The sequence below is a fragment of the Canis lupus genome, chromosome 35 (assembly GCF_011100685.1).
Source record: "Canis lupus familiaris isolate Mischka breed German Shepherd chromosome 35, alternate assembly UU_Cfam_GSD_1.0, whole genome shotgun sequence".
Lineage (NCBI taxonomy): Eukaryota > Metazoa > Chordata > Mammalia > Carnivora > Canidae > Canis > Canis lupus.
The window spans coordinates 12,730,494-12,852,389 of NC_049256.1; the positions used below are offsets into that span (position 1 = coordinate 12,730,494).

The 121,896-nt window shown below is 37.6% G+C and overlaps 1 long non-coding RNA gene across 2 annotated transcripts; it reads right to left on the bottom strand.

Moving 5' to 3' along the window:
* Window positions 1-42,372: 42,372 nt before the first annotated feature.
* Window positions 42,373-121,694, bottom strand: LOC111094013. Of its 2 annotated transcripts, XR_005384333.1 has the most exons (9): window positions 121,600-121,694; window positions 118,943-119,040; window positions 110,020-110,181; window positions 95,995-96,047; window positions 92,688-92,818; window positions 72,623-72,737; window positions 66,521-66,654; window positions 50,757-50,839; window positions 42,373-42,525 (listed from the first exon to the last, which is right to left on the bottom strand). It is a non-coding gene; the product is annotated as an uncharacterized LOC111094013 (long non-coding RNA). The 2 variants fall into 2 exon arrangements; XR_005384334.1 differs by lacking the exon at window positions 50,757-50,839.
* Window positions 121,695-121,896: the final 202 nt, after the last annotated feature.

Sequence of the window (121,896 nt, forward strand, 5' to 3'; positions counted from 1 at the left end):
AGGGAGTGCCAACTAGAGCATCCTGCTGACTGAATCATCTTTACAAATAGTTGTTCTATTTCCAAAGTAAGAATATATTTTTTCAATCATGCTCAGACATTATGTAGCATGAAGGCATGCGCAGAGAGATAAGTTGCTGTGTTTGTGCCATTGGTAACTCGAGGCTGAGATTAATAATCTGCTCAGAAAACTATTTCTCGTGCCCACACAGAATTTTATTTTGTATATTTCAGTATTGCTATCTGATGATCCCAAGGGTTCACTCTATTTATATAAAGATTCTTTGCCTTTTTTCCAGAGCCTGAAATGTTTATGTTTTAACACATAATGTTCAAAAACTCCAGTGTGAAAAGCAGAATGTATTTCAGAAAACCTGTTATGTATTTTCTAGGGTTATTTACTAAAAAAAAATTTCTATCGGATCAGTGTAGGTCAGTGGTATTCAATGGGGGTAGGGGGGAGGTGATTTCCCACCCACCCACCAGAGGGCTTTTGGAAATGCCTGAAACACATTTGTGGTTCTCACAACTGGCTCCTAGTATGTAAAAGCAAGGGTTGTTGCAAAGCATCCTACAATGTCCAGGACAACCTCTTACAGCAAAAAATTATCTGGCCCCAAATGTCAGCAGGTGCCAAGGCTGAGAGACTCTGGTATAGAGTAGCTTGGTTGGGTATCACAACACTGTATTTTATTCCATCCAATAGAGATGTGCCCAAGATATACCAGGACAGCTGCAAGTGGCCTTTGGAATTATGATTCTTTTGTCCTGAGTACAGTGGCCCCCCATATCCACAGTTTCCTATGGTTTCAGTTACCCACCATCAACTAGGATCCAGGAGCTGATGATCATTCTGAGCACTGGCAGAAAGTCATTAGTAGCCGAGGGCTACATCTCAAGGCCCATGTCATTTCCCCCTACTTCATCTCACCAGGGAAGGCCTTTATCCTCTCATATCATCACAAGAAGAAGGGTGAGTATAGTACAATAAGATATTTTGTGAGCAACACAGAGACCACATTCACATGACTTTTATTATGGTATATTGTTATAATTGTTCTATTTTATATTAGTTATTGTTGCTCATCACTTACTGTGCCTAATTTATAAGTTAAACTTCATCCTAGTTTATTTTTATTTTTTTAAAGATTTTATTTATTCATGAGAGAGAGAGAGAGAGAGAGAGGCAGAGACACAGGCAGAGGGTGAAGCAGGCTCCATGCAGGGAGCCTGACGTGGGACTTGATCCCAGGTCTCCAGGATCACACCCTGGGCTGAAGACGGTGCTGAACCACTGAGCCACCAGGGCTGCCCTTCATTCTAGTTTAATTGATAAACTAAACTTCATATGTACACGAAAAAGCATAGCACACATAGGGTTCAGTACTACCTGCGGTTTCAGGCACTCCATAGATAAGGGGGAGTCCACTGCACCCAACCACCCTTCTTTATGTGTCTAAACAATAAAGTGGTCTCATCAAGACCACTTACCACCAGTTGGAGTGGGAGATTAGTTTATATTACTTATGGCTTAAGAAGTTCAGTATTTAAGGGAATTTGGTGCTTTCCTTGTTAGTCATGGCAACTTTCCTGATTGCCTATTAAGAACAGAGGCAAGAAAATATGTCTTAATATGATAGAATGGGAAAAAAACTTATCTTTTTTAAAAAAAATAATACTTATTATTTATTCCAACACTGATTTGCAACATGACCTTAGGGAACTCCCTGGCTTTAAAACATTGTGACTCATAAATTCTTGAAGATCTGTCACATGTAGAGAGCACATGCTCTTGCCTCTATCAGTTTATTATTCTTATTCAGTTTATTATTCTATGATTTCTTGTTATATATAACATAGATTTTAGCCTACCTTTTCTCTCCACCAAGACAGTTTTGATTAGAGAATGAACCCCAAATCCTACTATTGCTTCCTCCAGCAAATCTTATTTCCACTACTTGTACTTTCTTCTCACCTTTAGGGTACCATGAAAGAAGTCATTTGTTTGAGGTATAGTCTGGGGGGAGGGGAGCCGTCCATAGTGATGTAACTATTCTAGTATTTTTCTTTCTTTTTTTTTTTTTTTACAGTATACAGAACTTGCAAATATGAACTTATCAGTTTTTTTTTAATTACCAGTGTCATAACATCAAAATTTCAAGGTAGCAATGATTCAACTTTCTAAATCTAAAATCAAAGTACTTTATACTTTGTAACATGAATAATCTTAATTAAGATTGTCAGATGTATTTCAAGTCACTATAAGTGTAAGAAAGTGGAGAAACCAGGCGATGCATGAGGCAGATTATCTTTCTCTCTCTAAACTTTATTTGTAAACTGGAAACAATAATCATACTTTACAGAGTTGTTGCAAGTTAAAAAGAAGTTAGAAGTCTTCATATTGAAAATAACTGCTGAGGGTTAACATAGACAGATGGTAGGGAAAAAAACACAAGAAAAGAACCACCACTCCTGGACCCAAATTAATGAAATGCTAAAATTCCAAAGAAATTCTAAAAACTTCCCAAGAGAGGAGGAAAACTGACCATATGCCAAGAGATTAAAAGCAAATTGGTTTCAGACTTTACATTAGCAACAGTAGACTCTACTGAGTTAAGCCTTCATTCTGATGGAAATTGACTTTCATTCTTGAATTTTATACCCAGCCAAATAATTGGTAAAGCACAGGGTAAAATAAAAGCATTTCCTGATTTTCAATGATGCAAAAAGTACACTACTCAACAATCTATATGAAAATACTATCTGAGGGTTGCTCCAGAAATAAAGGGATTTTCAAAATATAGTAACAAAATGCATCAGAAAGAATAAGAATGAAGTTTGACTTAGAAGAGATGAAAAAGACTGCAAACAAATTTAAAAGAATCAAATAGATGTCAGTTGGACATTCTCTTTGGAGCACCAAAGATTAGTGGCACAAGATCATGTTACTTTTTCATGGATCCCTTTATGAATAACATTTACATAATCAAAATAATTAGATACTCTTTTAGAATAAGCATCTAGGAGCAAGGCATATAAGCCTTAATTAAAGATTACTGTTTGAATTTAAATGTTATAAACTTCAAAAATAAAAGATTACATGCTTAATCAAAAGACAGGTGAGCAATCAATAGTGCAGGTGAGCAAGATAGTGTATTTCAGCAAAAGTCTTAAATTTTTTGTAATAGGAATCATTAGATACTATCTAAAATAGATAATTTAAGAAGTACAGAACTACAGAACTTGATACAGATTCCCATTATCACTATTGCTGTTAATAGTTGGAGGCATTAAGCAATGCAATTTAATAAAATAAACTAGAGGTAAGAATTGGAAAGGAGGTAGAAAAACTGTCACAATTTGTAGATGTCATGTTTATGTAATTATAAAACACCAGAGAGCCTTCTGAAAAACTATTGCAAACAATAAATTGGCTCAATAATTAGTAGAACATATCAGAAACCAATAGTCACAATAAAATGTAAAAATGCAATATATATAAAAATTGCAGAAGATAAATTACCAAGAAGAAACTTAATGAGAAATATGTATAACCTTTATGAGAAAAATTCCAAATTATTCCTCATGGGTGCAAAAGTGAAAAACAAGTAAATGGGAAGACTTAATGACTTACCAAGACTCAATATCATGAAGATGTCGATTCCACCAAACTTAATTTATAAATGTAACATGATCCAAATAAAAATACCAGCTATCCAGGAAAATTCTGATAAAGAGCAGTTATTCATGCAAAATATTGAATTACACTATAAAACTTTAATAATTAAAATAGCATGGGAGTGTGGCATGAATACAAACAGATGAAATAGATAGAACAAATACTTATACATAGTCCAAAATATATCATAAAATTAGTACATAGGAAAGATGGTATCTCAAAAGAATGGAGTAAGAGAAGACTTTCTCTTTTTTGTTTTATTTTTGTTTTTGTTTTGAGTAGGCTCTACCCTCAACACGGGGCTTGAACTTGACTCTGAGATCAGGAGGTGTATGCTCTACTGACTGAGCCAGCCAGGCCCACCCTGGGATAGAAGAAGACTTTTTTATTTTTTTAAGATTTTATTTATTTATTTATGAGAGACCCAGAGAGAGGCAGAGACACAGGCAGAGAGGGAAGCAGGCTCCTTGCAGGGACCCCGATGTGGAATTTGATCCTGGGACTCCACGACCCCAACCAGAGGCAGATGCTCAACCCCTGAATCATCTAGGGGTCCTGAGGAAGACTTTGTAATGGATGTTTTAGGGACAACTGCGTAGCCATCTGGAATGACATAAAAGAGGATCCATACTTCTCGCTGCCTTACAGATAACTCCAAAAAGACTTGAGTAAATGGTTCTTAAAAAATCAAAAGTAGGGATCCCTGGGTGGCGCAGCGGTTTGGCGCCTGCCTTTGGCCCAGGGCGCGATCCTGGAGACCCGGGATCGAATCCCACATCGGGCTCCCGGTGCATGGAGCCTGCTTCTCCCTCTGCCTGTGTCTCTGCCTCTCTCTCTCTCTCTGTGACTATCATGAATAAATAAATAAAATCTTTAAAAAAAAAAAAAAAAAAAAAAAAAAAAAAAAAAAAATCAAAAGTAGCAGTTAAAGTACTAAAAGACAACACAGACAATACCTTTTATAACCTTGGAACTCAGAAGCCCTTTCCAAGGATGACTCAAAAACCAGGCACAAATGCACACACACACAAGAAACAATTTTAACTATATAAAAATCAGTATTTTCTCAGGGCAAAACTTCATAAGCAAAGTCACAAGACAAATTACAAAGTAGGACAAATATTTCTGACTCATTTCACGAGGAACAGCTAATCTACTCCTAAGTAGATGGTAGTAAGAAAGCAGATGGTAAAAAGTAGAAAACTGGGCAGAGGATATTAACAGGAAGTTCACAGAAAAACAAAAACAGGTAGCCTTTAATCATGAACGGCTGCTTAGCCTCACTACAAATAAGAGAAATGAAATTTAAAACGATGTGTTACCAGGTTTCATCTAGCAAATTAGCAAAAATCCAAAATCTGTGGTGAATATCTGAAATGGCAGAAATGTGTTCTTGCCAGTGAGGAGTGGAAATGTGCACATCCCCTAGGGGAGTGATTTGTCAATATCTTCCAAAATTAAAAATATACATAGTCTTTGATCCAGTAATAAAATTCTAGGACTCTACCCTACACATACACCTCATATTTAAATGTATGTTTACAAGGTATTTTAAAAAGATTTTATTTATTTATTTATTTATTTGAGCAAGTGGGGTGAGAAGTGGAGGGAGAAGCAGGCTCACCTGCTAAGCAGGGAGCCCCACATGGGGCTTGATCCCAGGCCTCCAGGATCATGATCTGAGCAAAAGGCAGACACTTAACCAACTCAGCCACCCAGGCATCCCTACAAGTTGTTTTTTTTTGTTTAATTCTGATATTTTTTTCTATAGCAAAAGAGTAAAACAATATCATTTAGTGAAACACTGGTTAAATAAACTATATCACAGCCATTAGATGGACTGTTATGCAGCTAACAAAAGAGAAATATGGAAAAAAAAAAGAAAAAAGATGTTCTCTTGATATGGAAATATCTTTAGAAAATATTAGTAGTATATCAACCCAATATTCTGTCTTTTGTATAAGAAAAGGAGAAATGTGTACACATTTTGGGTTTTGCTCTATCTGCATAAGGAATGGCTAAAAGCATAAAGAAAACAATAAAAGTGGCTGTGTACATTCCTCAAACATTTAAACATGAAATTACCATATGATTTAGCAATTCCACTTCTGGGTATATATCTAAAAAGGATTAAAAACAAGGGCACTTGGGTGGCTGAGTTAGTTAAGCACTTGTCTTCAGCTCAGGTCATGATCCCAGGGTCCTGGGATCAAACCCTGGCTCGGGCTCCCTGCTCAGTGGGGAGCCTGCTTCTCCCTTTCCTTCTGCCCCTCCCCCTGCTTATGCTCTATAAAATAAATAAAATTGGGGATCCCTGGGTGGCTCAGCAGTTTAGCACCTGCCTTCAGCCTAGGGCATGACTTGGGATCGAGACCCAAGTCAGGCTCCCTGCATGGAGCTGCTTCTCCCTCTGCCTGTGTCTCTGCCTCTCACTCTCTCTGTGTCTCTCATGCATAAATAAATAAAATATTTTCTTAAAAAAATAAATAAATAAACATTTTTAAAGTTTTTTAAAAAAAGAATTAAAAGCAAGAACTTGAACAGATATTTGATTTTTTAAAATTTATTTTTTAAGTAATCTCTGTATCGACATGGCGTTCAAACTCATGACCCCAAGATCAAGAGTTGCATTGTCTACTGACTGAGCCAGCCGGGTTCTGCATGAACAGGTATTTGTGCACAAAGGTTAATACCAGCATCATTCATAATAGCCAAAAGGTGGAAATAATCCAAATGTCCATTGATGGATATGGATAAACAAAATGTGAAGATATACATATCATGGAACATTACTCAGTCTTAAAAATAGATGAAATTCTGACACATACATGCTACAACATGGGTAAATGAAAACACTATGCTAAGTGAAATAAGCTAGACACAAAGGGACAAGTATGGTGTGATTCCACTTATACGAGATTCCTAGGGTAGTCAAATTCATAGAGGGAGAAAGTAGAATGGAGGTTGCTAGAGCTGGGGAGAGGGGCACAGGGGAAGTTATTATTTAATGGATACAGACTTTCAGTTGGGGATGATGAAAAAAGTCCTAGAGATGGATGGTGGTGATGGTTCTACAAAAACCTGAATGCACTTAATATCATTGAGCTGTATGCTTATAATGGTTAAAATGGTAAATTTTATGTTCTGAATATTGACCACAACAGAGAGATATATCCCCCTGTAGAGTCAGGCGGTAGGCTAGGAGAGACACTACATAAAGTATACCTTTTGAACTACATATTCCCTAATGACCTAATAAGATCAATAAACACATTCTATGAAAATTCTTTTTCAGAAACACATTCTATGAAAAGCCTAAAGTTTCCTCTTGGATCACTTCCGTAATTTGATTTTTTTTCTATATGCAAATATTACTTCATTTTGTTTCAATATTTTCAGAACATTTTGATCAATAGTGGATTGATTAAACATCCACACACCAGAATACTAAATAGTGATATTTCCCTCACTTTGATTTATAGATTTGCAGGTTCTGGCCTCCAGAGAAGTGCTTTCAACTCTGATCCTCATGGAGCTGGTTAATGAAATGCCCTGTGCTTGCCCTGCTGTTTCAACCACGTGTCTGGGGGGAAGGTGAGGAGGGGGACAGCTGATACTTCATGTATGCTTCATGCTCCAAGATTACTTGTCAGAGCAAATCCCACCTTGGATATGATGGGGTCCTTGCTTGACCATTAACAGATAGATCCCTCATTTTATCTTGCTGTCTTCCCTTGTGCAGGTACCTCCCATGGCAGGGAAGCTGAAAGGCAGAGTAAAGTTCCAAATTTTACCTATATGCATCCTTATCCAGAGCTACCCTGAACAATTCCCTTGTAGTGGGATACCCTACTATTGTGGTACCCATTCCACTGGTCAACATCTCCATTGGCCAGAAAGTACTTCCTTATTATTGAGCAGAAATTTGTCTCAATTATATCCACCCATTTGTCCTGTTTTTATTTTCAGGATCCAGAAAACATAAATATAATCCCTCTTCTGTATGATATCACTTTTGATATTTAAAAACCATGGAATCAGACAGTATTTGTCTTTCTGTTACTGGATTATTTCACTTAGCATAATGTTCTCAAGGTTCATCCATTTTGTAGAAGGATTTCCTTCTTTCTTAAGGCTGAATAGTATTCCATTGTGTGTATATATCACATTTTGTTTATCCATTTAGGCATCAATGGACATTCAAGTCATTTCCACCTCTTGGTTATTATAAATACTGCTGCAAGGAAAATGGGTATGTAAATTTCTCTTCAAGGTCCTACTTTCAATTCTTTTAGGCATATACCCAGAAGTGAGATTGCTGGGTTATATGGTAATTCTGTGTTTCATTTTGTTGAACAACTTCCATGCTGTTTTCCACAATGGCTGCACCATTTTGCATTCCCACCAACAGAACACAAGGATTCCAATGTTTCCATATCCTCTCCCACATTTGTCATTTTCCGTGTTTTTTTTTTTTTAAAGTCTTCCTCATGGGTGTGGGGTGATATATCATTGTGGTTTTGATTTGCACCTCTCTAATGATTAGTGATGCAAAACATCTTTCTATATGCTTGTTGATCATTTGACTATCTGGAGAAATGTCTATTCAAGTTCTTTATCCAATTTTTAATTAAGGTATTTTGTTGATGTTGTAGAGTTGTAGAGTTCTTTACATGTTCTGAATGTTAACTCTCAGATGTTTCAAAATTTGCAAATATTTTCTCCTACTTTGTAGGTTGTCTTTCAAATCTTTTGACTGTTTCCTTTTCTTGGATATGACACTGAAAGCACAGCAACAAGTCATAAATAGACAAATTGGACTACACATGACTTTTTTTTAAAAAAACATCACATCTGTCCAGTCATCAACCTGTGTCGACCCTCCTCTATCAGTCTCTCATTTACTCTCTCTCCACCTCTCTCTCATGCACACATACACACGCACGCTCATTCATAGTTAGCATGGTTATGATACTCTCTAGCCTCTAAACATCCAGTTGATTTATAATTCCCTTTCTTCACTGCTATCATCTGAGAAATTGGGGCTCTCTGGGGTCACCTTTGGAAACCATTCCTGAAGAGTTGCCTGGTTCTTGTTATCTTTGCCTAAGCTCTTATGTCCATTTCATGTATCCAGAATTATTTCATCTCATCCAGTGCCACAAAACTGTTCACAGTTGTCTGAAATGCAGCAACTAATATATATTACTCTGCTTTGAGTACAAAACACTTTTTTTTTAATTTTACGGGTGCCAAGAGACACATTCATTTAATATTGAAATTTATGATGGAGTCCAGAAAAACAGCAAAGTGAATTTTTAGTTCTTTTTGAACTTCTTCTATTAGAGCATTGGTTGCAGCAGGTTTTCATTAGCATTTAAATTAATGTCTTTTTAAAAGTTCTATTCCAAAATGAATGATCTCTTTTATGATGTTTATCTAAATTTATCAAATATACCAAAATATGCAACTTCAGAAATGAATTTTGTGTTCCAGTTGCTGAATCTTGATATTTAGCCATTTGTTATTATGTAGTAGCAACATGTAAAAGGTCTTACCAGGATCATCACAGGAGGTACCTTCCCTACACACTGAGCACTTTCACCCCGCCTTTTTCTGTAGCTCCCTACCTAGAAAGTTTCTGTGAATTCAGTCCCATTCCTTACATCAATGGTGCTAAAGACGGAAGCACATGGTAGCAATGGTGCTACAAACAGAAGTTTATATACAGTATGACTAAATATTTAAAGTTATATATCAAGCTATAAAATGTGTCCATCCAATCATCTTTATTTCCATATTATGTATTTGCTAATTTGCCTACCATCTAAAATTTATTTGTAACCCCAAATCAATGCTTTCAGTGCTTTCATGTCATTTGTGGACATGAATAGAGAGGCAAGAAATTTGAGTTGCCTGACATGCATATTTCTAGCTGAGACTGAACAAGGTGATTCTCTGCCATCTTGTTTCAGCTCTCAAAGGACAAGTGTCCTTTTCTCAGTCTTCTTAGAGCCATGTTTTTCACATTTTTGTGCTTTTTGTTGGCAATTTCATTGTTTAACATGGCTTCCAGGCATCATGCTGAGGTGCTGTCTAGTGCTCCTAAGTACAAGAGAGCTATGATGTGTCTTAAAAAAACATATTTTGAAGAGCTTCTTTCAGGCATGAGTCTTAGTGCTGTTGGCCATAGTTCAATGTTAATGAATCAACAACATACATTAAATAAGGTGTTCTTCAACAGAAACACATGTAAAACAAGATTATATGTTGTTTGGTTGACAGAAGTGTTGTGACCAGAGGATCGCAGGAACCTACCCATCTATTTCCCCAAGAACAAGATTCAGTATTTGCTGATTCAGTGATCTAGTGGACTTTATAAAACTATCACAAATAGTAAGAACCAATAATACTAGCATCATACCTTAACAAATATATATGCAAATGACAAAGCAAAAGAAGATATGCAAAACTATGGTTTTTATTTTTATTTTTATTTTTTTAAACTATGGTTTTTAGATGACTAAAATTTTTACCTAAAATATCAAAAGAAATATCAAAGAAAGTGAAATTCAGATTTTTATGAATGTGTTGGTATCCTGTAGATAGGTTGGTAAATGCTTGGAAGAGCACTAAAGACATATGTATTTCATGCATTATTATATATATATATATGTTCTATATATTTTCTTTTTCTTGCCTTCATTTCAGCAGACACTAATAAAATTTTATATAATTTGATTTATGCCCAAGACTAAGCCAAAGGATTAAAAATGTAATTGCAGGCAATTATATGCAAACTATGAATATATTTTTATCTAAAAGCAAATAGAAATAAATGTTTCAATTAAAATTATTTTAAAAAATTATTTTCATACATTTTAAAGTTATTTTTTTCTAAATTATTTTCGATTAACTATTCAAATTAAAAGAAAAATAGAGGGATGCCTGGGTGGCTTAGTGGTTGAGCATCTGCCTTTGGCTCAAGGCATGATCCTGGAGTCCTGGGATGGAGCTCCACATCGGGCTCCCTGCATGGAGCCTGCTTCTCCCTCTTCCTATGTCTCTGCTTCTGTCTGTCTCTCATGCATAAATAAATGAAATCTTAAAAAAAGAAAAAAGAAAAGGAAAATAGAAGCTATGATTTATGAAAACAACATGTATGATAAAATTAAATAGAAATGATTATCAACAACTAATTATTAAATAAAAAATTTTTTTAATTGAGTTTTAAAATTTATTAAACGTTTTTCTAAAAACTATTCATAATTGTGTCTTTCAATATCCATCTAATTGCCAGCATAAATAAAGTACCCAGGCTCCTCTACAACTAAAATAAATTTAAAATAATATGAATTGTTTAGCATAACAAAATGTCTCTCAGCCACCATATGCAACTGGTCTGAATTAAATCTTTTCTCCTGGTCCTGGTCTTCTTTAGTACAGCAGGAGACCCTTACTGTCTTGAGTACAGAATTAGGTAATATCGTGACATGTTTGACACTGCCCATACGACTCTCCGAGGCCATCTAACTGAATCGATTCCTGCTCCACTGACTGACCAAGATCTCTTGCCTCCTCCCACCTTCTCCTGACTCGAAGCAACACCTTTCTTTTTGTAACTGATTTTCTTGCTCCTTCCACCTTGGACAACCAATTCAAATTTTCTAAATCAAGTTTCTAAATTTAACAGCATGTCCTCTGTCCTAGGGCCAATCACATTAATGACAACAATATGAGTTTGCATTTATCAAGTGCTTGCTAAGACCCGGGCATGGTTCCAAGCATGGAATGTATGAACTTTAGACATATGAACTAATTCGTCCTCACAGTGAGCCCATTCTGTGGGTACAGCTTTACCAGAGAGGAAACTGAGGCACAGGGAAGTTAAGTAAATTGCCAAAGTAAGGGTATGCAGGGAATCTGACTGCAGTCCAAATTCTTCCTCAATCCACTACATGATACTAGGAGATGGAGAAATGGTACTTCTTATGTGCTACCAGTAGGTTTGTTTGGCTTATTTTACAGGAAAAATAGATTTTCTTGCAAATTGGTTGAAAGTGATATTTACAAGAAAAAGCATTGTATATGTTCATTCACTGTTTTTCCTTCTCAGAGGTGGCTATCACTGATGCCATTAACACTAGAACTGCCTAATATCTGGCACTCCTTGTTAACACTTTTCCCAGAGGGCCTCATATGCTCATATAGACTAGTGGACAGAAAAGTCCAAAAGATGGAGAAGAATTCATGCAATCATGTGTCAAAAATCTGCAAAGAACTTATCAACATCAGGGATATGTTTGCAATGCCCCCCAGTGTCACAGCCACCAGCTAGGAAACAGTTAATTCACCACCCCCTCCAAGGTCACCTTGAATGTCAATGGAAGTGCTGGGCATAGAGCCCAGGCCTCTGGCTCCTCTCTCTGGGTTTCAGAAAGCAAACTACTTTCTGACATTTAATCGGTGAGACATTTTGTTTGTGTTAAAGCATTCCCTTGCAATATTTGCAACCCAAACACTATAGCATGGAGCCAGTGCCTGAGAAACTGGGAAGAAAATCCGACCCAAAGCCAAAGTGCCAGTCCCAGATGCAGGAAGTATAAAGCTAAATCTAGCCAGGTTCAATAAATGATGGCATAAAAAAATCATCTTTAAGGTTTTCTCCGCCTAATCACCACCACTAATACAGGTCAAATAACATTACAATAGATATCATCATCATAATAAGATTCTTGATCTTCTGTTGATGGCACTCTTATTCCAAGCAATATTCAATGCAACCAAACTCTAGGACGTTCTCTGAGAATTTGCTGTAATGGAGTTTGGCCTGTACTCTAATGGGGTACCATCATACATCTTAAAGAGTTGAGGACTGTACAACAGAAAGAGGACCTTCTGTTAATAGGAGGGAGAACTGCATGGTCCATTTCCCAGAAGCCAGCTAGCTGGGCCAAGTACAAAGCAAGAGAACTATCAAGAAGAATTGATATTTTAAGCCAGGGGCATCTGGTTTAGCTTCTCTACTACTATAGAAGGGTCTGCATCCTACTCATCCTGTGTGGAAAAACAAACCGAACAAATTGACGAGCCTTAAAAGGCAGAGTAATGTCCCCTTATCTCTACAGCTCCCCCATCTTCACTTTGTAAACTGACCTTGACAATCCAATTTTCAAAAGAAGCTTCTTCCCAGTACTCCCACTCCTCAACACTGGCCAAGTGCTCAGTCCTCTTGGCCATCACAGAAAGGGTCCTTCTGGTATAACATCCAGACCATGGGAAGATACATGGAAATACCTGGGGCTTCGATTGCTTACATGGAAATCACTGTTGCTTTCCTCTGCTCTCACATGGACGCTCTGCCAAGTTCCTGACTTTTGTATGCAAGGGACTCGGCTGGGTCCTCATCACTGCCAAACTGGCCTTTGAGCCCCAAGATATGCGACCTTTGGTCTGTGAAAATGGCCATCATCTCCTCAATTCCTGAAAGACTTTGGAGGACTTTCTCACTCATCCAATTTGGAGTAAAAGTAACTTGTATGTGTGACATCCCAGACTGGGTCACTCCTGGCTTTTCCTGTCTATCATCTAACTCAGTAATGTTAAGTAGGAACACTCACACAAGCACATACCTAAAAAGTGGGCAGTGCGCTCAGCAATCCCTTTTCAATGAGCCATGCTCATTCTACACCAGATTTGTCTGCCTGATGCCCCAGTGGGCATCAATTTGTGCCCCATTAAATTGAAGTCAGACTTCAGGATGTCCATCTAGGACTTTTCATTAGTCCTCTTAGAGGTTGTTTCAGTGGCCATCCTTGGATCATTCTAATTTGATTCGCTGTGCACTTTCTGTTTGAGGCAAAGGTCAGTTTGTAAGTCTCCAGAAGAACAAAATGTGTTTCTCACATGGGATAAACTAACAACACAGCCTGGACAATCTTCTACTCAAAAGTAGCAGAATTTTGTAATAGCTTTCTGTTTCAGGTTAGCCATGGGACTATCATCTCATATTTAATAAGATACCCAAACTGTCCATTCTGAAAATCTTTCCTGGTTTCTTTCTTCTTCCATCTTTCTTTCTTTCTTTTTTTCTTTCTTTCTTTTTTTCTTTCTTTCTTTCTTTCTTTCTTCTTTTTTCTTTCTTCTTCTTTCTTTCTTTTGTTCTTTTCCTTCCTTCCTTCCTTCCTTCCTTCCTTCCTTCCTTCCATCCTTCCTTCCTTCTTCCTCTCCCCCTCACCCCCTTCCTTTCTTCCTTTTTTCCTTCTTTTTCCCAAATTGGATGACCACTATGAGTTGAGCACTGAGAAAGCAGTCAATTACAATACCAGGCAGTGACTGCTATCCTAGGAATAAGCACACAGCTATGTTAGAAAGACCTCATCATACCTTTTAAGATAAAAAAAATAAAATTTTTACATGTAATGTAAATGTAAATGTAATGTAAATGTTATTTTATAACAAAGTGCAACTATCTATTGAAATCATCATAAATAATTTATTCTCTTAAATAATTTATATTCCCTGCTATGTACCTCTATGAATTATGTTCACAGGCTGATTGAATTAAAAGCTGTCATATCTCATGCCAATCTATTACTTAGGTAATAACTAAAAGGAATATACTTAGGTACTCTATACATGTGTGTGTATCCTAATATCTTTATCATCACATCCACATATCTATACCTATGTATCTATATATGCACACATGTATGTGTGTTTACCCTAATATTTAGAAAGAAATCAAACTATCTTAACATACACATATTGGGATAATTATAAATAGGTAAATATATAATATTTCTTTGAAGGGCACTATCATGGCCTCAGAAATCATATAAATGATTCCGTTGATAGAATATGCTATTTGTTAGATGGCTCATCATTCTGAGAGCACTTCCAAAGTGCACTTGCAGGTAATCAGACATTGTGGATGACTCTCTCAAGGTCTTCTCATGGTGCATGAGGACATCTTTTGAATGAGGGAATCTGAGCCTTAGTCATCTATGCTTGAGATTAATAGTTTAGGTTGGAACATTGATTCTAGATTAGAATATTGATTCTAAGAATGTATAGAACTAGAAAAAGAATTTATATACATATATAATTTATAATTTATTTATATTTATGTTTATACATATATTTGTGAGTATTTAGTGACTTTCATTATTGCTATTGCTCATTTTGTTTTAAATAAAGTTCACCCAGGAGGTATGCAAGTATATCTAATATGAGTAACTGACTGGCCTAAATGACATTGTAAATTTCAGCCAAAAGGCAATCCTTACATTTTCCAAACTCATATATTTGATTTTCCTCAACATATTTTTCCTTTCCTTAGATGTCAACCTGCACCTCTGCTAATAATAGCAAATTGAAACTTTTCTCCATAAATGCATTATTTTAAAAATCTAAACATCCAGCCCACTTTGAGAATATTTAACCAGTCTCTCTGAAATGTACTTAAAATAATTCAATAAGTTTTACAAATCTCGTTATTTTGATACTTCATGATATCTAATTTTATATTTCATAAAATAAATAAGATCATCCAAAAGTATTCTTCAAGGAGAAAAGCTTAAAAGGATTTGGGGAGAAATATAGTACTTTCTGTAAAAGGTGCTTACAGAAAATATTTCTTTTTTATGACATTTTATGTTTATCAAGGCAACATAAACACACTCAGATAGTAATATGTTTATAATGAACATCACTCTTCCCCAAACCCCAACAACACTTTCAACTTTTTCATTGCATCTCTGGTATTTACATTCATATTGCTAAATAACATACTTTCTTTGAGATTTCTCCATTTACCAATTTTAGAATTATTTATTAACTTTCTATTATAGTAGCTCAGGATTAGCTCTCTTATGTCAACATCACCTCTTCCTCCTGTCTCATTCCCAATAAAGATAAAATGTTTATCTAATCAATGCTCAACACTTACATTGTTTTGACTATACAAATATGGTTAATTTCTGAGCCGAGATTATGTTTCCTTTTTCAGGCAATGATAGTGATAAACTCACTTTTTTATTGCTTAGTTTTCTATATACCAAATTCCTCTCCAGTGCTCCAGCAGATTGAACCATTGGCTTAATCATTCATTCGATGAATATTTACTGAGCAATGGCTCTGTGTAGGGCACCATTCTACTTCCTGCAGACTCAGCAGTGGACAAAACGAACAACCATCTCTGCTTTTCTGATAGCTTCAAATTCTAGTGGGGAAAAGGTAAGCAATTTAAAGTAGACATAGTGATTAAGTTTTATATTGTTTTAGAATATGGAATATGCTCTGGAGAAAAATTAGAGCACATTGTAGAGATGAGTGCAATCCCATTTTCAGTAGGAATGGGGGAAGTGGAATTGCTGGAGGAGGTTCTGTGATTTGAAATTGGTGGGCAGAGAAGTCCTCACTGAGGTTACATTTGAGCAAAGAATTAAAGGAAGTGAAAAAAATGAGCCAGATAAGTACGGGGGTTGTGAGGGATATTCCATGTAGAGGCAGCAACAGGGGCAACTAGAACCCATGGGAAGGGACGTACCTGGAGTATTTAAGGACCCATAAGGGCGCTATGATTGCCAGGACAAGGAAGAATGTGAGGGGAGATCACTGGGGTCAGATTATACTCTATTTACAGGTCTTTATAAAGGCTTTTTTTTATGTTGAGGTGACCTAAAGGTTTTGTTTTAGCTCCAAACAAAAGTTATTTCATCTGAAGGCAGTATTAATTTATTTTTTTATCTAACTGAGTACAGCTACTTCAGATAGGTCCACATAGTCAATGGATCCAATAAATGGATAATAACTAGTCTATATTACAAGTGCCAAAGACCCAAAAGTTCTATTTATGGCCACAGAGGAGGCAGTGAGCTCAGTAGACAGGAATGCTGATTCACTCAGCCACATGGGTCTTTGGGTGGTGTAGGTAGGGAGTGTCAGTTATTATATTCCTTGGGCCTTCAGTCACAACATCATATATGTCATTTCTCTCGTCTTTCTAAGCAAGGCCATCCTGCTAGATACACAGTTATTTTCTCCTCAGCACAGACCTTGAACTTTACCCTTCCTAATGGAAGCTCTATTCGTACCGTCAAACTCAAATTATACCCCTTAAAGTGCAAAGCGGATGAAATCTATTTCAGACTGTCTTCTAGAGCAAAACAAAAGCTATCTCTCTTGGTGAGAGAAACATTTCTCCATCTCCTCTGCTTTAATTGGTGCTGCTAAATACATTAAAAGTTATTGTTCTGGACGTAGGGTCAGTATCACATAAAGAAAGTAGTCCTAAGAGGCCAGCATGAAGGCATAACAGCAGAAAATTAGCCTCCTAGCTTCTCAATGTTTCTGTTGATCCAATAAGGAATCTTTGCAGAACAGCGTCAGAAAAATGCCAAGACAGTGCAATGCTACCTTCATACGTGTCACTGGAGTTAACCTCTGATGCTGTGATGGCGCAGGATCTGTCAATCATTTACCCCAGCTTCCAGAAGATCAATGGGAGTTGGTTTTGCAACAGTAAGTATGCAGCAAGGTGGGGTCTGAAGTTGGTGTCAGAATAGAACTCAGCAAACCGGTGCCCCAATCCTTGCTCTGCTATTAGATAGAATGCATCTTTCCCCCCAGAAAAGACAGAATGGCTGACCATTCTCCCTCCAAGCCCACAAAAAATATGACCCAATGATTTTGTCCTGGATGCTCCAAACTTCTACCCATACATTTTTCGGGTAAGCTTCCGACTTTACGATATCAAAACAGTTAGCTCTTCAATAATCCTGAGAGAGGGGTTATTTGTAAGGCAATTCTCAGAAAGGACATATTTGGAAATAGAACAGAATGGCGATTAATATCCAAGAGTCTGCTTCCAATCCTACTCTGGGCAGCATAGATGTTAGTTTAAGGCAGGCTCGTCTTGGCCTCTGTCCAAGGAGTTCATTCCTGTGAATCCTGGGAAAGACCTTGTTATAACAAAGCTCTTGTATAGCAGAGACCCTACTAGGAAGGGTGACCTCAAGGCTTCTTTTATAGAAAAAGGGGTTTAGAGCAATTTGCAAATCCTAAAATGTCTCAAAAAGGAGTGCACCCAGCAAAATATTTTTGCAGTCCTTTCATTTTGAGAATAATGTGGTTCTCAAAGACAACCCATAAGAGAAGCCACTGAACAAGAGTTGCCTGGGTCCCCAGGGCTTAGCCCGATTGGGCAGAACAATATAACTCAGGGCTCCTACTTTGCAATTCAGCAGAAAAATACAGACATGTGTCCAAAGAAATAAAGGAAGGACGTGAGGAAATGCTCCAGTTCTCTTTTGTCTATTCTAAATGGTCTAGAAATCTGGACATTTTTAGCACAGCCTAACCCATTTAGTACAGCCTAGAAGGGCTTACCCAACCACTCAAGAAGACGAATTACACACCATGTTTCTCTCCAGTCATAGTGAGGTTCACACCAAACGCTTGATGGGATTACTCATTTTAAAACTCACCACTTCAGAATCACCCAAAGCTTTCATTTCCCATCTAAGAGGCCTGAACAACGTCATGATTACCTCTGAACTGAGGGGGCAGGCTGTGTCAGAGTTTGGAGGATGTTTTTTGTTGTTTTTTTTTTTTTCTTCTCGGAACACAGGCAGCTCAGAAAGCAGAGCACCTGCAAATAGGTTAATGAGCCTCAGAATTGCTGGAGTCGTCAAGACCAACTGTTGAGAATTCCCGTGGAGTTAAGTAGGATGTGAATCCGGCTCTGAGTAAATATCATTACCCATGCTTTGTGACTTCCTGCTCGTGGGTTTTTCCCCTTCAGCTCGACTGTTTGACAGCAGTTGGGTTGGGGGTGGCTGGAAGCACTCTTTAAAACAGTTCTCTTGGTAGGCGGAGGCCCTTATGTATTCCTGGAGCTATCTAAGCTAGAGAGTACTTTTTAGAGAATTCATTGCAGTTTTTATTCATGCTCGTGTGCCAGGAAAACAAGCTATCAGCTCACGTTCTCAGAAAAAGTACTGTGATGGGTCACTGAGAGTGTCGCATTTTGGCGTTTAGTAGTCATGAGACATGGAAGTAAAACAGCAATAGAATCCTGTGCTCTGAACCTAGGCCCTCTTCGATGCAAACCCTCAAATGCTATTCTGATGACCTGTATGGTGAACCTCTGCAGCCTAATTTTAGTGTAAATGTGAAGCTCTGGTTAAAGTATGTCATCAAAACAGAGAGTGTACATATGGTAAGTGTATACAGCTCCATACACTTGTCACAAAGTCACCACACCCCCAGGACTATAATTCAGATCCAGAAACAGGACACTCAGCACCCAGCAGCCCTTCTCATGCCCTCTCCCAGCCCAGCCCCTCAGGAGGAACCACTAATCCGACTTCCAACACCGCCTGGAGTTCTTTCTCCTTGTTTTGAACTCTGTACTAATGGAATCAGACAGTATGACTCTTGTATCTGGCTTTTTTCAAGGATGCAGAGATTTTATGCATCCGCCCTTTATTACAAACTTTCTACATCACTGTCCCATTGACAAGGAAATCATTAATCTGCCTTATGCAACAGTTTGCTCTCCTCAAAATGTGCTAAGTAAAGACATTTGCATCGGAAATAAATGTATACATGGCTGTATTACATGCTTCAGCCTGCCAATAAGCACATCCGGTTTATAACAGAGGAGGAAGGGAACTTCCGTTAGGCTTTATTTAAAGGAGGCAGAGGACAGGAGCTTTGCTGTGCAGCCTCAACCTGAAATTAAAGGAGGGTAGGAGACCCAAGTGGGGAAATTCTGTGCTTTGAACTGGAGCATAAAGCTAGTGACACGCACATGTTGATGTACCAGAATGGAAGGTGAAGGCCTGCTGTATAATTATAGATGGTGGTGTTTCTAGCCACTTTGTGTGGGGTGTCCCCTGTACACAGGCCACCTCAGGGGGGAATCTGACTCCCTGCAATTTATAGTCAGTGTTATTAGACAAGTGACATCTTTAGCCTCTAGGCAAGAAGGGGTCAAGCATCATCATCATCATCATGTCATCTCTCAGGCCTGAGCTGAATTAAAACAGTACAACTTTGTCACTAATGATAAAGCAAGGCAAAGGATTTAGAGTAGTCAGAGTCATAACTTCAAGTTGCAAAATAATTAAATGTTATGGCTGTGTGCAAAAATATTTAGGAGCCAACCTTACAGCAAGTAAGTTACGGGATTATCTTATCACATGCACGGGAACCACATATGCCATTGCAGATTTATTTGACCATGCAACAAGCCTAACAACTGGATTCCAAGGGAATCAAGCACTTGTTTGGGGGGGAAAAAAGTAATCAAATACGGATTATTTCCATAATAGCCAGAGTTTCTTCCTGAGTTTTCTGCCAGCAAAAGGCAGAGGATTTATGCCACTTATTTTGAACAAACCACATTTCTCTAATATGGCTGATCCCTCCCAGTCTAAACATTTTCTTTGAAAATGTGAAACCCTGCAATTAAATCTTTCTCCCTGAAACAGGGAGAGTTCACTGAGCTGAGAAACCAAGTGCATCTCCCATAGAGAAGACTGTGATCAGAGGGAGGGAGTGTTGTCTGGTGTAAAGATCCACTGATGGCATGAAGACGGGAGGCTGCTGGAGGGGAGGAGGGAAGAAAAATGCTTGCATGCATCTGAGAACCTGCTGTATTCAAACAGACGTTGAATACAAAAGCTGGTTATGTGTGTGTGTTTGTCCCTACGACACAGGAATACTGCTAATACTCAAAATATTTTTTATGACAAAGCTCACATCTGAATTAAATAAGCTTTGCTATTGACAGTTTTCCTTCTAGTCTTGTTTTGCCTTATGAAGAAAGGAAAAAGCTTTACTAAGAAAACAATGGATTTGTTAATGAAATGATTCACTGGGTTGAAAAATGGCATCTAATGTTTCATAAGTGTGATTTTTCCTTCTTGAGAATCTCATTTTTTAGCTTTTAACCCCAGTGATGTTTCACAGTGGGTCACTTTGGGAGAGGTCCAGAAATTTGTTTCTTCCCTCTCACCATTGTGTTGATAACAGTTAGTGGATGCTCGAGGAGATGGTCTACTCACCAGAATGTAATAAGTTTCATAAAGATTGTGCATTTGGGGGCGAGAGTGAGAAAACTGGGGGCAGGTGAGGGTGAGGGAATGTTTTAGATCACTTTCTGAAAATACACCTTCATTATTTTGCCACATGTCCCTAAATACCCCACATTAAGGTAATGTAAGGCAAGCAGAATGCCCTGCTGTTAAAATATGTTCATTTTTCTCCCAATAGCCATTTATCAGGCATAACAGCTGCCAGGTATGTACAGTCCCAGGGGTAGCAAAAAGGCACAAAATTAAGCAATTGAGTAAGTCACAATCCCTTGCCTCAGGGATGTTTTTGTATTAGGGAAGTGACATGATTTTGTGTTTTAGAACAAATGCCATACTGGCAACTGAGAAGTTAAGTGAGCATTAGGAGAGGAGAAACGTGGACACGATTTACAAAGCTATCGTTGAATAGTCGAGGCTCATGAGGATGAAGGCCTGACCTCAGTCAGTGATCATAGGGAAGGAGGCAGGATAAGTATCTGTGAAACACTATAGCCTACACTATTCAAATGGTAGCTTAAGCCACATGTGGTTATTTAAGTTCAAATTTAAATCATTAAAATTGATATAATACTGAAATTTCTATTAGACATGCTAGCCATATATCAAGTGCTCAATAAGTGGCTAGTGGCTAGTTTACTGGACATTGAAGGTAAAAGATGTATTTACTACTGGGCAATGCTGTATAGACCTTTGTTGTTTCAAAAATTACAATTAGCTGTGAAGTTGATGACATGAGAATTTGTAATATTGTGGGGGCATGAATTTGGACCATGCTCTGGGGTGATATATGAGAAATAGCTGCTGGGCTATGGGTGAGCCACATTGCCTCTGCTACCCCCTCCAAAACTGCTGTATCAATAATACTTGGTGATTATCCAATTGTCCTGCAAAACACATGTACTTTTATACATAGTGCTATGTATTTTTTAAAAAATTTATTTATTTGAGAGAGAGAGAGAGCGCACATGAGTGGGGGAGGGGGCAGAGGGAAAAAAAGGTTTCCCCACTGAGCAGGGAGCCCACATGGGGCTCGATCCCAGGACTCTGGGATCATGACCTGAGCTGAAGGTAGACACTTAACTGAGCCACCCAGGCTCCCTACCCAGTGTTATGTATTATACAGCATTATGTAGGTAGAAAACATCTATTTCTATACTTATATCTAGATTTAGGTTATAGATTTAGATCTAGATATATAAAACACTTGGGTTCTCCAAAAAAAAAAAGAAAAAGAAAAAGAAAAGTGCCAGAGTGAACAAGGGAAATGCCTGTGAAGAAGAAAGGAAAAGAGAACTAGGGTAGACAGAGTCTTCAAACACTGTACACAACTGAGGAGGTGAGAGAAAAGAAAGGCAAACTGAGTAGGAAGAGTTTTAGAATTAGAATTCAAGTTCCAAGAAAGGTTCAGTCAGGCTATCTTTGAGTCAATGTCATAGATCAAAAGAGTCCGAAGTATCACAAGAATGTGTCTGCATGAGTATTTCCCCTGTCTTCAATAGATGGCTGGGAACAGCCCACAAGGAGCATGACCTTGGTTAAAATGTGGTGGTGGATCCATAGAGAATCAGCTGCGGCCCTCAGACATCATGCTTTCCATGGCAGGACACCTCCCAGTAACTTCTTTTCATACCTTCCACAATAGTGCATTTTGTATTACTATTATTATTTTATATATGTAATAAATAATAACATATACTACATTTTATGGTATTTTGTATATAATACAGATATGCATAATACATAATACTTCAAAACATTAAAATATGAGGTATATTTTGTAGCATGCTGTGTTATAATTATGTATTCAAGAACCAGAACTCATTCATACAAATGCTCATGAAACGTCAGAGATTTCCTGTAATTAGGTAGTAGAATCAAAAAGACTTGCTGGGGGCACTTTCATTTACAAAAGATAGAGCAGACATAATTTTCTCTCTTCCTCCCACTAAATACAACTAAAAACCCTAGGCATTATTTATGAAACAAACATAAGGAGATCCTAAAAGATAGAGAGAAGAGGCACACTAGCTGGGAGCTCAAGATCTGAGAAATGGCATGGTGGTAAGTTCCCTAGGTTTTCTATTTGACATATGTGTCCCAAAAGCCAACAACCCAGAAATGTCACTGAGTAGTTTTTTTAAAGCCTCCCCAAAATTCTAATCTCTTAAGGCAAACGATCAGAAAAGAGGCACTCTAGCAAGATAGGAAACTTTTAGGAAAAAACCACTCTACTATAGCCAAATACCACAGAGTGGAACAAAAACTGTGGCCACACCCCATACCCACCAGCAAAGGTTAAGTTGAGAACCTAGATTTCCATCTTTGTCAAGCTATAATGAAATGTTCCAACAACCTGCAAGGGTGACGGCAGAGAAGTTTCAGTAGGAAGCCAGTACTTTAATCCCCAATGGGCAGTACTGAGTGACACCCTTGGGGTATCAGTGTAGACCATATGGGGAGCCTAGACTTCCAACCCCATCCTGTAGTAACAAGACACTCTTCCACTTTCTTCATTGGGTGGTATCAGAGGAAGCCCAGTGAAGAGTCAGGACTTTTACTATCACCCAATACTAATGAGACCACCCTCCTCCAGGGTGGCAGTGGAAATCTCATGGGGAGCAGTAATGAGGCACTCCTAACCCAAAAGTTATGTGTGGAATCCAGAACTCTCATCAATCCAGCAATCATGAGAAGTCTCTTCCCTTGCATGTCAGTATAGGCTGAGTGGAAAAATTGGACTTGTATGCCCACCTGCAGGTACAAGGAGACCTTCCTCCCTTCCCAAAGTGGTGTCAGAAAAAAAGCCCACTAAAATAAAAGGTTTAAATAAGATCCCAATATCATAATACACAAAATGTCAGTTTCAATCTGAAGTCACTCATCATACCAAGAACAAGAAAGCTCTCATGCTGAATTTAAGAAAGAAAAAATAATACAATCAATAGATTCCAACACTAAAATGGTAGAGATGTGAAAATTATTTGACAAAGATTTTCAAGTAGCCATCATAAAAACTCAACAATATGGAATTAAGAACATTAAAACAATTGAAAAAAATCGAGTCTCAGCAAAGAAATAGAAAATTCCAACAAAGAAATGGGAGACATAAAGTGGATATAAAATGGAGACTTTTAGAACTGAAAATATAGTAACTCCAATGAGAAAAACTTAATGGAGGGGGCATAAGAAAGAATCAGTGCACTTGAAGATGAAAACGAAATCACCCAATCTTAAACCTGAAAATACACTGAGAAAAAAATGAGCAAAACAAGGATCTGTGGGGCTATTACAGGAGAGCTAACATTTGTGTTATTGGAATCCTAGAAAGAGAAGAAAAAGAGGTGGGACTGAAAAAATACTCATGGAAATAATGGCTGCAAACTTTCAAACTTCTGCAAAAGACATAAACCTACAGACTCCAGAAAAGAGAATAACTCCTTACCTATAAGGGAAGCATAATTTGAATGATACATTTCTCACCATAAACTGAGGAGGCCAGAAGGAATTGGCACATTTCACAAGCACTGAAAGTAAAGAACTGTCAACACAGAATCCTATCTCTAGAGAAAATATTTTAAGGAATGAAAGGGAAATTAAGACAGTCTCAGCTAAGGAAAAATTAAAGAATTTGTTGCCAGCATACTCACCCTAAAAGAATGGCTAAAAGAAGCTCTTTGAACAGAGACCAAATAAAAGAATGAATCACGGAATGTCAGGAAAGAAGAAAAAAACAGTGAGCAAAAACACAGGCAAATGCAGTAGACTTTAGACTTTTCTTCTCTTAAGTCCTCTAAATCATGTTTGAGGGTTGAAAGAAAAAAATATGACACAGTTTCATATAATTCTAAATATACATGGAGGAAATATTTATGATAATTATATATAGGGTTGGGTAAAGGAATGTAAAAGAAGATAAGATTTCTATACTTCACTCAAACTGGTAAAATGGTGATGCCAGTTATGTGTATTATATGTGTACTGTTGTACCTTGGACAAGCACTAAAAAGTTTTATAGAGATACACTCATAAATACTATAAATAAAATGAATTTTTAAAAAATGTTCAAGTAACCCAGAGGAATCCAGGAAAAAAGTAAACAGAAATGAAAACAGAGAAAACAAACAGAAAACAAAAATTTAAATGCCAAACTGAAACCCTTGCATGCCAACAATCACATTAAATGTAAATGGTCAAAGTCTACCAATGAAAGGACAGAGACTGATAGAGTGAATAAAAACTTTACCCAAGTATATGCAACCTGCCAGAAAGTTACTTCAAATGTATTGGTATTAGACACGTTGAAAGTAAAATGATGGAAAAAAAGATACATCATATAAATATTTTTAAAAAGCAGAAGTAGCTATATTCATGTCATATAAAGTAGAATGTAGAACAAAAAAATATTCCAGAGATAGAAAAGGATATTTATAATGATAAAAGTTTCAAGCCAACAAGAAGACATAATAATCTTTAATGTGTCTGCACCAAACAGCAGAACTGCAAAATAGGTAAAGCAAAAAGTGATAGAATTAAAAGGAGAAAGAAAAAAATCCACAATTATAGGTAGAGGCTTCAGTACTTCTCAAAAAATAAAACAACTAGACAGAAAATCAGCAGATACTGATGAACTCCACAATACCATCAACCAACAAAATCTAATTGACATCTATAAAACACTCCACCTGATAACAACAGAATACACATTTCAAATGTCTGTGGAACATGGATCATGATAGACTATATCCTGAGCCATAAAACAAGCCTCAACAAATATGAAATGATCAAAATGTGGTGTGTCAGACCTAAAACTACGGTCCAATTTTATGTTCTGCTTTGACATCTGGTGAAATCGAGAAAGCCTCATTCGGCCTGACCACAAGTTCCCCTCCCTACTCTGTTATTGTGGATAAGATCCCCCAGCCAAACAACCCTCCTTATCGAGGGGAACAGCTGCAATTCTGCATATCCCTGAGTAGCAGGTTTCAGTTCCTTGCCTGCCACGGAATTATTCAAACAATCACTTTCAATCAATCACATTCTTTTGTGGCAAGCACCTCATCCTCTTGATACTACAAAGCCTGCCTCCCACAGCCACTGGTTGTTTACACTGTTCCTGAATTTAACCCCCATGCAGCCCCGCTTGGTGTGCAATGTTTTCCTCCTTCCAGGCTGTGAGTATATATGATTAACAAACTGCTGTCAGTTTCATCTTCTCATCCGTCCAGTGTCCAGTATCATGCGTTTGGCTATCCCCTAAATCCTAGGGTAGGAATCCCTCCTTCACCAATGGTGTGAATAGGAGGCAGGTAAGCCATGAAATCACATGCAGTATGTTCTCTATGCATAAGGGAATCAACTAAATCAATAAGAAGATAATGGAAAAATCTAAGACCCATAAGCTAAACAGCACACTGCTCAACAATCCATGGGTGAAAGAGGAAATCTCAAGGGAAATTTAAAAAAATAAGGCGTGATGAGTGATCAAAGGTGGAGAGAATTCAAGGAAGGAAGGAAGAAGTTGGGGGTTGTTTCAAATTCAGATAATGAGAGGCACGAGGTGAGCTACCCATCACAGTCACCATAAGGGACCAATGCAGATGTATGGGTTCCATTACCCACCTTGGAAAGCAGAAGCAGGTACAGAGCTCTGAGGGGAAAGTTGGTAGGTGGAAGGTGGGGAAAAAAGTTGAAGCAAAACTATCGGATTGCCAACCAGAAACAGGTGAATCCCTTTCACAGGACATTAGGAGATCATGGTGTGACACAGAGGACTTCCCTCCTTTTCTTCTCTCCCTCCTGCTTTATTTATTTATTTATTTTTAAAGATTTTGTTTATTTATTCATGAGAGAGAGAGAGAGAGAGAGACAGAGACACAGAGACACAGGCAGAAGGAGAAGCAGGTTCCATGCAGGGAGCCCAACTGCGGGACTCGATCCCGGGACTCTGGGATCATGCCCTGGGCCGAAGGCAGGTGCCAAACTGCTGAGCCACCCATGGATCCCCCATCCCTCCTGCTTTATATTGAGCCCTTTTAGTGAGAATGCTGACAAGGAATGTGGACCTTCTGAGTATAATAATCATGTGATGAACACTCTCTGCCAGCTGCTCCTCCCTGAGCAGCCATGAGTTATTCTTATTAACTTTTCTCTACCCTTGTCTCTTATCTATCTGCTCAGAGTCTACAGATATTCAGGAGATTATTTTGCAATTATAAGTACAAAGATACAGGAATGAAGCTTTAAAAATCAGCTTAATAAATAATTTTTATTATTTTAGAGTTTATTACTTCACTCAATTTATTCAGCAAATACTTCCCTGTTCCTGAGTAAGTCGAGATCATTTCTATATTCCCATCAAGTACTTCCCCATTCATGAGTAAGTCAAGATCCTTTCTATCCCCAAATTTCTGCATGTTAATTAACTTGATTCAGTGACAGGGTAGCAGTGACTAACTTTTAAAAATCAGTGTGCTATAATGGAAATAGCATGAATTACATGTAGCACATATTATTTAATACATATGTAACTATATGTGTAATTATATTTAAATATATATAGGTGAGTATCTGGGAAAATGCACAGGTATGTATGTATGGTTGTTAACTAAATGGGTAACTACTACAACGTTATTAACATTCATCGTGGGCCATAATCTGTATATGAATACTAAAGGGGAGAAGGGTCTCAGTCACCAATTCCTATACACACAACATTCAAATCAATTACTGTAGGAATCCCCATGGGCATGCATACACATCCACATACAAACACAATCCATATTCAATCCTTTTTCCAGTTTGCATAAAAATATCTTCTTCTGAAAAATAAATCTAAAAAATTCCACAAAGTCTTGTCACACCAGTTAGGAATACCTAATGTTCCTTATTCAACATCATGCACCATGACCAAATGATGACTACGTGCTATGCGGTAATGGAGGGAGCTTCATATTTTAAGAAGGATTATTTTCTGACTCATCTTTCTATTGTCCCTTCTAAGCCATTATAGCAATAAGTAAAAGAGGTTCCTCCATTTCCCTGTAATTGTCCTGGGGTCCAATTGTGGTAAAGAGCACTCAAAGTTATTGCATGAAAAATCACAGTCTCTTTTATATTCTGTCCATCTTCATTTTCCTGTTTTACATTCTCTTTTCTCCTTTATACCATATACAAGGCCGTTTAACACAAAAGACAGCTAAAGATCTCTAAGTTGCAGAGGGAAGAGTCTATCAGGTGTGGTCAATAAGCAAATATAAATATGCATTCATAAAATCTCTATCATGGCATTATTCCTATTTAAGAAGCGTTTTGAAGACTACCATTCATTCTTAAATATTTAGAAAGTGTTTGGTAGCTTAAAAAAGAAAGTGAAGGAATGGATAGCTTGAACAAACTTGCCATATATAAACATACTGGTGATATAACAATTTAAAAAGTAGAACTCAAAATTGTACAAACGCAAGGAAATTGTGAGATCACAGCTATGCAAATTTAAGCATAACATAGCAAAAAGACTAGAAGAAAATATTTTAAAATATTTGTTAGAGGTGGAAATATAAGTAAATTTTTTCTTTAGTTTACTGTTACAGTTTCTAAATCTATGAGTTTATCTTATGCCTAACAAAAAAGATTAATTTTTTATGAAGCAAAATAAAATTTGCTTTCAAATTTACAACTTTAAGTAAAAAAAAAAAAACACATTTTCTGTTTAAATTTTAATTTGGAATAGTCTCCTCTAGGAGGGATGTTGAACTTTTAAGAAAATAATTTCTGCTGGAAGCCAATATTTTTGTACTCAAAGTTCTGTAACAGAAGTGATCTTATATTTGATCCTGTGGTAGAGCTGGTTGCTAAGGTAATGAATACCCAGTTTATATGACTCAGCTAAGACACTGATTAAAAATGGGGCAGAAATTTGGAGAGGGTTGTCTAAAGGAAAGGAAAGTGAAGGGAGGAAAGAATCCTGATAGAAAAGACCAATTAATATTGAGAGATGAACAAGGTAGCGATGAGACATGGTTGTACGCACAAAACATGGCAGCAGCACAAGTAGCAGCGTACAAGAATATAAATAGCATAGCCATTAGGGTCAAACTAGTGTTCGAATTCCTCTCTGCTCCTTGCTATTATTTTCTACAAGTTATTTATCTCTATGGACTTTCCTCATCTATGAATGGAAGATAATTGTAACCGCCCTATGATATTGTTGTGAAGATTAAACAAAGTATACATACGTGAAAATCTCTTGTATGAAGTCAATATTGAGGAAATATTAGTTTCCGTTTTCTATGGTTAATGAAAACTTTCAAGAAATAATGTTCTTACCCATTCCCTTATGGAAACCTTTGCCTTCTCTTTTCTTATCAGTTGGGAATGCATTTGTCTTCCACTAACAGGAAAAAAAACAGCATAATGATGGTTCCATATAACAAGACGTAGGATGCGGACACCTGGGTGGCTCAGTGGTTGAGCATCTGCCTGTGGCTCAGGGCGTGATCCCAGAGTCCCAGGATCGAGTCCCACATTAGGCTCCTTGCAGTGAGCCTGCTTCTCCCTCTGCCTGTGTCTCTGCCTCACCCTTTGTGTCTCTCATGAATAAATAAAGAAAATGTTAAAAAAAAAAAAAAAAAAAAAAACGAGATGTAAGATGGAGATGGTCATGAGCTCTGGCTCAGTTGTTCATTGAGGCTATCAAGGACCAAGTTCTTTCTACACCTTTCCTCCTCTATCTCTAGTGGGTTGGCTTTCATTCCCATGCTTCATGCCTCATGGTTAAAAGATGACTGCTATAGTTTCAGGTATCACATAAAAAGTTAAGGCAGGGGGAAAAAAAAAAGAACAGAAGAAAACGTCTTTCTTCTGAAGAAGTTTTATCTTTTATTTCAGAATGAAGTCCTTCACAAGAAACTCCTTTATATCTCTTTAGCTAATACCTCGTCAAATGACTGACCAGTCGAGGGGAATAGATTTGCCTATTCTGGACATTTCATATGAATGAAATCATACAGCATGTGGTCTTTTGTGACTGGCTTCTTTCACTTAGCATAAATGTTTTCAAGGTTGATCCATCTTCTTCTGTTTGTTTTCCGCCAAATAATATTCCATTCTATGGACAGACTAAATCCTATTTATCCATTCATCAGTCATTTGGACATTTGGATTCTTTTCATTTTCTGGCTAACATGCACAAAGTTTCTATGAGCATTTATGTGCAAGTTTCTGAATATACATGTATTTTGGGTACATGCATAGGAGTGGAATTGCCGGGTCACATATGGTCATATATGGTAACTTGTAACCCCATGCTTAACCACTTGAAGGATTTCCTGGCTGTTTCCAAATTTGCTTCACTATTTTAAATTCCCATCAGCAATGAGCTATCCTGGAAAATAGTCTATGTGTATTCCAACAGTACTATGCTGTTGTCGGGTGATCTCTTAGACCTCATTTATTTATAGTACTGTTCCAAGACTTCAATTTTATTGTTGGCCTTGTGCCCAGTTGTTCTATCAATTATTGAAAGTAGGGGATTAAAGTCTCCAACCATTATTGACTCTTCCTTCAATTCTGTCAGGTTTTGCTTAATGTATTTTGTGGTCCTGTTGGTAGAGGCGTATATATTTGTAGTTATCTTATCTTCATGATAGGCCAAGCTTTTAATCATTATAAAATGCCCCCATTATCTCTAGTAACATAAGTTGTCTTAAAGTCAATGTTGTCTGATTATATAGCTTCTCCAGTTCTTTTATGGTTGCTATTTGTGTGATACATCTTTTTATATCCTTTTACTTTCAGCCTATTTGTATCTTTGAACCTAACATGTGTCTCCTGAATACACCAAATAGTTGGATGCTGGGGATTTTTCCCAATCCAGTCTGAAAAATCTCTATTTTTTAATGGATTGTTTAGCCCATTCACATTTTTTCTTTCTTTTTTTTTTTTTTTTCCATTCACATTTAATATCATTGTTGATACTTACATTTTGTTCTGGTATTTATATCTGCCCTCTTACTTTTTGTTTTCTATATTTTTCATATTTTATGCCTCTATCCTTTGTTTTTGCATTACTTTTTAGTGTATCATTTTGATTCTTTTCATAATCTTTCACTACATTTTTTTTTTACTTTTTCTTAGTGATTGCTCTAGGCTTACAACATACATTTTAACTTATTAGAATTAACTTGAGATTTATACTAAGATAATTCTATGAGATATAGAAATGTTATTTCTATGAAGTTCTATTCCCTTTTCTCCTGTTTTAACCATCAATAATAATTAATGGATTTTTTCATTTTGGCTATCCCACTTTTTAACTCCAGAATTTATATTGTTGTTTTTTAATAATTCCTATCCTCCTATTTTTACTCTCTATGTGCTGAGATGTTGTTATCATGCTTTCTTTCACTTGGGTAAGCATGGTTTTCTTAGTTCTTTGTATTTATAATAACTGTTTTGAAGTTTTTGACATCTGGACCCTTTCAAAGGCAGTTTCTGTTTTCTGCTTTCTACTCCCTGTATGGGTGACACTTTTTCTCTTTCTTTGCATGTCTTGTATTTTTTTTTTCAAAAATTGGACAGTTTAGACCCTATATTTCAGCAACTGTGGATACCATCCCACTCCCAGGGCTTTTCTCGTTTTATTTTCTTATGTATCTAGTGATTGGACTAGACCATTTTAATGAAGTGTATTTCTCCTGCAATTTCTCAGAGCAAATTGCCTTGGGCATGCATACAGTCATGGGGGATGACAGTGGTTTTAGCAGGGCTCCCTTTTTGAGTGTGTCTTTTCCTTGACGTCTCTGTTAAGCTTCTGGTTTGTCTGCCTCTCTTCATATCACAACAGCAATTAGCCTCTACTAACTTCTGGCTAATTGCTTTATAGTTCCAATATTTTGGGTCACAAATTTGTTCACATTCAGGCCTTTTATCAGGAGGGATATTGAAGCCCAGGCACTGACTCTTGTTCTGACCCCAAGAGGGCTCTTCTCTTATGTCTTTCTTTCTCCATCCTCTCTGTTAAATTTCTGGCTGGTCCGTGGCTTGGGTTGCTGTGATCATGAAGCTACCATCCTCCTCTTAATTGCTTACCACCAAAATCTGTGTTGATTTCAACCATGCCCTTACGCTTGAACCTCCTTATGTTCTATTATGGATAAAGTCAGTTTGCTTAATGAGAGCTGTGCAGCTTATCTATTCTTATGGTCTGACCCTCCCTGAGCAAAATCTCTACACTTCTGCTGTGGAGCTAGAGGCAGAGACAGAGGCACATTTCTTTGCAGTGATACCTCTGATCTGCAGGTGGATTGCTGGATAGGGGAAGTAGCTTCTCAGCTTGCTTTCTACTGGCTATAAATTTCGACACTGATAGATTTTCGCTTGTGTTTTTCAATTCTTTAAAAATGTTGCTCCATTTTCTGGCTTACGTTGTTTGATGGAAATTCAGTTGTCATTCTTATCTTTGTTCCTCTGCACATAATGTGTCTTTGTTTTTTTCTGGCTGCTTTAATGACTTTTCTCATTATCACTGTTTTTTGATAAATGTATATGATGTGCTTGATGTGACTATTTTTAGGCTTATTCTACTTAAGCTTTTGTTTAATTTTTGTATCTATAGATTTATACTTTTTATCAAATTTGTAATGTTTTTCAGTTATTTGTTCAAAAATGTTTACTCTTTTTCTCCCTGTGGTTTTGCTTCTCCAGGGACCCATATACACATGATAGACTGTTTGATGTTTTTTCACAAGGCACTACGCTTCTGTTCTTTTTTTTTTATTATTAATTTTTAAAGATTTTATTTATTTATTCATGAGAGACACACAGAGAGTGAGGCAGAGATGTAGGCAGAGGGAGAAGCAGGCTCCTCATAGGGAGCCTGATGTGGGACTCAATCCTGGGACTCCAGGATCATGCCCTGAATTGAAGGCAGACACTTAACTGCTGAGCCACCCAGGCATCCCTGTTCATTTTTTTTCAAATTTTTTTTCTTGGGGCGTCTGGTGGCTCAGTCAGTTAAGCATCCAACTCTTGATTTCAGCTCAAGTCATGATCTCAGGGTTGTGAGATTGAGCCCTGCATCAGGCTCCATGCTCAGCAGGGAGTCTGCTTGAGACTCCTTCTCTCTCTCTCCCCCTCGGCCCCTCCCCCATTCATGCTCTCTCTCTTTCTCTCTCTCTCTGTAAAGAAATAAATAAAACTTTTCTTAAAAACCTTTTTTTCTTTCTCTCCTTCAGTGTGGATAGTTTCTATAGTTATGTCTTCAAACTCACTGAATTTTTAGGAGGAACACATAGTTTAATACTCTCCAGTGTATATTTGATCATGGCTTTCATAAAAGTACTGCATTTTATTTTATGAAAAGTAGTTTTTTATATCTAGAAGTTCTGTTTGGGTCTTCTTTGTATTTTTCTATTTCTCGTCTCATTATTTTCATGCCTTTCTTTAAATCTTTGAGAATATTCATAACATTTAATTATTTTTTAAAGATTTTATTTTATTTATTCATGAGAGACACGGAGAGAGAGGCAGAGACACAGGGGAGAAGTAGGCTCCCCATGAGCCTGATGTGGGACTTGATCCCGGCATCCCAGAATCATGTCCTGAGCCAAAGGCAGATGCTCAACCACTGAGCCACGCAGGCATCCCATATTTAATTATTTATTATACTTCTTTTACAATATTTATCTGATAATTCCATCATCTCTATCATTTCTTGGAATGCTTTCATTGATTAATATTTGTTCTTGGCTATGGATCATATTTTCCTATTTCATTGCATGCCTAGTAGAGTGTGGTTGAATGTTAGGTATTTTGGATTTTTCCTTTTTTTTTTTTTTTACATTTTTGAGTCCTAGATTTTGTTTTATTTCTTTAAAGATTTCTGCACTTTGTTCTGGCATATTGTTAGGTTATTTTCATCAGTTTTATCCATTTAGACTCCTTTAAGCTTTTGAGTTAGATTTTTTTCTTTTGAGTCAGGTCTTGGAGGCAGCTTTACTTGGCTAATTTAGTCACTCTACCAAATCAAGACTGAGGACTCTAGCAGACACTCCTTGCATTATGAGATCTCTACATTCTGGCTGGTGAAAATGCACATTATTCCCATCCCTGTGTGATGACCTCCAGAAATAATCTGTTAACTGTTTCCTAGTGGCTTTTTTCTCAGCCTCATGTAGTGTGGCCACCATTGAGGCATAGGGGCAGAACTCAATCAGCAAATGACTCCAGTACAATGCTCCACAGAACTCTCCTATGTGTGCAGTTCCCTCTCGGGTATTCTGATTCACAAATTCCAGCCACCTCAGCTTTCTGGAACCCTGATCTCTGCCTCCTCCACTCAGCTGGACTAGCTGATTCTGCTTGGATTTCCTCTCTCTTCACTGGAGTTGCACACAACACTTTAGCTTGTATCCTATTGATTGGAATTTAATCACCTTAAAACACCTCAATACATAAAAGGTTGGGAAATGGAATTTTTGTTCTGGATGGACCTTGCTCAGCTAAGAATTAGGAGTTCTATTATTGAGAAACAAAGGAAAAACAGATACTAACAGATTAACAGCAGTCTTTAACATAAAAATCTTCTATGACCAAGTGAAAATAGGTAGCATTTTTACCTTTTTCAAAATTAGAATATTTCTTTTCTCAGAAGTATATTTATTTTCATTAACAGATTGTTGGGTATGACATCCAGGTCACATAAAGCCAATGGATTTCATTTTGAATACCCCTATGAATTGTAAAATCTTAAGAATATGAGAGAACTCAAGATTCTCTTAAATCAAACACAGATTACATTTTAGTTAAAGTAGTATTCTATCAAGTTCAGATATTTTTAGAATTAAAGGAAAATACATCAACATATCATACAAGTGAAGGAAATGCAAAAACTAGTCAACCTGGATAGAAGTTGGGTGCTTATCGAAGTTCATACATATTATGTAATAAGTATTTAGAAAACCAATATCTTTTTAAGCTTTGCATACCATGACATAGTAAATCTTAAAGAGGACTCAATAATCAACAAAAAGACCTATAAAAGAATGTTTCCAACAACTTTGTTCATAATAGCCAAAGCCTGGAAATAGTCCAGGATCCATCTACAAGTGAATCCATAAACTGGTGCATGTACATAATGATACATGCATGCTCAGCAATAAAAAGAAACAAACTACTGAGATGTGCAATAATAGGGATGCATCACAAAAGCATTATCTTGGATGAAAGATGCTTTCTGTAAAATAGTACATGCTGGAAAATTTCACTAATATAAAGTTCTAGAAAAGGGGTAGCTACTCTAGGGTGGAAAAAAGACAGATGTGTGGTTGTCTCGGCAAGTGGAAGCAGAGATTGACTGTGCCATGGCACCAGGAAACTTTCAAGGCTGTGGTAACATTTTATATCTTAATAACAGTTTTGATTATACAAGTGTAATCATTTGTCAAGATTTAGTGATTATACACTTAAAATTTGTGCATTTGACTGATTAGAAATGTCACATCAAAAGAAGAAACTGCAGGGGTATTGATTCTAACTAATGTTACACCTGCTGAAGCAATGAGGGGAAGTCCATCGATGTCTACAATTTACCTTAAAATTTACCAATACAAAAATGGAATGGTTGATGGATAGAGACATGGGTAAAAGATAAATATAAGATAAAACAAGTATAGTAAAATGTTAATAGTAGAATCTTGATGGGTATATGAATGCTCATTGTACAAGTCTTTTAGTTCTACACTGTATTTGAAAATTTTTATAATATGTTGGGAGGAAAAATGAGTATGGGGAGTAGCTTTGCAGTAAACATCTGGCCAGAATGTTTAACAAAAATAATTTCATCTAACCAGGATTGTACTTGTCTTCTTTAGAGTATATGAATCTTTTAAGCTTGAGGAAAAAGCATATAAAGTTTTAAGTGATCAAAATTATAGTGTTAGCATTTCCAGATTGAAAAATACTCCATCGTACTTTGTATTTCACACTGATGTGATGTCTAAGAGAATCTGACCTAATTAAATGACAACCTTGAAACTCCAACTTAAAATAGGTAGTTAGGTAAATAAGAAAGCCTTATGATTTTAAACTAAAGTATCACTAAGTTTAGTTTAGTATTGGAAATTATATGATGTTTAAGAGTTAAGCGCTCAGAAAAATTTTGTTGTTGTCAGGGCAATTGAAATACATATACATATACTTTACAACAAACTTAAACATGTCAAATTTATAAATGCAACTTGAAGTGTCTGAATGCTTAAATATTGTAACTAAATCTGGAAACATAACCAAACTGAATTCAAAAATCCCTTCAAAGTTGCTAATAAAATTTGATAGACTTATAAAGAGAATAAGGTCTGTAAACTGAGTTTAAAGTCCATGAATTGCATAAGAAAAACTTATTTTAAGTTTGTCAAAAAGCTCATTTCAAAAGGAAAAGACTTCACCTCCAAAATATTTTTCAGGGCTATTTTGGCTCATAGAGGTAGGGTAGGCTAAAGGTAGTTAGCTTTCGTATGGGCTTCTGACAGCTCATAAAAGATACCAATCCAAACCCCAGTGAGGTGATCTTTTAAAGTCCATTGCCTATATTTAATAAGCAAGATATTCCAGGACTTTTATGAGGAGTTTAACAACATAGCTAACCTCAAAATGACTGCTACTCAATGTTATCAAAAGTTCAGGAAGAGGGGCACCTGGGTGGCTCAGTGGTTGAGCATCTGCCTTTGGCTCAGGGTGTGATCCAGGATCTTGAGACTGAGTCCCACTCCAGGTCCCCTGCAGGGAGCCTGCTTCTCCCTCACCTATGTCTCTGTCTCTCTCTGTGTGTCTCTCGTGAATAAATAAATAAAATCTTTAAAAAAAAAAAAAGTTCGGAAAGTGCAGTAATATTTATAGGGGTTGTGTGAAGAATATACAGTTCCTCCTGTCCTACATGGACTTTCTCCAGGGTGAAGATAGATCATCAGGAAGCTGAACTTCATTCCTTCCTGTCTTCTTGTTTAGCATCATAGAACTCTTTAATAGACTCATTTTTGAGTTCATGACACCTACTTGCATGTAGGTGCATCTTGAGGAGAAAATCTATGAAATTTGGTGTTGGACATAACTTTCTTGGTCTAACCAAAGACTGCGTTGACTGTGACGCAGGCTTTTTTTTTTTTTTTTTTTTTTTTTTTTTTTTTTGCCAAAGACACAGGGGAAGAAATTCTTTGGGGACGTAGAACCAGGAAAAGCCGAGTCTTAACCCTGTAAGTATTTTATGTATCAAGTAAATAATCACATCTCTTCTCTGTGTTAGCTTCTAGAAAGTTCAGAGTAACCTCTATGGTCTTCTCAAAACTGTGCCAATCTTTGTAGAACTGGCCCATCTATTGTAGAATGACCTCTCCTTTCATTTGATTTTACTTCCTGATCTGCATTTTTATTTCACTAAATCACTTACATTTGTTTTTGTCTTGTTCTATTTTAATGCATCAATAGGTATAAACAATTACATTTTCTCTAAGTCTCTCCAAATCATTCTTAGAACACGTAATAGAATCAACAAAATCCTAAAACTCATTAGCCAGAGGAAAAATTTAAAACCTGAGAAGTAATGCAGATGGGATGAAGACAGAGGGCCCAAAGATGGTTAAAAGTGGATGAAGAAATCCATAAGAATGGGCTGATTTATTGAAAATAAATTAGGATGATACATTATTTTGAATTGCCTTCTGGAAACAAGTTGAAAACTGAGAGGTTTTAGGGAATGGGGAATATGCAGGGATTCTATAAACCTCTCTCCTTTGACTACATCTCATTATTCTGCGCACATTTCGTGTTTCAAAATGTCAACAGAAATAAATGCCAGTTTTCTATTTTCTGGGGTTTGAGGAACAGGACACCTTTATTTATTGTAAGTCCTATCTCTTGTTATACAAAGTTTATTTTCTCTTTCCTGGTTATCTCTTCTAATGAAGGTACATGTACCATATTTATTTGTATTGTTTCCTTTATACTTATGTCCTTTACCCTTTCAAAATTTGAGCTGTCTGTGATTTTTTTTCTTTCTTTATATATAATTTTTCCTTTGGGCAGTTACCTGAAGGCTACTAATTATAGATGAGAATTTATGTATGAGTCTGTTTGCTGAAAACAAAAGGAAGAGTGTTAAAGTCCTCCTCATGTTTCTTGAGTTGTTATTACCAAGTTTTCAGAAAGTTGGCTGGTGGCGGGGAGGAGTGATCCAGTTTGCGATAGGTCTAGAAACCTCCAGGACAGTGTTTGCAGAGTATGTTTCAGGATCCCCTTGGCATCAGAATCACTGGGCTGCATGTGACAAAAACAGTTTACTGGACTCTCTCTGGGCCTTGAAACCATAATCCCTAGGAATTTGGCCTCGTAATCTCATGTTTAAGATATTCCCCAGGTGATTCATATGCAGAGTCAAGTTTGAGGACTCTTACCCTAGATTTATCCCCTCAGCAGAGGCAAGAGGAAAATGACCTATGTAATAGTGTTCTATTCTGAAATCTTTTCTCCTCATGTATGGGTAATATACTCCTTTTAAATGTAAAAGTGATATAAGTAATTACGGTAATGGGATTTTAACTGGTTGAAGTTGAATGAGATATAGAGAACACTGAAGGGATTTCAAATAAGCTTTGCACCTAATCATTCATTTGGAATGTCTTTCTTTATCTAAATCGATAGTTAATTTTAACTTTGTGTTAGCTTTTTAAAATGCTGTTGCCTCAGGCACACTCCAGAACCATGCATCTGGAATCTCTGAGGGTGGGACCCAGATGTTCATACTCCATGGGTGTGAGTTAGCTAGCCAAAGACCATAGCAAAGATTATTGTCAAGACTGCAGAGGCAAGTCTAATTATTAAGAAGACATCAGGTCTGAGAACAACATAAGAGGAGACAAAATCTACTGAACCAGAGATCCTGGTCTATCTCCTTTGCTATAATCCCTATCATCATTTTCAAAATATCTCTCCTTCTATACACATTTTCAAACTCCAATTATCTGAGACTCTTAAGGCAGATTTTATAGGTCATTAAGATATTCTAATTTTCCAAGGTCATAATCACACCAGAAATAGATTTCATATTTTTTGTGAATAACTATATCCTCAGCCAATTACATTCCTATCACAGAAATACATATATATGTATGTATGTAGATACATACATATATTTTTTTATTTTACTTTTTTACATTCACTACACCCACTTTAGCAAACAAAAATCAAATCCGCTGCAGGAGGCCAGAGAGGGGGGTGTTAGATGGGTAAGATTCCTGTCAAGGATCTAATGACCTTAACGAGCTCAACAGTGTAAAACTTGCGTGGGCAAAGATTCAGCACAGAATGCCCAAGTAGCTCCTTTCTCCTGGTGTCAGAATGTCACAGCATTACAGCTGAGCTGTGGCTCGATTAATTGATTCAGAACGATTCCTGTTGAGCAATTGTCTTCTCTAAAGGAATGTCAATGCAAGCTGCTAGCAACTGTCACTTTATATCAAATATGAATTATGCTGTATAATGGGTTCAGGTGCTCATATAAATTGACTGTCATAAAATCCTTGTGTGTGATAATTCAGTGAAATCATCTTGTTCAGATGATGAAAACAAAGGAGCAGAATAGTGACAAGAGAAGGGAGGTGATAACCTCCCCACTGCTGACAAGAAAAACAATGTCTAAAGACTGCTACTCATTTATTGCTCACTCAGCTTGGTAATTAGCAGCGCCTCCACCCCACCCCCAACGCACACACTAAAATATTCTTGGGCACAATGAAGATGTAATGAGAAAGGACATGATTAAAAAAACTATCACATATTTTTGGTATGAAGATTGATTACAACCAATCGTCAATTGAATCAAAATAGGTATCAAGACTTAATGTTGATAAGTGCCCTTTGACCCAGCAATTTACACTTCTAGGAACCTAATCCAAGCGGCTAATACAAGTGCAAAATGTCATATTCACAAGCTTCTTCCCTATAGCATTGTTTAGATTAGTAAAAACTGTTGAAACAACATAAATGTTCCTCGCAAAGGATTGTGTATAGGCCATGTGTCTAATGATACTTGGAAACTATTAAAAATTATGATGACTATTCACAAATGTCCTAACATGAAATGATGTCCAATACTGACTACAAAGGAAGTTTATAGAACAGTATGAATAGTTATTCTGCATTTACGTAAAACGACACGCATATATCTACAATATCTACATGTGCATATAAAATAGGGAAACGCCTGCAAGAATGTTCATTGAAATTTTAACAGTAATTTTCTCTGAATGATAAGATCTAGGGTAATTTTTACTTTCTTCATTGTACTTCTCCACATTGCTTGAGTTTTTACAATGAACATTCAGCAATTTTCCAAAAAAACAATAAAGCTACTTAAAAAGAAAGGAGCATGATAAGAAACTACGTGTGAGTACAAATGAGACCAAGGAATTTGAAAGGGTCCTTATGATTACACCTCCGTTCAGAGACAATAATGATGATAGTAGGTGAATTGCATAATAATCACGTCTGATAGCAAAAACATTAATTTACAATTTATCGAGAGTAGCAATGTGCACCCTGCACCATTAAGAAAATAATAGTAATTCGTGGACTTGAAATGGAAATTAAATAGACAAGCACAAAAGCAACTTGCAAGCAGATCACACTGGGGACACTTGGGCCACGTTTGCGAGAGAAATAATACCTGCCACCTGAGGAGGGCAAGGTTGGGTAATGAGCATGGTTTCACACGATGCAGGAGAATTTATCTTAGCCAAGGAAAAGCTTTCTGGAAGAAAAAGACTGTGAGAGGTGAATCGAAAAGTGTGAGGGAGACAGCTTGCTGGAGAGGAAGTCAAATAGAATATTTCATAGAACCCAAAGGAAGGAAGAAGAATATTTTTGCCTCGGGATTTCCAAAGAAGAAATGTGAAATGTGTCTGTATGCTGTGGTTATTGGCAAAGTCTGCAGCCGAGCTCTTTCAGGCGTTCATACTTTCCCTAAGATGCCTTGGCAGGTTCGTTGTGTAGAAAGTACTGTGGGAGCGAGCACCCTCAGAAAAATCACAGAGGCAAATCCTTTGGGAAGTCCATGTTCTCTCTTTTCAGACCACAGAGATACGCCCGAATGCATGGCTGAAGCACTAAGGGAATGTCCTGTGCGGGGGTGTAATGGTCTTACGGATAAGCTGAGCCCATATCCACCTGAATGGCTGTCAAGCAGTTCTCTTTCCCAAAGAATCCCTCCCTGGCTCATCCTATCAGCTAGAACCTGAAATTCCTTTAAATATTCATTTCTTTTTGTGGGTGTGATGGCATCTCTGGATGAGGGTCAACAAAACAGCGATTTATCACCCAGGAGTGACTCATCATAGGTTCCATGATCAGAAAATAGAATATCCCGAGACTGGGATAAAGATACTTAATGAGGTTGCCTGACCTTGGCCGACTCTTTGGGGTGTTACCTGGCTAAGCCTGTTGGGGAACTACCATGGCAGGTAGGTATAGCCAAGACTGTGTTTTAAAGTATATATACTTTTTAAAGTATAAAATGGATTTTTTTAAAGGATTTTATTTATTTATTCATGAGAGACACAGAGAGAGAGAGAGAGGCAGAGACACAGGCAGAGGGAGCAGCAGGCTCCCTGCGAGGAGCCCGACTGGGGATTCCCTCCCAGGACCCCGGGATCACGCCCTGAGCCAAAGGCAGACACTCAACCGCTGAGCAACCCAGGTGCCCTTGTCTTGGGTTTAAACTACTAGACAGAAATATGGATCATCTTGGGCTTTTCAAGACCACAGACACTTTCTCTGCGTGTATTACTTCTAGTTTTTTCTGCTGTGCACATTCAGCCCAACAATTATGCTTCCGCTATGAAAGCCTAGTGAATTCACTATACAGAGTAGAATCCCAAAAGTTCAAAATCACAGAAAATATGCATCTATTCATCAATGGAGGGACATAACTTTCCTTTTAGACTTGTATTAGCTGTGCATGATCTTTGAAAACATTTTTTCTTCTTTCTTCCTTTCTTCCTTCCTTCCTTTCTTTAACTTCTAAATCTTATTATATTATTTAACAGTTTACTTCCTGTATCTCAATAACATAGGTGTTAATTTTTTTCTACACTGTAAGTCCTCCACCAGTGTAGGAAATAATCATTCCTATCCCTAACATACCTTTATTCCCTGCTATATTATGGGTAAAAGGATGCGGGTAGCGGTGGTAAGGGAACCATGAAAGTATTATCCTTATCATTAACCACCCCCCTCAAAATACGGGGAGTTATTTATTGAACAAATATTTATTGACCGTGTACTATGGCAGGGACTTGGCTCTTGACACTGAAAACACTGCTGAGAGCTAACCAAAGTCCCTGGGTGCTAACATCCCAATCCACTCAGAACTAGTTTTCTCGGGGTTGAAGTTCACAGGTTTGTTCAAATGTGAAAAAAACAACAGTTTCTTCAACCTAGTGCAGTTGAATCTTAGTTACATTTTCCAGTGCTGAGATTAAAACAATAAAACGAGCTCCCGTCATCAGCATCAACTGAGTTACTAAGTTACTAGACATGGTGCTCTGGACAGGAGACTCATTTTTTAACACAAAGAGGGATGAGAACAGGATTTGTAGTGACTCTTCACAGCCTCTTAGTGGAGAACAACTCATGATGCCCTGTTTCCAAAGCCCAGAGTGGAGAGGATGGTGCCAACGTTCTGGTTCCCGGAATGCTGTCAATGGGAGAAAAGGAGACATAGGTCACGTTGCTTCTTTTAAAATCCTCACCTCTTTTTGCTGAATTTATCCTGAGAAAGTAAAACTGGGGGAAAGAACAAATCGCTCTAAGGGTCTCTCATCTGCCCCCCATTCCCTCTCACAGCTTTCAAGAGGAAAAGGTGTCCTTGATGTTTTTATGCCATCAATATTCTCCATCATTGGCTTTTAGGTTTGAGCTTCCCCGGAAACAGACCCTGAGAAAAGTCATCGAGCTCAAGTGGCTAATTGGGGCGGTGCTCTCAGGACCCATGATCAAGGGAGTGAGGTATTGAGCTAGGAAAGGAGAAGCCTGCCAGCCCCCACACTCACCCAGGCTGCCTGGTTACCTCCAGGTTACCTTCTAGTTACCTTCTGGTTACTTCCCACCTGGCGACCTCCCGCTCTGACCCCGGAGGGGTCACACCCACACCCTGTGGAAGATGATCTTCCCTCCCTGGAGGAACAGGCCTGCCCTTCCTCACAAGGGGAGACGGGGTCTGTTTTTCTTCTCCCTCAGACAGGCCTGGCTGGTGACTTGCTTTTACCAATAGAAGGTGACAGAGGTACAGTTGAGCAGGTCCTGAGTCAGAAGGAGACCCAGAAACCTCCACTTCCACACTCGCTAAGGAAGCTGGCTGCCATTCTGGAAACAATCTAGGTTCATCCACTGAATAGTGAGACATGGTGTGAAGAGAAAGAGGCCACTTTGAGGAGGACCCGAGAGCCACACACGTGAAGGGGACCTTCCTGGGCCTCACTGCTCTCAAGAAGGCAACTCAGCAAGTGACCCAGTGTAGACCTGAAGACTGCCCACCTGTGTCCTGCCTGAATTTCTTACCTCCAGATTCATGAGAAATAACCAAAAAATGAATAAATAAATAAAAATTCTTGTTTTACATAGTGGCTATGTATAGCTTTAGGAAGCAGAGCTCTCTGATACCTACACTAACTTCAGTGGGTCACTGGATTCACTCCCAAGGGGTATTAATCTCCTGGCCCTTTGGGCCTGTTTCATGGGTGAGCAAAGCAGGCTTCACTCCTCAGAGAAAGCCCCAGACAAAGAAATACAGGTTCTCTGGCCTACAGCTGCCTGCAGGGCCAATGTGTGCTGAGGTGGCAAAGGCACAGAAATGTGGGCGGAGCCCTGCTGGTCTGGGACATCCTGCTGGGACACCTGGATGCTCTCACTTCCAGCCATGGCCGACCTTCTGGCCAACTGGGCCATTTACCTTTCCTCCCAATGCAGAGATCCCCACTGCTTCTGTTGTCAAAACTCATTCCTTCCGATTGGCCAGCTGTGATTTCAGTGTTCCAGGGAAATTCTTCCTTCCCTGGAGATCACAATCTGCCTTCGCCTTACACCTGATCCCTGGAGCTTCTAAGCTGCACATTCCTTTCCCGAGACATTAAACATTTCTCTGTCAATCAGCTTAAGGAAGAATAAAATCCTAACTCAGCAGAAAGTCGTGCATTAGGTCATGTGGAATGTGAGTTTGTGCTTGCGTGTCGGTTGGCAGAGCAAAAAATTCCAAAGAAAAGGACTCTTCTCAAGAAGTTAAAAGTCTAAAAAGAGAATGGCTTCTGATCAAGAAACAGTTACCTCAACATTATCAAGATAAAGTCATTCTACAAATGTGCTGTCCTACTGGATAAAAGTAATGCTCCATCTCAGATAGAATGCCTGTTATTTTCCTTGTTTTTCTATTGGTGGCGATGAGGTCACCCAGAGGACCCGGTCTCTCTCCTCGTTGCCCTGGTAATCAAAAGCATGTAATTAAAAGCTGGCTGGCGACAGCAATGAATGTGATTCTGTGACCCAAGAACACTTTTTTCCTAAGCAAAGCTCATTAGACCACATTAAATTCACAATAGGTTTAAATTCACAACGTGTACACTGGAATGATCCTAAGCGGAAGGCTTTAAGCAGAGAGTTCCTCAAAGGACAGAGGAGGCTTAAGACCTATTTTTTAAAAATGTGAGGAACCCGGGGGGAGGTTGGGTTTTCTAACACGCAAAGCAGGAAGCCCTGGGAGGGTCCTAATATACGAGGCTGGTGGCTAGGAGGGGAGAGAAAGGAGAGAAATTGACTGGCTCAACAAGGCTTAGATTGGAAATGCCTTATTGCTGAATTACGTTATTGTCAGATGACCAAGCCAAGTCGTAGTTCGTTTAGTGTTTTCTATCACCCAAACAGGAGGTTCAGGTCCCTGGATCAAAGGATGGGAGATGTGCTTTAAAACAAAGCAAAACAAAAGCAAAACAAAAGCAAAACAGAAAAATGCTCCAAAATGCCAGGGCTCGTCCATTCACTTCTATCACTGAGACAGTAACCCACATATTTATCTTTTTAAGAACAAAATTATGGAGGGAAAGCAGCTGTGCCAATCCCATATATGTTTTAAGAAGCAGACCCAAACTGTCCAGTTGTGATCAGGCTTTGGAGCATTTTCCTAAACCTTCTCCCAAGAGGCTCTGAGAACAAAAGCCCAAAAGTGGCCTCTGGAGTTCTCCCAGATGCCAGATGTCCACCCAGAAGGCAAAAGAGGAGCCCAGCAAGTGGGCAGAGCAGATCCAGGGCAAGCCTGCGAGCTTGAAACTGGGAGGGCTGCAAGGAGATCTGGAAGGGACCATGCGGATGGCTCATGGAAACCAGCAGACAGGGCCTCAAGCCCTCCGGGGAATGAACCTGCTTGACTTGGGGCAAGTTCTTCAAAAACTCAGCCTTTACGTTTCCAGCTGAATAAAGGGGACCCTAGAGGCATTGACAGAGTGCTTTGCCCGGTGCCCTCGCCATTGCGAGCAGTCCTTGAATGCCAACTCTTAATCGGGTCCCTAGCAGCACCCTGCACAGCTGGTGCGAGGGATCCCCGACATGATGTGCTCTCAGGGGTGCTGGCAAATGGGCCCACATGCAGAGATTTTTCCCACTCGGCCCTCCCTGATGCCTGAAGTCCCTTCTTTGAGAACTTCTCTAGTTTCTCAGAAATTATTCTTTATTAAAAATGCAACTTAGCAGCTCCAGAAGTGGTTTGCTTGCAAGGCTTCCTCACTTCATGAATGTATTATGCTGCAAGACACACCTCATCCTGGACAAAGTGTCCTGGGTTCCTCAGGACACACTCACTTCACTGTTAGGGTGTGTGTGCAAGCACGGTTTTGACAGAGTGGCAACCTCCCAGTATATACTGGGGCCTCACTTGGTATAAGGCAGAGGCTCTTAACCTGTGTTTCCAAGATGGGGCTTTAGGAGCTCTTTGAGTCTCCTGAAATTAGATGCACAGTCGTCTTGGTGAATTGGTATGCTTTGGGGCTGGAAGATCCAGTGTTCATGGATTCTCAAAGGGCTTCATAATTAAAGAACTGTCATAAAGGAGACTGCAATTCAGAGCTAGCCCTCGTAGCCGCCTTCAAGTATGGTGATTCGCCAGGGGCCTGAGGAGACCTCAGAGTGTGTTCCAGTTGGCGGGGGTGGTTGGGTGGACAGCCAGATAACCTCAAGGGCCCTGGGTGCTCTGGTGTGTCAGTGTGACTGAGCAGATGGGTCGAGAGCCAAACCCAACCCTGTTGACTCACAGCTGGCTTCTGGAAGCTGCCCTGGAGTGAGCATGCAGAGCGAGGTTCTAGTAACTTTCTCAGCATGGGGAGGGCTTGGCCTGGGAGGGACAGTGAAGCCTTGGGGCTCCTAGCCCTTCTGCAACCCAGGCCTCGGGGCACTCAGCACTAGGTGGGGGGGTGCACTTGGGGTTCTCTATTGTGTCTTTCAGTCCTAACGTGAAATCATCCTAATGATTCCTCATTATTTCTCCCTCTCTGAGTACTTCTTCCTGCCTGAAGTTTATGTAATTTGGGGATAAAGCTATCAAGTAAAATACAGGATTCCCAGTTAAATGGAATTTCAGAAAAACAATGAATAATTTTTGTGTGTATATGTACATATGTGTATATATATCTTCAATACTTCAGGGGACATACATATTTACTGTTTACTTGGAATTCACATTTAGCTGGGAGTCCTGTTTTTCTGTTTTGGGGGTTTCTTTTTTCTTTCTTTCTTTCTTTTTTTTTTTTTTTTTTTGCTAAATCTGGTATTATGGGCTGAATCGCGTCTTCTCAAAATTCATATGTTGACATTCTCACCTCCTAATACTTCAGAATGTGACTTTATTGGAAGTAGGGTCATTAGAGAGTAATTCGGTTAAAATAGGATCGTTTGATGGGGCCCCAATCCAATATGGCTGATGTCCTTACAAGAAGAAGAAAGTTGGACACATGGACAGAAGGAGGACCACAGAAGACACAGGGAGAAGATGGGCCTCCACAAGGCCTCAGAAGAAGCCTTAATCTTGGACTTCCAGCCTCTGGAACTGTAAGCAAATAAATTTCTCTTGTTTAAGCCACAGAGTCTGTGGTATTTGTTATGGCAGCCCAAGCAGATTAATACATCTGGCAACCGTATTTAGAGAACATTCTAAATAAAACAGCACAAAATTATGAATACAGAATTAAGCCCAAATGTGAATACTTATTAGAATAAGAAAAGAGATCACAGCAAATTACCAGAGATGTGAAGATTGGAGTCCCTTTTCTCAGAGACCCCCTTTGAGGCAACTGGAACACCAGTGGTTTCTAGAACTCACCGAGACCCCCCACATGAGAGGCTCTCAAGCCTAAGCTTTATTAGTACCCCAGTCAATTTAAATCTGCCGGGATGTTTATCCCGACCTTTTCTAAAGCTCTCTGTTTATTTCCCTGGTTTCATTTGGCTTTCATGGCAATGCTCAAATTACACAACTGGGTATTTTTGGAACTCTGTCTCTCCTTCTTTTATTGTTTAGTTTCTTATCTTTTTTCTGGGGGTAAGATTTTTTAGCTCTTTGATCTCATGTAAAAATGGATCCTAATAATGTTTATAACACAGCATAAGTTTTTCGTATTAGAACTATTTTTAACACATCATATTGTTATTTTAATTATATGGGTAGCTTTGGTAATTTTATTTTCTCCATTTTGTGAAGTCTGGAAAGAGAAACAAGGAATAATATAATTTTCTTTTGCATAAGGGACTCTTATAGAAACATTTAATTTCAGCTGTAGCTGACAGATTTATAAAGATAGGAGTGTATATAAATACATATGTGCATGTATATATTTCATATCTTTCTGAATGCTACACAGAATTATCCCAAAGTGCAACTAATTATACCAACTTGATTGCCCAGTAGGAAATCAGTTAAATTAGACAAAATTGTTCTGTCATAACCATGTATAAAAATTCTTTGTGGATAAAATGTACATATATTGAAAATGTCTTATAGGAAGGGTCCATAGAAGACATTTCTTTTTCATTTTGAATTTTAAAACACTAAGTCCAATCTTTTTAATTGAAAGAAGGCGTTTTTGAGCATTGTATAGATTTCACATTAGTATGGCAGGTAATGATTTTGAGCTTGAAAACTTTAAATCTCTCCCTAACAGGGCTAAAAACTGGCTTAAATGCAACATGATTGAAAATGAAAAGTATAGGTGTGCCTAGGTGGCTCATTCGGTAGAGCATCTGGCTCTTGGTTTCAGTCCAGGTCATCATCTCAGGGTCATGGGATCAAGCCCCAGGTGGGGCTCCATGCTTAGTGGGGAGTGTGCTCAGGATTCTCTCCCTCTGTCCCTGGCCCCCACCGCCATGCACATTCTCTCTCTCTCAAATAGATAAATAGATAGATGATAGATAGAAGATAGATGATAGATAGATAGATAGATAGATAGATAGATAGATAGATAGAAGCATAAAATAGAATCTTTAAAAGGAAAAGAAAAAGTATAATGAATGTAAAAGAAAATAAATAAAAGTAATTTAAGATGGATGATACATGCAGTGGAGGAGGAAGAGGAATGCAGAACAAGATAAGCAGAGTGAAACGTGGATGGAATGTCAAGAAATGAAATCTACTTAGCAAGTTTTGAAAAATGGTCACAAGTAAGTTGTGTGACGTATTAATAGATGTACAATGGTGACTGAGTCAAGTAGTTCACCACTCTGGCTATGCCAGTCTTGGAATCGAATTCACACAGCCATTTTTCCCCTCCAACATATTAGAGATATTACATTGGTGAGTGTGTGTATGTCTGTGCAGGCGTGCATATGCATGTAGTGATGGTGGTGGTGTGATCAGAGTGTGCATTCACAAGTGTGTAACTGGGCAGTAAAATGGGTAGGGCCGGTGGTGATTACCCCATAAGTGTCATAACTACTTCAGGATATTCATCTTGCTTTTTCCTTGTATAAATTATAATTATAGTTAAGAATCATGAAGCCAAAATAAGTCAGAGAAAGATAATGATCATATAATCTCGCTCCTATGTGGAATTTAGGAAACAAAACAAGGAGCATAGGAGAAAGGAGGGAAAATTAAACAAGACGAAATCAGAGAGGGAGAGAAACTATAATTATGAGACTCTTAACCATAGGAAGCAAACTGAGGGCAGCTTGAGGGGGTGGAGGGAGGATGGGGTAACTGGGTGACAGGCATGAGGGATGGCACATGATGGAATGAGCCCTGGGTGTTGTATGCAGCTGATGAATTCCTGCACTCTACCTCTGGAACTAATGATGCAGTATATGCTAATTAATTGAATTTAAATAATAATAAAAAAGAATTCCTAAGGGTTTCTCTTACTGAAATAGTTCACAAGGAATAGAATTATATTACTGTTCAATCCTTAATTCTACCTTTCTTTTTGAAAAGGCAGTTCATTGAATGGCCAGCAGCTATGGATATTATTATTTTTATTTTTGCTTTAAAGCAGATAATTTCTTGTGCAAGTAATTATGCGGGTATCTTCCACGTGGGTACATTTAATGCTTGTGATTTTTTTTTTTTCTCCTTGGAATTGGATATGTGATTGCTAATCAAATGTTATCCATGGATACAAATTCAGGTAAGGGACGTAGACAACAAATAGCGTCTTCAGAGAAGGTCTTTTTCCTTCTTGTCTGACCTGATTTTCTACAGCCCAGTCACTAAAATAGCCCCCTCTTCTTTTAAGGAATCATATCCTCTTACTTGCTATGCTGCTAATGTGTTCGTTCTTTCTCTGATTGTAGCTACCCCAAGTTTGCTTGGTTACTATTCGGTAGCCACTTGTGTTTTGAGGCCACCGCATTTTCAAAATTCTCCTTAATTATAGTTATTCAACTTGCTATAGAAGAGATTCCTGGATATCCTATTGTTCTCCGACTTTGCACGATATATCCCAGCTTAAATGAGTTGCAGTAAATGGTACTTCACACAAAGGCTTATACGTATATTTAGCTGAAGGCAGGGATTAGAAAATACATTTTCCCATCTTTGGGAAATATGGGAAAGCCTCTCTGAAAAGGAACTCTTTGCACACTCAAAGATCTGTGGTTTCAATAACTGGTCACAAAATGGATGTGCTATATAGCACGTGAACATGAAAATGAATGTTGCGTTTAGCAGTAAGAGAAAGTGTGCTGCATCACACTAGGATAGCGTGTCCTTTCTGATGGGCCTCCCTTCCCTGAGGGCAGGAGTGACATCTGATGCACCTTTGTCCCTCACGTCTGATGCACCATGTGGCACACATGAGGGCAGGAGTGACATCTGATGCACCTTTGTCCCTCACGTCTGATGCACCATGTGGCACACAGAGTGGGTGCTCAAAAAAACTGAACTGAGCTAAGTAACGATCAATAACCCACACTGACTACAAATTGTTAAATAAAAAAATACATTGTGCTATGCCACTGCCAAAATCTTTATCCAAGCATGAAGAAGTCTCCAGCTGGATCCTGACTCTGTCCTCATCTTCCCTTGTCATTTTGATTCACCATCAGCTCCTGGGATTCCCTGTTTTCTCCTCTCTCTTTGGTCCACCCTCTACACTCTTCTGTCTTGAAATAGTCATTTCCTTGATTCTGGGCTGATAAAATAATTGCAGAGATTTTTCAGGCAATTAAGTCAATGGGTACACTCTAAGTATTGTGCAGGGTTTTCTACAGCCCCACATATTGCTATTTTTAATTTGCAACACTACAAGTCCATGACACGCTGGAATTTAAGGAGGCTCATTAGCCTACAATGTTTACTCTGCAAAATGGTTGTTGTCATTGAAGAAAATAACCTCCCCCACTTCACAAAGATCACTGCCTCGTTTCGCATTGCTTCGGGATATGGCATCAGAAACTCACCCCCACTTTCAGGGCAGGAACAGAATGGAGGGCTTCAGTCCTTTCCAGACATCTATGCATGGGTGACAGTGGGGTGGGCGTAACTGTGAACAGTGAAATACACAGAGATATAACCTGTATGTCCCACGTTGGAAGGTCTTGCCTGTAGATATGCCGTAATACGGTGTACCACACGTGCACACACACACACACATACTTGTGCATGTGCACACACCGTGTACTCTCACTGCCTTTATATTACCTACAAGGTCAACAGCAGACTTCCTTTACCATTTTAATCTTTAGTAGTGCATACTCCATAAGGGATGGTCATCCACTGCTGACGTTTACTTGACAAGCTAAATCCAGCTGCTGTTCCATGACACACCCTCCCCAAAGATGAATCGAAACTTCCCGTTTCCAGGAGTGAACTGTGTCCCCAGGTCATGAATACATGACACGTGTCATACATTCTACTACCACTTGTACCAATTCCTAGATTCTTTTTTTTTTTTAATTTCCAGAAGGTGCAATCTTTTCGAGATAAAATGTTGCCTGGCACATGATGTGATGAGCACTGGGTGTTATACATAACTGGTAAATCACTGAACACCACATCTGACACTAAGTATGTATTTTATGTTGGCTAATTGAATTTAAATTTTTTAAAAAGGCAAAAAAAAAAAAGAGAGAGAGAGAGATAAAATGTTTCCTGGCAAGAATAAACATGGTACTGAGTTAAACTTAGGAAGATTATTTAACACACATTTGCAAAAGACTTCATGCGCAGCTTTGACATTTTCTTCTTGAACATTCATAAAAGCGGTATTAAAAACCACTATTGGTAAGCTTTGTTCACAAAGAAAATTATTCCAATATATCTCTACATAAAATTATGTCCATATGAGAATCAAGAAACAAGATGGGAGAGGATGGTTCTCAAAGTATGTGCCAAGGATCCCCACAACGTTGCAGGGGACCCACAAGATCAAAACTGTTTTGATAATAGTACCAAGATGTTGGCTTTTGTGAGTTTCATTGTCCCTCGTGTGGATGGGAATATCCTCCAGAGGCTACATGACCTGTGATATTGCTTCTTACTCATTGGACTGAGCACAGAAGCAGATATGAGGCTCCAATGTCTCGACTTTTAAGCCAAACATTAAAGAGATTTGTAAAAATGTAAAACAGTGATACATTCTCCCTCTATATTTTTGTTTTGGACAATACAATTACTTTTCATACAAATAACTTACACTGATGTAATGGTTTCTTACCATTATTTTAAATGAATCAATAAGTAAATATTAAAAATATTTCCTAGTTTTAATTTCAGATATAATTAAATATTGATAAATACAACTCACAATTTAAAAAAGCTCTTTGGGGGGCAGCCCGGGTGGCTCAGTGGTTTAGCGTCTGCCTTCAGCCCAGGACGTGATCCTGGAGACCTGGGGTCGAGTCTCATGTTGGGCTCCCTGCATGGAGCCTGCTTCTCCCTCTGCCTGTGTGTCTGCCTCTCTCTCTGTGTCTCTCATGAATAAATAAATAAAATCTTTAAAAAAAAAAAAAAAAGCTCTTTGGGGTCATCGACCATTTTTAAGAGCATAGGTTTCCTGAGACCAAAAGGTTTGAGAAGGGCTGAACTATGCAAATAGAGGGGACGGTACATCCCTGGTAGCTTGAGCTTGTAAATATTCTCCTCTAGAAATCATTGCTTAAAACGATGTTTCAAAAGAAGAAATGGGTAGGAAATATCAGAAAGGGAGACAGAACATGAAGACTCCTAACTCTGGGAAACGAACTAGGGGTGGTGGAAGGGGAGGAGGGTGGGGGGTGGGGGTGAATGGGTGACAGGCACTGAGGGGGGCACTTGACGGGATGAGCACTGGGTGTTATTCTGTATGTTAGCAAATTGAACACCAATAAAAAATAAATTTATTATTAAAAAAAAAAGACGAGTTTTGTGACTCAGAGGGGGATTTTCTGAGTAGAAGCCTCTCCTTTGGCTATCAGTAGGCTGCACCTGGACTGGCTTCACCCCACCTTATCTCTAACATCCTCTATAGCTCCCTTTAGGCAAACAAAGTAACAGTGGGGTGAGGGGGCTGCTGGGCCCCACAACCTATTATTCTTGGAAAAGGCTTATGCTGGGTCCTGGACTTCCTTGAAACTTTAGCAGTTTAAACAAATGCCTCTAACAGGTTTCTTCCTTCTCTGCCTGTCTATCTAAAACACATCCTGTTTGAACTCTCTTGGGAGTAGAAGCAGCCATCCCAAATTCCTATCTGTTATGATTGCTTAAGAATTACCTGGATCACGTTTTAAATACAAAGCTTCCAGGCCCCAGTCTAGATCTAAGGAATCGATAGCACAGGACTGAGGGGAGCCTGTTTGTTCTCTTTGACAAGCTCGTCCCATAATCCTTAATACAGTCTCCAGGAGGCCACTGTGACAGTGCAGGTGGGCCAGAAAAGAAAAGAAGGCCTGGAGTGCATCGCCTCCATACCAGAGCACCAAGCAGCCAGCATGTGCTAGGGCAGCACCCAACACTTACCAGTGAAGTCAGACCTGGAAGGGGCATCCAAGCATACAGGAGCCCCGACAAGGAGAGGTGAGCCAGGTGCCATGGAGCCTTGTGGAGGGATGGGGGGGGATAGCATTTGGGTTTAAAATGGTGACTGATGGAGAAGGAGAGAAAGAAAGGGGAACAAAGTGGGTAAGTATCAGGGCAAAATGAAGAAAGTTCCATAAGTGAGGGCCCTAGTGTTGAACTATCATTTCTCTGCCACGGTTTTGTTTAGAGCCAGCCAGCCCTAAGCCTCGGTGTGGTCAAGACTCAAAGCAGACTTGACAGGCACTCAACAGGCCAGCTCTGATGAAGGCCCTCAGAAAACAGAAACGCAAAGAATGTCAAAACCCAGAAAGAGGGATCACATAAATGAGACCTAGAAAGTTCAAGTAAATAAGTACTAAAATGGACACAGGGAAAAATCAGATCTAAAGGTTTTTCAGGGGTGCCCAGGTGGTTCAGTCGGTTGAGTATCTGCTTTCAGCTCAGATCATGATCCCAGGGTCCTGGGATCCATCCCTGAGTCAGGCTCCCTGCTCAGCGGGGAGTCTGCTTCTCCCTCTCCCTCTGCCCCTCTCTCCCCTGCTCATTTGTAAATAAATAAACAAATAAAAATAAAAATGAATGAAGGCTTTTCACCCACACAGCGTGTTTGGAGAAGGAAATCTTGTGTCTGCGTGTTTGTTCAGCTGAGGGGTGCAGGAAGCAGAAGGCAGAGGAGGAACACTCTAGGCCTGGATTGTTTACCATCCCCCATTGCAGGGCACATTATAAAAAACCCACCCAGATACAAGTCAAGTGTTTATAGCCTTTATTAATCTTCTCTTGGCTGTTAGTGCCTCAGATTAAAGTCAGTGAGGCTTTGATTCGAAATAGTTTATGGTACACCCAGGGGTGAAATCTCCTATCTCTTCACTTGTCCTCATTTGTAAGGTTCTTTCAAAGAGGGGTTTGACTTGGTATCTCTTTCCTTGGATGCTTCTATATCTAAATGTACTGTGAACATTTAGGCCATTCACCTATTGACCGTTTTTAACATAAACTATTATATTTCAGCGGACTAATGAATTTGGGAGAGATGGGGAACAGGGTAAAATCTGATCTATTGGGACAATTTTGGGTGACCTGAATACTTTCAACTTTCACCTACTTTTATTGCACAAGATGAGACCTCTCTAGCAAGTCTTACTCGTGTTTTGCAACACATTTACAAGTTGAAATGTGTGTGGCCCAAAGCACTTTCTGTACCACAGGCAGCTTTGATAACAAGCAGAGGTAGGAGGAATTCACTTTAGCCAAATCTGCGGAGTGCCTTTGCGAAGCTCTTCACTTTCTTTGCCTTAACCGTCCTCATTCTCAAGATAAAATGGGAAAAGAAAGGAAAGAAAAAGCTGTTTACCTTGTACAGGTCTTTCAGAAGATGGACTGCAGGATTACAGAATGCTTCATGAACTGTACAATCCCTCGTGTGCTGGCTTGCTGCTGAAAAGGAACTCCTTTGCTCATTTTTGGAAAATATAAGATGCTTATGACTACATCAGACCATTTAATAACCTTTCCTGTGCTTTCAGCAGTAGATACTCTGAAAGCCTTCTGCGGCATCTCCATAAAAACATTTTTTCTTTCCAAACCAATTCTTCGCATGTTTCACGTATTTGTAAGACATCACTAGTTGTGTGAAAGTGTGCAACTCTAGAGATCCTGTTGCTCTGAACTGCCAAGACTTCACTTTGGGATCGATTTTTTTTTTATGCCCTTTTATACTTTTTTCTCTCCCATTTCAAAAGATCTTTCCCGCTATGGTGGGTCCTTGTGAGATGGCGGATGAAGGAAAGTGTTTCAATGCCCAATAGAGTAACCCAACTGAACATGACCTGAGAATAAAGTCTTTTGGGTTCTTCAGAGAGCTCTTCAGATTTCATACCACGTGCTCAAGGCAGGTGAGATCAACAGTATAACACGGATTCCAACCTACATCAAATATGGGGAGGCAAGGTGGGACCCTGGAACACCATGAAGTGGTCTATGCACCATAACTGCTGAGCCCCACAGACGCTGGTTCTGTCTCTTGAAATCACTCTCAAATAAGTTGCATTTCCCCCCCAACTTTAAGCATTTAACGTGGTTTTCTCTGAAATTTTATTTTTTAAAATGTTATGTTTTAAAATGTCTTACACTTTACTATTTTTCTAGCCAGGCACTAATTTATACATTTGTTCAACAAAAAATTCATGCAGGATTTTGGACCTTATGCTTGTGCTATTTGTTTGTTTGCATATTTATTTATTTGTATATTGTGAATTCATGATTTGCTGGAGGGAAGAGTCATTTATCTTTGTATCCACCGATCGATTAGATAATAAGTGCTCAATAAACACTGAAACAATGTTCAACAAATCACATCAGTTTCCATAATGGTATTGAGGCAAATTATAATTAAAACATATATCTTGTCAATATGAAACTTGTGAGAGAAATGGAGAATGGCATTAAGATATAGTTAATGGAAATTAGGCCATAAATTAGACTCTGAGCTTCCTGATAGCCAGAGTAAAAGAAAAATTTGCCAATGTACATCAGATATAGGGATTGTGGAAAGGTCCTGGATTTTAATACATTTCAGCTATTAATGAATATTTTATTGCTATTTGATTACATTTCAGGAATTTTCCAATTATATCCACACATTTTTCTTGAAATAATTAATATGGATCTCAGAAAAATTACTTTTCAAATTTTTGCATGCACTGGGTGCTTGTAGGAACATGGAAAACATCAAATAATCTTATGACAAAAATAAAATTCGTTTTTTCCTAAATGAAACTTCCTTAGCGTTTCTCATTTAGAAATGATCAGATCACTTATTTCACTATGTTCAGGATTATAAACTTTACACATAAAATGTGCCTAAAGTAAATTAAAAGCCATCCCCAACCCTCTACCAATGAAACATACCTAAGAACAAGATGAAAATGCCTGGAATAAGCAGGTAGACTCATATCAAGGGTGAACAGAGACATTATATGGGAAGAACTTCCAGCAGGCAGTGAACAGAGCCATTTATGAAGACTCCAAGGATGGAAATATCTAAACATTTCAATGAACTAGGAGCTCTGGTTGCTAATTAAGAACTGACAATCACATTGTCAGAAACAATCCTGTTTCTTTGGCCTCTTGAACACATACAGGGAGTCAGAGATCTGGTCTTCAAGATAATTTACTGTTCCGTGAGCCTAACAGAACCTAACAGACCACCTGACAGGTAGGTGATCACTCACTCAGTGAGGCCTGTTTCTCAAACCTCAAAACGAAGATCATAATACCTACTTTGTGGGATTCTTGTAAGAATCAATGCAAATAGATGTGATTAAGTATGTAGACAAACATTATAAACTTTATATGAGGATCCAATTTGGGTCCAATGGAGTCCAGCTCTGACATCAGCACTTGGGAAGTGGTGGATTTTTCATAGCATTGTATGTGCGATTGGTCAAATTTATGTAAAACTAACATCATCTACTGCTGAAACTCAATTTTTTTTTTTGCTTCACAAATGTGAACAATTTTTAAAAATTTATTGAGTTCAGCGGCTCAATGTTATTACAGAACTTGATTTTAGATTTTAAAAGCTCACTTTCTGTGAGCTCTCTTTCTGTAAGAAGCGTGAATTCACAGTGTTATCTATAGATTTAATACATATTTATCATCACACTGAGTGTGTGTGATAAAGTTCTACTTCTTTTTTTCCAGATTATTATTTTCTTGGCTTTATTTACATTTTGCCTGGATAAGCATATTTATACCGTTTAATACTTCAAGTGATTACACCATGATTTTGAGATTTTATGAGGAAAACTGGAGTACACAATTATGTTTTGAAGTTAACTGATTTGACCATCCTCGATCCAAAGGAGAACAAAAGCACCTGACTCTCGCTAACTTTTGAGATGGCTGTATCAGCTTCTCTAGAAGCAATCAATCAGCAATGATCACATTTCAGATAAACCTCAAGGCTGAAATGTCACCAAGGTGATTGAGAAGAAATAATCAAACTGAGTGGATATAGAAAAACAAACTTTTTAAGGAAAGGCAAAGATCACAGAGAGGTTCACCCATTCCCATGGATGTCCTAAGCCGGGGAGCACTGGTAATGGTGAGGAAATACTGGAGGAGGAACCACACATTCTTCCTCCGCCTGCCATGCTGGCAGAGGGATCCATTGGCAATGAGGTGAAAGCATAAACTGGGACACGATGTAAGGGACTTGGGAGTGCCCAACGGCAGGAGGGCAGCATGAAGAATTGCCTAATCCTCAGAACATCTGAACATGCCCTGTCATCACAGGGAAACAAGCACTGCAGTTGAGGTATCTGGACACCATGGGCCATAAACCTTATCTAAGGCTCTTTCCTTCCCAAGCACCTACTGACCTCTTTTCCTAATGAGTCTCTTCACAGGGCAGAGGGAAGATGGATCAATACACTACTGACCCTCATTTCACTCTTTGATTCTCTTCCAGTTAGGGAATAATAGCTGGGATTAAGAACACTTACTTTTGTGTGATATTTTACTGTTTTTAATTTATTTACTTGTGTCCAGCAAAACACCTACAAACCTATATGGAAAAATCTACAGATCTAATTTATCTGTCTACATATATGACTAAAATGTGTGACTTTTGGAGCCAGTTCTTTTTATGTATGAAAAAGGCCGGGATTAATAATAATGCTGACATATGCATATAGCCTGGTGCCAGTGTCTACATATTGAGATTTTATTTATTTATTTATTTATTTATTTATTTATTTATTTATTCATTTATTTTTAGAGAGAGAGAGTGTAAGCAGTGGGGCAAGGGAGCAAAGGAAGAGGGAGAGAATCCTAACAGATTCTACACTCAGCATGGAGCCTGATGAAAGGCTCAATCTCACAACCCTGAGATCATGAACTGAGTGGAAATCGAGAGTCACACGTGCCAATGACTGAGCCACCCAGGTACCCCTGTTCTTTTATTGGAGTTATTAATTATAATGTGTGCGAAATCACACAAGGTGTGTCTCTGGCAACAGCAAAAGGAAAGAAAACATTATTTACAGTGTTGCACAAAATCTTACTCCCACCATTTATAAAGATCACAAGCTCATGAATAGATACTAGAGATTCCTAAGGAATTCCCTGATTATAAGTAGAACTTATCTGTGAATCTTCCAGTATCGATGATGAGAGTATATATTTTTCGTTCCAGGAGCCAGTGAAATGCTAATTTTATGAGACTAACACTACTTGAGTATTACTGTGATGGGCATACTAGTACTCATAAATAACCTATTTGTTCTCCTGCTTTTTCCAGTCACATAATGGTTGTAAGAGTAAATGAAGTATGTTGCTGCTAACCAGAGCCATGAAAAGACTTTGAGCAATTCTCCACTTTTTGCAAATCTACAGGGTTTAGAGAAAAGTATGCAGTGGTGGAGATGGAAGTAGCCTACCCTGCAAATCACTGCAGAATGGAGTCTTCAAACCCACAGTAGACATTAGATGGGTGAAAAATAAATGTTTACCATGTTAAAATGCTGAGATTTGGGAAATAGCTGTTACGTTTCCCAGCATAGCCCTCCCTGATTAATATATGTAATAATGGATTTTTAGCCTTGGGAGCTAAATGAAAATCTGTTAGAATTTTCAATCTTTTAATGAAAGGCTTAGTAGGATATAGCAAGAATTGGCCAGCTGATTCTGTAAAAAACTAGATAGTAAATATTTTAGGCCAAATAGTCTCTTCAAAAATACTCACTCTGCCATAGGAATATATAAGCAGCTATGATGATATGTAATGAGTACGGCTATGTTCTAATAATGCTTTATTTATAAAAAGATGATGGACAGGATTTGGTACATTGGTCATAGTTTGCTGGGTCCTATGACATGGTACTTCCTGTTAATGTGGTTATGTTGAAAACTTGGTATATAAGTTTCCCAGGGCTAATTTAACAAAGTACCACAAACTGTGTGGCTTAAAACAATGGATATGTATTGTCTCACAGTTCTGGAAGCTAGAAGCCAAAATCAAGGTGTTGGCAGTGTTGGTTCCTCTTGTAGGTTCTGAAGGATAATCTTTCCATGCCTCTCAGATTCTGATTGTCGTAGAGGAGGTTTGGCATTCCTTGGCTTGTAGATGCATCACCCCAACCTCTGCCTCTGTTTCCACATTGACATCTTTTCTCTGTATATGTCTATCATATAAGGAGACCGGTCATATTGGATTAAGGGCCTAACTTACTCCTTCCAGTATGACCTCACCTTAACTAATCATATTTGCATTGACTCTAGTTACAAATAAAGTCACATTCTGGGGTACTGGAGGTTAGGGCTTCAACAAATCTATTTGGGGTATACAATTCAAACTGTAACACTTGGTTACTTAAGGAACACATTTCAGTAAGTAAATTGTCAATGATATGTAAATTTGAAATAAGTTCATAATCAGAGATCAATTCATAAATTCCCTTGACAAAACTGAAACTTCAGGTATCTTACAGAGCAATTAAAAGAAAAACTGCTCATAACTTAAATAATAAATAGAATTTTGTAGTTAACATTTACAATTCAGTATTATTGTTCAGGCTCATACTTTTTCCAAGTCATTGATTGATGCTTAAGATGAGAAAATTAGATGTGATTTACATACTTTATTTCTCGAGATGGTTATTAAAGCAGAGGATTGATGAAAAGATTATTCCTTAGAGTCTGAATGGAGACATCTATAAGAATTTATTGAAGACAAAACTACAATTTCCTTGGCAGATTCTGAAAAAGCACACAGGTGAGCAATCAAGTAAGTGCTTTAGATGGTGCAGAAGAGTTCAGAAGGAGAGACCTCCAAGACCTAGTTAGTGGCACCCTCCAGGAGGATATGGCACCTACACTGGGCTGGAAGGGTGGCCAGAGTCTGGACAGACACCAGAGAGCATCTAATGGGCGCAGGCATAACATGATGTAGTGTGAGGAGGAGGATCAGCCTTATTTGAGGTCACAGGGGAATGTTGGGAAATACCAGTAATTATAACTGCAAGGAGCAGATGAAGCTGATACAAAGGGCCTTGAATGTCGCCCTAAGAAGGGTTCATGTTACATTCATGAGCAATATGTTTCTAAACAATTAAAGCTGTATGATGTAGTACACAAGATAAATAAGGCAACGGATTGGTAAGGAATTATCTAGGCATTAGCTAGGAATGTCTCGGGATTATGAAAAAAAAAGGTGATAAACTGTGGCTGAGTAGTGGGGTAGAGTTAGAATGGTTCATAGGAATTTTTATATATTTTGATGATTGGAGTTCTGAGACCGAGAAAACCATGAAGGAGAAAAAGATGAGCCAACACGATCTCAAGAGTGAAGAAAAAAAGAGAAGAGGCAGATATAAACACAGGAAGGCAGGCAAGACAAATTCTAGCTAATTATTATTAGAGTTGAAGACTAATTCATTAGTTCTACTTGATTAGTCAAGACAGGATAAGGTAGCCATGGTTACATATAATCCCCCACATTCCAATAGCTTAGCACAGCTGAGATTTATTTCTTGTTCATGCTATCCAGGGCTTATTGGAAGGGAACTCTGTTCCACAGATTTATTCAGGTATTGAGGATAAAGGGCATTCCACCATCTCGGGATGCTACCATTTCAACGTGGAACCACAAAAGGAGAAAAAAGAACAAGGACAACTCCCACCTCTCTTAACTGCCTTCAGCCCATTTGCTGGAGCTCGTCACATAACCAAAAGCCTAACCAAGTTAGGCTGGAAAACTAGAGAGGATACAATATCCACTAAGCATTGCCATCTCTACTGTGTCATTTTCTCTTCTGTTTCAAAAATAAATTGTTATCTATGAATTTCTGTCCTGATTTTGCCCTTAGTAAGGGGAATCTATCTCTTTCCACATTTTCACTTAACAACCAAGTGATGCTTGTATATTCTCAAACCATATCCATGGCAAGGGGCTTTCTTGGGCATCCTGAGCAGTGGAGATAGACAAAAAGTAGAATGTTAAAATCTGCTAATTGTTTCTCCTCAATGCCTACATTGGTTATATGGGTTTAGGCTGTAATGTGTACTTGTCACATCTGCTTTCTCTGTAACTCCTGATTGTGTCATCATCCATAAGGGCAGTCGTCACTAAAAATACTATCATGTAACTGGAAGGATATGTATATCCTTAGCAGGATATTAAATGTAACTTTCTATCTAGGGTTTAGACAAAGATGCCAAAGACAGACCAAATGCAATCGTTGACAAACATCCATGTGCTAAAAAACAAGGTTCTAGACATCTGCAGGTATATTAAGGGACTATGAGACTGGTTCTTCTAGCATTAGCCCCACCAACCCCTTCAGGCTATATGAAGAGGCCAATAGTGAGGTTTTCTCTGGAAAGAGTTCTTGGTGTGTTGTGTGTTTTCCTCTTCAAAATAGGGAAGGGGAGGAGGATGTTTCCCTTCACCACAAGCCAAGTAGGGAGTTCTTAAAGAGAATTGCACAGAGAGCCCTGTTCTCCTGGAGTTTGGTAAAGTCACAGACTAACATTTGACCTATGCTCTGAAATATCTGAAGGAATGAGTTTGTGGTTAAAGGTGGAAGCGCTGGGCTGTCAGAGACCAGGACTGCTACCAGTCAGTTTGCATATAGATGGAAGAATGTGTGTGTGTGTGTGTGTGTGTGTGTGTGTCCATCCCATAGACATGGAGCTTGCAGAAGTTCAAGCCATGGATTACCTCTGAAAGGACTCTGCCTAAGAACAGGTCTTTCCTAGGACAGGATAATCTGCACAATAGAGGCTGGAAGCTAACCATCAATGCAGAAGCTAAGGGAAGGAGCAGAAAGCAGAGAGCAAGAAGCCAGTTGGAAAAGCCATCATGCATGCTAGGGACCAGTGAGTGATCCTCAGAGATAGATAGCAGTGGGAGGTGAAGAGGTCTTTAATAAATCTCGAAGAACAGCCCCTAGAGGAAGAATCAGCATTTGGAAACTATTTGACGAAGAAGTCACTAACGGATGGTAAAAGTATTGAGCTGGTACACCTTTCATGCTACTTCCTCAGTGGGTGCTAGCTCTGGAGGGGCCCAAAAAGCAGCAAGGAGAGGCCAAAGGAAGATAGAGAAGAAACTTTCATCTCCATTTCATCATTCTAAGTTTGACCTCAACTGGGGGAGCAAGAACAGTTTCAAATTTGGTTGAGTAATCAGACCTGAACTAGGGAAGAAGGAAAAGTTTGAAATGGGTTGAGAACTTGGCATTCTGACATCACACGGGCTGGACTTCATACCATCTGGACTTCCTACCATCTGAAAGAGGATTTGTCACTATCTGAGGGAGGGTGAAAGCTCTGGGGCATGGAAGTATTTTACCAAAGAGCAAGAAGACAGATCCACAGAGCAAGGTTTGCAGAAGCAGCCATGAGGAAAAGTAGTTTCTTATTGCTTGGATCCTATCTAATCCTTCTGGTTCGAAAAGCCTGTTCATGTTCATCACTCAGTGACACTAATAAATATGGTACAAGCTGGGAAATGTACAATTGATCCTTGAACTTCACAGATTTGAACTTTTTTTTAATAAATAGAATAAAGCACTATGCATGTATTTTCTCTTCCTTTTAATTTTTTTTTTAAGAATTTATTTATTTATTTGAGAGAGAGATCCAGAGAGAGAGCACAAGCAGAGGGGAGGGGCAGAGGCAGAAGCAGACTCCCCTGAGCAGGGAGCCCCATGTGGGGCTCCATCCCAGGGACTCTGAGATCATGACCTGAGCTGAAGGCTAGATGCTTAATGGCATGAACCACCCAGATGCCTCTCATTGAATTATTTTTGACATGATCTCTAATGAGTGACCAATATTACAGCAAATGAACCCACAATTTTTTATTCAGCCATTCCTTTACTATTAACAGTTGGGTTGTTCCAAATGCTTTGCAATTGAAATCCATATTTATACATCTTTCAGAGCATTTTTATGCCTTTAAGATATAGTCCAATAAATTAAATTGCTGAGTCAAAAATAAATTCTGTGGAAGCCATTTTTTACACAATTTTTAAATTTATTTCCACAAAAATCATGCTAATTAAAACTCTCCTCCCCTGCTCCAGTAGCAGTATAAAATATTCTGTTTTTTGTAGGCTTATCAATGGGACAAATTATTTGCTTTTATAAATAATCTAGGCTGGTTTTGTAATAAAGCAAAATTTAAATAGACATTTCTATAAATAATCCTTAGTAAATAATCTTGATTTAATTTTTAGAATAAATGTCTACTGAAGAAATGTTGGGGAATATAAAGAAATGCAAAGTAGAAAAGCTATTGCCTATAATTAAGGATTGGTAACTTCTTGGCACGTACCCTTCCACTTCTTAACTCTCTAAATGTATTTAACAAAATTGAGACTTTGTTGTATTTGGATTTATATTTTGTCTTTAACATATAAGACCATAGAGCAAATGGGCTATCAGATCATTAATTAGGCTTCAAAGCATGGCTTGCAAGAACTGCATGACTTTCCCTTGTGTGAGTGGCTGTGATCAATCTCCATTCCTGTCTTGGAAGTTAGGCTAGTTTTTATCTTTCATTTTTACATGAACATTTTTGTATACCCCTGTGCATACCTTGAATTAAATTCTAAGACAAATTGCTAAAAACAGAAATGTTGAGTAAAAGGATTTGAACATTTTTATGACTTTTAATTCATATTGCAAAGTTGTTTTCCAAAAGAAATGTGCCTGTGAGTAGTGAAGGAGAGACGTCTCACTTCACAACGTTAAGAATGATCAATATTTTATTGTTCCAACAATGGCTTTGTATTTGAATTTGCCATTCTTTGATTATAATTTTAAATATCATTTTATGTCTTATGGACAATATTTATTTTTGTTTTGGAGGATCTGGTGCTATTATTGGTGATGGTCAAAGCTTTTTGCTATACCAGCAAGACATTAATGATTATCTATTGTATTTATTCATACAGCCGTGTTTCATATTTCTAAGTTACTGAATTTTGCATCTTTACTGGCTATAATACAAAGATGTATAACACATCTTTGAGTATGTTTTTCAGGACATGTACCGGGGTTCTTTCTGAGCCTTTGCCTAACTAAAATATCCTTTCTGCTGCTGTCACATGTAAATGACATCTTGCCAGGATGTGAAATTCTTGGGCCACAAGAATTTCCCTCAAAATGCAGTGTCTTCTGATACGCAATATAGCAGAGAAGAGTTTGCATGTGTGGTGGCTAATTTTATGTCAGTTTGACTGGGCATGGGGTATGCAGATATTTGGCCAAATGTTCCTCAGGGTGTTTCTGTGGGGGTGTTTTTGATGATATTAACATTTGAATCAGTAAACTGAGTAAAGCAGACTGCCCTCTCTGGTGTAGATGAGTCTTGTCCAATCCGTTGAAGGTCTGAATAAAACAAAAAGGCTGATGGCCTCCCAAGGAAGAGAGAATTTTGCCTGACTGCCTTCAAAATGGAACATTGGCTTTATGTCACCTTCATAATCATGTAAACCACTTCCTTATAAGTCTTCCTCTTCCTCTTGAAAGATGATAGATGATAGATAGATGATAGATAGATAGATAGGCAGATAGACAGAAGATAGAGAGATGATAGAGGACAGAGATAGATTCTGTTTCTCTGGAGAGCCCTGGCTAATCCAGCATGTTACCTAGAATTTTTTCTCTGTTTCCATGGTTATAGAATTTATGTGTGAAATTTAAAAATGTAATCATGATACCTAGGTGTCATGTCTTTTTTCCCCCCATTCTGTCTGAAATATAACATGATCCTACTGGACAGGAAGTTGAGGGATCTCCATAGTATATGTTCTCTATAGAGTGTGGTACAAGGAAGGTCATCTGCTAGGATAAAGGAGGAAGGTGGTAAGGATTTTAAATTCTGTGATTCAGTAGTAGGCCTTTAAAGTACACTTCCTGCTGTCTGCATCCGTCAAACCCATTTGTGTCAGTTACAACACTCCTACTCTCCTGGCTTGGTCTTAACCTTCCATTACTTGGATTCAGATGTGTCCTTCAATATGAACCTCCAACCCTTCACATTTAGCAATTACCTATCGTTAATTTTCCACATACTTAGATCCTCTCTACCTAGGCTTGAGCAAAGGAATTAATTTATATTCACCTTACATTCAGTAGACTTTTGGCAATATTTATTCTCTGATTTAAATTTCAAAGACCAACAAATATTACTCACATGGCAAAAATACACTTACATATTTTTAAAACACACACCACTTTTGCATCACTGTTGATGATAATCAAAATAAACTTCTGCTTTAGGCAGATCTCCAGGCTTTTGTCCTTTCAAAAAATATATACATATACAAATGTATATACATGGATTTGTTACAGACAAGGAGAACATAAATCATACTGATCATATTGGAAAATGTACCTATTCTAACCTGAATGTTTTCCAAGTGATTTTGTTAGGGATATAAGCCAGCATACAATTAATCCATTGACAATATAATTCCACAGTTGAAGAATTCTGCATGATTACCTAAAACTTACCAATAAATAATTAATAGCATTTACAGTGTGTCAGGCACTGTGGTATGCAAAATTTATCAGTAGTCTTACATATATAAATTTTTAAATTTATGGCACAAAATTACACTACCTGCACAATACATAACAAAATCACATATTCTTGTACTTAATTTAGTGTTCTTTCAGTTACAGTAAAATTACTGCTTTCCATTAATGATACTGTGCCTCAAAATTACTCAAGGCTTAAGTAGCTATAATCACTATAACTCTTAACTCACCTAAGCCACCTCTTGCAGTTTTTCTCTTCTCATTTTATGACGGTTACTTTTGCATACTCATTACTCTTGTATTAGTATAGTACAATCCACAGAAAGATGTGTGCACACATCCATGTGTATCCACACTCAGGAAAATCTGAGGTCCTCTGTAATTCTATAGCTATCTAAATTCTGTGCACCCACAATACCCTATGTTCCTGAGCTATCCGTTCTTATATTCCCTCACATTTATTCAGCTTATTGTTGTCCGTCCACTTTAAACCTCACTTCTGGAGATCTGTAGGCAAGGTCTATCTCTTTCCCACCCACTTATTTTTATGTAATCATCAGTCACTCCACCTATCAGTCAACAAATATTTCCCACAAGCCTTACACATTACCTCTGGGTCTAGAGAAATCAGTAAGGCTTAGTCTTTTTTCTCAAGAACATCATAAGTTTGTAGCATCCAGGGTGTGCTGACTTCCAGTGTCCTTGATATCAACTTGAGGCTTGAGGCAATGGATGATCTGATTTCTGAAAAAACATTATATATATATATATATATATATATATATAATATAATATATATATTTATAATATATATTTATATACGGCTAACTACACACTGTAAAAAGGAAGAGGAAGAAGGGACAGTAAACAAAATCCTGGATCCCTGGGTGGCGCAGTGATTTGGCGCCTACCTTTGGCCCAGGGCGCTATCCTGGAGACCCGGGATCGAATCCCACGTCGGGCTCCCGGTGCATGGAGCCTGCTTCTCCCTCTGCCTGTGTCTCTGCCTCTCTGTGTGTGTGTGTGTGACTATCATAAAAAAAATAAATAAATAAATAAAATAAAATAAATAAAATAAAATCCTGGGTTCTTAATTGATGGAATTTGAGTCTTAGGAGAGGAGGGAAGAAAAGAATGTAAAAGTAGGTGGGCTAGTCCTGTGCTTGGGAAGAAAGGATTTTAAAACATCTAGCAGGGCAGGAAGGCTTCTACAAGGTATGGGGGTCTCTGAATCCTGAGGCCGGAACTAGAAAAATCCAAACAGATGAAACATTGAGCAATACTTCACACTCCAGCCATTTTTGCTAATAGACTTTGAGTTAATCCAGCTTGACCAGATCCAAAACTATTCTTCCATTGAGAGCAAAGACAAAGCTGCTTATAGAAATAAACACTATTTCTTCTGACACCCCCACATCCCAGGGTCCTCATCATTCTAAATCAACTCATGGATCGACTTTCAGTTGTTCCTATAAGGAGGAGTGGTATCTCAGGAAAAACAAATGGTAAAACTCCCAGATTTGTTTATTTGTTTTTAAAGGCAGATCCACCACCCACCATCTTGTTAACCTACTATTATATACTGGACAAGCCTTTCATGACAAATTGAAAGTTGAGAGATATAAAGTGAAAACAGCATTGTGAGGTTACTTCTACTTAAGTGGAACTTGTTGGTTGCAGAACCCTGCATGTTTTCACGGGGATGGAACACAATGGAACCAAAAGGTCAAAGAACTTGGAGTTTCATGGTTCCAAAATCCAACTCACAGTTAGGGCCTTACAGTACCAACTATGAACTGTACACAGACATGTAGAAATGGGGTAAGACCTATTGTAAGTCACATTCAGTTCTAGACACTCCTTGAAACTATTGCTGAGGCACCTGGGAGCCTCAGTCAGTCAGGCATCAAATCTTGGTTTCTGCTCAGGTGTCAGGGTTGTGGGATTGAGCCCTGTGTCAGGCTCTGTACTCAGTGGGGCATCTGCTTGAGAATTCTCTCTCCCTCTCTCTCTCTCTCCACACCCCCCTCTACCCCCCACAGTTTCTCTCTAAAATAAATAAATAAAGCTTTAAAATAGTACCTAGAAGTCAAAATAATACTATTTTAAACTCCCAGTCTCTTAGATAAATTTGCTGAGCAGCACCCACACCACTCATTTTCTGAAATTCATATGTAGTGTGTCAGATTGTATTGATTGTTTTATTAAAAAATAGTTTTTGATAGAATTTTCATTACCATGATTGATGGATTTGAAAACATAACACTATAGCTATACTTGCTCCATTCTATGGCATATTCATTGTGGCACAAGAACATCCTGAGGATATGAGATTATGATTTTCCTACGCTCTTCTCACCTCTGCCCTAGGCCCAAATGTAGCACACTGGACACTGCTTCATTTTCCAGACTGGAGTGTCTGTTGAGGATCTCTAGAAAAGCTCATATTAAGAAAATGTGCATACTTGCAAACTCTTGTTCAGAGTCAAACAGTTTCTTAAACCAATATGAACTATGGAATGTCAATGCTTGTTAGGTGTTATAAGTAAACTCTGATTATCTCACTCTTGTGTTATCTTTTCAGTATATTTAGTAACTAATTGTCTTATATCCCATAATAGAAATATTTATTTATGTATTTATGTATTTACTTATTTTTAAGATTTTATTTATTTATTTGAGAGATACAGTGAGCATGAGCAGGGATAGAGGGAGAGGGAGAGGGAGAAGTAGACTCCCCACTGAGCAGGAAGCCAGATGTGGGACTCAATCCCAGGACCTGAGCTGGGACCTCAATCATGACCTGAGCTGAAGGTAGACACTTAACAGACTGAGCCACACAGGCACCTCTATTTTTTTTATTAAAAACCTCTAATGGTAACTTATTCAATAAAGAATTGTGCCATTGTGACCCACAGTTCAATCCACCTGCAGCTGGGAGTAGTGAACGAACTGTTCTGTTACACACCAGGATGTTGAAATTCAGCTTACTGTGGGCCAAACGCACTGGGAAAAAAAAAAAAATGACATTAAGTGGACTCAAATCTGTCAGATCACCTAAACAAGGAGGGCAAAAGGTACATCAAACTTAAGGAACATACAAACTCCTTTTCAAAAAAATAAATCTCACACCAGTATATACTTAAATTCTTTTCTAATATCATTTAATCATTTATAGACCTAAAAGTATCTATATACCCCTAAGGTTTATATCTTGAATTCATCTCTAAAACCAGATAAAAATAGTAATCATATACAAACAAAAAATATGTCAATAAAATTAAAATTGAAACACTTTTGCTAGGTGGCACACTGTTTTGTTACATCACTGTTTGTAACATGATTGTATGACCAACTGCTATGGCACAGGATTGCCTTTTTCCCTGATTATGAATATGTTGATGGTTTTATACTTTATAATGATATATTTATAAATATTTTCCTTACGTTTGATGTAAAAATACATATTGCATACATAATAAAAACTTACATAATAATTTATTATATAAGCACAAGTACAGTTTATAACATAACAAGTACATCTTACAGTTAGGTTTTTTCATTATAAAATACCAAAAGGCATAAAACCAATTAAAATTACCCAAACATCTAACACCCAAGTATCAATCCAGTTTAGCATATTTCTTTTCTATTGTTTTAAATGCATGATTGTGGATGGAGGAAACAGGAAATCTGTATATGAACTTTAGTATAATACTCTGTGCTTCCAGCTAGGGTGATCAGCTACCCATGTTTGCCTGAGACTGAGGGATTTCTAGGGACATGAGATTTTTCAGTCCTAAAACCAGGATAGTCCCAGGCAAACTCAGATGGCTAATCACCCTAATTTCAGCCTTTTGTTTTGTTCCCAGCCTACTTCATACTGAAATCTGCATGTATTTTAGGTTGTATCTTCTTTTACTTTATATCATCAGTCAACATTCTTCCTCCAACATTCCAAAGTTTGTCGAGAGAACTTAATTTCACTGTTTCCCCTTTGTTCCCTATTGTTTAAAGCTGAGGACTATGTTTTATCTGAATTCCATTATTGCTATTTTAGTGGGCTTTCAGGTCTGCTCTGCCCACTATCTTCAACAAGAAGGTGTAAGATGCTTTTGAGCTTCACATGCCTCTACTGCCATGGATCAGTCATCACTGATGACTCCGCCCTGGCTCCAAGTCTCCGGAAACCTTCTCAGGTACAACTTGGACTTCATTTGCCCTGAATGCATCATCTGCTGCCTCTTATTCAATTGCTTTTAATGATCAAAGAAGAACTATGTGGCTCTAATGTGATCCTAAATATAAATAGAAACGCTATGTTAACATAGGAAGTTTGGTTATAAAAGAAGTTATCCAAATGTTTTTGAGCAGTCATTTTTCACAGTATCACTTAAATAAACACACAGAAAAATGTGATGCTTATAAAAAAAAAAAAAAAACTTTGAACCCCTAAGAATATATTAACAGATTCAAGAATGACTTCTCAGAGATCATTTTAACCCTGTATGTTTATTCATATTTGCAGGGAGCACCACTTTAAAATATGGAGAAAATTATGATCATGAGTTAGATTTAATTTGAAATATGCTAGAATCTTGGCAAGTCTTTTTTAATATAAATTGGGTAAGGCTCAGTCACTCAGGTCTATGTCAGAGAACAATTTTCTAAGAGACATTCTAAATAAGATCAGATGATAAAAGGTGGAATGTTCACCTGACTTCTCAACCCCATGAATTTAATTCTTGAGTGCATTTTTCTTTTTCCTTTCAGGACTTGAAATAGTACCCACATTCCCCTCCTAAATATTTTCTTTGTTTTTTTGACTTATTTATTTTTATTAGAGAGAAAGCAAGGAGAGGTACAGTGGGAGAGGGAGGAGAGAACCTCAAGTGGACTCTACACGGAGCACAGAGCCCAACACAAAGCTCAGTCTCATGACCCTGAGATCATGATCCAAGCTGAAATCGAGTCAGAAGCTCAGCTGACTGAACCACCCAGGCACCACTCCCTCCTGAATATTTCCAATTGATTGTGGCCTATCAGCTCTAGCTCTTTTAAGGATCTATCATTATCATTGACAGGTAGACTGATTTTACAGATATTTTTACCATAACTTAACTCTTTGTTTCAAATATGAAATGAATCAAAATTAAAAGATCAGTAATGGAGTAAAATGTATAGGACCCATTTTATTTTTATTTTTTTAAGATTTATTTATTTGAGAGAGAGGGCTTGTGCATGGGCATGAAGGGGAGAGACAGAGAATTTCAAGCAAACTCCTTGATGAGTGTGGAAGGGCTCGGTCTCATGACCCTGGGATCATTACCTAAGCTAAAATCAAGAGTTGAATGCCTAACTCACTAAACCATCCAAGCACCGCAATAGGACTCATTTTAGAATGTCATTTAGACACACTCTGGGGACTCTTCTTTTCTCACCATGAGGCCCATTGATGTTAATGCTAGTATGAAAACAGTTTAAGCAATTGAGATCCCTGTAAATTTAAAGAGAAAAGTTCTCATCTTGACAGATAGGAAAAGAGAAAATGTAATCTACTTAAAGGACAATTTTCTGTTCATTTTATTTTTATTGTAAATATATGTGTTTGAATCAATTTGTTACTACTCAATCACAACTCTTGGTTGATTCCTAAAAATAACAGTATTTCTCTCTCTCTCTCTCTCTCTCTCTTTCTCTCTTTTTGTCTCAAGCTTATTTCTTTGTTATAAACATCTTGACTTTGTTGGAAAGAGAAATCGTCTGAGAAATATTGTTTGCCCTCTATAAATAAGGGGAAAAATATTAGATAAAATTCATGAAAAATTACTATATTTTCTAGAAAAGATCTATTGTAATGTCTTCAGCAATATGATGATCTTCTTTAAGGAGGCTACTACTCATTCAATGGCAAAAATTTTTATTTCATGATTATTTAAGCAATAAACCTTTCAATGTTTTGTAAGACAGCAATTTTATAGATTTCATTTTCAATCAAACGGCTCAGAAATAATTTCCAGTTCCTTAAATCGCAAAAGACCATATTTCCCAGATCTCTAATTTAACGTCCACAAATGCCTTGAATCAGAATAAAGATTTGTGACTAACTCATGTCCCAAGACTGTGGTCTTGGTTATAATCCTTCTATAGACTTATCTCCATTTAAATATTTTATTGTAAAAGACATGAAGTGCATGTATATCAAGTGCAGATGCAAGAAGAAAATTTTCAGAAGGGAGTTTTCAGAACTATGGAATTCTGAAACTGGAGAGAAGTAGGTACTTTGAAGAAACCAAGGATGTTGTGAAATTAAGGTGGATTTTTGAAGTCTCTAACTTCACTCGGGTCCCTATGCTTCTCTCCCTCTTGAAGAAGAAGAATCAGAACCTACTCACCAGCTTTGCTGAGCTTCTTCAAAGCCCAAGACAGTGATCTGATTTGCCATTTCCAAGGGCTTGTTTGAGCCAAGGTAAGGATAAATGTGTTGGGAGTTTGAATAAAGCCTTAGGAACTAACAAATTATAATTCTTAACTGTATTATCCTATTGTGAGACACAAGAACTCAACAGAGTGCCCCTAGCCCATGAGTTGAATTCCAAGTCGATTGCTTGGAATTTGTTTTCCCTTAACATTACATGTAGAGTTTAGATTTTAACACAAGTTTGTTAGTAGCAAACTTTAGACCTTGACCACCACATGTGACACTGCTTACCAAAAAAGAAGCTCCAAAAGAAGTTTCAATTCCCAGATGCTGTAAGCATATCTTTCCCATTGCCATCTTGACAATAAGAACAAACTCCTCTCCTTTTTCAGTCCAGACTGAGTCACTAGAAGAAAATCAAGAACTCAAGACATTGTTAAAACAGATATCCCAAATCTCCCTAGCACAGAGGAGACTAAACATGGAAGGGGTTTAATGATTGGGGTTTAAACATATGGTATATAATTATAAATTTTCAGGCTCAAAAAAACAGGCTGTTTTCCAGGGTACTTAATATTCTATTCATCTCAGCTTTAGAACTATCAGCCCCTGTGGACTAAAACACAGTCCCCAAAAAGACAAGAAGTTGATGATACTTATGAGAGAAAGAAGGAATAAAATTATTTATGTCTACTTCATATAACAAGACCTATAAACTTTAATGACCTCGGAGGATTTGACTATATCCATAATTGTAGAAATTAGACACAGTAATGGAACACTTGGTTCTTCTCTTTTCCGGAAGCCATCTTAACACCATATGAGTGGTTGCTTAATTTTTCTGGCCTTTGGCCATGTTATATACACAAGCCACACTGACCAAATGTCTCACTTTTTTAGCCAGAATGCTCTCATTCATATAGCAGTGGTGGAAAAAAAAATGAATTAATGCTTCTTAGCAGTCACCTGACATTACATTTCCTGTCCTTTCTACACCCTCCTGTGAAATATACGCAGTGTTAAAATTTAAAATTCTGACATTTATAATTCTTTTCTTCTGATAATGTGCTTCTTCCCTTGGGCAAATTAATCTCTAGGGGCCTGGGTTTCCTCACTTGTAAAATGAGGGAATTATATCCCCAGTAATATCCGAGAGTTTTTCTAACTGAGAAAGTTCATGGTACTACTTATGTTTATACTAGGATTGTGCAAATACATAAATATATTGTGGATAGTAAAGGCTAGGTTTTCATTTCTCAGGGGGAACAAAAGGTATAATTAGGGAAAGGGGCACAATAGAATAAACTCTGGTATTGGATTGAAACTAAAAGTATTAGTATGAATTCATGGTTTTTCATGTATATATACAGATGAATAGACAGAAATGCAAATATGTACCTAAGTTAGTATAGAGACATATATTTCCTGCTTTGTCTGCTAAAAGGATCTAGAAGTAATGACAACCCCGTTGCAATTAGCACACCCAGAGCCCAGTTACTAGTTCAAAATACTGCTCTCTAAGAAAAAGAAGCCAAGGCTTATTGGAAAAAGTATTGATTTCAAGACTATGACAAGAAACATAAAAAACAAGCCCAGAACATCTGTGGTACTGAAAAATAAAGATTTATTTGGAGGTACCTGGATGGCTCAGTGGTTGAACATCTGCCTTTGGTTCAGGTCATGATCCTGGGGTCCTAGGATCAAGTCCCGCATCAGGCTCTTCACAGGGAGCCTGCTTCTCCCTCTGCCTGTGTCTCTGCCTCTCTCTATGCGTCTCTCATGAATGAATGAATAAAATCTTAAAACAAAAAAAAGACTTGTTTGAAAATGATGGGGCTATGTCAATAGAGCGCTGGAACCAATTTGAAAGAGCTTCCAAGTAGCCAAACCTGGAATAATTTGAGTGAAAAAAAATTAACTACAGCATAGGATTATAACCCACAGAATAAAAGAAATATCCACAAATCCATAAAATCAATCAATCAGTAGGGGAGTGGAGACTACTCTTCTCCACAATAGAATTCCAAATAATAAATATCAAAGAAATGAGGAAGAGAGAAACATCCATTTTAGGCAAACACAAGAACCATGGAACAATGCTAAAATTAGTGGGCAAAACCAGGTGAGAAACTGAATAGCTTCAAAGCATGTCCCAGCAAGATGATTACTAATTAAAATGGGAAAAGTCCTAATTTTACTGTGGAGAAATCAGCAGATACCACCGTAACCAACTGGTTAAAGTTAACATCCTCAGTAATAAGATATATTGATATGATGTATCCCCTGAAATGATGCAGTGGGGAGGGCTTGGCATCAAGTCTGCCTTCTCACCCAAAATGCATAATCTCAGTCTTCTCCAGTGAAAATATTAGGTAAATTGAAGGGTATTCTAAATAACAGCTGACCAGGTCACGAGAACCAAAAATATTAAGAAATTTTCAGATTGAAGGAGACAGAGGAGATATGGCAACGAAGTACCATGTGAGTTCAAGGATTGAATCCTGACCAGAAATGTCAGTGAAAAAATGCCATTTGAACCAGGACTCTGCTGACTTCCTCTTTTGGTGATTATGCCGTGGTTGCATACGCTATGTATAGAAGCTAGGTGAGGGTACGCAGGACCTCTTTAAAACTTTTCTGTAAGTCTGAAATTATTCCAATTTTTAAAACTAGGAAAATAATATAGTTGTAATAACTTACAGATTTTAAATATAATGATGTTCACTTAACAAATGCCTATTGAATGAATTTTCTGTACCAAGCACCATGCTAGCAGACATCTAAGGATGCACAGCACATGCATACACACACACACACACACACACACACACACACACACATTTCCAGTTATTTTAAGGAATCCTTAATAACTAATATTAAGACAAGAATCCTTATTTTTTCCCGAAATGAGGGCTGAACATCTCTAATTATAATGATGGTATTATGACAAAAGTAATAAAGAAGGAACATACTTCAAATTAATCTGTAAATTCCATGTATTTCTAAGTTAAAAATCCCAACAGAATTTAATAGAGCATCATAAATTAATCGTAATGTTCATCTGGAAGGTAAATTATGTGAGAATAAGGAAATTTTAATAACTTACTCTAACAAATATAAAAACATACTTTAGGAGCACCTGGGTGGCACAGTTGGTTAAGCAACTTTTCGGCTCAGGTTGTGATCTCAGGGTCATGAGATTGAGCCCTGCGTGGGGCTCTGCCCTAAACATCAAGTCTCCTTGGGGTTCTCTCTCCCTCTCTCTCTGCCCCTCCCACTCATTCTCTCTCTCTCATTCTCTCTCTCTCTTTCTCTCTCTCAAAATAAATAAATAAATAAATCTTTTTTAAAAAGCCATACTTTAAATCTATAGTAATTAAAGTGGTGTTATAAGAACATAAGAAGTAGTCAATGGAATGATAAAAGACCAGAAATAGATTTATCTATCTAGGAAAATTTAGAATAGGTTACTAATGCTATTTTAGTCTAGTAGAAGAAAAAGTTAAGTGTCAATCAAAGACTTTGGGATAATTAAGTTTATTTATTCATTCAACAATTATTTAAATGCCTACATGCGGGTTTTTGGGTTTTAGTTGACATAAAATATAATACTAGTTTCATGTGTATGGCATAGTGATTCAACATTTGTAACATTGCAAACTGATCACCACATTAAGTCATTTACCATCTGTTACCATACAAAGTTAATACAATATTATTGACTCTATTCCCCATGCTGTACATTTATCCTTATGGCTTATTTATTTTAAGTGGAAGTTTGTACCTCTTGATCCCCTTCACACATTTACACTCCCTCACCTCCCTTTCCTCTTTGGCAACCACCACTCTGTTCTATCTCTGACTCTGAGTTTTGTTTTTATTTCTTTGTTTTGTTTTCTTGGATTTCACTTATGAGTGAAATCTAAAGATATTTGTCTTTCTCGGGATGACTTGTTTTACTTAGCATAATACTCTGATGGTCCATCCATGTTGTTGCAAATGGCAAGATTTCAGTATTATTTATAGTTAAGTAAATGAATTCCTTATTCATTCATTCAGCTACTGATAAAAACTTAGGTTGTTTCCATTTCTTGGCTATTGTAAATAATGCTGCATAGAACATAGGGTTTTTCATTTGCTTTGGCTAATCACCAGGAAGTGAAATTGCTGGATCATATGGCAGTTCTATTTTTAATTTAACACCACTGTGTTCCATGGTGGTTGACCAGTTTGCATCCCACCAGTAGTGCACAAGGGTTCCCCTTTCTCCACATCCTTGCCAACACTTGGTTTTTCTTGTCTTTATGATACTAGCCATTTTGACAGGTGTGAGGCGCTATCTCCTTGTGGTTTTGATTTGCATTTCCTTGACTATTAGTGATGTTGAGCATCTCTGTATGTGTCTGTTGATGATCTAGCCATATGTTTTCTTTGGGAAAATGTCAATTCAGATCTTCTGCTCATTTTTAAAATCAGATTATTTGTTATTTTTTCATTGAGTTGTGTAAGTTCTTAATATATATATATATATACATATTTATGTTTACACATTGTGTATGTGTGTGTGTGTATATATATATAGTGTAAGATAATGATCCAACCTCATTCCTTTGCATGTAGCTGTTCAGTTTACCCAACACCATTTATTGAAAAGACTAAACATTCCCCATTGTATATTCTTACCTCCTTTGTCACAAATTATTTTGACCATATAAGCGTGGGTTTATTTCTGGGCTCTCTGTTCTGTTCTACTAATCTATGGGTCTGTTTTTAATGCCAGCACCGTAGAGTTTGGACTGTAGTATAGTTTGAAATCAGGGAGTGTGATACCTTTGGCTTTGTTTTTTCTCCAATTTATTTTGGCTATTTGGGGTCTTTTGTGATTCCATACAAATTTCACAATGATGAAAAAATGCCATTGGAATTTTGATAGGAATTGCATTGAATCTCTAGGTTGCTTGGATAGTATGGATATTTTTACACTATTAAGTTTTCCAATCCATGAGCATGAAGTATCTTGCCATTTTGTGTCTCCTCATTTTCTTTCATCAACATCTTATACTTCTGTGTGTACAAGTCTTTCACCTCCTTGGTTAAATTTATTCCTAGGTATTGCATTCTTTTTGATGCAATTATAAATGGGATTGGTTTCTTGATTTCTCTTTCTAATAGTTTGTTATTAGTGCACAGAAATGCAACAGATTTTTGCATACTTATTTAGTATCCTACAATCTTACTGAATTTATTAGTTTTAACAGTTTTTGGGTAGAGTCTTTAGGGTTTTTTGTAAATAGTATTATGTCATTTGCAAATAGTGAGTTTTACTTCTTCCTTACCAATGTGTATGTCTTTTATTTATTTTTATCTACCCCTAACTGCTATAATTAGGACTTCCAATACTAGATTTAATAAAAGTGGGGAGAGTGAGCATTCTTGTCTTTGTTCCTGACCTTAGAGGAAAAGGTTCAGCTTTTAATCATTTAGTATGATATTAACTTTGGTTTTGTTATATGTGGCTTTTTTTATGGTGAGCTGTGTTCCTCTATACCCACTTTGTTGAGAGTTTTTGTCATAAATGGAGTTGAGGGGTGCCTGGGTGGCTCAGTCAGTTAAGCATCCAATGTTTGATTTTGGCTCAGTTCATAATCTCAGAGTCATGAGATCAAACCCTACCTCAGGCTCCAAACCCAGAAAATTGTATGTTTCTAGGAATTCATCCTCATTTCTTCTAGGTTGTCCAATTTATTGATGTATAATTGCTCTTAGTAGTCTCACGATCCTTCGTATTTCTGTGGTATCAGTTGCAAATTCTCTTTCATTTTCGATTTTATTTTTTGAATCCTATCCCTTTTTATCTTGATGAGTCTAGCTAAAGGTTTGCTAATTTTGTTTATCTTTTCAACAAAACAGCTCTTAGTTTCATTGATCTTTCTATTTCTTCTAGTCTCTGTTTCATTTATTTGTCTGTTCTTTATTTCCGTCCTTCTGTAACTTTGGGTTTCATTTGTTCTTTTTTTTTCAGTTTCCTTAAATGTAAAGTTGGATTATTTGGTATTTTTCTTGTTTCTTGAAGTAAGCTTTTATTGCTATTAACTTACATTTTAGAACCACTTTTGCTGAATCTCATAGGTTTTGATATGTAATATATCTGTTTTCATTTATCTCTAGGAAATTTTTTTATTTCTCTTTGATTTCTTCAATGATCCTTTGATTGTTCAGTAGCATGTTGTTTAGTCTCTACATTTTTATGGGTTTTCCAGGGTGGGTTTTTTGTTTGTTTGTTTTTATTTTGTTTTGTTTTGTTTTTTAAATTGATTTCTAGTCTCATTGTGGTCAGAAAAGATGTTTGTGATGATTTCAACCTTTTTTAATTTATTGAGACTTATTTTGTGGCCTAACATGTTCTATCTTGGAGAATGTTCCATGTGCACTTGAGAAGAATGTATTCTGCCACTTTTGGATCAAGTGTTCTGTATATATTTATTAGGTCCACCTGGTCTAATGTGTCATTTAAGTCTTATGTGTCCTTATTGCTTTCTAAATGCATGCGTGTTTGAGAAATAGGAGTTAGATTTCTAACTAACTCCGTGTACACAAAGCAGATTTCCAATGTAAAAAGTAGTTTTTAATCTATAAAAAGGGTAAGGGGGCACCTGGGTGGCTCAGTCAGTTAAGCGTCTGCCTTTGGCTCAGATCATGAGCCCGGGGTCCTGGGCTGAAGCTCCATATCCACTTCCTGCTTAGTGGGGAGCCTGCTTCCCCCTTTCCCTCTGCTGCTACCCCTGCTTGTGCTCTCTCTCTCTCTCTCTCTCTCTCTGTGTCAAATAAATAAATAAAATCTTTTTTAAAATGGTAAGATAGAAACAGAAGAATGGTTTTTGTAATCTTGGATTGGAGAAGAACTTTCCACACAAGATAGAAAATCTATGTCATGAAAAATGGAAAGTTTTAATTTCATAAAATTTTAAATTTTTTGCACATGAAAAATAAGGATAATGGCAAATATGTATGCTCCTTAATGAAAAAAATAAATACAAATTAAAACAACAGTCTACTACTTTCACCAAATAGGCAAAAATTTTTGAAGATGATTAATGTCCAATGTTGATGGTTAGATGTGAAGTAAGGAACTCACATAAAATGTTGATGTAATGAAATGCACATATCTTTTGATTTGGCAATTTGATTTCTATGAATTTATCAAAAATCCTCAAATACGTACACAAGAAGCATGTATAGGAAATACCATTTGAATTGTTTGCAACAATAAAATATTAGAAAAAACCCTCAATATTCTTTAAAAGGGGAATGGGCAAAAAAAAAATATAGAACATCTAGGCATTGAAATACTTTCCAACTATTAAAAAAGAACAAGGTAGTATTTACCTACAAATATGGAAAGATCTTAAGGACATTTTATAACAAGCAAGTGTCATCAATTGATATGGTATGATTTTATATATACAATAAAACATGCATATGCAGACATACAAGATGATAGAGAACTTACATATTTTACTCTGTATTTGTTTCATATAATTCTTAGTTTAAATTTTTACATTGGGAATCTATTCATTCATGACACAAGTAGCTAAAAATGTAAAGTGAAAAGATAAGATTCCTTATGATTTAGAGCAGCTCTATGTAAATATATTTTGTCCAACTTTTAAGGTCACACTTAAAAAGAAAAAATGGGCTAAAAGTAGAATATGGAACCAAAAATATGTATTCCTTAGATTAAACTAAGTGATAGATTTTCTTGGTAAATCTGGAGAATGTGGATGATTTCATTCTAAACACAACTCATTGAACTATAGATCAAGTAAATTGCATCTTTATTTTGGAGCATAAGACAGAGAACACTCAGGGTTCTATCGAGCTCCGGTAAATAGCCCACTTACTTTTACAGTGTGTGTTGGGGAACAGGATAGCCTGACTCCTGGAGTTCACTCAGTTGGAAAGGAAACAGAAAAATGAATTTCTCCACCTGAGTACATTTCTTGTACTTAATGGAAGTAAATTTTAGGAAAAACAAAGGAGAAAAGCAGATGTGAGGTCTACAAAGCCAGGTGTGGAGAGACTCCTAGGTAACATGAAAACTAGAGAGGAAGACTAGAGATTCAACACAAAGCTAGAGGAGATACTTGAGAAACAGCAAATGAAAGCTAAAACAATGGGTCATACCATTTTAAAACAAGAATTTAAATTCTGATAATGTTGACGGGCACTGAGGGGGGGGACTTGATGGGATGAGCACTGGGTGTTATGCTATATGCTGGCAAATTGAACTCCAATAAAAAAAAAATCTGATAATGTAAGTAAACTGATGGAGGAAATATAGAAACACATAATTTCCCAGCCATCCACCAACTATTGTAAACCAGGAAATGGAGGTCATTTTTTATATTTCCCTTCCCTCACCTCTACATCCAGTCCATCATTACAATAAAAAATGATTCCATCAATCCAGCTATCAAAGTATCTTTCAAATCTTTCCACTGCATTCTACCTTCAGTGCCTCCACCCTGGTGTCACCACTGTCATCTTACCAGAACAACTGAAATGAACTCCTAACCCTTCCTCCACCCCACCCCTTGCCCTTCAAATCCATTAATATAGCAATTAGGGTGATTTAAAAAAAAAAAAAAAAACTTAAGTAGTTTTGTTTCTTTGTGTTTAGGAGCCCTTACCTCCCAAGGCTGCCCTGCAGTGACCTTGAAGACAAGAGATGACATTTTCTCTCTCTCTCTCTGTCTCTCTCTCTCCCTCTTTCTGTCTCTCTCTGTCTTCACTCTCCTTCATTAAGCCAGTTTTGCTTCCTTTATCTCCTTGCATCCCTCCCTAGGGCCATCATATTCATTTTCCCCAAATTTTTGCCTGATTGATTCATTCTCATCATCCAAACCTCAACTGAAATGATATTTGCCAATAGATGCTTCACTGACTACACAATCTTTTTTTTTAATTTTTATTTATTTATGATAGTCACACACACACACACAGAGAGAGAGAGAGAGAGAGAGAGAGAGAGAGGCAGAGACACAGGCAGAGGGAGAAGCAGGCTCCATGCACCGGGAGCCCGACGTGGGATTCGATCCTGGGTCTCCAGGATCGCGCCCTGGGCCAAAGGCAGGCGCTAAACCGCTGCGCCACCCAGGGATCCCTGACTACACAATCTAAAGTAGCCTTTATATCCACTATTTTGGTCTCTGACCTTTTCTTTCCTAGTACCTACACAATGTGTAATTACATATTAATCTTAGTATATGCCTGTTCAATGTACAACCTCTCTTCCACTGTATGGATTCCAAGAGGGCAGGGATGATGTCTCTCTTGTTCTCTGTATTGCTAGTGCCTACCCTAGTACCTGGCATGCAAGTATTCAGTAAATGAGTAGGTGAACAACCCAGCATAATCACATCCAGAAATAATTTGATAGGATAGAAATGTCTGACAAGATAAAGACTAGTAGGAATAACTATTATTCATGTGATTTAAAGATAGAAATGATATAGGGATAGATATAGGGCCCCCTAGAGAAGTCATATGGCTTCCCAGACACACTGTGTTAAGAGGTCAACAAGTCCACCATGTTTGCTCTTCACTTATTGGGTCTAGAAATAATTTTTCAGTGCATCCACAGTGATTAACAACTGACTCATACTGAACAAACCCATGACATATCTATGTGTAGATTACAATGCCAACTCATTAATTTATAATAAAATACATAACTGTCAAGCCAACTTGATCCTCAATCTTTGTTTAGCTCAATAACTCCCTATTGGAGAGAGATGGATATCTAAATTATATGCAGATGATAACTGCAGCTCAGAAAAGATTCCTGGGCACAAATTACTTATGCAGCTAAAGTACTATCATTTTAGACTAAGTCATCATTACCTTACACCTGGATTCTTAGAGCAGCCTCTTAACTGTTCTCTGCACTTATCCCTCTAAAATCTATTAAGCATATAGCAGCCAAAGGGTTTCCTTAAAAACATTCATCCAATCACCTCACTCCTCTATTTAAAACAGTTCAATTGTTCTCTTTACATCAGAAGGAAATCCAGCCCCCTGTTCATGGTGGTCTGTGTGTTCTGGGTGTTGTCACCAATCCAGTTTCATTGGATGCCCCTCACCCCAGCATTCTAGATGCCCCAATACACCAGTGTGCTTTCAGATTGACGGACTGATTATATAAATGGACAGTGGCCAAACCATGCATAAAAATAGAACTCTGACCCACAGCCTGCAACAACCAGCCTAGGAAATCAACTCATTAGCTACAGTAACTGGCCTAGGAAGCCAGCCTACTTTCTATGAGTCAGACTCATAGGAAGTGAGACCACTATCTCTAACAACTGATCCAAGAAACCAAACAATAACCTCTCAACAATTGGACTGAAATGACCAGGACTTATTAATAACCTAACAGCCTTTGAGTCTCTGCCAAAACGTAAGTGGCAATGGCTGACTCCTTGCTATAGCAAGCTTGGGATAAATGACCTTTGCTTGTCCTCTTTGGTTGGCCTTTGTTTATTTCCATAAGACCCTTCACTGTAATAAGCTGCTTCCTTTCTGGGAGACTTTCTAATCCTGTTTCATTTGCCTGAAATGCTTTCTCAATTCCTCAGATGGACAACTCCTTCCTGTTTCTTAGATTTTCTGCTTGTCTATTGAAGACAACTTCTCTGATCATTCTTTTTAAATACTCCCATCCTAGACTCTTTTTTTTTGGATTTCATTATAGCACTTACCACAAGTTGCAATCATTTTGTTTATTTAGCTAGTTTACCTGTATCCTGCCCAGCACTCTTCCCTATCATCACTTAGAATGTAGCTTTATGAAATTAGAGACTCTCTCTCTTTCTCTCTCATTCACTCTGACCCTTGAAAACCTAGAATAGAAAGCAAAAAATAACAGGTACCAAAGAAATATGCTGCATGACTGAATGGGTGAATAAATGTTTGCACACCTATAGGAAATGCAGGCCCGGGGTAAGAAAAATGTTGTGTAGCCACTCATTAAAATAACTAGATGTTGGGTGGGTTTATGGCACTGCACTTTTGCTGGCTTCCCTTAGACCCAACGTGACACAGAACATCCCACCTCGGAGCAGAGGATGAAGGAGAGGCATGGCCCAAGGATGTATGGCTGAATCTCAAAATTTTACCAAGTCTATGAATCTCAAACATCCAAGTTGTATAATCCCTCTAGCCATCATTAGATCCCCCAACACTTTCCAGAATCCAACTCTCAGCATCCGCTACTTCCTTTCAAGCTTCTGAGACAAAAGGGAGAATTTGGCGACTTAACAAACCTTGTTAGGCCTTGTCCTTGAAGGCATTTTCAAATTGAACCATTGGCCACAACTTCATTGTAGCCAAGCCCATCAGTCAGAGTTTATCAGAGAAACCAAGAGGAGAGAGAGAAAGAGAGAGAGAGAGAGAGAGAGAGATACACTTGGCCTTTGAACAATACAGATTTGAACTACATGGGTCTAGTTAGATCTGGATTTTTTTTTCAATAAATATAGTACGGTACCACAAATAAATTTTCTCTTCCTTATGGTATTCCTAATAACATTTTCTTTTCTCTAGCTTACTTGTTTTAAGAATACAGTCTATGATACATATAAACATACCAAATATGTGTTAGCCTGCTATTTATGTTTGGTAAGGGTTCCAATCAGCAGTGGGTAATTACTAGTGAAGTTTTGGCAGGGGTGTGTCAAAAGGTATACATGGATATTTGACTGTATGAGGGTTCAGTGCCCTTAACCTCCACATTGTTCAATGGCCAACTGTATATGTACAGAGATTTAATTTCGGGAATTGGCTTACGTGATTGTGAGGGCTGGCAAGTCCAGAATGGCAGGACTCGCCAGCAGACTGGAAACTTAGGCAAGATTTTTATGTGAGAGTCTTAGGGCAGAATTTCTTCCTCTCTGGGAAACCTGTTTTTCCTCTTAAGGCTTTCAGTTGAGTTTTTGAGATCCACCCACTTTATAGAGGGCAATCTACTTAAGAGTCAACTCCCTGTAGGTGTTAATCATATCTACAAAATACCTTCATAGAAACATCTGGACTAGTGTTTGACCAGACATCTTGGTACCATAGCTTAGCCAAGTGGACATATAAAATTGACCCTCACATTGAGGTTTCAACGGAAATTCTCATTTTTCAAAGTAAAATAATGTCATCCCTCTACTTAGAACTGTGTGGGGCTTACAGTCATGCTCAGTTTAAATTCCCACTTCTCTACTGTGATTGAAGGGCTCAACCTGAAATGATTTGGCCCTCATCTCCTGCTGCCCTATTTGTCACTCTCCTATAGTCACTCTGTCCTTTCACCACATAGGTCAAGGCAAGTTTTGGCAATTATAAATTAAACTGCTATTAACATTCATGTGCAGGCTTTTGTGTGAACATAGGTTTTCAGCCCCTTTAGGTAAATATCAAGGATATTTGTTGGATCACATGGTAAGAGTATGTATAGTTCTCTAAAAAAAACAAAACAAAAATACCCTGCCAAGCTGTCTTCCAAAGTGGCTCTATCATTTTGCATTCCCACCAACAATGAATGAGACTTCCTGTTACTCCACATCCTCGTCAGCATTTAGTAATGGCAGTGCTTTGGATTTTGGCCATCGTAATAAGTGTGCAGTAGTCTCATTGTTGTTTTAATTTGCAATTCCCTAATGCCATATGGTATTGAGCATCTTTTCATGTGCTTATTTGCCATCTGTATGCCTTTTCTGATGAGGTGTCTATTCAGGTCTTCTGCCCAATTTTTAATTGAGTTGTTTATTTTCCTATTGTTCAGTTTTAAGAGTCTTTGTATATTTTGGATAACAGTCCTTATCAGTTATGTCTTTTGTAAATTTTATCTCCCAGTGTGGGGCTTGTCTTTTCATTCTTTTGATGGCCTGTCTCTGGAGACATTTTTGGTTGTCACAACTTGAGGGCTGTTCCAGGCATCTGTTTAGTAGGTAGAGATCATGTCCTACAACGCACAGAACAGTTCTTCACAATACAGAATTGTCCAGACCAAAATGTTAACAGGGCTGAGGTAGAGAAGCCGTGGCCCAGATAATTTAATAATTTATTGCTGGGGATGGATGGACAGACCATTGAAGTTACCACCTGTGGTTGAGCCCCATGAAGGTAGGAACTTTGTTTTGTGTTTTTCATCTCCCTATTTCAGCATTTCTGTTAATGAGCATTTGATGAAGTCTTTGCAGAATTTTGAGCAGAATAGAGATGTAAACCAGCCTAGTTTTTAAAGGTTCATTCCAGCTGCCAAGTTGAGAAAAAACTAGAAGGGAAGCAAAAGCAGAAGCAGTGAGATCAGTCTGGAAGCTATTGAGTAATTCAGGCAAGAAAGGGTGATACTACGATTTTGGTAGCCATGAAGGTGGTGGGAAGTGGTCAGAATCTGGATATTTTTTGCAGATAAAACCAAAAACATTTTCTGAATAATAATGTGAGGAGTGAAAGAAGAAATAGAGTCTGTTATCAACTGACATGGAGAAAATCGAGGGCGAGCTGGTTTTGTGGTAAAGACTGGGAGTTCATTTTTGGACATGTTGATTGAGAAGTTATTAGACATCCAAGTAGTGATGTCATGTAGGCATTTGTCATAATGAATCTCTGGAAATATGCTTGTGGGAGCCATCAGTGTGAGGAAAGTGAAGCCATGAGACTGGATGAAATCAAGAAGGGAGTGAATGTGAATAGAGGACTGAGCCCAAGGCAGAGCCTGGGAGCATCCTGGCAGGAAGAGCTCTGGAGAAGAGCAGAACCCAGCAAAGGAAATGAAGAAGGAGCCATCAGGAGGGCAGAAGGAAGAAACAAGCAAATGTGGAATCCTGGATGGTAAATGAGTAAAGTGTATCAGGATACAGTGGTCCATGGTGCCAAATGCAACAAGTCAAAGGAGCCAAAAACTCGCCACTGGCTTAAGTAACGTGGAGATCCCTTGTGACCTGAACAAGATGAGTTTCAGCGGGGTTGTGGGATGAAAGCCTGGCTGGCTGAGTTAGAGAGGCACTGGAGGAGAGCTGTGGAAGACAGTGAGTAATAATAACTCAAAGAGTTTTGCTGCAAAGGGGAGCAAACGAATGGGGCCACAGATAGGAAGGGACAAGAGGTCTTTCAATAGGAGGAATTACAGCAGATGAACCCAGTAGATGGGGAAATGATGATGAAAGACAGAGGAGAGAATTGCTCAGAGCAGATGGGATTTAGTGCAGGCGAAGGGTTGTCTTTCCACAGGAGCTTGGCTAGTACAGCTACGGTGAAGGGCAGCACAGCGTGCAGAACCGTCCTGTCACACCTGACACGCTCACTGTGACACTGCAGATGGGCTGGCTGCCTTACAGGGCCAGAGGAGGCAGCAGTAAACGTTGTTGCAAAACTTGTCCCCTCGGTAACTTCAAATATCCCTTTGTTGATACGTTCAGAGATCCAGTCTGTAGATGATCATTTCCTTTATGAAAAGGCAAAGGGCATATATGTTTCCACGTTGACTCTCCCAGACAGACACCCCAGTGGCATTTGAAGCAATCATCCAGGATACTCGCTGTGTTTGTCTTCTAAACTACTTCGATCCCATTTCCATACCGCCAAATTCCTGCCCTTTGTCTTGAACTAAAATTTTGGCCCTTTTTCTGGCTCTTTGGAATTGACACTACATTCTGATTCCTGGTTGGGTTTCAGTACTTCCTACTAACTTTGGCTAGGACTCATCCCCTTAGCTCCTGGCCACCTTGAGCTATATGACCTGCTATTTCCAGCTCTTTGAAACTGAGTCCCTGATTTGCCTTACTTGGCTAATGCCCCAGCCTGGATCATCTTTATCACCTCCTGAAAGGGAATAGATACATTCAGTGACAGCTGGGATTTTGTAATGAAAACAAATTCAAAACAGGAAAGTGAATTACCACGGATTTTATATACATATATAGCTGTTAAATATACTGTGGCCCAGGCTCATAAATCAATAAGAGCTGAAAGTATCCTATTAATTAAACAAATCCATGGGATGCTATGGTTGGGTAATTCTAAGATGGTCCCCCAAATTTCTCACTCCTTCCTAAATGTTCGCATCCTGCATTGTCTCCGGAACTGTGAAGAGGTAGGATCTCTCTCCTGTGATGAGGTTATGTTACATGGCACAGTTGACTGTTACAAAGGGAGATTATCCAAGTGGGACTGACCTAGTCACATGAGCCCTTTAAAAGCAGAGTTTTCTCTAACTTGTCTTGAAATAATTCAGAGACTGAGAACACAAGAAGGATCCCACAGACAGGCCATTGCTGGCTTGAAGATGGAGAAAGCCGGGTCTCAGAATGGCAGTTCCTAGAAACTATGTATGAGCTCCAGCTGACAGCCAGCAAGGAATTGGGGACCTCAGTCCTACAACTATAAGAAATGAAATCTGCCAACAAGAATGAACTTGGAAGTAGATTTTTACCTAGGGCCTTCAGATGGGAGCTCAGTCTGGCTTATTGATTTCAGTTTTATGAGATCCTGAGCAGAGAATCCAGTATGTCATACTATACTTTTGACCTACAGAACTGTGAGCTAATAAATGGGGATGGTTTTAAACCTCTAACTTTGTGAAAATCTGTGACACTTCAACAGAAGACGAACGCAAATGTCATAGGCCAGCAGTAGCAGTGGGTGCTTGGCAGTTGGGTTTAAAAAAAAATCTTTTAAATTTTTTTAAGGTTTACTTATTGGGACTCCTGAGTGCCTCAGTGGTTGAGTGTCTGTCTGCTTTCGGCTCAGGTTGTGATCCCCAGGTCCTGGGATCAAGTCCTGTATCAGGCTGCCCGGGAGGAGCCTACTTCTCCCTCTACCTATGTCTCTGCCCCTCTCTCTGTGTGTCTCTCATGAATGAATAAATAAAATCCTAAAAAAAAAAAAATTGTTTTTTACTTATTTACTTAGAGAGAGAGAGAGAGAGAGAGCAAGCAGGGGCAAAAGAAACTCAAGCAGACTCACTGCTTGAGCACAGAGCCCAGCACAAGGCTTGATCTCAAGATCCTGAGCTCAGAACCTGAGCTGAGACCAAGATTCAGATACTTAACCAACTATGCTACCCAGGTGCCCCACCAATTGAGTTTTAGAATGCCTTTCCAGATAAGATAGGTAGCCTGGAGAAGAACTATAGAATGTTCCTGCAGCCTCTCTGGGAAAGGCAGATCCAACCTTTATCCTCTACTTCAAACCCACAGTCCCTGTAGGCTTATTTCCTTAGTTAACACTCGCTCTTTTACCTTAGCTGACCATTACTTGAAATGGACATTTGATGTGTTTGAGCTTTGCTTTCTCACATGGATGCTGCTACTCCTTGAATTATCCTTGATTCCACACAAGGACCAGAATAGCTCCTTACCCCTAACCATCCTCTTTCTTTCCCCACTCCAGAGCTGGACTTGTGTTCCTCAAATTCTGGATCCCAGTCTGGACCCAGCACACTGGGTCTATCATTGGGGGAAGTAGATGGGACTGGTCAAGCCTTACTTTTGTGGAAGGAAAGAATTGCAAATATGCAGTAGCATTACAAGGCCTGGAACTCCAGCTTTGGTTTTTGCATTAGGTTCATTTCTTCATTACTTTGGGAGGAATTAATACCAACAACATGGATATGACAGCCCAAAATGATGATGTCGGATGTTCCAAATTTAATCTTTTTCTTTACCTTGGATATCTGATGTTTTAAAATGACATAGAAAGTCTTTAGGTTTTATCTGGACATAGATCTTTAGATATTTATAAAATCCTAAGACTATAGGTTTGTATCATCCTAAAATTATGAAATCAATGATTTTTCTCTTTTTAAAAAAGTTTTATTTATTTATCCATGAGAGACACAGAGACAGAGGCAGAGACACAGGCAGAGGGAGAAGCAGGCTCCATGCAGGGAGCCCGACATGGGACTCGATCCTGGGTCTCCAGGATCACGCCCTGGGCTGAAGGTGGCACTAAACCGCTGAGCCACCCAGGCATCTCAAAATTCAATGATTTCTCTAATCCCACTGGGCTACAACTGGAGAAGCCTCTAGAGTTACAGCTTCAGCAGTTGCTAGTGCTGATCTGTGGCAATGGCATAGCAAGGCACTTGTTAGAGCCAAGATCAGCAAAGTACTGAGAAGGGAAGGTAGAGATTGGGCAGGAAACACGGTAAGAAGACAATGATTTAGGACTTCAAAATCTCGATAAGTGAATAAGAGAGCCCAGGACTGGATTAGGCCAGGCAGGAGGAATGAGAATAGGGGTAGCATGCCAATTTGGGATACACTGCTAAGAGCTATTGAGTCGGCATTTGAGGATTCAACAACAAGCGGATGGAAAAGCTGAAAAGATGGGTACCAAGGGACAGTTAGGGTGGGGAACTCCTAGTCACTGAGTTTTTACATTCTACCGAGTATCATCACACATTTTTGGCATATGCATTTCTTTCCCATGTGCCTTATGAGATTAAGTACTACCATTTCCATTTTACAAGTGCATAAATGGAAACAACTCATAATGGATAAATGACTTATCTTGGATCACATACCTAGTCAGATGACAGTCAGGATTAGCACTGACTTCAATTGGCAGCATCCTGTCAGGCTGCCTCCTGATTCCTTCTCCCTTAACAGAGGCCCCACCGAATCCATGACAAACTAGCTTCTATCCAATGAAAATTTCTTGAGCCCCTACTACATACCAGGCATGATGCGCAGTGCTACAGAGATTTGCTTCTTGAGGCTCTGTTGTCTATGGTCTAGTGGGAACTCATTATATAGCAGCACTAATGAGGAATGGGGATTTTTGTGAGCTCTATGTATATGGCAGCAGCTATAAAGACATTATCAGGCACACTGAATGCCCAGTGTGCTTCAGACACTGCGTTAATGCCAAAGGCACCGTAGAGAGCAACAGGCCTCTTATTTCGTGACTAGACCAGTCTCCTTGCTGTTCTTGCACGAGGGGAAAGCCTTTGCAAACTTCAGAATGGTCTTTCAATGGTCTCAAAATCTTATGGGAGGTATCCTGAGGACTTGTTCGTTCCCCTCTAAAAGTGAAAGTAGACCAGTTGGCCTGGATGGGATCAGCAGAAATAAGCCAAGAGATTTCCGTAAATACATGGCTGGGGGATTTGGGTAAGCTCCAAGCCCAAAAAGCCTCTGTCAGAGTCATCTGAAGACAGCAAGGAAAGAATACGATTATAACTATGAATGTTGAAGCCTAATCAATAAACCTCATCTAGACAAAGGTGTTAAAAGAGAAGATGATCTGACTAGAGCTTAACAACAGGATATTATAATAGAAATCAAGAATTTGTTCGTGTTAACCTACTACTGCCAATGAAAACAGAGTCAAACCACTTTGGAGAAATATAAGCCACTGGGAGACAAGAGTGACTTTTTTCCCTGGCCCATATGAGGTCTTTCTTAAAACGATCTCACTCTCTTTATTTCTAATTCTAATCTTCTGATTAATGTTTTGACTCTGGTATCAGACATCGGAGTCTGGATTCCAGACAAGTTATTAAATGGGAAGTCTTATTTACACATCTGTCATTTGTAAATTTGATTAACATAAGATGATCTCAGGGAAGTTACAAATGGTCAATGTCTGAAAGATCTTGCAAGATGGCAATATCTAGGCATGGTCATTTCCCAGGGTCTGGTCCATAGATTTGGAAGAACCAGAGAGGTAAAGAATCTAGCTTTTGAGGCTAAGGACCGCAACCTGGATGGGGGAGTGGGGATGATGCCCAGTATTACCATTCTAGCAACACTTTTGAGAACTTGTTCTGCCCCTTTCTGTATCTTTGTCGCTTTGCTAATTGCAAAAAGCCATAAGAGAAAATTCTTTTAAGGTGGGATTGCTAGTAAATAACAGGCCACAGCTGGCATTTACTTCCTCTTTGGCCACTTTGGTGTTCTAGAATATCATGAGGCTTTTTGCCCCAGAACCTGTATGTAGAATGCAACTCTTGGAGGTTATACTGCTTGATTTGTACATCTTCTTTTTCACAATAATCTTTCTTCCTAAAGAATAGGCTTTTCACATCCTTGAATTTGCAATCAGAAAATTGAATCTATCCCCATGGAGCCAAGGGCAGAGTTATCTGTGTCAATCTGCAAAACCTCTGAATGATGTTTTCTTGTAGCCTCTTGACCTTATTGGAAACCTGCTGTTTAGAGGCAGTTTATATTAGAAACAACTGCTTTGATATCTTGGGCAGGGAGTGAATCTCTCTTATTGGTTATGGTCTTCCCTTGGGTGTCCACAATGAATAATTTAAGTGGCATTTGGGGGAACATGCATTCTAAATAGAAGAGTGATCTGAAATGTCTTCCAGATTTCAATGTTGTTGCAGATGACTACAGCATAAAAGAAAGGCATATAGCAGGCTATGGATTCCATTTTGTAGGCATAACTGATGGAACTTATCCACAATATGCTTTTTAAAAATATTTTATTTTTAATTGTGGTGAAAAACATAAGACATACGGTTGGCCATCTTATTCATTTGTAATTATACAATTCAGGGTAAGTATATCCACATTTTTGTACAATGCATCTCTAGAGCTCTTTTATCTCTAGAGCTTGCAAATCTGAAATTGTATATCCATTGAACAAATCCCCACTTTCCCCTTCCCCCAGGCCCTGGCCACCTCCATCCTACTTTATGCTTCGGTGAATTTGACTACTTTAGATACCTTATATAAGCAGAATCATACAGCCTTTGTCTCTTCACAACTGGCTAACAATATGCTTTTGATAATAACACCCCTTCCCAACACCAGTTCCTCAGCTGTGCATTCCTTTAGTTGAGAAGCAGCAGAAGATGTTATTTTGTCATCATGGTAATAGTGAACATATACTTCAGTGCATTCAATGTGCTTACAACTTCACAACACCCTCACAACAGCCCTTAGAAGTAGATACTCTGACTACCTCCACGTTACAGATGAGGACGCAGGACTCTAGGGTTATAAGACTAGAAAGGTTGAGTCACCAGCCCAGGGTCATACAAGTAGCAGGTGTCATTGTCGGCATTCACAGCCAGCTGGTCAGACCCCTTATCCTGTGCACTCTTAACCACCACACCATACTACTTCTCAACAGTTCTGTAATTTGCCAGAGAGACAATCATCTTCTCTTCCAAATCTTTATTTTATCTGAGACCAGCTCAGTATTGCTCAGATGAGTACCCCTGTTATGCTAACATCCAATTTCAGAGTATCTCCAGAGCACTCATCATAAGACAACATTCACCTGAATTTTTTTCAAGGAAGCTTAATCCGGTTAGTATAGCAGATGCTCCAGATCCTGCATGTACCTGAGCTCATCTGTATCCGCAGTGGGTAGTTTCTGGGCTCCTGACAGCTTCTCTCAGTTGCTCTGAGTGAGACTCTCAGTGGCCAAAACCATGTGAGTTTGTCCAACCAGCATACAGGGCACCTGGGAACACTGGGGATGTAACAGCAGGGATGAGAGTAAGGGGATAATGGCCCTGGCTACCCTGGCCATTACTCCTTCCCTGCATTTCTTCCTCCTACTCTTCTACCTCATGAGGAATCTGCCCTCATTTGCACCTCCAGGGATAACTGAGTAATTGACCCCCAAGTTCTTTTCTGGGGTGTGCTAGGGAACCCAAACCAAGACGTTTAGTGGGTATTTAGTAAACACCACTGGCTACTGGACAGTTTGTCGTTTTTGCTGTTGCTGTTTTAAAGAGTCACATCCTCAGACCAGTTGTCCGTTGGAATATCAAGGGACGCGTGGTGTGGACCATGGGACATGGGCCAATATGACTGGGCTAGGAATTGCAGAATTCAAAAGGAACCGGCCAGCCTTGTACTACAGCCCCTGGTATGCAGAACAGACACTGGATCATTTTAAACAACAGCACAAATGAAATTGGAACTGAAGCGTATGTGTCATTGTTGGCTCTTTACAGAATAAATGAAATGCAAGCTGAGCAAATTTAAAAGGCAAATCATTTCCCCTCTCTCGGAGTAAGCCACCTGTGGGTCTCTGTTTATTGGTACTAAGAAACCATAAGTGTTTTACAATGGGTCTCCATGTATTCCCCATGTACACTACTACTGAGCTAGACCCAGCATTCAAGGGAAAATAAAACAGTAAGTACATGGTACAAATCGATTTTGTCAAAGAAACATTTCACTCCATCAAAAGGGAAATAACCACATTGAACTCATTAGGAAATGGTGAAAACATTGCTTTGTTGCAGTCCTGAGTGGCGGCTTCTAGTCTCAATGATTAACTGGAAGGCAATCACCCTTAAACAATCAAGCAAGCATCCCATTGAACATCACCTTTAGTAAGCCATCATAGGCTGTTCACCCTACAGAAACCTGGCATCTGAACCTCCACATAGCCTGAGAAAGAAGGTGCTTTCAGGGTTCAGGTGTGTAACCTGAAGTTTGGCTCAAGAAATTCACAAACGAATATCAGCTCCTCAAACCAAATGCAATAAAGTGATTCCAGAATGAAATTTAGTGCTTTCGTTTTCTCAAATAAGTTGGTTTCAAGGGGGGAAAGCAAACAATGGAACAAAACAAGTAAAATAGAGGATGATTCCAAGTGATTAACAGTTTAAAAAAAAAGAAGAAGAAGAGCCAAAACTAGATAGAAAATTACCGTGGCATCATTTGCATTGAGAGATTTCTCTGAATCACCTCCTGCCATGATGAGAGTCGAAAAAGAATTATAAAAAAACAAAAAGAAAAATAATTATAGAAGAATAGGATTAATCAAAAGGTAAAGTCAAATGAATGATTCTCTTAGTTTCCATGATAACAATCATATAAACGAGATAAAAAACAAAGCTTTGAGAAAGAAAAGAGTTAGGAGTTTCTTAAGTTAGATTGAAATGTTTCCATTGGAACCAAGTCAGAAGCACTCATTTTGTTTATCTACGGTCTTATCCATCTCTAGATGTGTCATTCTTACCTATTTTTAAAGTAGAAGATTATTGAGCATAAGGATTGCGATTTACTTATATGCAGCACAGTGAAATTTGGTGTATAAATCTAGAAACATTTTTTTTTGCAGTAATTCTAAGAGTTACTGATTAGTTTTACCCTCTAATATGCAATGCTAATTATTGTATTGCATGTGTTCAAAATGCGGATGCTCTGAAGACATCCCAACTTGAAGGGGCACCATCCATAGGCTTGGATGATATGGTGAGGTGTCTGTCACCTATCACTGAACAAGGCCTGCTGGTATAGCAGAGAAGGAGTCCAGTAAAACTTTACTCTGGACAGCCATCAGGGAACAAACCATCATATGTACAAGGCCAATTTTGTCAGCCTTTGAGTATTGACATTTTAAATCCTTGACCTTTGAAAAAAAATATAACATGACACGTTTGAGTGTTTAAGGCAATGAATGCAAGAAGCGATGGAAGTGAAAAATGGGAATTAAGCTCTTTCTCAGTGAACTTACACTCCAACAGAAAAGACATACTATCAAATTTTTATGAAAAGTAGTAGATAAATATATAATATATATATATATAAAGAGAGAAAGGAAGTTAAATTATCTGGAGGTCAAAGTACAAAAGAGAGAAGGATCTAGAATGACTCCTGGATTTCTGGCCCATGTTACTGTGTAGCCATATGCTGAGATGGGAATATGAATGCCCCACAGGAATAAGGAGTAAGCAAATGATGATGATCTCACTTATGAGTTGCTATCAATGATGATGAAGATAGTGTGGAATATGTGGCTTTAAAAGGTCCCTAAAATTGGCATGTTAGGAAAAAAAAAGTCATTGAGGGGCACCTGGGTGGCTCAGTGGTTGAGCGTCTATCTTCAGCTCTCATCATGATCCGGGGGTCCTGGGATCGAGTCCCACATCCCCATGTCCCTGCATCGTCAAGCTTCCCGCTCAGTGGAGCATCTGCTTCTCCCTCTCCCTCTGCCCTTCACCTCACTCACGCACTTGCTATCTCTCTCTCTCAAATAAATAAATAAAATCTTTAAAAAAAAAATCAGTGATGTTAGCATGCATTTTTGGCATTTGGCTTCTTGTTATAAAATGAAATCTTTCATACACACACACCCATTCCCATATGACTCCTATCCAAAGGACACTGTACATGTCCACTTAGCACTGGTAGCTGTTTGTCCCCTTAGCAGGTGTTCTAACTCCCCTGTCTCAATGGAACATTGTCATCTCGTCTGTGGTCAGAGGACCATCTCTTTACTGCCTCTCGGACCACCGTTAAGTTGTTGCCAGATAGGTATGTCTTTGGCTCTCTACTGTGTCATCTATTTTGTCTTGACCGGTTCCTTAGCAAATCTTTATTGTTTCTTGGCCTTTAACACTGAAACAAATACAACGTGGCCTTTTCTCAATGTCCCCATCAACCACTGGCTCCATGGAACTTGCGGCAGCCACGGTGCCCTCACCTCTGCTCTGGGAGTTGAGAACCATGAGCTGTGAGCCCTCAGCCCCTGCATTCTTGCCTCTGGGGAGTGGGCTGGGCAGTCCAGTCACTCCAAGTGACTCCAAGTCCAGTCACTCCACAAGACTGAAGCTGTTAACTGTCTTGACTTCTGAAAAACAGGCTAAAGGCAAGCCTGTTCAAATATAAAAGTTATTTTTTTTTTACCTTAGCTCCTGCCAAGAAGTTCTTGAAATGATGATTTTCATGCCATAACAAATCTGAAAAAAAATAGCAAATAGATCTTACGCTCGTTTCCTATTATGAAGGGATTTGGATGCTGTGTTCAGAAGGCTGTGTTCTGAAGGCAAAGAAAAACCCTAGAAGGTTTTGGATAGAAGATGACAGCCTGACTCTTTCTCTTGCTCCTTTCTCCCGAGGTAAAAGAAGCTAGAAGAGATTTCAGCCTGCGATGGAAACACTATGCTCCGGCCTCCATGGTTCCTCCGAAGTGGCTTCCTTGTGCCCCTGGTTTCTGCAGGAGTCAGGAGGATGACCACCCCAGAGGACAGTAAGACTGTTCCCATGTTGTTTTGTTGTTGTTTGTCATTTCATCTGTGCCAGATAATTCCCTGAGTGTACTGTGATCATCCACTGCAATGTGTTTCCCCCATTTTTCTACTGCCTGTGTGCCTCTCTCCCTCCTGGTGGACACGTGATATTTTATTCCTTTGCCATCCTGGCCCTTTGGAAAGCTTTCTGACCTTCCTCATTTCAGTGTCACATCATTGGTTAGATGTCTCCATTATCATCCCTGGCATACGACAGTGTGGTTATTGTATGTGACCATCACATGGACTTGTTCTGTTCATCCCAGCTCATCTTATTTTTTTTTCCAAAATCTGCCCCCCCTTTTTTGTATTGGGTTCTTTCTTGCACATATCACAGGACAACTCTTGGGTAGGCCTGTCCCTCTTTCTGTTGTCAGACACACTTGCCTTGGCCAAGTAATTAGTTTGGTTGCTGTACACCTGTTCCTCTGCTTCCCATTTCCTAGTCTCTGATGATCTTTCTCCTGCATGTCCCTAAATTACATTTTCTCTCATTCACTCCCTGTGACTTTGTCAATTTGCTCTGCTTTTTTGAAGTGTTATTTTCTGTATAATAATTGGCCTTCTTTATTTCAAATTGACTAATTGGGAAACTCCTTATTTTCTATGCAACATTTTGAATACTGAGGTCAAACATCATTAAAGCAGACTCTACCAATTACTTTATATATGCTGCTTAACAAATTGCTTAACAAATAATGCACTTGGGATGCCTGGGTAGCTCAGTGGTTGGCTTTTGCTTTTGGCTCAGGGAGTGATCCCGGAGTCCCAGGATTGAGTCCCACATCGGACTCCTCGCATGGAGCCTGCTTCTCCCCCGCCTCTCTCTCTGCCTCTGTGTCTTTCACAAATAATAAAATCCAAATTAATTAATTAATACTAATGGTTTTAATAAAACAACAGTTTGAAAAAAAAAAAAAGAAATAACGCACTTGCTGGGGTGCCTCGGTGGAGCAGTATGTTAAGCATCTGACTCTTCGTTTTGGCTCAAGTCATGGTCTCAGAGTCCTAGGATCAAGCCCCACATCAGGCTCAGTGCTGAGCTCAGAGTCTGCTTGAGATTCTCTCTCTCCCTCTGCTCTTCTCACTCATGCTCTCTCTCGCTCTCTCAAATTTTGAAAGAAGAAAGAGAGAGAGAAACAGAGAAGGAAAGAAAGAAAGAAAGAAAGAAAGAAAGAAAGAAAGAAAGAAAGAAAGAAAAGAAAAGAAAGAAAAGAAAGAAAAGAAAGAAGAGAAAGCACTTGCCAAAAAATAAAAGTAAATATGGAGGTGATAATATGTGAATTAACTCAATAAGGGACATCCTTTCACACTATATGTTTATCAAATCATTACTTGTACACTTTAAAAATCTTACAGTTTTGTCAATTTTACCTCAGTAAAGCTAATGGAAAAATAATGCAAATTAATCAAGTAATTTTAAATTTTTTTTTTAAGTAATTTTAAATTTTAAGAGGACTTAGTACTCCTTATGTTTTAATGAATAATTATAAGCAATTTTAATCCATTTTTTTCTAATTTTACATTCATGTTTTTAAATTATTTAGTTTAATGAAAGCTCTAAAATTGATTGAGTCTCACAAAACCTGGATCTGACCCCTGGATCCATGCTTAGAGAATTCCTGTTAAGTATAAACAATTTATTTTTCATATTCAAAATCTTTAATCTACATGGAACTTATTTTAGATTATGGGATGGGGTGGGAAATTTGTCTCCCCCACCCCAAAGTGGTTAACCAATTGTTTTAACACTATTTTTAAATAATATGTATTGTTTTCCTGTTGCTAATAAAGATCTTAGCATATACTAAACTTTTAAGTATGCTTGGAACCTTAGGATTTTCATCTTGTTTTATCATTCTATTTCAGTTCCACTTTTAGCTATTATATTTTGATAATATATTTTGAAAAACATGAGAGTAAAATCTCTTTTCATGCTTAGTTTTTGGAATGTCCATGGTTTTTGCAGTTTGTTTATTTTTGTTGTTGAACTTTGGTATCACTCAGTCATGTGTAATAAAGAGAAGCCCGCTAGAATTCTGATAAATTTGTATGTAATTCCACACAAAAAAAAAACAAAACAAAACGATAGCAACATCGAGTCTTCTGATCTAGCAACATCACTTTTTTGTAGTTGCCCTTGGAAAATGTTGTAAATGTTTTCCTATGGATCTCTGCAATTCTAATTAAGCATATGTCCAGCTAATTCACACTTGCTCTTGTTGTGAAGGCTTCTCTTCCTGGATATCATTGGCTATTATTGGAAAACTGTTTTATAGTCAATAGGTCTGTCTGTGTTGTGTGTTTTGCAAATGGCCATTTTACTAAACTTTCTTATTTATTGTAGTAAGTTCTCAACTGAAAACTGGTATCCACTTGATACTTTATTTCATCTGAGTAGTTTACAGCCTATTTAGCTTTTCTCCTTATATTGGCTTAGATTCCAACATCTCGAAATAGCAGATAACTGTTTGTATCAGTATTTATGACTTTATAGGAATGCCTCTGAAAGAGAGAGCAGGAGGGAGGGGGGAGGGAGGGAGGGAGACACAGAAAAACCCATTTAAGTACCTACATATTTATTTTCATTTGTATTTGTGTATGTGTGAAAAAAATATTTGTATATATGAAACATTCAAGGAATATTCTTTCTACTTCCTTTAAATATATTATCAAACATGGATGTTGAACTAACTGGGTATTTTTGAAGGGCATCTATTGACATGACTTACTTTTTTTATCATTTGTATCTATTACATTAATAGATTTCTTGCTACATGATCCTTGATTCCAAGAATAAACTCTACTATACTAGTAATTTGTTGTTCTTTTAATACATTTAGATGGATGATATTTTATTTAGGATTTTTTCTCCTCTATAATCATAAGTGAAATTTAGCTGTAGTTTTCTTTCATTGTGATAATTTTATCAGGTTTTGGTATAAGGTTAAAATAAACTGGGAAGATTTCCATCTTTCTTTATGCTCTGGGACATTTTAAATTGCAAAAGAACTCTATAATTTCAGAGTTTAAAATAACATCCATAAAATCATCTGGTTTTGGCAAATTTGGGGGGATAATTATCTTTTTCAATTTTATTCATGATGGATCCTCTACATATTGAGCCAATTTTGGTTATTTATATATTCCATGCTGACAATCTATTTCTTTATGATATTCTAACTCAGTCTCATCAAGTTTTATAGAGAAGAGGCTCCCAATGATTTATCCTTACAACCTTAATATCACCTCAATATACTTATTTAATAATTTCACATATTTACTGCTTACTATATTCATGGGTTACATTCAATTATAAAACAAAGTTGGTAATAGAAAAATTTTAAGGATGAGATAAAGATGAAATAAACTACTTAAAAGTAATTTTTGAACTTTGTAGACCAATAAAAAATGGTCTTAGTAAAAATAACCTTTTTGTGCCTCTAAAACAGTATATTTTTCCAGTGTTATTGAGACATAATTGACATATAATATTGTATTAAATCTGTGTATAATGTGTTGATTTGACACACACATAGCAAAATAATTAGCTAGCACCTTCATCACATCACATAATTATTATTTGTTTTTTTGTGATAAGAACATTTAATATCTATTCATTAGTAACTTTTAAGTATGTAATACCATATTAGTAGCTATGATTACCATGCTGTACACTGGATCCCCAGAAATCATTCATCTTATAACATCTCCCCATTTCTCCCACCTCCTGGCATGAAATTGTCTTAATATTTTAGTAAGAGTCAGAAAAAATATTTTAGTAAGAGTCTTGTGATTAAATAGGCCTTATTGTTATATTTTAATCTTCATGTGATACATTCTGATATAGAGATCAAAGACCTTTTTCTAAATTCAATTTGTTTTGATTTTTTTTAATATTTCATTTATTTATTTGAGAGAGAGGGATAGGGTGCAAAAGCATGAGTTGGGGGGGAGGGGGTAAAGAAAGAAGCAGGCTCTCCACTGAGCCTAAGAGCACTCTGGACTTGATCCCATGACTTGAGCCTACCGCAGCCGTTCAACTGAGTCACCTAGCCCCCCCCCCCCCATTTTGGTATTTTTTAAAAGCTATCTTAGTAATAACAATACCTCACAAATACATATAGTTTCAAATTGGAAAAAATAAATCACAACAAGCTTACTAAATCATTATATTCACTTTTTTTTTCCGTTTCATTCATCGATTATATAGATACTGCTGGAAATATTAAGAAGTGCTCAGCTTCCCTGAAGCCAATCAGTTTGATCTTTTTTATTTAATTTTATTTTTAGTTTGGCCTCTTAAAATAATCATAATTTTACATATAATTTTTATATTTTTAACAAATGAATTTTAAAAACCACTAAGACTGCATATTTTGAATATTTTAAAAGTAGATGAGGTTATTTTGCAGTCCAGGTTTTTAGATATGCAGATACAAGAATTTTTTAAGTGACATATACGGGTTTCAGTAACAAAATTGTATAATGATGGAAACGTTTCCAAATTGATCCCCAGAATATTGTCTCCACAGTAGAAGTTGTTGTTGTCGTTTTTATAAAACAGTTACTTTCTACTTCCATGTAAAAACATCACCTTTACTTTTGAGTGGTAGATTGGGCTAATATTGTTGTCTTCTGAGTTGATACAACTGACTACCATTTACCTTCATAGAAGTGATCAGCTAATTCCAAATACTTGTCTTTATCAAGGAAACATGTGTAACTCACCAGTAGCTTATACTGGTAATTCTCAAACTTAATTCCCCTCTCAGAGGAAATGAAATCTCAGGTACTTTATATTTAGCTCCTCGTTTTCAGCACAAGTTTATAAATTCACAAAGATAAGATTATGGAATTTGGTAACTATTAATATTTTAAGAATAAAATGTAAATCATATTATATCCAGTGGCATCCCAATGCCACAACAATTTGATACCACTATCCTATTTTTTAAATATATGAATCAGATTTTATTTAATTATGGGAAACTGTGCTTCATCTCTTTTATCCTTGGATTTATATTTCTATCCAGCTTCCACTACTCCCTCCCCCAGAGAATTTGTTTATTCTTGAAACTACGTTTATCACCATTATTTTCTACAATAAAAATATGCACATAAATTGAAAGTTTAATTTTATAATTACCTGTGAATGAACATAAGGCTCTAAGTGTTAATTGCCTCTTGGGTAGAGCTATCATTGCAATTGTTAGTAGTACATAATTGGTCAAAACAACTTAACTATATTACAAATTTCCATAAATAATCATTAAACAATTTTTTTTAACCATTGGGGGGAAAAGTGCTTAATGACATGAATAAGGTTGGGTTATTTTGCTGTATTAAAGATAAATATTGCTTATGGCTTGAATGAGACAGAGCTCACAATTCTATTTATATATTTCATGTTTCTAGATGTAAGCCCTGAGAAACCTTGCTCATATAAATAGATTGGAATAGAAGTTTTATTTTAGCAATGCTGTTCAATTTGTTTAACCTCTTCTGGATCATATGCCAAAAAGTCACCCACTGATGAAATTACTTTTAATAATCTATCTTTTGACAATTCTAATTCATTCTTCGATTTTGTTGAAAGCAAAGAATGGATGTGTTACCCGGTCATTAGAGTTCATTCACTTAGGCTTTATTGAGATCTACCAAATGATTATTATATGAGTCAGCCTTTGCTGTGTTACCAACAAAATCTCAGTGGCATATAACAAAAAGTGGTTATTTCTGTCTCTGGCAAGTATGTAGGTCAACTGGGGCAATTCAGATCTGTTTTGCATTGTTGCTTTTGGGGGTGTAGAATGAAGGTGCAGTGAGCATGTTCTCCTCACATTAGTGGGCATGATGTGTGCATCTTAAAGCCTGGGCTCAGAGTTGGAACACTGCCCCCCTGCCCACATTCCATTGGCCAAAGGAAGTCAGATGACCAAGCCCTGTTTCACTGAGGTGGGGTGAATAGTCTTCTCAGGGATGATATATGGGGTGGGGAAGTGAATGTTTGCTGACCAATGTAATCTACTATGCCTATTCTTTTTGTTGTTTGTTTTTCTTTCGGATTTAGTTTGTTCTTACTGACAATGTGTTCAAAACTATTTATTAATAAACAATGGTGGATTAGGAGAGGCATAAGGGAGACTTCTGAGACACTAGTCGTGCTCTATTTTTGGGTGGTAAAAAAAATACACAGGTGGGTTTAACTGGTGATAACTCCTGAAACTATGCACTCATGATCTGTGCACTTTTTCTGTACATATGTTATACTTCAAATAAGAACTTATTTTTGAATGAGGAGTTGAGAAAATTCTTTTTTTCATTTCAAAACCTTTCAATACAGTATTTTTGTAAAGATTATTTTTACCGTGTCACAACCTTTAAATGTGTATTTTATTAATATCTCTAGAACTAAAGATTTAGGGCATTCAACATGTGGGAAATGTCTGCTCTGAAACTTCCTTAGCAAAGCCTTTCTTTGTTTTCAAATCTATCAAGTGAATCAGATTTAGATTTACTTTGTGTCAGAGAAACACTGCATTTTTCAGTTCAAATAAATATGTTAATATTTATTTCAAGGAATGTTATCTTTAAAAAACACTGTAAATTATGGAATATCCTTTGTAATATAGTTTACTAAGAGTGATTAAGATTAAAATTGGGTAGATTCAATATGCTAAATCCTTCTACTTTATAAATTTAAAAAAATAAATCTATACACTTTAAAATGTCTTGATCTCTTATAGTGCAGTGTATAGCTAACATGATGTTACTATAAAGGGAGAAATATAGTAAAATCATAGTATCTATTAAATGTTATATACATGCATGTATTTAGATTTTGACATTTGGTCTTTAGAATTATTAACCAAAAATCATGTGTAAAGATCCTAAAATAGCTGCATTAATTTTGTTCACATTATAAGGGTACCTGGGTGGCTCAATTAAGTGTCTGCTTTTGGTTCAGGTCATGATCCCAGGGTTCTGGGATAGAGCAGAGTCAGGCTCTCTGTTCAGCACAGAGTCTGCTTCTCTCTCTCCATCTCCCTCTGAATGTGCCCCCTCTCTCTATCAAATAAATAAATAAAATCTAAAAAAAAAACTTTTTTGTTCACACTATAAAACATTTCTACATTTTATGAAAGAAGATTTTACAAAGTGCTAAAAATTATTTTAGAAGCTATCTTATTAATTTGAAATTTTAATGAAGTAGAAAAAAGTCTAGAAATGCAATATTTTTAAGATACGACTTGATATAACAAGCTATAACCAAGTATTGAGTAATATATACCAAATCCAAAATGAAAAAAATTTAGTATAATCCCCAAAATTTGGATCCCAATTACTTTTAAAGCAAATAGTACTAGCAATCTTCACTTGTTCCCTGAATATGCTTTTCTTTCTAGTGAGTGAGTCCTAGGGATGAGTGTTGAGAATAGCCAAAGAAAATGGCTCACATTTAAACAAATGAAAGAAAAAAGAAATAGTCTTTTCTGCTACAATATGTCTTGCCAATGTCCCCTTTGCTTTGCCTTCTCTAACCTTTTCCTCAGAGAGTAATGCACTTTTTGACAGTCCTTGTTAGAACAAGAGGGGAAACTGTAAAAGACAATATCCATCGCTCTCCACTCCCTGCAAGATCGGATCTCAAAACAATCTCCCATGAGCAAAGACCCTTGTTCCTAATACACTGGCTGTACCTTTAAAAAGAAATATGTATGAGAAAGAAAAAAACTAGAAACTCCATAGACTTATATTGATTCATAGACTAATTATAAAAGGAGACTTTGCAAAAAAACAGTATTTCCACAAGTTCCTTTGTTTAATATCCTAGAAATTCCTGTGGACAAGAGGCCATGCACTGCCAGGGGGATAAATCGGGGGAGTCTTAATGCTGTTCACTGAAGCTGTCCAGACTTTGTACTTTCCATGCTCATGGTAGACAAACTAGTTCTGGCCACTGCATTGTAAAGGAAAGTGATGTATGTCCTTTCTAAGCAGGAGCATTAAATTCCACTACAAGACCTTCCAGAGTTCTCTTTTCTTTCCGCCACGATGATTCGCAACCTTCCATCCATTGACCATGGAGTGAGGGTCAGAGTGAGGACAACGTGATATAAAGACCCAAACCTTCCCTGGTGGAAGGTACAGCATAAATGAGAAATAAACATCTGTGTTTTAAGCCACTGAGATTTTGAAGTTTCCCAGACCATCCTAACCAATTCAACTTTCTTTTGTAAAGTGGGACAAAGCTATTTTGAAAGGGGAGATAAGAAAAAAAGAAACCTACATTACACCAGGGAAGAGGATATAACAAAGTTGTTCTCTGTATATTGTGTCCTTTAAACTTCACATTGTATCCCCTTTAAAAAGTCTCTACTTAGCCCAGTATGAAGACTCTTGGTTTAAAAAAAGAAAAAAAAAGTCTTTTAAATATTTTGCCAAAAGGCAACTGGGAGGTATCTCTGAAGAACACAAAATATATTCATAATAATTCCAAAACTCATTTCAGACCATTTTAAAGATTCTACTTTTTAAGTAATTTCATCTAAATACCATTTAGCTAAGTATGTATTAACCAAATATGTGCCAATACACTGAGTGAAGAAAGGCCAAGGACGTGAATATCAACACTTCAGCATGGTGAAATCCCAAGGTGACGCAGGTCTGACACACAGACGAGGTGAGCCTGAGGGTCCACTGAAATTTAAGCTTCGGCATTAGGAGAGTTGATTCTCCAAATTTTAGGTAAAAGTAGATTCTCCATGATTTTATTTGAAGACCGCTATGGACCATTCCTTTGGATGCATCCATATCACTATAGAAGAGGACTCTTCTCAATTTAGAAGAGTCTTCTTCTAAATTTGAGTATCCTCTTCTAAATTCAACTTAAATCTCTTTTCAACTGTGATTATTCTTTATTGTTACTAATTATACATATTTGTATTTTTGTTCTTATTTTTCTTAATTGACCTTGCCAGGTATTTATCAATTTTGCTGGACTGTTTAAGAGACAATCTCTTGTATTGGTCAATATTTTATTCTTCTGATTTATGAGCCTTTTACATTTAATAATTTTTTCATTCCTTTTCTTAGGTTCCTTTTGTTGTAATATTAGCTTCTTGAGTTAAATATTTATTTTTTGTTTTATTCATTGTGGTTTAGTGATAAAAAAAGCACTTAAGATTTCAGTTATAAAATGAATAAATTCTGGGGATCTAAGGTACAATAAGATGACTATAATTAATAATTCTGTAGACCATACTTGGAGAGTAGATACTACTCTATACTAAGAGAGTAGGTGGTAAGGATTATCACACACACACACACACACAAACACACACATAATGGTAACACACACACATGAGGTGTTGGTTGTGTTAATTAGTTTGGGTCATCATTTCACAATGTATATGTATATCATGTCAATCACATTGTATACCTTAAATATATAGAATTCTTACTGGTCAATGATATCTCAATAAAGGTGGGGGGGCAGGAAGCATTAAAGATGATTTTTTTCTTTTTTTAATATTTTATTTGTTTTTTTAGAGAGAGATAGACTGTACATGAGCAGAGTGGGGGGCAGAGAGAGAACCTTAAGTAGGCTCCAGACTCAGGGTAGAGTCTGACTCAGGGCTCAATCTCATGACCCTGAGATCATGACCTGAGCCAAAATCAAGAGTCAGATGCCGAACCAACTGAGCCAGGCACCCCAAGAAGACTTTTTCTCCTCAGGGTATAGCTTTCCTTGTAGGTGATGATAAATGTTTTCATTATGGTCCATGTCTAAATTCTTAATATTACTAAACCTGTAATTGCATATTTGATTTCTTTCTTTTTTACTCAAATGTCATTTAGCAAGGTGACATTTAATATTTTAATATTTTCACTTAGTTGAGTTTAGAGGAAGAAAGGTTTTTGGGTTCTTGTTTTTGTTTTGTTTTCCAATTTTAAATCTTGAGTTACCCATACAGCACTGTCATCACAAAATCTACTTGGATCACTTCTGCTTTGGAGTGTTTATTAAGATTGTTCTCAGTTATTGATTTGGGAAAGAGGTTGTCATGGGTTCTGGATTTGGGATTTAATCTGTAGTTCTTTCTCACTAGAGCTAAGAGTGGCACAATCCTTAGCCAAAAAAAAGTTCCATGACCAATATTGAATTAGTGGCACTATAGTTTATTGAGATGGCTCTCAAAAAAACTTCCAACCCCAAAGAATAAAACTCACAAAAACACCATCAGCGATGGTACAGGTTCCTCTCCTTCTTGGAACAGGACAGGATAGACGTCTCCCTGCATGCCAAGCCATTTTGTTTTGCCTCAGAGCCAGTGGAGGGTGGGAGAATGGGATAAAGTATTGATGACCAGCACCACAGAAGTGATCATCCAAGCTAGTTGTCTGACCCTCCTGTGGATTGTGCCTCCCCAAGCTGTGACGAGGGTCACAGCGGCCTGGGAGGTGATACATGCCATCCTGCAGCTGACATAGGACATGAACATTCTCAAAGATAGCTCTGCTAAAGGAAGTCAAAATACAAGCTCTACAAAAACACCTGCTCAAAAATGTCTTGAATTATTTATTGAAGTAACTTTTCTGTATTTATTTGGTCTATTTTGTACCAGTAGGATGGAAGTAGTTGAGGTCCTTCCTTACTAACATCCAACCTTGGGAGAGTGTTGACAAAACACGCCCCGTGTTTCCTTCCTAGCAGATCACTGCAGGGACCTATTTATGATGACTGTCAGTGTCTGGCATTCTGCGGGTGCTAGAAGACTAGAGTTATCTCTCTTTCAGGAGACAGAATGAAATTGAATCATCATTTCTAATTATATTATCAAATCTTTCATCTTCATACTTACATTGTTGCCTGCTTGATGGTATTGCTTGCCTCAACTCAAAGACTGAGTTGAGAATTTTACTTTAATTACAACAGTGATAAAGCTCATTTTCAAAATTATGTAATAGGGGCACCTGGGTGGCTCAGTTGGTTAAGCATCTGCCTTTGGCTCAGATTGTGATCTCGGGGTCTGGGATCGGGTCCCGCTTCAGGCTCCCCACAGGGAGCCTGCTCTCCCTCTGCCTACGCCTCTGCCTCTCTCTGTGTGTCTCTCATGAATAAATAAATACAATCTTTAAAAAAATGTTAGAAGCTCTGGGGTATGCTCTTCTATATTTTTTTAACAAATACATACAAACAAATACTAAGGTGTGTTTTTTTTAATGGGATCATGCTACAGATACTAATTCAATAGTTTTCTTTGAAAGTGAATTTTTCTAGTATTCTTTATGTGTCTATTTTGTGCAGCCCTATTTACATATAAAAGTTTATGACTTGGCAAGCTTTATTGTATCACTATAAAATCATTTATTTGGGTCCCACCCTATGCTTATCATAAATTGATATTTTTAACACTTTTATTGAGACATCATTACATATCATAAAATTCATCTGTTTTAAGTGTATGATTTAATGATTTTTACAATTTTGTAGCCATCACCAACTGACTTTATTTTTTTATTTTTATTTTTTTATTTTTATTATTTAACATATTTATTAAACAGTGATTGTGTATTCTTTAAAAAACTTCTGTATATTTATATTTTGTCTCTACATTGTCTTTGATTTCTTCTTCTAGTATTTTCTTAATTTCTGCCTTTAAGAAATAGCTCTTAACTAATTTTCCCCTTCTTTCTCCAGGCTCTAATGTCTCTGTCTCTGGCTGCACTTTCTCCTAAATACATTTTTCAGAAGTTAATTGCCAGCTTTAAACAACTGACTTTAAAATATTTTCATCCTACTAAAAAAAAACGACATGTGAATAATTCCTTATTGCCCTCCCCAGCTTTAAGCAAAGCTACTATAGTCTCTGTCTCTAATTATTTGTCTGTTTTTTTAAGGTTTCTTATAAATAGAATCATACAATATGTTTGGCTTCTTAAAGGGAGCACAATGTTTTTTAAGGTTAAGCATATTGTAGCATTTACTGTATTTTGTGCCTTTTTTTAAATTGACAAATAGTACTCTCTAAATTGATCTTTGCCTAGGATACATTGACTCATTTCCTTATTTTCACCTTTAATGAATCTTATAAACAATAAGATTACATTTTATCTTTTTTCCAATTTGAGAATCTTCATCTTTTTTTAACAAAATAGTTTAATCCATTCATATTTTTATTTTGACATAGTCACTTGTTTCTGTCATCTTGTTTCAGCTTTCTGCTTTATATCTGACATTGTTTCTTTCCAGAATTTTCCTATTGAACAACTTTTCCTTTTTTGAGTGTGTTTTGTTTTTTTTTTTCCTGCTAAGCATTTGGAAAGTATGTAGCCTACTCCGGTTTTATGAAAAGTTTCCTTAAAGATGAATTTGTATTTTTCTATGTTTATGAGCAAGATTGGCCTGTGATTTTTTTGCTCATATTTTCTTTGGGATTTTGTTTGTTTGTTTGGTTCCTAATCAAGGTTGTCTTGGTCTCATAAAATGATGAATATTCCCTCTTGTTCTATTCAAAAGTTTGATAAAAACCAGTGTCTTTTGTTTTTTGGTTATTGAGAGTTTCCCTTATGGGAAGCATTTGATTATGGGTTCAATTTCCTTAGGAAAAGGACTACGGACAGAATTTACTTCTCCTTGTATGCAGCTCATATTTTCTGTAAGAATTTGTCCATTTCATCTACATTTTCAAAAGTGTTAGGATAATACTTAAAAAAAAAAAAGATTTATTTATTTATTTTTAGAGAAGGGGGAGTGGCAGAGGGAAAGAGAGAATCTCAAGTAGGCTCCCAGTGAACACAGGGCCCTACACAGGGCTCCATCCCACAACCCTGAGATGATTACCTCATGATCATGAACTGAAATTAAGAGTCAGACACTTAACTGCCTGAACCACCCAGATGCTAATGTTCTCATAATAATTATGATTTTTTTTCAAAATTGATTTTTTTTTGGCTTTTGACGTTGATTAATTCTGCCCTCTTTTATTCCTGATCAAAGAGCATTTAGTTTTGTTGATTTTCTTCATAGTGTGTTTGTTTTCTATTATTAATATCTGCTCTACTTTTTCTTTTGTTATATCACTCTATTTTTAGCCCAAGGATAAATTCAATATTTAAAAAAAATCTGAAAATAAGGGCCCAGTGACATTAGAGAATAAACAATGCATTTTTATAAAAGCAATTATACTGGAAACTTCAGGGAAAGGCTCTTGGGATGGAGTGAAAGAGTGGCATTGAGACAGTGAGGATAGGCAGGGACGAGGACACCTTCAAAGGAACTCTGTGGAGCCTGTGGAGCCATGGGATCAAGGGATGGGCTGCTTGCTGTGCTCTTCCCCTTTTCTCCTTCTCCCTGTGCCCCAAATTAGGCCAGTTTGCTATGAGCTCATCTCTTGCAGCATATCTCCATTTGGAGAGGCACAGAGGAAGAGGCCTCCTATTCAGCAATTTGGAAACTTGTTTGGATTTCTACAATGACCTTTAGGGTCTGGGCTATTAGGGAACAATTATAAAATCCTAAAGGTGATGAATGATGACTGGTCCAGTGTTAAAAAAGACACCCTGGGATCCAGGGGCTTTTATTTACCCCTGAGACAAGTCCCAATCCAAATATGTTTTTGGAATGAATATTTACCATTCTTTATCATTCATCCACAAGCCTTCTGGTACAGCTGAGGTGGAGTAGGGGACATGGATAAAGTTTGAGCTAGCCTATACATGTTTTATATACTTCCACTTCATTCTTTAAATGGCAGATCTTCCAACGCTAGAGTGGGTCAACTGAATGTCTTCTTCACTGGAGAAAGGAAAGGTTAGAGATCAGACATGTTTTTGTGTTTGCACAAGTACCAAAAGAATAATCTTCATGACTTCTATGATTTTATCACCACCCAACTACACCCCCTCATATTATTATTAGGATGTGATAAAGCCATCCTAGATCAACCAGCTCCCATCCAACCCAGGAGCTGACCATACACACACAAGTGAACCCAGCCAAGACCAGAAGAACTGCACAAATGAGCCCACAAAATTGACAACCTGTGGAATTATGGGCGAAATAAATCATTATTTTAAGCTAATACATTTTGTGGTGATTTGTTATACATCAAAAGCTAGCTGACATAAGTCCCTATTCAAAACTTTTAGATTCAAAAGAAAGGAAGAAAGACAAAGTTTAGATTTTCTTATGTTTTACTTTGGTGGCTAAAGAGACCTAGCGATCTGTGGGGTAAAGAAGATAGTCATACAGATGGGGAGTTTCACCAACTGGCTAAAGCTTCACAGTGTTAGCTGATCAATCAGCCTTGGGCAGGCCTTATTGTCAACTAGTAGTAGAGAAGTGGTAATTAAGAAGTCAATGGGCCAGTAGACCACTTTTATAGCATTGGGGTCACTGCTCTAAGATCAGAGAAAGCTCAAGGCCCTCTGGGTAAACATCCATAGCAGTAAATCATTAGAAGGTATGTATGGAAAAGACACTGGATCAAGGAACTAGTAGACCATTCCACAGAGGTTACATCTCTGCAGTGATCTGAAAGATCAAATGAGACCAGAGAATCTTAAGACAGTTAGCTTAAGCCAGAAGTGAGAGAAATGGCCAATGCTGAATCCTGTTTGGATACTAGGTGGCCTTGGGGCATCCCAAGAGAAGAATAACTTTCTATTGATAAAGATTTCACAAAGAGTTTTATATAGTTGCTATCACTACAAGCTTTCTAATAGCAAATAATACATCTATTTAATTTGACCTCCCACGTTAGCAAGATTAAGGGAATGCAAGAACCTGACAAAAGAACAAAATAATATGGGGAACTTTCAGTTGGTGATTCTTTGTACTGCAAACACTTTAACCCTGGGTTATCCCTACAATGCAATCCAGCAGAAAAGTCTGACAAAGGTATGTAGCAGCTCAAGCAATAAATTTTATTGAATGTCTGATATTGTGAATAGTTTTAAGAGATAAAAGATCATCATTACAATTCAGATATAGGGTGTTTCCTCAAATATTAGGTAGACAGTAGGAGTGAGACAAATATTTCAATGATGGTAATATACCCTCAGCAGTGATCTATACCATCTGAAAGTGTGAATTCCACAGGAATTCAGTGGAAGGTAGGATCACTCAATTTTTCATCCAAGGGGCATCATCTTATCTTCAAGGGAAAACAGAATTTGCATTAGAAATTATGCCAGTGAGAGAGGTGGGAAGAGCCAGCATCTATCTCAGGATTGAGCCTTCAGCCCAGATGTTGAAGACAGAAACTTAATCTTAATCTTATATTTAGGAGGCAATAAGAAGGTTGACAACACCAAGCTGGCAATGGATAACTAGCTGTGTGACCCAAGAAAGTCAGTAGGTCTTGGTTTCTCTTATTTCACCTGTGAAATCCATCTGTTAAAGTCAATGATCTCTAAGATTTCTGCCGGTCCTAACATTCTGCTGGGCTTGGAACAAAACACTGTGGTATTTTAAATCATTAAAAAGAGTTGTGGTCATAGTTTCAGGTTTACAGTCTATTGTTGGTCATATTCTTAATTTATTTAATGACAAGTCCTTGCTTGGGAATGCAATAGCTAATTATAACACTAAGACTATGGAAAAATATGATTTACCTTCCAATAATATATTTTTACAGGTGCTCTAGGAAGACTCTGTGGTAAACAAAACAGAAACTTTATGCATTAATAATGTGTACAATGGAAATTTAGAAAATGTATTTTGGAATTGAATTGTTAAATATATCTAGGAAACAAGGATTAGAGGCTGAAGGAAGCTGTGCTTCTAAATAGCAAAAAAAGTAAATAAATAAAAAGTAAGGATTAAAAAATACCTTAAGGGTAAAAAATGACAGATTACAGGAAGAAGAATGAGAGAAAGAAATGACATTTTTGTTGAAATTTGGTCAGGCTAAAAAAGGAAGCTTCAGAACTTGCTAATCATCTTTAGTTTTCCCTGAAATAAGAAAACAATCAGAAAGCAGTGAAACTTAGAAGTTACACTGAATAAAAACAGAGATCTATTTGCATACATAATGATTAACAAGCATATCCTTACTGGGGCAGTCTATAAAATCATGAAGATATATTCAAACATTATTTTCAGTACATATAATTGTAAATCTTCAAAAGCATTTTTTTTCTTCAAAAGTATTTTGATGATATTTCTAATACTCCTAAAAGTGTAATTAACATCAACATCGAAATACAAGAGCAAAACTTTCATGGTTTAGTTAAACTAGTAGTCATCACCAAAATTATCATTATAGACCATCTCTAGATCTATAAGATATTGTTAAATTCATATGTATATTAAAATAAAGGGTGATGTAATTTTACATGCACTTTGTTTCCTTCCTGGATCCTGCCCTTCTTTTAATACACTGGGGAGTCTGTTAGAACAGAATCTCAAGCTTTTTTTTTTTTTTTTTTAAAGAATCTCAAGTAAATGTGTTGTCATTTTTCATAACATGTAAGTTATTGATTTTCCTTCACTCACTGTCACTGACCCATATCCTGTAAGAGAGCAAAAGAGCTCTGACATCAGATGGAGGATAAGACTTCTAGGAAATATCTAATAATCAGAAATTCTGTGCTCAAAAAAGTGGGTTTATCAGCCTGTACTAGGTTGGAGGATAAATTCCTAGACTGGATAACCTAGCATTTCATTCAGACACAAGTAAAACATTACACAAAGGAGCTGGACTCTTTTTTTTTTTTTTTTTTTTAGAAAATCAGATATATAGTTTTCCCATCCTAAAGCATATTTGTGTCTGCTGGCAGACAAGTACAGGTAATTGCCTCCAGGTGTTTGCCTGCAGGAAGTTATTGAAATTCAGTGCTAGTAATGGCTGTTTCCTCAGCAGCAAAAACTAACCTGTGGGAACCTCACAGGCAGGCACAGGTAGGTATATTTTAGAATAGCAATGCCAGCCAGTTGAAAAGCCATAAACCCAGAACGCCCAGTGCAAAAGGGAACAGATTAACTAAAATAAGAATAAGGACATACTTTTTAACTATTAACAACAATTTAAGATTTAAAAAATTTGTTCTTGGCTTTTATCAAGTTTTAAAATTTGTGGGTTTTTTAAAACAATTTGCTCCCTTATGGTAATTGCCTAGCAGATCCTCCCCACACACAAGAGGAAATATGAATTACAAAAATAACTGTACTTTTCTTTAAATTCTGTTTTTATGAAAGCTCATGATCAAAAATAATTCATTATTAAATAATAATCTGGATCTTTTCTTCCACTGTGAATACATACCCTAGGACATTTTATTAAAGGTAGCAGATTAACCATTTGCATTTAACTCACTTCCTCTGCTCAAATGAAAATCAAGTTTGGTTTTTTCCAAAAGCTTGGAGCAAACTTGGGAAAGCTAAATTCTAAGTCAGCTACAGGGAAAACTCAGAAGCAGGCTGATCTTTGGGAAAATTTTCAAATAACGACCCAAGAATGGGTCAGTACATCTGAAAGTTCTGTTGGAAATGGGGTTGTTTAAAAAGGAGCTGTACCTCGGGATCCCCTCTTCTACTCCATGGAACAGGTCAACTACACGCCGTAGTAGATGACTAAAGAGATTTATTTCCTGCAGACAGACACATGGAGGGAACAGGGGGGTTGGGCCTACATTCTTAGCATAATGCTAAGAATCCAAGTATTTTTTACCCTTTTCCATTTGGAAACGTGGTAGACACGCACGCATGCATACTTCCAAGTCAATATTTGGAAGTCTCTGTGGAATTTAACAAGCCTAAGAAAAAAGATCTGAAAATAATGACCTGGAGCTCCCTAAGTAAAACAGACATGTTTCAGAGGTCCAACATCTGTATGATAGGAGTCCCATAAGGAGACAACTGAGAAAATAGACAAGGAGAAATCACCAAAGAAATAACTCAGTACTTTCACAAACATAAGGACAGAAGTCTTCAGCTCAAAGTAAACCCAACACCAGAGATAACAATAAATCTAAACTAAGATACATCATATTGCAATTTCAGAACTCTGGAGATAAAGAGAACATATTATGAATGTTCTAAAAAGAAGAGAGTTCATAAGAAGAATTGAGATTCAGAATGACAGAAAGTGTCTCAATAGTAATGCTAGGAGCTAGGAGATGGTGAATTAATGCCTTCAAATTTCTGAGAACAATTACTTGCATCTTAGAATTGTTCTCTACACAAAGCATAAATTAAGTGTGAAGGTAGAATAAAGATAATCTCAAGTATTTTGAGTCTCAAGTTTTGTTTTGTTTTTCATGACCTCTTTCTTAGGAAGACTCTGGAGGGTGAGCACCACCCAAATAAGGGAATAAGCCAAGGGAAAAGCATGGGCTCTAAGAAATGGTGTCCCACTTGAGAAATAGGAGACAACAGTCCCCAGGATGATAGGAAAGGAATCCCCATGGAAATAGTGATATGGCACACTTGAGGGGTGACTCTTCAGAATACAAGCCAAAACTTGTATTCTGAATACAAGTCAAAACTTGAAGAGAGCTATTCCATAGAACCAAAGTCATATTATATTGAGTGAGTTTGGATATATTAAGGTGGCATCTTAGATTAAATTAATAAGCATGTGGAAAGCCAAGCAAACATAGAAACTGGGCAATTACTTTCACCTGGGAAATGAAGAAAAAGAAAAAAGCATTATATGGTTTAGCTGTGAATAGCATTCACAGTATTACATGTAGTCATGGTGATAAGGTACACATAAACACTTAGATCCAAGCAAAATTGTAACCTACATGGAGCACACGGGGGATGGTAACTGTTGGCACTGCAGGATAGAGGAGTGGGGATGAGAAAGACATAAAACTTCTCGTTTCAGAGTTAGAAGTTAATAGAAAACATCTAAATTGAAAAGCCAAAAATTATCAACATGCTTACATTTTATATATTATATATATATACACACAAATGTAAGTGTTAAAGAATTGGCTAAAAGAATTGAAAATATTTGTATCTAAAGAGTAGGAAAAATAGAGGTGGCAGGAAACAGCTTTTGTTCACAAGGTGCATTATAACTGCCTGACTCTTTAAACTTCAGTGAAGAATTATACATTAAGAAAAAAAAAAAAAAGCTCAGGTTATAACATGTATTCTAAAATCTTTGATTAAATCATTTCAGGAGATATGGGTAAAGTGAATCACTTATCTCACAAAGATCATACCTGTATACTTCTTCATTCATTCATATATTTATGCTGTGAATGAACATTTATTAAGTCACTACCTTGTGCAAGATATCATATGAGATGCCATGGGAAAAGTACATAAGAAGGACTACAACATGATTTTCTTCCCTGTGTTGTTGGCAAACAATTAAGAAAGATGTGAAACATGTTTTTACATGTTTATGTGAATAGATGACAAAAGAACTAGTGTGGAGGTGATGGAAGGACATATTACAGTACAAAAGAAACAGGATCAGGATTAGCCTGTTAGGTATGGCAAATTAAATTGAGCATTAAAGGAAGAGGTAGACCAGATAGCTAGTACTAACATGAGCAAAATCACAAAGAAAGGAAATATTTCAGCAAGTTTGGAGGGTTACAAATCATTCAGTATAATGGAGGACAAGGAATAACAATGCTAATTCCAAGAGAAACAGACATCTCTTATTTGTCACTGTGCTCTCAACAACCTAAAACATTGCCTGGTGCATAATAAATACTCAAAAATGTTTGCCCTATGCATGGCTTGATAAGATTGGAAAGCTAAGGTAGGAGTTGATAACAGATGGCCTTGATGCCATGCTAAGGAACATAGTGTTTAGACAGTAAATAATAAGAAAATAGTTGAGGAGAGGATTATCATGGGTCTAATTTTGATGGCTGAATTCAAGATAGATTGGAAACATAAGAGATGTCAGGTTAATTAGGAAGAAATGGAAAATAAAGGTCTGAATTATATCCATTGCCCACTAAACTAGAAAGGAAGAAATACACAGCAGTTATTGGAGAAACCAGCCACGATTTTACAGAAATATACTAAGTTCGGCATCACAAAATCTGAATTTAAATCCTGTTTTCACTGTCATTTAATGTGTGAGAAATCATAGAAACAAGTCATAGAAACTCTTTAATGAGTATCAATTTCCTTGTTAGTAAAATTAGGAATTAAAATCCCTTACCTGTTGTCTAAAGGGTACCAGGTACCTTTCAAGGAAATGTAAATGCATGAAGGCAGTATAAATTGAGGACAAAAGAAGAGAAAACCATAAGATTGGAGACATAAAACACAGCTGAGAATGAAGCTAAAAACCCACCATGATTCACAAAATTATAAGAGCATGTTGTAAACTATGAAGACCTAGACAAGTAATAGGTGTATTTAATCTACACCATTTCTGATGTGCTGGAAGCTTGAAAGATATTGCCATGGATACAAGGAAAAGGCATCACATGGATGCACAGGCAATGGGTGTAGATAAAGCTTTTAAGTTTTAGAGGTCAAGAGAAAACTAGAAATAAGATATTCACTAGGCTGAGAAACTGAGTCTAGGGAAAGCTTTTTTGAATCTAGAAGATATTTGAACAGATTTGTTGTAGGAGAAAGAAGAGTCTATGGAATAGGAGAAAGAATAAAGAGAGGGGGAAATTGATGGGTTAAGATCTGTAGGAGATAAAAGGATGCACAGTCAGTGGGGAAGGACGTTGGCCCTAAGTGGAGAACAGATTCCACTTCCTCAAGAGAAGAGCAGAAGGGCAGAAGGTACATGTTATGTTTTTTGAACATTTGTCCTTTTTTTTTTTTTTTTGGATTTTATTTATTTATTCATGAGAGATACACAGAGAGAGAGGCAGAGACACAGGCAGAGGGAGAAGCAGGCTCTCCGTGGGAAGCCTGATATGGGACTGGATCCCAGGACCCCAGGATCATGACCTGAACCGAAGGCAGACACTCAACCACTGAGCCACCCAGGTGTCCCTGAACAGTTGTTCTTTAAAACGTGCTCTCACTTGTCTTCATATGCAATCATCATATTACTGAATAAGAAAATTGAGTGTAAGAAGAATTAGTGTGCCCAAATGCTAGTAGTTTTTTGTCTCATGTCTCAAATTTCAATTGTTTTGGGTCACTAGTGGGAGAAAATCATTATGTTTAAGTGATGAGGTGGTTGTTCTTTCTTGGCCGGTTCCAAGGTCAGCAAGAGAGATGAAGCTTCACAAGTCAGAGAAAAAGTCAAGATTGCCCAAGATATTTTTTGAGTTAGTATTATCTGATGTATTCATCAGAAATTTCCAGTGCTTCCATAATCATATCTTGAGGACAGGAGACATCTGAAAGTAGGGGTACTTAATGTTAACCTATTCATAATCGAAATACCATTGTCAAATTAGAGCAAAGGAAGCTGCATTTACAGTAAAATGCTCATGTTTCAAAAGGTTTGCCCCCCCAAAAAGAGGAATTATTTCTGAAGAAGGAGGTTTTTCTGGATCTCAGCTGAGAGTAAAAAGTGAAAAACTGGATAAAATAACAAGACAGAGAAGAGTACTCCATCTTTAGAAATATCAGATAAATGACAATAGGACAAAGGCAACAGTTTTATAAAAGGCACTTATGTGGGCAGCCTGGGTGGCTGAGTGGTTTAGTGCCCCCTTTGGCTCAGGGTGTGACCCTGGAGACCTGGGATCAAGTCCCACATCAGGCTCCCTGCATGGAGCCTGCTTCTTCCTCTGCCTCTCTCTCTGTGTCTCTCGTGAATAAATAAATAAAACCTTTAAAAAAATAAAAAGAAATAAAAAGCACATATGTAACATTAACTAGCTTTTAAAGAAATTAATTGAATTTATTTTTTAAAGCAGTTTCAGGTTTAGCAGAGAAATACATCTCCTCCTTGCATCAATATGGTACATTTGTTACAATTGATGGACCAATATTGATATGTTATTATTAATTAAAGTCCATAGTTTACATGAGTGTTCACTCCTTTTAATCTACCATTTTTAATTATATCACCTACAAAATGGTTTTGATTTATTAATATTTAAGTTGAGGAAAACTCTCCAAGGATCAAATGAACGTTTAGATTTTGGATTTGTGGTACTGCTTCTAGCCAGGACTTCAAGGCAATCAGAGGAAAGATCTTTTGTATAAAAACAAAAACTACCTTTTGAAAATTTTCCAATCAGTAATCTCTAATTATACCTCAATATTCTGTAAGAGAAATAATACAAGAAGATATTGTTTTCATTTTAATTTTTACTGAAATACAGTAAGGTTGAGGAAAATTGTCCCATAATTCTTATAGGTATAATAAAATTCTATATAGTACAGAAAGAAAGGGGCCAAATGCATGGATCAATTTTGTTTTCAAACCAATATTCTGCAGTGAATGCAACCACATCTTACCTGTTATCTCAGATTGTAAAGAGCCTAGAATACTTAATCTAAATATTGTAACTGAAGATTGTTGAAGTTTTGTCTATATCGAAATACTATGCTATGTGGACAATGTCATTTTAAGGTCATAATGAAAAAGAATGAAGGAGCCCATAGTAAAAGACTAAGGTCCATGATTATTAAAGTTTATATTACCACAAAGTACCTGATTAGAAAATTCACCAGTCTTTGAAGTAGAACCAACAAAATCACAGATTCTTTACTCTAGAATGGACTGCAGTGAGCTGGTTCCACAAAGGCCCTCTACAAATAGAAATTAAAACTCAATGAGATGTCAGTGTTAGTGACAAAAGATACCACTTAGCTATTTTCCACCAAAAGGGAAAAATAAATCTGGATATAACAAATAGCAGCCTATGGATCTCATTTCCCTACAAGGATGGTTTATGGGTAACATCCAGAGTTGGTTATTAATTAACTGATTAATGAAGGAGACCAAAGAGAGGGCTATATAGAATAATAAGAGTTGTCTATTCTAAACAATGTAGACCAGAAGATAGAAACCCAGAAAAAGTAAAAAGATAATAACACTTAAAATTGTAGGCCCAATAACCCATCTGACTGGGAGTATGTCAATTTTTTGTTAAAGATTTTATTTATTTATCCATGAGAGACACAGAGAGAGGCAGAGACATAGGCAGAGTGAGAAGCAGGCTCCCTATGGGGAGCTCTATGGGGAGCTTGATCCCAGGACCCCAGGATCACGGCCTGAGCGAAAAGCAGACGCTCAACCACTGAGCTACCCAGGGGCCCAGGTATGCCAATAACCTGTGAGCCTGATCATCTGCTCCATGAAATGGTCACAGAAAAGGGACAATTTAGCCAGATCTTACAGAACTGGTAGGGTTTGGATGAACAAAGAGGAAGAAGGCAGGCATTCTCTGTAACGACAATGATTGGAAACGCAGAAACTTTTTGCAGAAATAGTGAGTGGAACCATTTAGCTGAAATGTGGAGACTTTATCTGGGGAAGCAGCTGACAGCAATGCTGGAAATGTCCATTTGGGTCATAGTGTGGTTTGAAAGCAGCTAGGGAATATGGACTTCATCCCACAGTTAGCAGCAAGCTGCTTGCTTTCTTCGGCAAGGGAGTTACATGCTCAAAGCATTATTTTTAGGAGATAATTAGGGTGGTGTGTCTGATTAAGAGAAGTTAGGAATGTCTGGACTCCAGCCCTATCTTTTCCAAGTTGGTGCATTGGTGGACAACTGTGTTCTCTCTCCAGACACCCTCCAATGTTAATATTGGCAACACTGGAGTACCACTGAATTAATCTACTACTGAGCAGCTTTTTATTAAATGTAATATAGAGTGTACTTGCTTTACGTCTTTAGCAATCTTTTGAAGAAGGGTGAGGGAAATATTTTTAAATTTATCACATTGACCTTTACATCTTAAGGTATTACTAATGAAATTCCGAATCTTCTAGATGTGGGAGAAAAAAAGCAAGGAGTTGATGTTGGGAAAACAGGAGCTTGTTGGTTAAAAAAAAAAAAAAAAAATCAAGGAAACTAGAAAAAATGCGGTTGGAAATGTCAAAATTGCAGGTTACGGGTGGTTGTAAAGAGCTAATCTGTTTTTGGTTGGAGAAGCTATATTCAAAGCGCCAGGTGTCAGGACAATGCAAACTGGAAGAAAGAGGACAGGTATCCAACTCAGAGACTTCATAGAACGTAAAAATAATATTGTTCTGGGTTTAAGAATAAGCCATTCACTCCAACTTCAGAAGCAAAAAAAGAGAAAGAAATTCTAGCTGCAGAATGGGAAATAGTTACAAGTATGGAAATAAATGTTTATTTAAAAGGATCCAGTTACAATGTAATGAAGATAGGAGGTGTAATGAAGAGAGTAAGATAAAGGAGACACTGCACATAGCTGAAGGAGAGGGAGAGCTAGTTTGATAGTTGTATAGAAGTAGATACATTCAAATTATTTAATAAACACTCATTGCTCTTCTGTAAAGCATCCCTAGAAAATAAGTTGATTATAACCCCATTTTACAGATAAGGAAACTGTGACATGCCCCTTAGTGTTCTAGCACATTAATCTTAGCTTGCTAATTGGCAATGTATCTGAGTTGTAATTTAGCTATGATAAGAAACATTAATGTTTCTCCCCCCACCCCACCCCCTAGAATCTGTAGTTTAACCCAGAAGAATGATTTCTTTCACTTATCCGCCACACAACTGGTCAGTATTCCATCATGACATCTCAACACTACCATATATTTTAGATGACCAGAAAAATCAGGCAAGTTTCAAGGAAATCTTAGCAGCAAGAAATCCATACTATGAAATCACTTGCTAATATCTCTAATATTTAAGTACTGCCCTAATTTATTCTGGCTTTCTTTGAATTTGTGAGAATGGACACAAGTAAAATATTTTCTTGTGATTTATTGCAGAATAACAGCTGGGCCTTTTGGGAATATGAATCATAGACCACTGTCATAAAGCAACTTATGTTTGAAAACTTTTTGGAATAATAATTGGTTTGGGACAATGCTTTTTATTTCTAAATAAGAAAATAAATTTTTTAAGAAGACATGTCATTAGAGATTTGAGTGGAAAAAAAAATCATGTGGATTTGTTTAAGTGGCATCAAAATGGATACAAGATCATCAGTTGCTCAGATAATATGCTTTAAAAAATGGCTATTTAGACAGTCAAAAAATACATTTTCAGCATATTTAGAAGCTAACCACATTCCTTCCCCCAATCAAACTTTAGGGTGATAGAAACTATGCTTTTAGAAGAAGACAAATAAGAGAAGAGCTCCTGTTAGAGAAATACCTAATTTACCTTTCTGGAAATCATTTTATTTTGTTCCAGAGGGGTGGACCATGGAACTTTCTGAGAGAACATGATTATGAAACTGTTGTGCGATTAGAGCTCAGGAGGGAGGGACTGTTTTGACTCCCTTGTTACTATGTGAGCGCTGGAATTCTGCAACCAGAAGGATCCGCGACAGTTGGGAACGACAGTTGTATGAGTAGCAAGCAGAAGACAAATGTGTGTGTCCTGTTACTCCTGCTCTGAGCACTACATACCACGACTGTGCCAAGACAAGATTTCCTGCTTGCATCAATATTTTTTATA